The sequence below is a fragment of the Amborella trichopoda genome, chromosome 4 (assembly GCF_054954075.1).
Source record: "Amborella trichopoda isolate Santa Cruz 75 chromosome 4, AtrichopodaSantaCruz75HAP2 v2.0, whole genome shotgun sequence".
Lineage (NCBI taxonomy): Eukaryota > Viridiplantae > Streptophyta > Magnoliopsida > Amborellales > Amborellaceae > Amborella > Amborella trichopoda.
In genome coordinates, this window is record NC_142339.1 from 38,321,256 (window position 1) to 38,465,434 (window position 144,179).

At 39.5% G+C, this 144,179-nt stretch overlaps 3 protein-coding genes across 11 annotated transcripts; 2 read left to right on the forward strand and 1 right to left on the reverse strand.

The window, feature by feature from the left end:
* Positions 1 to 4,981: 4,981 nt before the first annotated feature.
* LOC18423794 (Tetratricopeptide repeat (TPR)-like superfamily protein) lies at positions 4,982 to 64,318 on the reverse strand. 9 transcript variants are annotated; one of them, XM_020675679.2, is made up of 19 exons: positions 64,033 to 64,301; positions 59,210 to 59,518; positions 58,518 to 58,616; positions 57,597 to 57,793; positions 57,370 to 57,474; positions 56,807 to 56,907; positions 56,456 to 56,534; positions 49,446 to 49,460; positions 49,135 to 49,200; positions 41,811 to 41,879; positions 41,643 to 41,699; positions 41,022 to 41,099; positions 32,268 to 32,365; positions 32,106 to 32,151; positions 28,852 to 28,979; positions 25,208 to 25,316; positions 6,893 to 6,958; positions 5,496 to 5,561; positions 4,982 to 5,378 (listed from the first exon to the last, which is right to left on the reverse strand). In XM_020675679.2, exons 2-19 carry the CDS (start codon positions 59,274 to 59,276, stop codon positions 5,181 to 5,183), a joined length of 1,644 nt encoding a protein of 547 aa, XP_020531338.1. In that variant the 5' UTR covers positions 59,277 to 59,518; positions 64,033 to 64,301; the 3' UTR covers positions 4,982 to 5,180. The 9 variants fall into 9 exon arrangements, 8 of the variants coding, with proteins under 8 accessions (XP_020531338.1, XP_088721303.1, XP_006828454.2 ...); XM_088865177.1 differs by having other exon boundaries at positions 57,593 to 57,793; XM_006828391.4 differs by lacking the exon at positions 59,210 to 59,518 and having other exon boundaries at positions 49,446 to 49,457; positions 64,033 to 64,318.
* Positions 64,319 to 83,267: 18,949 nt separating this feature from the next.
* Positions 83,268 to 97,740, forward strand: LOC18423790 (P-loop containing nucleoside triphosphate hydrolases superfamily protein). Its single transcript, XM_011629743.3, has 10 exons — positions 83,268 to 83,496; positions 85,745 to 85,973; positions 86,175 to 86,283; positions 86,411 to 86,492; positions 89,416 to 89,501; positions 93,028 to 93,131; positions 93,753 to 93,883; positions 93,981 to 94,074; positions 96,975 to 97,030; positions 97,327 to 97,740. The coding sequence occupies exons 2-10, from the start codon at positions 85,929 to 85,931 to the stop codon at positions 97,436 to 97,438; spliced, it is 819 nt and encodes a 272-aa protein (XP_011628045.1). The 5' UTR covers positions 83,268 to 83,496; positions 85,745 to 85,928; the 3' UTR covers positions 97,439 to 97,740.
* A 7,358-nt stretch (positions 97,741 to 105,098) lies between these two features.
* On the forward strand, positions 105,099 to 109,407 carry NFXL1 (NF-X-like 1). Its single transcript, XM_006828386.4, has one exon. It carries the CDS (start codon positions 105,554 to 105,556, stop codon positions 109,256 to 109,258), a length of 3,705 nt encoding a protein of 1,234 aa, XP_006828449.1. The 5' UTR covers positions 105,099 to 105,553; the 3' UTR covers positions 109,259 to 109,407.
* Positions 109,408 to 144,179: the final 34,772 nt, after the last annotated feature.

Below are 144,179 nucleotides of genomic sequence, written 5' to 3' on the forward strand. Positions count from 1 at the left end.
CTCCATAGGGGATTCACTTGTTGAAAATGAATGAGGAAAACCCTCATTTAACATATAATGGGAAAAATGATTGAAATGCCCTTACTCCATAGGGGATTTACTCCGTATGGACTTCACCCAAAAAATGATGAACTTTGGACCATCCTCCACATGGAGGGAAACCCAACCCAACAAATCTAAGCTTCTCCCTTAGTAAAGCCTTTATCAACATATCAGAGCCATTATGATCAGTACGGATTTTCTCAATTTCTAGCTATTTGGAATTTAAAACATCTCTTATCCAATGATACCTCACATCAATATGCTTTGATCTAGCATGAAAAGTGCAATTCTTACAAAGGTGGTTAGCATTGTGACTATTACAAAACAACACATACCGCTTTTGTTTGAAGCCAAGCTCCTGTACAAACCTCTTCATCCATAGCAACTCTTCGCAGGCTTCCACTGCTGCAATGCACTATGCCTCAGTGGTAGAAAGTGCAACACATTTCTGTAATCTTGATTGCCAAGCTACGACTCCACCTAAGAAGGTGATCAATTAAACCGAAGTAGACTTACGGGAATCAACATCCCCGAAGTGCCTCGAAGATACTTCATAATCCACTTGACTGCATTCCAATGCTCTCTTCCTGGATTTGAGAGGAAGCGACTAACTATGCCAACTGCGTGAGCTATGTCTAGCCTTGTGCAAACGATGGCATACATCGAACTTCCCATTGCTGAGGCAAATGGAACTCTTTCCATGTTTTCTTCTCTTCATCAGTAGAAGGGCTCTGCTTGGTGCTCAGTCTAATGTAACTAGCAAGAGGAGAGCTAACCACTTTTGCTTTGTCCATCTTGAATCTTTAAAGCACTCTTTCTATATACTTCTCTTGTGATAACCACAGCTTCTTGGCATACCTGTCTCGGATGATTTTTATGCCAAGAATCTGTTTTGCTGGCCACAAGTCTTTCACTTGTTCAACTGCTTCTTCAACCTGTCAATCCTCGAAGCATTCCTGCCAACAATCAACATGTCATCTACATAGAGCAAAAGGATAATAAAGTCATCATCAGAGAATTTCTGAACAAAAACACAATGGTCAAAAGTAGTTTTCTTGTAGCCTTACTTCCCCACAATTGACTCAAACTTCTTATACTACTGTCACGGTGCCTGTTTCAAGCCATAAAGACATTTCTTCAATCTGCACACATAATCCCTTTTTCCTTTCACCTTGAAATCCTCTAGCTGCTCCATGTAAATCTCTTCTTCCAAATCACCATGAAGGAAAGCAATCTTCACATCTATCTACTCAACCTCTAAGTCAAGACTAGCTGCTAAACTAAGGACCACACGAATGGATGATATCTTTACAGCTAGAGAGAAGATCTCATCAAAATCAATGCATTTTCTCTGACTGAATCCCTTGACAACCAATCTAGCTTTGTACCGTGGACGTGATGTGTGTTCTTCTTGCTTCACCCTATACACCCACCTATTCTTCAAAGCTCTTTTGCCCTTAAGCAACTTCACCATCTCAAAATTGTGATTCTTATGCAATGACTTCGTCTCATCTTGCATGGCTTCAACCCACTCATTCTTGTGTTCATCTTCCATGGCTTCTTCAAAACACTCGGGTTCTCCCCCGTCAGTTAATAATATATACTCATCTGTAGAATACCGTGTGGAAGGCCGTCAGTCTCTAGTAGACCTCCTGAGTGAAACAGGTGGTGAAACTTCTGGTACTGGCAACTGCTCATGAAAACCATCATCTGTCTCAACCTGTATAGGAGCACTTGCATCACCTGTACCCTGCTGGTCATTCTGAACTTCATCTCCAACCTGTTCCGACATCAATGTTGGAGGAACTGGATTCAAGTCAACCAAATCATCACTATGTTGAGGCATTATCTTTTCTATCTTATCAATATTCTGTATGGTCTGATCTTCCATAAATACCACATTTCGGCTTCTAATAATTTTCTTTTCAATAGGATCATATAACCTGTAGCGAAATTCGTCCTAACCATAACCCATAAATACACAATGTCGTGTCTTGATATCAAGTTTAGACCTCTCGTCTTTGGGAATATGCACAAATGCCTTGTATCCAAAGACACGCAAATGATCATAAGAAACATCCCTGTCTGTCGAAACTCTATTTGGCACATCAAATTGTAATGGAAAATATGATGTTAGATTCAACACGTGTACAACTGTACTCAAAGCCTCACCCCAAAAGGATCTAGGCAACCCTGCTTGTGACAGCCAACATCTGACTCTTTCTACTAATGTCCTGTTCATTCTCTCAGCTAAACCATTCAACTGAGGAGTCTTTAGAGGTGTCTTTTGATGCTGAATGCCATGTTCTCTGCAATAATCATCAAACGATCCTGAATACTCTCCCCCAGTATCTGTGCGGATGCATTTCAACTTCTTTCTAGTCGATCTCTCAATTGAAACCTGAAAATGCTTGAATACATGTGACACCTGATCCTTTGTCTTCAAGGTGTAAACCCATAACGCTCTTGAATTATCATCAATGAAGGTTACAAAATAGAGATAGCCGCAAAGCGTTCTCGTCTTCATAAGACCGCATACATCAGAATGTACCAAATCAAGTACATTTGACTTCTTTGAAGGAGGGGAACTCTTGAAGGAAACTATGTTCTGCTTCCCTGCCAAGCAATGAGCACAATTTTTCAAATGTGTATCATTCATTCCAGATAAAAGCTTCTTCTTGGACAACACCATCATTCCCTTCTCACTCAGGTGACCGAGTCTCTTGTGCCACAACTCAATTGTACCCTCATTCTCCACTGCATTTATGATGCCTTTGGAGAGCTTTGCCTGCAATAAGTATAATATCAAACACTTTTTGCCTTTTGCCACAATCATGGCACCCTTGGTGAGCTTCCATTGGCCATCATTAAAGGTATTACAGAACCCCTCATCATTAAGTTTACTTGTAGAAATTAAATTCAAACGGATGTCGGGAACGTGTTTCACATCCTTTAGAAGTAACCTTGTGCCAAAATTCGTTTCCAAACAAACATCTTCTATGCCAACAACTTTGGCCAAACCATCATTGCCCATCTTTACAACCCCAAAGTCACCGGGTGTATAAGATGTGAAGAAGTCCTTTTGAGATGTAGCATGAATGGAAGCACCACTGTCAATCACCCAAGTTATCTCATGGCATGCAAGGTTAACAACATCAATATCATATACAATGAGAAAATCCCTGGTAGTAGTGGCAACTCGATCGTCATCACTGTCATCATCTTTCTCATTTTCTTTACCTTTTTCCTTTTTATTCTCTCTTCAACTTCCGACAATACTTCTTGGTATGACCCTTTAGACCACAATGATAACACTCAACATTTGCAAACCTGTTGGACTTACCTCTGCTCTTGTCTCTATTCTTTGGACCTCGGCTCTTACTCCTCCCCCTTTTCTTAGTGACCAAAGCATCTGATTGTGAAGAGGAACCATGTGACTTTCTTCTCATCTCTTCATTCAGAACACTACTATTAGCCAAATCCATCGAAATTATACCATCTGGAGCTGAATTAGATAATGACGTCCTAAACGTCTCCCACGAGTCCGACAAAGTACCAAGAAACCATAATCCTTGTATTTCTTCATCAAACTTGATACCCATCGTGGCCAACTGATTAATGATTCTTTGAAATAAATTCAAGTGATATGTCAACGGAGTTCCATCTTGGTATCTCAAAGTCATCATCTGTTGATAAAAAGTAGTTTATTATTCCCGGTCTTTCGAGCATACAATTGCTCGAGCTTGGACCATAAAGTGCGTGCATATGTCCCTCCACTAATATGGTTCAACACATTATCATCCACCCATTGTCTAATGTACCCACACACTTGCCGATGAAATATATTTCATTCCCCATCGATCTTATTAACGGGTTTCTCCAGTAGATAATAATCTTTCACATAAAGAAGGTCCTCCATTTTTCCTTTCTAAACATGATAATTTGAACCATTTAAAGTAACCATTCTACTTGTATTAGTTTCCATTGTTCAACCCAAGATAAATAATTCAGCAATCACAAAGCCTAAATTCAACAACCACAATGCTCTGATTCCACTTTATTGGGGAGAAAGACAAACAGAGTGATACCCGATCAACGAGCACAACAGAACAAAACAATTCTTCCCCTCTTGAGTGAACCTAATAAAAAATAATCAAGTAGATAGCAATATATCAAACACATTAAAGGCAATTATTAAGCTTCCAAATTAACATCCAAATGCATCACAAACGCACACATAAACACCATCAATTTTTACATAGAAAACCTCTCCAAAGTGAGGAAAAAAAGCCACGAGACCGTAGTCCACCCAAAGCTTCCACTATCAACAAATAATGAAAATAGACAAGAGTCTTCTCTAGTTAAAACTAGAGGCATACAACAAGAACAATATATTCTTGACAATATCATAAACAAGATGAACTCCAAAAAGAGAAAATTGAAGAGATCTCACCAAAACAGAGGCAGCAAAAACCTGTAAAACTGAGTTAGAGAACTCCAAACATCAATCACACCGATCAGAATGAAGAACCATGTGTTGCGAACCTGCTGTTAAAATTTCAGGTTGATCGAACCACGAATGACCATCCGATCGAGCTCTTGATGATGACGGCACAATGCTTCAAAAACCTAGAATTTTCTCCTCTCCCCTCTTCTCTCTCTCTTAATCTCACTTGTTGAAAACGAAGGAGGAAAACTCTCATTTAACATATAATGGACAAAATGATTGAAATGCCCTTACTCCATATGGGATTTACTCTATATGAGCTTCACCCAAAAAAAGATGAACTTTGGGCCATCCTCCACATGAGAAACCCAACCCAACATTAAAATCCGTTGCCAAATGAATTGTTCATTTGAAGTTCTGAAATATTTCTCAGATCCCTTAACATCTTTTTCAAGTTTGGGTTGGAAATAGCAATTGCATTCACCTTTGCAATTTTGTAGAAATTGATGCGTGAACATCAAAGGCCACAAAGGGCATGCATAGACTTCAAATTATTCTAGTCCTCATTTATAACAATATAAATTTAAGGTGCTGATGAAATAACAAAAAAAAAAAATCCCATCACAGTACATATATACATGTTTGCGTAACTGGAGCAACAAGATCCTTGATTTCAAAAGCATGAAATGCATTAAGTTCCTTTCTTCCTGCTGCGCGACAGCTCTGACTCAATCTGCCTAATTTCATTTCTAAGTTCCTGGAGCTTTTTGGCCGATTGTTGTCTTTTCTCGCCAGTGCTCTCACTTAGAAGGGCTTCAAGATCCCTCATGCAGGAGAGATACTCCCTTTTAACATCAGAAGCACTCAGTACGTGCTCAGGAATGTCGAACTGCAAGCAATAAGTAAACACAAAGAAGTGAACATATAAATCTCTCTCTCTCTCTCTCTCACACACACACACTTAGGGTCTGAAACCCATCCAAAATTTTATAAAGAATACAATCACCTCTTTCACAGCCGATATGCACTGTAGAAGAGCATGTTCAGCTTCTACTGGAACTATACCTCGATCCTGGTTATTAAGCAGGCAATGCAAGAAAATTACATGTTACAAATAATCCTAATTCTCATTGTTTATCAAAAATACATCTGAACTCAAGAATGTATGGTCCCTTTGTTCTTTAGAGTGGTCGAGAAAAATAAATAGTGGCTACGAGTTCAGATTTCAAATAGTGAGTGCCCAACACATGAGTAGGAAAAATATTGCATATTGGATTTCTCAGTTTGTTCCTGTGCTTAAATAGCATTAAGCATTTAAACAAAGAGATAAAGAGTTTCAGTACTATAAACAACTAAATTTTATGACACATAAACTACAAATGGCACCAAACTCCAATAATAAACATGTGAATCAGGTGGAAAAGGTGCAGAGCATAAGACTGATGTAAATCAACAAAAGTGGGTCAAAAAACATTAGATGATGCAGCAAAAGGCTGTAGTTGTGGCAAGGAACATCTAAACAAATTATTGAGGGCCTTCTTGCAGCTGCAAAGTCGGAACTATTGTTGTCCATTCTCCATCTTTTACATTTTTTGGTCACACACACACGGTGAAAGTGTCACATGTGAGGTGTACATTTGACATTTTGAACAAGAAAAGAATGTCTTGATGCAGACAACTCTTCTTTAATTATGTTTCCTTTTTTTGCTGGACAGAATTAAAATGATATTCTGTCTAGAAGAAAAAAGAAAATAAATAAAGTAGAGTTGTCTGCATTAAGAACATAAATTCAGAAGCCGAAGGGAGAGCTGCATCGAAAAAACCATTATGAAGACAGATCATAACCGTTGATTAATGATTTCAGATCTGTATTAGGGCTGTTGGAAGAGTTCCATGTTACCTATTCTTCAGCAATCAAAATTTCCCCTCAATCTCTTTGTACAACCCCCAACTTCAAAAAACCCCTCCCCCGGGTGTTCCTCGGGGCAGTTGAAATACATATACGACGAGCTTGAATAAAAAATTTCCAAGTGTAGCCCCTTTGAGGTTAAGAAAGAAATCCTTTAAAAGTTGTCTAGAAATTCAGAAGCAAATAACCTGAAATTGAATGAAAAACTAGGACCTGATAGCTTAAAGGTGATCAATCCCAAAACTAGATATACTAGTTAGAAGCTTTCATTGCATCCCAAGAGGAAGGATTGCTATTTTTGAATGACTACAATAAACAATGTACACGAGTAAATTTTCCAAACTGCTTGATAGTATATTGAGAAGTACGATTTTAAAAATCTTGATAGTATTCGAATAAGTAGGTGAGAGAGAGAGAGAGAGAGAGAGAGAGAGAGAGAGATGGCGGGGGGGAGGGGTGTTAAATGGAGGGAGGGAGGAGGAAGGGAAGAAAACCTTTGATTCATGTGATAATTCATGCTTTGTCACCTCCAAACGCCCAAGTGTATCCAGAGCCTTCATCTGCAGTGACAACAGTATTGCAATCTTAAGATATTATAAAACGTGCAACTGTGAACATATATGCAATTAAGGGTAAGTCAATTTTCCAGGTTCTACACATGCAGATCTATTCTTTATGAATGAAATTACCAGTCGAATGCAACAAATGTATAAAACACTCCTTATATTTGAAAATAACATGAACGCCAGATGAAGGTATTTCATTTGATTTTCAAGCCTCGTCCTCAATAATTCATTAGGGATGACCATTCAACAGGTCTCCCTAGTATGCAAGGATAATTTAAAAAATTATATCCAATGCAGAAAACAAATGTAGAGACAAACAATTGCCTTGCAATTGAGTTTGTCCAGCACGATGATGACTGAATTTACCTTTCAAAGGACAATGATGAAACTGCTAGCCACGCCTGGGCTTATTAGTTCTTATGGTGCCAAAGAAAATGCCCGAGATATTTTGTGTTTAGTACATTATTTATACTGCAAAAGACAAGGAATACATTTGAAATTTTTGTTGCTGCAACAAGCAGATCCTACACCATTTGTTTGTGATTTGCATAAATCCATCAAAGCATTCCATTAATGTTTGATTTCCAGTTGATGTTTTATAGCCCAACTGAAATGTGCTAGGTTAACATTGGCAGATAGAAGAGAATAGAATCCTTGGTTGGAAGTACAATCGAACATTTAAGGCTCCTCATAGTCCTCTGCTTTAAAGAGGCCCCTTAGCACCGTCATCTTAAGGTACTTCAACGAAAACCATCTTGGAAGTGCTCATCCAACAGGATTCCTTTAACCCTTTGGGGAGTTTTCTTGTCCATAGGAATTATGGCCAAGTGGTAGAAACTAAATAAAAGCAAAAAACAAGATAGCCGAACATTTCTAGATCCTTGAGGATTCTAGACAAAATGTCTGCGAATGAAAAAAAACAGAAGGAAAACAAGTCGACAGTTAAGGGTTCTAAAGGTGCTGCAATTAGTTGAAAGGAAAATAGACATGATAGTTACTTGAGATTTTTTCGGTAAGTGCTTCCCCATAACCTAAGGCAGAAGTTGCGGTCTTTAGTTTCATTGGCCAAAGCAAAACAAACATGATAATACTTGGATGAATCATGAAGGCACACACTAAATAAATACTCTATAACATGATTAGAAGTTTGAAGTCGATGCTCACAGGTGTCTCCGTTCTATGGGTCATTGATGTAGGAAGGAAAGGTGGGAAATTAAATGTAATGTTTTCCCTAACCTCAAACAAGTAAAAATCAACAATAATAGAGAGGAAGCATGCTGTAAATCAAGCCAAGAGAAGAACTTTCTTCTTTCATAAAGAAATTTTTTTCCAAAAACATAAGCATCCCATAATGCGGCGTCCTATAAACTTAAGAGCAAATTACGTACGAACACTATTGGAGGGGGTCAATTACCAAATAGGCACTCATTTGCCTGAAATTACAAGCACTACCCCCTTCCCCGCGGGGTAATTTTTTTTCCCTAAGTTGTCCCTCTGTCCGACAATGCAAACACCAAACAACAAGGTGTTAAACTTGGGTTTTGCTATCTGGTGATCTAAATACCGGACAGCTATTTGGGCTTTATGAAACCTTGGGAGCCCCCATCTCTTGCACAAAAACGTTATTACCTCCAAAAGCTTTTCAAGGTTCCCATAACCCCATGAAAATAAAATAACAAGCAGCCAAGAAGATCAGAAAGACGGGTTTTTTCCAAAGAAAAAAAGAGAGGGTAATGTTAGAGAGAGAAACTGAAGAGAAATCTCTCCCTTTGACAAAACATAAAATTTTAATGTTCACTCCAATCTTCTCAAATGGCTCCTCTCCTCAATGGCAATCATCTGATTAGAACATAATTGATTGGACTTGATTCAATCCTCTATGGAACCTCAAAGATTGAACTCTTCCAAAAATGATTTGAAATTAAAGGATTCAATCCTCCTCAAAAATCGAACTCTTCCAAAAATGATTTGAAATTAGAAGCCACCTACCTGTAGATATTGCAAGAAAGGTTTAAGAGAGAGAAGATAATATTTGCCCATGGAATCGAACCTTAGCTAAATTCATGCCCTCGAAACACACACACACACACACAAAGAAATCAGCACCAGTAATCACAAAACACAAGTGTTTGTTCTAAGCGTAGATCTCCTCCTGAATAATGGCGACTTTGAGTCCCCACTGCGAAATGTGAGGCCGACTGCAACAAACCCATACATCCTGCTCACTCACTCTAACCTCATCCCAACCTGAACCTTCTAACCTCATCCCAACCTAGACCTTCAATGAAGGTGAATTGGGTTTTTTTCTAGGGAGAGAAATTGATTTGGACGAAAGAAAAAAACCCTGTTCAAAAAGAGTGTCTGTACGTAATTTGCTCTAAAATTAACTTGAGATCCAAGTAAACAATTTTAGAATCTAAAATACCCTTAAACAATACTAAAATTCCAAAGTACCCCAATGCATAGTACCCATGAATGGTAACCCATGAACCGTACTCATGAATAATAAAAAAATAAAAATAAAAATAGTAACTTAGTGTGGGAGATTAGGCCCGTATTATAATTCCTGAAAAATTAATCCTAATAAAAAAAATAAAACTTACACCCACATCCATGAAATTAAAAAAATAAAATAAATTTTTTGAATCACCAAGCTCTTGATCTCCATTCTCCCCTAGTTAGACAAACTAGCCCTCGAGGTTTGAAATGGGTTAATACAAATCCTCCTCTAAACACAAGGGCTCTCTCAAACCGAATATTGTGAATTGACACTACCAAGTACAAGGAAGCTGCAGATAAAGACACACGACTCAAGGAGTTTCAGGTGGATGATTCGATGATGGTTTATCTATGCAAAGATAGGCATCCTGTGGGCAAATACAACAAGATTGAGACCTCGAATGTGTTCAATGTTGTTGATCTTTTTGAGTGCCACGAACACTAAGTAGCAATATAAGAAGAGCAAAGCTTTAAATCGAGTTCTTCCAACTCAAGGAGAATGATGCGCCAAGCAGTCCTTCGACTAGTCAAGAACGTTCTCATAAGCCTTTTGACCCAATCAATCCATCTTTTGATGACTCCAATTATGATGATCCACATCCCAAGGTCACAAGGAGATCCAGGAGGAGGAGGCCGACTTTTTGAAGAAATTTATTTTTAGTTTGTTGATGTTTTTACAAACTTTTAGTGCTTTCCAATATTGTAATTAAATTACGGGCAGTTTAGGGACGTTTTACGTTTTAATTTAAGTGAAGACTTATGGGGTATTTTTATGATGTTTTAACTTAAGTGGGGTAGTTTTGATCTTTCTTTTATTATAATATAATAAAAGGGCCTGGAGTATTAGGGTTTCTAACACTTTTGGGGCATGAACAGTAAAAACATGATAGTGAATAGTAACAAGTCCTATCTAGGGTTTTAGGGTCACTCCTTTGTACAAGGAAAGCCAAATCTACTCAAATCTGACCTGTTTTGATGGTTATTGAACTATTTTTGGCCTCTTTACTATGTTTTCCTGCATCAACTTTTGAGAAGTTCATATCATGATTGTTTAATGTGAGAGCATTTTCTATTGAGTCTGTCTACGGAAACCAAATTATAATAAACGAAGAAGAGAAAACGTCCAAAAACAATTTGCCATGGATGTTATTTTGAGTTTGGAACCAAGGGAAGAAACAAGGAGGGGAAACATACAGAAAACCATGAGGTTATTTCCCTGATTAAGAAACCAAGAACAATAGGTTGACTAAGGAAATCTCAATTGCAATAACAATAATCTATATTCTGATGCCAATGGGTCATTCCATCTTCCATCCACACCTATTTGGGAGCTTCTCGTCCCTCCCCTATGGCCTCCTAAGGGCTTGTTCTTTTTCCAGACAGCAAATTTGGAAGGAAAGGAACCAAAAAAAACTTGAGGGGGAGAGAAAGCTCAATCATGACTATAATGGACATGATCAAGACTTCAGTTATTTTATGGGCCACAAACTCTCAAAGGTTTAGACATTTTTCTGCCAATGACTTTCTTCAGAACTAGCAGACCAAACTGTGCCGCCCCACATTCCTTGATCTTGCCCCCCCCCCCCCAAGAACAAGGCTCTATTAAGCTCAGTCTCGATGATTGCTCCCTTGGCAACCCTGGTTGGGCAGGCGTTGACATCTTTTCAGAGATCACGACGGCAACAATTTATTGTCCCATTTTGGGTTCATTGGCATCATGGACTCCACTATCATTGAGGCTATGACCCTTCTAGAGGGGATTAGAGGAGTCAAGGAGGCTGGTTTGGTTATTTGATGGTGGAAGGGAAGACCAAAAACATCATTTCCTGGGTGAAAAAGAAAATCCTCATGCCCCTGGCGACTCAACCATACTTTTGACCACTTGTTCAATCATTGGAGGATATGTACATGGCATATGTGCATCTCTTATTGACATATGTGGCACGAAGCGAACCACAATGCATATAGTCTACCTAGAGTTGGTGCTAGTTTTGGAATCGCAGTAGATACTCCTATAAGCGGGACCTACTTGGCAATGTTTTGAGCTCTGGTCCCTTTTTTTGTTTTTTTTTATGCTTAGACTGTAACTTCTTTTCTGTATATTCATGTGTACGGGACTAACACCCATTTTGTATACATTACTTAGACACACATTTTTCGAAAGCTATAATGAGAACCCATTGTGTGGGTTGTCTGACTCCTTTTTGCAACTCTTTTGCATTCAACACAAGTTAACATTTTCGGTAAAGGAACAACAATTTGTATTCTACTTGACAAAAGAAAGTTGAAAAAGGTAAAATAACAATGTCCTTAGACTCAGACAGATCCACTCAGAATTGACTGAGTTACTTGGCCTCGACCTATGGGCATGGTGAGGGTTTTGGCCGAGCACATTGTTCACCATGCTTGTAAGGTATATATATTCATTCGTCGATTTTAAGTCTGAAAATGTCTAAATGACACTTTGGCTAAAGTGCGTGTGCATTTTCCATCACTTCTAAGGTTCGATTCCTCTCGACGAACATCGTAGTCATCTTTTTTATAACTCATGATATGTAAGAATTTTTTTTAGGAGTGTTAAGAAAAAAGGAGACAAGATCTCTTGCAAAAGGCATCTTGACGTAGAGAAGCCTAACCAACACGCCATTCAATAATTGATTAAGAAAGTTGGACGCAATACTACATACATAAATTTTTTGTCAACATGTTTTTTTTGAAAAAATTTGAGTTGGATTGGGGCGAGTTACTCAGACTTGCTCGAGTAACTCTCCTCGGCCAAGGCCCGAGTACCTTGACCGAGTCGATTTTCTAAACACTCTAAACTAATGTGAACCATTTCAATGAAGTCACTAGTGACCGAATCAAGAAAAAGACATCAGAGACCAACTCCTTAGACAATGTCTAATTCTTTCTTATTATGGATAATTTGCAACATCTCCATAGATTACAAAATAATGTGTCAATCATTCCCAACTTGACAAGATATAGTTGTCAAGCAGGGCATTGATATATATATGCTCTAACTTGAGGTGGAGTGTCGAAAGTGTAGTAGTTAGGGACATAAACATGGGAGGTATGGTTTGCCTCTAGCTTCTGGTGCTTCCCCTAGCTTGATCGACTGCCTCCTCCGCCTCTGCTTCATATCTATACCCCACTCTTTAGTAAACTCTCTTCTCCTGTCGCCTTTTGGTTCCTCTCGTGATGAGCCCAAGCATTCTCAAACCTTATTGGCCCCAAGTTATGAACCTTTGAAACCTTTCCTTCTTCTTGCTTGCTCAATACCCCCTGCAAGCACTAATCAATTAATATTCCCAACAACTCCATCCACCCAACATCCTTCCCCCTCTTTACAATTATTGTGTTAAACTTATCGAACCCTCTACCAAGCCCCTCATGTCCAAAACCAATCTCTCTTTGCCCAGATCCCCCCTCCTCCCCCCCTTTATAACAATTATATTAACTCCTTTAAACCCAGTGTCAGGCCACTCGCATCCAAAGCTAATCCATATCCTCCCATATCCTCTCCCACGGCCTCCCTTTCTAATGCTTCCTACCTGAAACCGTGGCCACCCCTAACCACCTCTTCGAACCCATCTTAGCCCAACCTATTCTGAAAACTCCCACCCCGATCTTATTTGTTAGAATCCCAGGATCCTCTAACCACATTATCACATCGTAGCTAGAAATTCTGCAGAACTCTCTTGTTGCCAAATTTTCCCGTAGGCACAACTCCAAGGGAATCAAGAAATGGGTCTCCTATATCTAGAAGTCCGAATTTATCACACGTTAACCTCTCATCGATGGTCATCATCTTCTTTCCTTTCCGAATCGCGAGCTTTGTCAGGCTGCTGCCCTCTCCAAAGGTCTCGTCTTCAGAAAAGGAAAACGTAATTTCTCACCTTGGAATCCCGCCTTTGATGCCTCTTGTCCCCTTTGGTTCTGGATCCAAGTACATGGGATCCCCGTCCTTGCATGCCACTCTACTGTCGATAGAGCAATTGGAGACCTGTGCAGTGGTTTCCTTAATTTAAGCTCCAATAGATCCCTGCATCTATTCGTCAAGTCTATCGCCATTCTCATTCAGTCTCCCGCTTTGGAGGTCCCCCCAGACCCCTGATCCTTGCCTTTGGGTCCCATCCCACTCCATCTCCATCAACCCACTATCCACTTATCCCCTCTATCGATCCTCCATCATGGGGCTCCAACTGTCTATGCTCCACGATTTGACCCTACCTGACATGCCCATTGCGGCCACCAGACACGTGGCCACCTCACGGACCTCCCTGCCAATCCTCATTCCTCTTCGAATTGTTAGCCACATGTCCTTTCAATTGCACTCATTAAAGGTGGCCTTTAATGCTCAACAGTCTTTTAAAGGCCGATCCCCCTTGCTCCACATCACTCTCTCGCCCCCCACCTTTCACTTCTATCCTATCCTTCTTCCTCCACCAGCTCCATCCAATACTCCTCCAATGTCACCCTCATGCCCCATGCCATCCTTCCCCTCTCCTCTGCTCCTCCAGAGGTGTGGTTGTTACACCTGCCCGCTTGTCCCGAGATCCTTATCATTTCATTCGCCACCGCTTTTCCTCCGTTCCTACCCCAACCTTCCATGTTTGACATGCCTCCCATGGATCCCTATTTTGTTGAAGGGAGGGCACCTCCAGCCTCCTTCCAAATGTCCAGGTTCCTTCCTCCTTTTCTAGACACCCTCTCCCCCTTCTCGTCTGCCAACTCTCCCATGCCTCCACCTTCACCGAGCTACACCTCTTCAGACACATCTATCTAGGTGTCATCTAGCCATCTTGTTCTCGAAGATCTGCCTTGGAACAAGCGCCACTCCTCCTTGATCCTCTCCCTCCTGGTGTATTCAATGCACCCCTCGCGATCTTTCCCCTCATCTAACCTCAGGCGTGTGTAGATTGCCAAACTCTCACTCTTAACCCCTTGTACCCCACTTCCATCTCCTCTCCTCCTCAACCCCGATTCTCCAACTCTTTAACTTACCTATCCCACCTGTCTCCCCTATCCTCTTTGCCCACTCAACCCAAACCCATCCCCCCATACATTTCCCTTCCATGTCGCCACAGTTCCTCCTATGCCCATGCCCTCTGCTTTCTTTGCCTTTTTCGAGCTCATCTTGCCACCACTTTCGAACCTCACCTCATCTTCATTCCTTGTTCACGACCCCCAATCTTTCTGAATTCTCTAGAACTCTCCTAGTGCCATTCTCTTCTTCCAACTGCCCTGGATTTGGCCTCGACCAAATCTAACTTTCACCTATCCAAGGGTTTCCTCTCCCATGCATAATCCCTTGCGACAACCCCTTCCCCCTCCACCTCTTAAAATCCCCCTCCTAATCATGCCTCCTATCCTTCACATCTCCCCTAAGTCTCCAAACTTCCTTCCCCTTCCTCTCTGCCCCTCCTCTTATTCCTCCTCCCCCAAACATCCACGTACTATTCTCACTCGATCTCCTGCAACATACCCTGTATTGTCCATATCTCTCCCTGCCACAAGTCTACAACACTCTTCTGCTCCCCCAGTCACTATTTTGAACCAGGTCATTGTCACTTTGCTGTCATCATCGACTGCTCCAAACACCCAAGAACCTTGAAAGAATCGACAAAGCTACTCCTCTTTGATGCATGCTGGAATCCATGGGCTTTATGTACAACAAAACTGCGTCATACCTCGTAGATTTTCTCATTGCCAAAGCCGGCAACGTAATCTGCTCGTCTTCTCCTTCCCAAGTAACCTCTACTCTTTTTAGCACCCCGTTGCGGCACAAAATTCCAACACTTCAATGGGAAGTCCCTACAAGGGACTGCATCACCCCCCCCACCCCGTCTTCTCTCTCTATTCTCGACATCTTCACATAGATCCTCCCTCCTCTGCAACAATTTTCCTCATGAAGACATTCATTTGGAATATCTGTGGCCTCAACCACCCTCACGAAAAGAGGGCCCATCTCTTCTCTATCCAGAACTCCTAGGATGTTCTAACTATTCAAGAAACTACTAAGTTCCTTTGTAGGTTATCCATAAGTTTGGGGTTGAGGTCCGTCCTCCAAGCCTTTGGAGCCTCGGGAGGCATCTGGGAAATCTGGAATCCATCCCTCCATTCACTTGCTTAATGCTTTGACGATCAATTCTCTATCTCCGTCCTCTCTAGAACCTCGGAGAAATCTTTAGCGGAAATTCTTTGTGGCTTATGGCTTGAACAGCCCCCACCTTCGTCCTTCCTTTTGGGACCATCTAGGGACTTTCTCTTCCTCTTTCCCCTACCCTTGGATTTTGGGAGGTGACTTTCAAAGCTATCCTTAGCTCTTATGAGATCAACCACCCTATACTAAGATTACTGCTACATAGCTGGTTTTGCGAGTTTCATTCTAGTCTCCATAATTGGGAGGATCTCTTTCACTCCTCCTCTTTGTCCAATCCCACTTCCTACCACATACCCATTGACTTTGATAGTAACCCCCCTTTGTCGAGTTCCAAGCCCTTCAAATTCGAGTTTAGCTTTGCTTGAGCAGCCAAATTTCAATAACCCTTTTTGTACCTGGTGATTGTACTATCATGTTTTTGGTTGGGCCGGCTTCCAATTGCAAAAGAACCTTTGCCTCCTAGAAAACAACCTTAAAAATCTACAACGACAACTTATCTCACAACTTTACTACTTCTGAATGATCCCTTCTAGCGGATATCCAAGCCTTGGATTCCCTTGAGGAATCGCGTACTCTCTCTTCCTCAGAATCCTCTTCCATGAAGGATCTCAAATCAAATCTCTTGCTTCTCAAAAAAGAAGAAATCTTCTGGTCTTAGCACTCTAGAGTTAAATGGCTTTTTGCTAGCAACAAGAATTGTCTTTCTTCCACTACATAGCTAGCTCCAAAAGAAGGTCCAACTTCATAATCCACATCACTATCAATGACATCCCTTTCTCGAACTTGACGGGCATTGGTCTCTGCCTTCACCTCCTATTCTCGAAACCTCTTTCCTCTGTAACCTGGCCTCAGCCCCTCCATGACACACCTTTTCTCCTCTTCTATCTCCTTTCCAAGCTTCTTGGCATGAAGGCCTTTTGATGTTTCTGAATTCTACGAGGCCCTTGCCTTCCTTGGCAAAGACCCTGCTCCCTGGCCAAACGAATTTCTTGTCGCTTACTTCAATGGGTTTTGGAATTCCATTTTTACCAATTTTCTTGCTTTTGCCTCTCTAAGTTCTTTCGTCGGGGATTTTTGGTTAAGAAATGAATGCTACTTTCATCACTCACATCCTCAAGAAAGAGGGTGGCAGTGACATAAGGGCTATCGTCCCATTAGTTTGCTTAATTATCTTACAAAATTCTCTCCAAGGTCCTTGTGTCTTCCTTACCTTGGTCGTTCATTCGGTCATCTCTCCTAACCAAAGAGGCTTTGTCCCCAATAGGCAAATCTTAGATGATGTCCTCATAGCTCACAAAGTGCTCCACTATCGGCACCTTCCCAAGTCTCCAGGTCTGATCCTCAAACTTGTTTGGAGAAAGGCATATGACCAAGTTGATTGTTCTATTCTAGATGAAGTCTCAATTCACATGGGTTGGCAAGAGCTGACACCATTGTTCCATGGCTGCATCTCTTTTTGTGTCCTCCATTCTCATCAATGGATCTCCTAGGGACACTTTTCCTCCTCTATGGGGCTTCGCTAAGGATAGGGGTGGTAATGGACCCGGAACCCGCCAGGCATACCCAACACGTGTCCGGGTATGGGTCCAAGTTTTGGAACCATGGGTAGGGTCCGAGTCCAATAAAGGATAGCCGGATAGTCCCAGGGTCCGAGTATGGGTCCTACTATACTCGACCCGTACCCGGACCTGAATTTTTAGTTTACCCAAAGGCCAAAGCCCCAACCCTAAATCATTTCAATACTTTTCGTCTTCCCCAAACAGCCAAACGCCATCGCCATCCTCCCTCTCTACAATTCTCCCTCTCAGTTTCTTGGAGACATAGCTCTCTCTCTGAATCTCGAATGTCTCTCTCTCTCTCTAATCGCCCACCTCTAAAAAATTAGTTCTTTGTTGTTCACCATTGTAGGCTATAAAAAAGGAAGCTCATAGTGAGGGTGGCAATGGACCCAACTAGACCCGGGACCCGATGGGTACGAGTATGGGTCCAACTTTTGGACCCAACAGGTCGGGGTCGGGTACAAGTCCAAAACCTGGACCCGAATACATTTGCGTCTGGGTCCGGGTCCAGCTAGACCCGACCCATTGCCACCTGTAGCCAAGGAGACCCCCTTCCCCTTTTCTTTTCACGATTGTTGCTGAAGTTTTCAGCCAGTCCTTGTCTCGTCTTTAGTCTATTGGCTGCCTAACTAGCTTCAAATCTTCAAGGTCTGGTATCTCAATCTCTCACCTTTAGTATGCAAGTGACCCTCGTTTCTGTGATGACTCCCCAACCAAAGTTGAAACACTTCGCTCCCCCACTGCTGCTTCGAGCTTGCTACTGGGATGTAAGCCAACCTCCCCAAATCCAGGTTCTTTCGCATTAGTGTCCCTCTCGACACTCCTTTTGACCTTGCATCGAGACTATGGTGCGGTGTCGAGCCTTTCCCCTCCAAATATCAAGGACTACCTTTGTGTTTGGGCAAGCCTTGGAAATCTCTTTGGAGCCCTTTGTCAAACAATTCCGGAGGAAGTTGGCCCTTTGGAAGGATCACTTCCTTTCCCTCGATGGTCGTATTACCCTAATCAAGGCCTCTCTTTCCAACCTCCCCATTTAGTTCATGTCCTTGTTCCTCATGCCCTCCTCCGTTGCTGTTGTCCTCGAGTGGCTGATAAAGTCTTTTCTTTGGTCGGATGATCCCATTAAGCACAAATTCCATCTTGTGGCTTGGGAGAAAGTGTGCCTGCCTAAGCCCTTTGGAAGTTTGGGTATTTGCAACCTAAGATCGATGAACCTTGCCCTCCTTAGTAAGTGGTGGTGGCAATTTCGCTAACCATCCGCATCTTTTATGGAAAGCATTTCTCTTTCAAAAGTATGGAGCCGACCCTCATGGTTGGTTCCTTCAAAGTCGACTTAGCCATTCTTTGTCGACCATTTTTAAGTGCCTCTGCACCTGCTACCTACTCTTCTGGTCCCATACTAATTTAAACATTAACCGTGGAGATAGGGTCTTTTTTTGGTCAAACCTGCTGGATTGGTCAGCAACCTCTCAAAGAAATTTGGCCAAACATCTGTAGCGCAATACACTGACTCTTCCCATGATCCCCTTGTTTGGACTCCTACGTTTTTGTGACCTGCTCTCAAACCACGAAGCTTCTCAACTCTTAGATCTCTTAAACCTTTCTTCCTCTCAAACTTTGTTCCTCATTTAATTATCTAGGCCCCCTCCCCTTCGAGAATCTTTAAGGTTCAATCTTTTTATACCTACATAACCCCCCTATCCTCCATCTCCCCTCCATAATGCTTGCCTTTCTCCTTTGCCTCCCAAGATCGAGCCCTTTAGTTGGCTTTCTGTCCTTGGCCATAATCTTACTGTCGACCAACTCCAGATAAGAGGCTTTCCTCTTGTTAATCGTTGTCGTATATACTTCGATGGCGAGGAGATGAATCACACCTTTTCCTTCACTGCTCCATGGGATCCCACCTTTATGTCATTACTCTCAAGGACTTTAATTAGATGTGGGTCACCTCAGAACCCATTTCCCTACTCTATTCATTGCCTTTCCGCCCTCCCCCCTCCCCACACCCCACACCCCCCCCCCCCCCTTCCCCCCAAACAAAAATAAAAATGAAACAACTTGTTGCTAGCATCTTCCCTTTGGAGAACGTTGGTCATGGTTAACTTGCTAGGATGAGAAGAACTCCAGAATCTCCAAAGGTACCCATTGTTCCATGGCTAGCATTGCTGAATCTTCTTGTAACTTAGCCATCTTTCAGACTGCAGACTATAAACTACTTAAATCGTTTTCCAATTCTGATTCCATTTTACACTAGGCTGACATCATTTCTTTCTGCCCGCCCAAACCCTCATGCTCATCCTCATGGTGCCCCCTCCCCAAGGGCTCATCAAACTAAATTTTGATGGGTGCTCTTTGGGCAACCCTGGTCCTTGTGGCTTTCACGGCATTTTTTGAGACTGCAATAGCAAATATTATCTCCATTTTCACTGGATTTCTTGGTCTCAGTGATTTTACTTGGGCAAAGGCCAAATGCCATGCTTCCTGGGGGAATGACCTCATTGTGAAGGGAGACGATGCACACGTTATTTCGTGTGCCACTAGGAGATGCCAGGTCCCTTGGCGTCTTGCTACTATTTTTATCACATTCTTCTTTTGTGACGGCCCCTTTGAGTCGGCTTCTGTCGTATTTGGTGGGAGGCTAAATCCAAAGCAGACTTCTTAGCAAACCAGGCTGCAGTTATCTCTTCTCTTCTCTCTCTCTCTTCTTCTTGTCTTCCTCCTCTCTTCCTCTCTCTCTCTATCTCTCTCTCCATCTCTCAATTCTCTCAATTCTCTCTCTTGTATCTCTTTTCTTATTGCTCTTTCTTTCTACTGTTTTTAGTAATTTTTTCCTCTTTGTAGGTTTTCATAGAAGGCTTACACTTTGCTTGTTTCTTTCCAAGCATCCAGCTTGGGGTTAGGCCCCCCTCTCCATCCCCGTCTTGTCTCCGAGCACCCGGTCTATAGGCTTCTCTCTCAATCTTTTTCTTAAACTTCTCCTTTTTCTTTTGCCTTTCTTGCACAGATCCCATTTTTTACTGCATTTATTTTTGTACAACACAATTTTTTGGCTACCTTCACTGCACTTACCTTGTCTACAAAACACCTGTTTTGGACAGCTTGCCCAACCACCACCACCACCACCCCCCCCAAAAAAAAAAAAAAAAAAAAAAAAATGGAAAATTTTTGCCCTTTCTCTTGCTCCTCATCTTCCCCTTAATGCTCAGTTCCTCTCTCTCTCTGTCTCTCTACCTTCCCCTTCTCCCTTCTTTTGGCTTGTACTCTATTATTCTTTTTTATGGTTTATCTTTTATTTTTTGTATTGAAGCACCAGCTTGTGGGCTTGCCAATTAAACACATTTCTTATGAGTTTTTTGTTATACAATGTTATGTAATAGATTGTCACCTTCAAAACGTTAGGGACATAAATTGAATATCTTATTCAATAGGGTTATATAAGTTAATTACTTACAAAAGGGCATTTCTTGTAATATTTTCATAACAAAATAATAAATATATGCTACTGATTCCAGAGGAGGATCATGGCACTTTTTCCTCTTCTTCTAACAAACCTCTCTCTCTCTCATCTCCTTTTCTCTCATGCACCTGTGTCATTCCTCTTTCTACATCTTCTTCCCCTTTCCCTTCACATAAATCTAGGTTTTATCTTCAACTCTATCCTCACATCTCCTACGAATGAAAGTAACTACTGTGCAATATATCCAGGCTAATCAGTTATCTTCGAATCCTTAAGGTTCCTACAGAATCAGAGAGTCCATGATAGTGCCTCTCATAAGCTCAAAATACTTAAATCGCAGAGCATCTGTGTTTCACTGCCAAAGTAGAAAACGGGTAGGTCAGCTTGGTTTGTCTTTCGGACATCATGCCATAATACACCATATATCACGGCAGAAGAGAATGGCTCACAATTCTCAATAGAAACCTGAAGGCTGATTGGATGTCTCTAGCAATCCCGCCTATATCCCTCCATTTTATCACAACCAAGGTGGCAAGGTCCATTTACCAAAAGCTCCATTCATGCTCCAACTCAATGCACTCCCTCCATAGGTCATCCTCCGCATAGTTCAGTCTCAAAGCCCTTAATGAGCATTACTTTTTTAACAACTAAGAGTCAATAAATCCCCAATCCTCCTTTCATTGGAAAACAAACTACCCCCCACAAACCACCTCCCCTCTCAAAAGTGGAATTTAAGTCCCACACTAATCTTCACCATAGGAAGTCATTATGAAGCTCTACCAGTCTAGTAACTAAAAAGACTGGCATCTACAATAAGGACATGTTCTTGGAGATAGGGCATGGTACCCTTAAATAGGGTCACACTAACTTCCAGAAAATTATCCTTTTTTTCTGGTCAGTATGTTTTTCTGTAATTCATTTTATGACAGTGTATAAACATGGAACATAAAACAAAGAGTGCCCTGAAAGAGGTCGCAAAAAACCAAAGGGAACAAGAGGGTGACCTAAAATAAAATAAGGCTTCAGGGTGGCCCATTATAGTAGTGTGGAGGCAATTACAAAGTCAGATCTTGTGGATCCCACTCTAGCAAAAGAAGCTGTGAGCGTGTTCGACTCACGTCAATTACCAACAAGATTTACATCAAAATTTGAGTTTCTTTTATGGATGTCTTCAGAAATGCCTATGAATCTCCATGGCCATGACACTACTTTCTTGGCAAGTGCCATAAGATTTATTGAGTCCCCTTCAACTCTGAGGGTGCTCCAAGAGGCGGAGGCAGATGAGTATCTTTTTCTTTTTGCTACATTGGTTTGTGCAGGAACCTCATTGTACCAATTTGTATGAAGATATACAATAGCGAGGCATTTGTAATATCATATTTTAAAAATTCCTCACCACAAGCATCCCTCAATCCCTCTATGTATTTAGTCACCTCACTACATTTGCTCTATGTTATTCAGGGTCGACTGGGGGTTTGTATTCTCATCTTTCATATATGGATTTTTTTCTTACATTCCTGGGGGTTAATCCTTTATTTCGGGATGTTGTTCCTGTGTTCTCCATTAGTAAGACGTTAATTTCCCTTTACCACTGGTTTCTTTCTTGCAATATGGCCCAAATTAGAGTACGTAGAGGCGTTTCAAAACTTTCTTAAGAAATTATTTTTGAACTTCTAATAGATACAATTTGATAGGAAGTTATGGATGTTTGAGCCGGGCTATGGCTCCATTGTTGAATCTCCAGGTGATTACTTTCCAAATCTCACCCACCAAGGAACAAGTACTGAAGAGGTGATCGTGGTTTTCAATCTCAGATTTACATAGAAGTATTTCAGCAACAAAGGTAACCCCATTTTTGCACTTTTATCAGTGGTTAGTAGCCTCTTATGAGAAGCTACCCAAGTAAACCACGATGCACTCATGCGTTTGTTTTTTTCTGTATAGCTTCAAGTGTTTAATTTTTACCGCATATTCTCTAACCATTTCATGAGCTCATTTTGAGGTGATTTCTTCATATTCATTAAGCACCCATCTGAGCTTATCTTCACCCCTAGTCCACATATAGGTATTCCAAACTACTCGTAAGAGGAAGACAAAATGTATTCCCAGCCCAAAAGTGGGAGATAATTAGGTCTTCCAAGGTCCGAATTCCTTTTGATTTCTTCCCCATAGGGCAATGAGGAATGCCACTGCTGGTGCTGAACATGCTAGAGTGATGGTTTGCATATCAGCTGGCATCGAAAATAAGTTTTACCTGCCCAGTTGTGGTGGCAGCACGTATACACTAAAAAATGTTTTGGATGCACAGGTCCATGATAAGGTGTTCCCGTGAGTTGCTAGGTCTGACCATGTGAAGCCCCAGAATTCCTTGTGGACTAGCACCCATTCAATGATTTGGTTCTTTATCTAGTCCCAGATTATTGTCAATTGCAAGCTCAGACCTTCAAATTTTCACTAGTTACATTTCCACCATAATGACCAGATAATGGAAATGATACCTAGCCTCCACAAATTACATCTATGGGGAAGAGAAGGCATTCTCCATTGTTGTAAAATAGGTTCCAAGAGATTGTTCTTCCAATTCCAAACTAATAACTTTGTGTACAACTAAGAAAAGAATTATCTACCACAAAATGGAAAACAGTATGTGCATGCGAACCATTAACTAGAAGTGAAGAAAGAACCACATACCATTAATACACGGAATGGAAGAAATGAAATACAACAGAGAATTAAGCGGGAGCACTAATGGAAATACCCAACTTTTCCAATACTACAAAAATGTATATCAACCAGGGGAAGATCAATATGTCGGCTCACCATAAAATCGGAAATAAATCGTTTTTATTTTAAAAATTCCGATGAAAAAATCGAGTCAAAAATACGGATCGGCAAAAATACTTTATGTAAAAATATTGCAAATATATCAGACTAGGTCAAAAAATCGAAGTGAAAATAACGGACACGTTTGAAATAAAATTAAGTAGAAATTAAAATAAAATTAAGTAGAAATAAAAAAAATAAAATGATAAGTTGCTGATAAATATACAATATTAATTTTCTAATTAAATTCTTTAACAAACATCACACATAGTACATAATGCAAAAAATAAAAGAAAGGGCAATGTGAGATAAGTAGAATTGATTTGGGTATATTCATTTCTCTCTCTGTATGGTGACAGTCCCTTTATAACCATAGTTAAGCAATGGGAAGATGTACACCTTTTTTGGTTAGACGAGCAACAAACGCAATAGACCAAGAAGAAACACAAAACAAGAAGGCAAGCATTATGCAGAGTGATAGAGAAGCAAACACAAAATCTTCCATAAAGATATACAGAGTGAGAGAGAGCATGCATAGGCACAGAGAAACAAGATGGAAATAAAATCTCAGAGAAGATGAAGAGCACGGTGGACATAAACCCTAATCCAAGATTTCCAGTCATGAATTAGGTTTGGGGATTGAGCCCTAATCTGGTTTTTTTTTTTTTTTTTTTTTAAGCTTATGTTTTAGGGATTTACTAATCCAAGATCCAGTCATGAATTACGTTTGAGGATTGAGCTCTAATGTGGTTTTTTTTTTTTTTTTTTTTTTTTTTTTTTTAAAGCTTTTGTTTTTAGGGATTTGAGATGTTGTACAAATTGTGATAATTTGGGACTTTGAGCCCTAATTTGGATGGGATTTTTTGGTGGAATTTTGCCAAGTCAAAATTTGGGGATTTTTTATTCAATGGTTTTTGTGGTATTTTATTCTAATTTGATTCAATGGATTTGAGCATAAACCCTAACAATATACTTGGGGATAAAAATTTATTTTTTAGGGAAGTTTTTTTTTTTTTTTTTAATATACTTTTTAGGAAACATGGAAAAAACAATTACATAAAATAGGAAAAAAAAATTCATCTTTTACAAAAAAAAAATACAGGTAAAAAAGGCAAAGTTTTTTTGGGCCACTTTTTTCATAAAGATCAATAAGGCAAGTTTTAAACGTTTATGTGAAACAAAACGTGTATTTTTGCCGATCTTTTCAGAAAGTCATAGTTTTAAACGTTTTTGAAAAAAAATCCGTATTTTTTAAGAAGTAGTGTTTTAAACGCCGACTTGCTAACTATGATATCTACTTAACCAACCACTGATGCAACTATATATAGGACTTACTAGCGAAAATAACCAAATCGCCTCATAAATATAAGTTGCAAGATAGTGGTAAGAAACATAAATTGTCATATCCTTGAGAGGCTCATATCAATGTTGTACGATAAACTACAATCCGCAATTGCATTGTTAGTTCCCTATCACATATGGCACCTGGTGATTGAGTTCGCAAAGTTTTCCTTGGTTAGAAAAAGCTATAAAAGAAAATACACAATAAAGGATCATCTTTTATATGCCTGAATTTGCTTCTAAATGTTTATTGATTTTTCTGTTGATTACAATTTTATTTCCAGCTGTAACAATCAACTTCTATCAGAAACATAAAGTTCAGTAGATGAGAAATGTAAATTGCTGCTTTTGGATGAAAATGCAATCAATATTCAACTCATCGTAGTATGCAGACTGACCAGTATAACCAAAGCTGCATGCTTATCTCTCCTGCAATTACTGGGCTTCCCATTCTTTGACATGTTCTCCGCAATGGCCATTGGAACTTCCAGCGTCTGCCTTGCAATCCTGACATACAAGTTATAAAATTTTGTTATTTAATCGAAACAGTTACATCACTAAGGTGCATCCAGTAATCCACATCAGCATCGTTATACATGGATAAGATAAAAGGTCACAAGTCGTTCAAAGACCTGCTTTTCATGGAAATCAAACCATAAGAGAAGGTATTGCTCCGGAAGCAGAGAAGCACAAATAGATCAAATGAAGCCCATACTACCAGTGTTTTGTGAATGAAAACTAGTATGATGCATTCTTCTCTTTTAACTTTTGCAAACACCAAGGAAAAAACAGAAAAACCAACATTCACAAATAAATTTAAAAATACCACAAAATGGGAGGTTGCAAAGGGATAATATGAATGGGGCACATGTGTACAGTTACAGTTGAATTCCATTAAGGGGTGGTCAGTTGGCTAGTAGGGTCTTCTCCTTCTGTAAGCAAGTAACCTGCAAAGGACTGACCACTAAAGGATGCCCACACTGATGGATATCACACCCACAAACACGCAAATGCAACATATGCACACGCACACACACACATGCACACACACATGCACACACACAGATCTATTCTTTTAACTCCATGTGATAACAGTGCCCAAGTCTCTGTCTAGTAGAAGTGCCTTTTCAAATCATCCAGTATATTGCAGCATTTTAGCATCTTCAGCATCCAAGACTGGAAAGCTGAATTTCTGAGGGAGTAGGGGAGGGAACAAGTGGGATCAATGAGAGAATCAAACTTTGTGAAGTAATACGTGCGCGGAACCATGCTTAGATCAGTTAGGTGAAGAACTAGTGGTCACTCTTTACACAAGTTGAATTAAGTCTCTCTCAAAAAATCTGAAGTATATCCATATCTAATAATTTTGAAAATGATATGTCATAAACACAAATTTCGGACCATGTTTTGATGATTTTGGATGTAGTGCTTCCCTGAAACTAACCCTGATCATCTCAAATAAATTCAACAACGTACATCACACATTATTTATTTTCTTTGGCATAATATTCTAGAACAAGTCCATCAAGCACATCTATGTTTGTCTAATCAGTAGTTCCATACTTACATGCATGCCTGTGTGTGTAAGTTCAATTTGTAACTGGCTTTCAATAATTTTCACATTTGCTGGCATTTTAAAAACTCTAGAAGTCAAACCATCAGTTCAGAATAGGGGCTAAGAAAAATTTTCGGGAGATCTATCAAACTACCCTTGAGAGATGCACTATTTTAACATTTTACACATTTGCAACTATACAATTTATAATCATGTGTCTTTTGATGGGTATTTTGAAATTAAATCAAACTATATGGGTAAATCTTAAATAATTAATCTCTCATGGGTATTTTGATAAATTTCCCAAAAATTTATTTAATTTGTCACAATCTTTAAAATGAACACCAAGCTAAATATAGTTAACAAATCTCTCTCTCTCTCTCTCTCTCTCTCTCTCTCTCTCTCTCTCTCTCTCTCTCGCTCTCTCTCTCTCTCTCTCTGTGCAAGTGTGTGTGCTGCACGTACTCCCTCCCTTCCCATGAATGTGCGTGTGTGATAGTGTGTGCGCTGCATGTATGCGTGTGTATATGTAGAGAGGGAGAGCAGCAGAGTCTCACCTCATTTCCATCTGAGGCTACATGGTTTCCAGGACAAAGGTTCTGGTCGATGTTTTCTGACAAGATCATAGTAGGCACAAGCAATTATTTAGACCTTAACTATCATTATCTGACTTACTCTTGATTTCTGGGGATTTTCTCTCACAAGCCAAATTGGGGAAGCAGCAAGAGCTTCTTCTGGGAGCATGAAAGTAGAAGAATTTGAATGAGGATTGCCTAAGAATGACCTGGGAGTCACCTTGTATAAAAACAGGAATGACAACACTGAAGAACAATCAGGCTACTGAGATTTCTCTTTCTTTTCTTTTCTGTTATTTTGATTCTTGTGTATGGGTGTTGTTCTAAATATTTCCAAATCTACAGGGTTTGTGGAGTTGATTCTGTTTCAAGGTGATAGTTCTCCTAGGCGCGCACATAAACACATCTAGAGAAGCTATGACTGAGTGATAGCACCATGTTGTTTGTCATTGTGATCAAAGTAGCATAGCTCAAAAGAATAGCCTAGTGGCATCTGCTGGTGCACCATCCACTCTCGTTTGTACTTGTGCCCTCTGACATTTCCGCATTGCCTTTGTAAGAAACTGTAAGAAAATATTCACAATCTAAACATCCCTCCGAAATATTGCAACATTTGTAGGACGTAGATCCATGGTGATATGGTCTCAGTACCCTCAGCAAACTACCTCAAAAAGTACATGGAGCAGTGTATCACTTTGAAATTTTGCAACCACTGGTAAACAATGCACAACATAAGATAACAAGAACTATGTTCAAATCCATTTATATAACTAAGAACTGGAAAAAATCCATTTACATAATTAAGAACTGGAAAAAAAAAAAAAACAAAACAAAAACAAAAAGCAGGAGAACAGGCAGAGGCACTTGTATAGGAGGTTCATGCAGTTCGACTGGTGGCAACAAGCTAATAAGGCTGCAGATAAGACAATAGGCTGAGAACTACAATCCATACAGCATTTTCTACACCCAACCGTCTTTAGCAATAGAAATGTAACATAATCTATGGAAAGAACATGACGATTCCCATATGCGCATTTAAACATGTGCATTTTGAAATCACCCAATAAATTTGGGGAGACCAGTGTTTCAAAAAGCGCTAGGCGAGTCCTAGGCGGCCTAGGGGGTCCAGGCCACCCAACGCCTAGGTGGGCACCCAGGCGGGCACCCAGAACCTGGCGGCCCACTCGAATCCAAAAAATATTTGAATAAAAAAATGATCTATTGTATAAAAAATAAAAATTAGGTATTTAGGGAGTTTGATTGCTCGATCTTCAAACTTCCATCTCAAAGATGCTTCTAAGGACTCAAAATCTTCTAAAAAAAACCCCAATAGATTTATAAAACATCAAAAATTAAATCTAATACAATGGGTGATGTTTTGATCAATTTTTATCAACTTTGAGAAACCCTTCGATCCTAAAGAAATCACCAAAACTAGTGTTTTGGAGGCTTTCTCTCTCTAAAATGGGCTCCAATAAGTTTTAGGTTTGCCCAGAGGCGGAAAATTTTTTTTTTGTATTGATTTTTTTAAAAAAATATAAAGGGTTAGAAGGATGGTTTTAAGTTCATTGCGCCCGCCTAGGCGGGTTTCATACTGTCTAGGCGGCCACCCAGGGACTGCCGCCCAGATTGGTCGCCTTGGCCTAGGCGCATGCCTAGGCGTTGGGCGGTCCGCTTTTTGAATCACTGGGGTAGACAAATCAAAGAGGCAACATGGATTTCTAAAAAAGTGTGAGTTCACATAAACATTGGAGGCCAATGTAGACAACTCATAGAAATCAGTCTATGTTCTGTTTCATTTCTGATGCATACAACAAAAGAAATTTCTCACAGCAAATCCATTACAGATTGTGTACCAATTCCTCTGGAGGAATAATACATGAAAATGAACCACAAGGAAAATGATTCAAACCTTATTGATGTTTCTAGCAAAGTTTTTGCCTTATCAAGTTCTGCAATTTCCTCCAAAATGTTACCCTTACTTAGACGACTGGATTTGAGCATTGCTACTCTAGCCAACTGAAGAATATTTGCAGCAACCTATAACCACAAAACAGCAGTGTCGCTCACCTGATTTCTATTCATTTGTATAAATATATTCTGAGAAATTTTCTTGGCGTATAAAGATGTTAAAATAAAAATAACATAGAGTGGAAAGGGCAACGTAGGTCATGCATGAGCATGCAATGGAGTGAGACTACAAAGAGAAATCAATAAGTAAACCATATGCTTCTACTTGCATTGGCAATGCGGATGAAATAGAAAATGGAAAATCTCAGACGAATTCATATATATTCAACTTTGAGTTCCTTGTTCCCATGAAGCTCTTGTAGGAAGTTTGTGACCTCCAAATGCATTTTCAGTTGATTTTGCCTTTGAACCAGTCCAAATTAATTATAATCAAATAGTGTCCATGCCTGTTATCCTTGATTAGCATGCATACTAGCTTCAGGGATGCACATTCTTCGTTTCCAAGGTTGCGAATAGCTAATACCAGACCGATACTGTATGGACTGGGTTGTAAGGTTTGACTAGTATATATTATGTCTAGTATGTTTTCCTTAGGCTGCCAAGGACATTGTGGTTTGACAACTTTCCAAAGTCCACCCAATATACAATTCGGTGCCTTTTTGAGGAGGCACATGCTTACAGTCTTACAACTTGTATTGTTTTAACAATATCTCAGTGTGATGATACTGAGTTAGTCACAGTAACTGGGATCCCCTATCTCACGCAATCTTGACACCAAAAATATATACTCTCTCTCTTAAGTCCTTAATATCAAATGTGGACTTCATCCATTTTTTGATATGAATCAAGAACTAAAATTTAGTACCTGCTAGTAACATGCTATCCACATAAACTGCAAGCAAAAGAATAGAACCCACATTTGTTTCCATAAACAATCAAAGATCTGCATCGCACACTTGAAAACCAAACTTGAGGATTTTAGAGGTGAATTATTGGTAACAGTTCCAGGATGCTTGCTTCAACCCGTCTTGATAAATTAGCACACCATATGTTCCTCGCCTTCCTTGGCGAATCCTTCTGGTTGCTTCATATAAACTTCTTGATCAAGATCTTCATTCAAAAGGCTGTCTTCACATCCAACTATCCAATTCCATATCAAGAAAAGCAACATTAATAACAAAAATCCGAACAGTCCTAATGCTTGTAACTGGCTAGGAACTGTAAAAGAAGTTAACAAAATGTTTCTAAGGAAGGCCGTATAACTATCAATGCTAACATTTGGATACAACTTTTCAGAAGCCACTTGCATCTGACCAGTTCTACTCCTGTTGGTGCATCTACCAATTCTCGAGCTCCATGGTTCATAATAGAATCCATCTCCTTATGTGAGGCTTCCTTCCATTTGTCACAACCGGGAGACTCCATGGCATCACATTAGGTCAAGGGATTGATCATTTTGGAACTCGGCAAGGAAGGAGAAGAAATATGGAGGTCTACAAACTCTAGTACTCCTCAAAGATGGAGATACAATTGGAGGATCATAAGGAATAGAAGAAGAGAATATGGTTTCAAACTCATCAAGAACCCTAATATCTTCAAATTTCATCCTTTAGAGGGACCCATAAATTCATCCTCAAGAAATAAGCATCCTGACTAATAATCAACTTAATAGTCTCCAGATATACAAATTTGTAACCCTTTGTTCCAATTTCATACCCATTGAAGACACAACAAATGGCTTTAGGATCTAACTAGCATCTTGGATGACATGGGATACGAACATATGCAACACAACCCCAACTTGACGTAACTAAGATTAGGACTCCTACATGTTTATTTTCCATAAGAAAAACATAGATAAGGTTCTAGAAGGAATAAGATTAAGAACATGATTAGCACCCAATAGTGCTCAATTCCAAAGATTGCAATCGAGGCTAGAGGAAAGAAGTAGGCATCAAACAATTTCAACTAGGGTTCGGCTTTTATATTCCGCAAGACCATTTTGTTAAAGAGTATAGGAAAAGGTGTTTAGATGAATGATGATGCCATGTGCCTTAGAGGAACTATCAAATTCACTTGACATATATTCTCCACACCAATCACTTAGCACTTGGATCTTCCTTCCCAACTGATTTCAGCCTCTGATTTATATTCATGAAATTCTGAAAAAAAATCTACAGACGTGTTTGAACGGATATAAAGAACAATATGTGGAACAATCATCAATAAATGTGATGAAGTATTCAATAGTCCAACTTGTTCTTGAAAGTTTCTCTTGTATAACATGATGCACTACTTCTTACACAAACCAGACTTAAAAAGAATCTTAGAAATATCTGTGGCCAAGATCCAAAGTTTCTCTTGGGACCTGCAGGCAAGATCCAATGTTTTGCGTACAATATCTGTCATGCTTGATGAGTATGACATGTTTGTGCCTAGTTCAAATCAAAAGTATCATGGATTATTAAAATGATGAGGTCTTTCATTTGATGTTATTTTTCTTTCTTTTTTCTTTTGAATAAATTTCAGTTTGCATATGACACTCCGCCATGCCTATCTTCAGCTGGATCATTTTTCCTGCTACTTGATGCAAATCAATGGGGTATGAAACTAAGTTCAAGAAGTTAGAAGCCCTTAACGGTTCCAATCAGACATTATCAATAAAAACTAGGATAGGTTCGTGGGAGCAAAATTCAAGGTGCTTGTTGATTTAGTGAAGGAATAAGGGTGTTTATCGGCTTCCTTGGGGAGAGGTTTTCTTCTGGGGGCTTGGTAATTCCATAGAGAACCAGTCTAATTTCAATATCTTTATCTTTTCCTTATTTTACGTAGTGAGAAACTTCATTGTTTCTCACAAGGGACAGAAGTCTACATTTACCAATTTTAGAACCAGGTTACATACCACCATAATCCTGGAAGTTCTATTCATTTCATCTGTGATTCTTTGAGCCAATGTTCTTGAAATACCCATATAAAATATGTGGTAAAACACAGGGTGGAGATCAAATCAAATGTGACACTCAAATTTAAATTTCTGATGGATCAGCAAATAGTGTGCATTCATGAGTTCAAGCCAAATGTAAAGTTTTATAATGAAATACACAAAATTAATTTCCTTAATAAGTCTACAGGTCACATATTTAATTCTGATAGAATCGACATGAGAAGTTAAAAAGAGAGAGATCTCTAGAAAACCTGGATATGGTTCTCATGAAGAATAGTTTTTCTGGCATCAAGGCACCTAAAAAGACAGTCATGAAGTAATGATCAAGAGATTTCAATAATGAGCTTTAGCAGATGGAAAAGAAATGACTAAAATAAGAGAAAGCATGATGCTCAAACTGGAATGCAACTCACCTTTCCAAAAGGTCTTGTGCCTCAGATAAATTCCCTAGTGATTGGAGAGTCATAGCCAAACTTTCAGCTGCCAGCACAGTGTCCAACGAAGTCCAACCCTAGAATGAAAACAATTTAGTGCGTAAAGGCAACAGCTCGTACTAAAGTACGTCATATGGACAATGGCAAGCAGGTAGTAACCAAATAAGTTTAGATGGAGATCCATCACATTGATTTTGAGATGCTAACTCGAAGAGAAACAAGATCACTTAAGGGGTGGATGTGTTTGGCATGTGGAGAAATTAAAAGAAGCAAGATAAGGTCATTGAAAATCAGGTTTTTTATGGCAATGAAACACAATCAAAATGCGATTCGAGAATATAACAAGTGTAATGAAAAATCAAGGTAACTACATATTATATGCCAGTCCGAATAGATATGATAATCTCAAGGGATATAGCATATTGTAACACTACATAAAGGAGAAGCACAACAAGAGAAGCTAGAACAAAAAACTTAACATGACTATTTGGACGTGTGGCTAGTTGGGGTTACGAGGCCATTTAAAGGCCTTATGAGAGTATGTAAAAAACTTCACTCTATTGGGAATAAGGATCCAGTGGGAGCGAGGGAGGCATTTTTGATGCTGTGACTCACCTGAGGTTGATGAGCTAGGCCCCAGATGATGTCTAAAACCTTTCACCCCTGGGCATATGGTACAACCGAGGAGGGCTAGTACGGCCATCCCTTGATGAGGTCATAAAGAAGCCCAGGGTGGTTGGCCAAGGGACTGTGTGATCCTTGTGTGCGGTTGGCTGGCCTAAGGGGACAAGGGCCAAAATCCAAGTCATTACCATCGCAAGGCATGTACACAAGATAGCCACCTTGAAAAGTGACCCATTAGTGATGTGTACGTGCAAAAGATGACTCCCTATACCATTGTGATAATGTGCGAAAGTCCTATAGGACTTGGACTTGGACTTGGACTTGCCCTGGGGGGCAACCTAGAAGGTATGATGTGTACATGTGTAGAGAAGAGATGACTCCCTGCACCATTGCGATACTGTGCGAAAGTCCTATAGGACTTAGGCTTGCCCCGGGGGGGAACCTATAATCCATGGACTAAATCCATGTTCTCTTCATTTATTGACTGACTTTGATGAACCAATCATGAACTCCTATGATGGAATGTTGGTCATGAGTTCTGTAGAGTTAAGTTTGAGAAAATGACTGTTTTGATAGTTGTTAGTATAGAAGGAGTGCCTAAGTAAATTCTCATGATTCTTGACCCGATGGATCCAATTCCAGTTATATTATATTTAAATATGTTTTCTTTGAATTATGGAAGATTAAACTGAGTTTTTAAAATGTTTTGTATATTGTATATTATTAAAACTAATTTTTATATAGTTAAAAATGGATTTTTTAGCTTTTTATGAATTCAAAGCTATTTTAAAAATATTAAATAAATTTTAACTATATATACTTGGCTAGATCACATTGTCCATCTTTCATTGGTATCATAGCAGGTTGAAGAAGATCTTCAACCACACCGCTTCTTTCACAGTTAGACAATGTAGCCACATTTTGATGGAGGGAAAAATTGTTCATATTCTTTATTTTTATTCAATTTTAAAGGATGTATATTATAGTTTGCTTTTAGGGTTTTTAGTTTCTAGGGTTTTTATATTTTTTTGTCTATTTCAATAGAACTACAAGTATTATTAATGAGTTTAATTGAAGGGTACTATGCACAAGTGTAAATTTGTCATACGAAATTTAAGTTTAATTTAGAATATGTACCTCATTTTAACCATTGTATGCACATGGAATGTCCTAGAACATTAAATTATAATATATAAGGTGTGTGGGACCTTGAGAGGGTCAATTCCTTAAGATTTTTAGAAATTGAAAAAGTGAAAAGCTTAGGCTCTTAGAACCCTAACTTGGGTTATGGAGAAGAAACCCTAGGTTTCTTCTACTTGTGCTTGTGTTCAGCTTTGTTTCTTGTTAATTTTACTATTTCCTCAAAATTCTCCTGCATCAAGTGGTATCAGAGCCCGTGATCTATACGAAGTACTGTAGCAAGTACGAAGTACTGTAGCAAGTACGAAGTACTGTAGCACTTACGAAGTTATTGTAGCAACACTTTTTTTAGTGCCCTAAATCAACAACAAAGAGGAGAAGGTAAAGTGGCGTCTAGGGTCTGTTGATTTTGGCTAAAGTTTTGCCAAAACAACCTAGATCTTGCTTATTTTAGCAATTTTTGTTGATTATTTGCTTAGGGTTTGTGCTTTCGACTAAACGATGACAGCTAGAAGGGGGGTTTTCGTAGATCCACTATGTGATCCCATAGATGACAGAATTGAAGAACTTGAAAGGTAAATACAGCAACTGGCGCAGTAGTTCGCGAGCCTCAATAATGGGCAAGGCGGTAATCTTTCAGCCCAAGATGAACTCGAGCACATGCCTTTTCACTTTTGCGCTCTGCGTGTGGAGTCGAGTGATGAGGATAGCGATAGAAGACCTAGATGTGGGGAACATCACTCTAGGATTTTCGATTTAGAAGATAAGATTTTTTATTTTGACACAGATTGCATGGAAAGTCAACAAATTGTAGATTGGGATTCACCATCAAACTTCGACATATATACAGATGAACAACAAGATTTCTTAAGAGATCCAATCAATGATATGGATCACGATGATGGTGAAGATATTTTGGAAGTTAATCTGAAAGATGCACTCCTGGTGTGTTCTATAGCTAAGCATGGGCAAATTCAGCAGGGTCACATGGTTGAAGTGATGCAAATTCAACAAGTTTATGTGATTCAAAAAATTCTATTGATATATAGTGACCCTTCCCTCGAGGGTTTCTCAGTTCTAATGAATAATCATCGTGTTTTGATCAGTGCAGTAACCCACAAGTCCCAAAATCATGTTTGCAATATTCAAGTTGAAGAATGTTAGCAAATTAACACCAATTCCATCTTAGCACACTTTGATGATGAGTTTTCTCCAACCAAGGGAGAATGATGGAAGAAAAATAGTTCTTATTCTTTATTTTTTTTCAACTTTAAAATATGTATATTATACATTGCTTTTAGGGCTTATATTTAGGGTTTTTAATTTTTTTATGGATTCTAGGGTTTTTATATTTTTTTTGTTTATTTCATGGGAAGTATTTACAAGTACTATTCATGAGTACTATTCACATGGGTAAATTTGTTATTAAGAAATTTAAGTTTAAGTTAAGATATATAAATCATTTTAATCATTGTATGCACATGTAATGTCCTTGAGCATTGAATTATAATATATAAGGAATGTGGGGCCTTGAGAGGATCAATTCCACATGATTTTTAGAAATTTAAAAAGTGAAAAGCTTAGGCTTTTGGAGCCCTTGCTTGACGTATGAAGAAGAAATCCTAAATTTCTTCGACTTATGCTTGTGTTTAGCTTTGTTTCTTGCTGATTTTACTGTTTCCTCAAAATTCTCCTCCATCACATTTTCGGGCTCCAAGGTTTTAACACCTCAATATGTTTTTTACTACTCCACTAAGCATAAACAAATTCTCGCACTGGGATATTAAGTTATCGGGATCCCTTTTAGCAGTTCATATATTATATAGGAGAAAATTATTCTTATTTTTAGTTGTTATGCAATTTCAAAAGATGTATATTTTAATTTAGTTTTAGAGTTTTTAAGTTTTTTTAGGATTTTATGATTTGTCTTATATTTTCATTTATTATTTATTGTTTCCTATTCATGAGTAATTTCATGGGTACTATTTACGGGTACTATTCATGGGCTACTGTTCATAGGGTAAAATTGCCGTTATAAATTTTGTGTTTAAGAACTTTTGGGCTATTTTATTTATTGTATGAATATTTAATGTCTTTAATATTAAACTATAATATATAAGAGGTAGTGAGGGCTTGAGGGGGTCATTCCACATGATTTTTAGAAATTAAAAGCAAAAAAAAAAGCTTAGGATATTGGAAACCTAGCTTGGGCTATGGAAAAGAAAACATACGTTTCTTGGACTTGTACTTGTGTTTGGCATTTTCCTTGCTGATTTTACCGTTTGCTTCAAATTTCTCTACATCAAATTTCTTTACATCAATTTGGATCAAAGCTTAGGGTTTCTTCAACGACAAAGCCATGAAATTACATACAAGCCTAAGGTTTGTTGGTTATGGGCTAAGTTTGCCAAATCAGCCTAGATCTTGATGTTGTCAGCGAGTTTTTGTTAATTATTTGTCTAAGGTTTGTGATTTCGACGAATCCATGGCAGCAAGAAGGATTGTGTAAGGGGGGTTTCGAAGATCCACTTTGTGATCCGAAAGATAAAGAAATTGATGAACTTAAAAAGCAAGTTCAGTAGCTAACGCAATAGTTTGCAAGCATCATTCATGGGAAAGACGGTGATCTTTCTTGTCTAAGAAAAAATGTCGAGCATAACCCTTTTCACCTCTATGCTTTGTGTGAAGAGTCGAGTGAAGAAGAAAGAGATAAAAGACCTAGGGTCAGAGTACTGAAGAGGAAGCATGGTCAACTCATAAACCGCAAATCATGGCCTTGGTTTCAGAGTGTAATGAAATTGGTGCAGAGAAAGCTCTATTTTTCTTCTAAGACAAAAACATATAGAGAGACAGAGGTAGCATGCCTCTATTTGGTTGAGAGAGACGTGAGAGAGAAGGTGAAGAGAAAGTGGCGTGATGGAGAGAGACAGATCCCATTTCGCAAGTGAGAGAGAGAGATCCCCCAATTTGGTGCGGGAGAGACGATCTTTGAAAGAGAGAGAAAAATCTTGTGATGGATCTCAAATAGGTTCAAACTTGGTCTTTAAATAGAAGAAAATCTAAAAAAAAACTATCTCCTAGTTTGAATAAGATTTGCCCAATCCAACTTTCAGCTGAACCTTTTAAGATAAATAGGAAATTTGTAGGGTGAGAAATTAATTACAGTCATCCATCCCAAAAATCAATCATCATGATGTTGGATGGAAAGATTGAGAACGTTATCCTCTTACACCTTGACCCAATCCACTCCTATTTAAAATAAATCCAATCAAATTTAAACTTTATCTTTTTAAATTTGAAATCAAGCTTAAATATTTTTTAGATAAATATTATCTAGATCTAGATCTCCCAAAAGATATAAGACGCCAAATCTTATTAGATTTTCCATCTTAGTTTAAATTTTAAACCAAATCAAAAAAAATTTAAGAAAGTGGGGCATGCCCACCTTTCTACTAAAATAAATGTGTCCCTTTTTGTTATCATATTTGGGTATACCACCCCTTCCTCCTAAAAATAGGGCATAGCCCTTTATGTTTCAAATATTTGGCCGTGCCACCTTTTAGCCAAAAAGGTGGCGTGCTCCCCCCTATAGCAAGAAAATAGGGTGTGCCAAAAATGCTGTACAAAAATAAGGTGTGATCCCTACGATGTACAGGGACTCACATGTGGGGCTTGATCCTTAGTTCCATATGTGTTATTTTTGAAGTTTTAAAACTTTCAAAAATACCCTTTTATAAAAATTTACAGCAAAAATAATATTTAAAAATTTCAAAAAAGATTTAAAAATCAAAAAAACATTTATAATACCATATTAAAATATGCTAGGAGCAACAACAAGGGCATTCCACTCGCCCCAGAAACCATGATCTATAACTGTTCTCTTATCCAACCCAACAAATTCTCATGACCCACAGTCTCTTTGAAGGGGCTCATGATTGCCTTGTCAAAGTTGGATAATAAACAATGGGACCATGATCCTGGAATGTAAATTTCAGTTCCCCCTTTAAGAGCAAGTCCAGCACTTGTCACTACAGTACAAAAGAGACTCTCTCAATGCACATGTACACTTGTCCCTCTAAAGGGCTGCTTTCCACAAGGCTGTCATGTGTACATGTAGTGTGGAAGTTTGTTGAGGATTTGACCCTTGCTCTCACAGACGTACAACTATACACAGGAAACGACACAGTTCTCCTGGCCTACAAACATGATCTCTAGGTATCTCTTCGACCTCAACAAGGGATGACCGACTTCAAATTCTTCTCAATTGTGTCACATGATAAGACCAAGGATATAAATTGCCCAACCCCTGGTCAAACAACATACACACTCCCATTGAAGTGTATATTTCACTACACATCATTTTCACAAACTCTCTAGGCCTTTAAAGGCCACAAAAACCCAACATCTCTTGTTGGCCAAAGGCTTCTTCAATTTATTAATGCCAACATTATACTCTCTTTTGCAAAATTTGCAAGCTACCGTTTTCTTGTCATTATGATTGGGACAATGTCCATATTTCCAACCCAGATCAGCTTGTTTTCTTGAACTCGAGGATGACATTTTCACATACAACCCTTAGCTATCAAGTATCAACTTATCACCTAATTCTGAAAATTACACAAAAACAACAAAGTCAAACTTAAATACAATTACAAGAAGTGGAAATTGTAGATACATACACAAAAGCAAGATTAATTTACAACTACATAGTCTAAATATTTGAAATTTCAAATTAGTCATCCAAAGAATATTAAATAATAAGCATCTAAAAAACTAGATATAGGAAATGAAGTAGAAAGAATTATTACATTGACCCTTTAATATATTGTGTTCTTAACAATCCAAGGAAGAAGTAAAGCTAGCATGGTCAAGGCACAAAAAAAAAAAAGGTAAAACCTATACATCAAAATTACATTGATTTAATGCATAAAATCGAAACAACATATTCCTCATGCAATTATCTAATAACGCAATTATTAAACTAACTCATGAAAACAAAATTATGGGAATAAATGAATCTTACAAGTGAAGTCAGGCATAATAAAATAAAATAAAATTTATTCATTTGGTTTGGGGACAATGGGATTTTTCCATTGAATTGCTTTCCCAAACTAAATATTAAAATGAGAGAATAATCCAAATAGTTGATAACATCAAGTATATATCATAAAGTATCAAAAGGAAAATACAAAAAGCAAAGAACAACATCATAATACATTTTACACAAAAAGAAAATGCATAACCTTAATTAGAAGTATTGAAATATACCAACCTTCTTAAAATGGAGTCAATATCAGGAACGTTTAGGTTCCCAAATCTCCTATTTTACAATCACTCTAAGCCTCAAAAAGATTCGGGGTGAATATCTTTTGATTTTGTGAGCATTCAAGGAGGTTGAAACAAACATTTCAATCTCTTGACAAATCTTCAAATCTTGTTCTCTAGAGGTTTCTCTCTCTAAACCTTAATAGAAAGGTTTTGAGGGGAAGAATGACCACCAAAACTCTTTTCTCCCCTTTTGGAGAGAAAAATGTCGAAAATACCCATTGCTCAAGGGGCATTTTCCGCCCCCGGCCTCAAATTATTGAGGTGGTGTGCCTAGGAGGGAACCTTAATACACCCAAGACCTACCGCCTAGGCCACGCCTAGGAGGTTTGAGAAAATGGCCACCTTGGCAGCCGAATTTTTGTACATTCATCACAAATATAAAGAACCATAACATCAATTTGATGTATTCATTTTGCATTAGAGCACCCAATCTTGTGGGTTGCCTAAAGGGAGCATTTTTGCACTACACCTATGATATTTAGTAGCACAGCTAACACTCTCTCAAAGGGGGAAAAACAAAGTAAAAACAGAAAATCATTAAATTGCTGGTTAAAACTGCAGCATAGCAAAAACTTACGTTGAATTTTGCAGCAGCAAAACCAACAAATGAATCGACCCTTGGAAGATTCCAAAGTTGAAAATGGAGACAGAAAACTACAAACAGTTTATCTGAGAAAGAAGCATTCAATTTTGTGATAAGTAGTGATGAAAACCCCAATGACTTAAGCTCAAAACTAACACGAGTCATTGACACCGGCAGGGTACAGGTCCAGATGAAATACCCTGAGACTAGGGCCAGTCTCACCAAGTAATGACCTTTATCAGTATTTTTTCATATAGACACCAAATCGGTCCATCAACTTGGCTGAGTCAGACTGCTGGACTGCGTTCAGGACCAGGGTAAGTCCAGCCCAAGTCTATGCTTTTAATTGCTGGCAATAAGAAAGGCAATTCTGAATTTGAGGAATCCAACGGCTTGGAGGAAGATTAAGTATACAAATCTACTATTCAATTTCATCATTACTTTTTACTGTTACTTATGAAAAAATAACATCAGCATGGTTTTTTACCTATTGATATATCCAATGTTACAACTTTGAGTTGGCAAATTAAACATTAAATGACCATATAAAAGGCAAGCGCACTAAAGTCGTATTGTCCTAGTAAATGTATGGCTAGCACTTTGGCAGGTCATTTGCAAAAGGAAACTAAGCATATCAGTATCACTGAAAAAGTCGCTTAGTCATTACGTGTGACAAAATCACTAGGTTCATCTGCAATTGTCATTTCTGAGACTTCTCCATTCAAATCTTCAGTCCTCCCATACAAAAAAAGTTGAAGCTGGACATCATGATCATTTCCAATTCTAGGGGGCGATGATTTCCAAATCCATCAACATACACCAGCAGTTCATCTTTATCAAACTGAAACCGTTTGCTTAAAATATGCATCTCATGATCAAAAAAGCTAAATAAAGATTGTCATTCACCAGTTATCCACCTAATATGAAACAAATCGGTATGGAAAGTATGAATAGATAAGATCAAGAAAGTAGCCAATACCATGGTTCTTTGCATTATTTTGATAACACATATGCCATAAAATAAAAGCAACAAAAATACAATAGCAAAAATATCATACCTTAGAAAGCTCCAATACATGAAGGATCTTTCTTTGAATTTTCTCCGCTTCATGAAGTTGATTTGATTCGAGTAAAATCTATAGAACAACAATAGAACACAATTTTCCATTAAGTAAATACACCTAAAAACGTTCCAAAAAAATTTGACTTTTTTCAAAAGAAAAAACCAAATCCACCACAGAAGCTATTCATTAAAGCAGTAGACCTGCCACGACGTACAAGACATAAATAGTTCAGAACAATTTGTCAGGAATGGTGTTGCATAGCTGAGCAAGTTATTTTGGCAGTGTCACAAGGTCCAAGTGTCAAATACTCCAACATTCGGACTTAAAAAGCTTGAAGCAGAAGTAGAAGAATAAAGCATAAGAGGAAGAAGGCATCCAATTACTCTAAATCAAGCACAAACTATTGAATGTAAAATCATATATGCCCTTGATTTAAATTTATATGAGCCCCGTTAGTTAAATTTTATTAAAATCAAGTATTCATGTTTTAATTGTAATCCAAAATGAAAACTGCCATCTCCCATACCACACATATGTATGGATCATCTTATCTTCACCAAACCAACACAAAAAAGCAATGCATAGAATTTATAAAACAGATACAACATGCAAAACCTGGGCAAGACGCCTCATTCTTTTGATGCATGTAACTGACTCCCCCTTTCCTGCTTCCTATAAAATTCAGCGGCGACCATCTATTAGCAATGCACCCGCACACACATATAGGACACTAAAAAACCGGCAATTGTTAGTAATGACGAACGTCAGCACAAACAGGACAACCTCCAATATTTTGATGGAATCCCTAATAAGAGCTTCAGAATCTTTCAATTTTCCCTGGAGATAAAACACCTAGAAAGCAAGCAATTTTGTCAGAGCTCCTTCAAAGCAATGGTAAAGGAGGAAACAGAATAATCAAACCTTTATTGATTAGAAGTGCAGTTCATCACAAGGATAAAATAATGTAAGTGCATAATCATTGTCAATTTCATCATCAGAGCTCGACCAAATGATCAACTATTAAGAGATAAATAAGTATGTGAAAAAGGTTACATATTGTTAAATTAAGAAATGGATATGTTTATGTTTTCTGACAAAATACAATGGACTTGTTTCTCATTCAACTTTGCAATTGAATGATAAAAAAACTGAACAATAACCATATTACAAAGATATTACTCTTTACACCTACAATTTATGAGACATTAAAATATAAAGTCCATTGGAATTACCAATGAGATACATGAACAGTGTTCTCAACAAAAGCAAAAAAGTAAAGATAATGCATGGATAAATGGCTAATGCATGGATAAATGGCTAACTTGATCTTGGAGGACAGTTCATTTGACAAATAGGAAATCATACAATATGGAACCATCGGAAGAGATGACTTTAAAACAAATTCTAAGAACATTACTCATTAATTCATATTTAGGTTTTCAAGGAACATAGAAACAAACCATAATTCTCCAGAGGAGAGAAGATACAAAGGATTTCAACAGAGTCCATGAGCACTTAAATATAATGGTCCCAAAAAAGAGGATGATGATTTCAAGGAATGTGAAAGATGGATTAACAAATCATTTAATCAGATCAGTACAACAAGATCTCAGACACCAACAGTCCAACTAGATACAATCACATTTCATCATGTCTCCAAGTTAGAAGCATATTGACAATATATGTCACTTAATCATTAAGCAAGTATATTAGATTCTAAACTTAATAGTCAAGTTACATCAAAACTATAATAACAACTTTCAAGAATAGACACCAGACAACACATAGTCATATTACTTAGGTGCTAAGAAAGTATATTGGATTCAAACTTACTAATCCAAATCACAAGAGAACTACAATAACAGCTTCCAAAAATAAATCATCATCATCATAATCATATGTGCCTTATCCCAACTACTTGGGGTTGGCTACAGAATCCTATTCCGCTATTCTCCTCAATCAATTGACATATCCTCAGTCAAACTATAAGTCACTATATCTCTTCTCAGTACTTCCATCCATGTCCTTTTGGGCCTTCCCCTTGCCTTTTTAGAGCTTCCACTTGAACTAAATCACCCTTCCTAACCATGCTATATTAGGTCTATACTGCACATGGCCAATCCACCTAAGTCTTATTTCCATCATCTTATCGCCTATTGGATTTACCCCTAAGTTCCCTCAGATATATTCATTCCTAATACTATCCTTTTTTGTCTTTCCACTCATTCATCTCAACATCCTCATCTCAGCTACATTTATTCTATGAGCATATTGTTTCTTAACCGCCTAATATTACATCCCATAAAGCATGGCTAATCTTACAACAGTCTTATAGAACTTCTCTTTCAGTTTCATTGGTATGCGGAGATCATAGAACTGCGGATGCACATCTCCACTTTGCCCACCCAGCACTAATTTTATGCGCGACATCTTCCTCAATCCCTCCATTCTCCTGAATTATCAACCCAAGATACTAAAAATAATCCTTTTGAGGTATTTCTTGGCCATCAATCTTAACAATTTCATCGTTTCCACTCGTTTATTACTAAACTTACATTTCATATATTTTGTCTTAATCCAACTAATCTTTAGATTCTAGAGCATCCCTCCAAAGTTCTAACTTTGCATTGACGTCGCCTCTAGTTTCATCAATCAAAACTAGATCATCTGCGGACAACATACACCACAATACCTCATCTTATAGATTCCGAGTTAACTCGTCCATAACCAAGACAAATAGTTATGGGCTCAATGATGACCCCTGATGTAAGTATACTATTACTGAAAACTAACTTCTCTCTCTATTAGTTATCCTCAACACTGGTTAGCGCTCCCTCATACATATCTCTTACCAAGTTAATATATCCTCTAAAGACACCTTTCTTTCGAATACCCAACATATTAACTCTCTAGGTACCCTATTGTATGCTTTCTCTAAATCAATAAAGACCATTTTCCTTCTCCCTAAATTCTCAATCAGTTGTCCAAGTAGGAAAATAGCATCAATTGTTAACCTCCTTAGCATAAATTTCCAGATACATTTGTTTCATATTTTAGTGTCATTGCTCAATCACTCTCTCCCGTAGCTTCATAGTGTGGCTCGAAAGTTTGTTCCCTTGTATGTCTCCTTTGCCACACCTTTTCATGAATCCTTCCAAGCATAAATAGCAGATACAATAATATATATATATATATATTTATTTTATTTTATTTTTTGGCTAGAAGTAAGCAATTTTCATTAAAAAAAATAGCATATGAAAGATACACAGGGTGGTTTACATTGCAATTGAGTAGTGGAAAACAAAATTGCTAATATTATCGCCTACGGCATGGCCAGTAGCGATGAGGATTGAAGTCATGACGAAAAATCCAAACTCACACCCATGATCAATCTACAGGGCAAATTTATAACCTTGATTCTTCATGACATAATCCATTACTTAAATCTGTATCTCGGTCTTCTAGCTGCATCCCATAAGATATGATATCCAACTGAATTTGGGTACGTATCCGACTCCTGATATGAAGTCATATGGCAACCAATGTTCGCCATTTTGTCTGCTGCGGTGTTTGCTTCCCTATACGCATGTGAGATTTTCCATGAGATTTTGTTTAGGGAAGCAATAACAATTTTCCATCTAGTTTGAATACACCAAGGTACCAAACTGGATCACAAAATAATACCTAAAGAGTCATATTCAATCACGTCATTTGTGAAACACTTTCTAATGACATATTCGGCACAAAAATAAAAGCATTAAGCTCTGTGAGATAATTTGTTCCCATAGGAATAAGTCCTGAAAAAGAACCAAGCACGACTCCTGAAGAATCTCTTAATATACCTCCAAAGCCCAACCTTCCAGGATTCCACTTAGAGCATCCATCTATATTGAGTTTGACGCATCCAGACATAGGCAGAAGCCATACTACCTCCAGGATGAACGGATCATTCCCTGGATTTTGGGTTATACGAAGCCTTCTTATGAGTAATGAATCACCCACAAACTTTGCTTTGAAGTCTCTCCAATTAGAAGTTATTGAAGAGATGTGTTCCATAATCCATTTCTCTGACCATTGAATTTGAGACATTGGCCGGCCTTCATCAAATCGACATTTGTTTTTGGACATCCATATTGCAGTGATGATATGAGACCATCCAATAATCCATAGATCCTTTGTTCTGCCATGGCATCCTGGACGTTTCCATTTCGTGCTAAAAGCTTCAAAAGACACATCACAAGGAAGAGGATATCCAAGCAAATTGGAAAACGAGCTCTACATGCTATTAGCAAAAAAGCAAGTAACAAATAAATGGTCCCTAGTTTCTATGCTATTTCCACATTGTGAGCAGCATGAAACTAAAGGGATACCAATAGACCTGATTTTCTCATCAATAACAATAGCATTGTTTGCAACTTTCCAACTCATCAAGGAAACTCTGAGATGGATGCCCTTATAGCAGACCAAAGCACTCCAATATGAATTACATCCTTTTTCCCTAATGAACTCCCAAGCAGAAATAGTCGAGAATTCACCACAAATAGTATGTTTCCAAATTCTTCGATCCAGTATAGGGGCATGGGGTAAATCAATTCCAGATGCAGCTCTTAAGAATTCATTTAAAAGTGTAGAATTAACCACAGGAAAACACCATGTTTAAGGCTTACCTGAGATGAAGTGTGAAACCCTTGCTTTTGAGTTCTTGAATGCTGACAATGGAAGACCTGATTGAGAGGCAAGTGATGTATTTCCGACCCACACATCCTTCCAAAAATCAATAGATGAGCCATTTCCAATCATCCATCCACACCTTGAAATTAATTTCGGCCATACTTTTAATAAACCAGGCCTCACCAAAGAAACCTGTGACGTCGATCTCACATAAGTATCCTCCTTGAAATATTTGGCAAAAATGAACTTTGACCAAGTTGCCTTCTTGTTTAAACGTTTCAGGCCAACTTCATCAAAATAGAGAAATTAACATCTCTTAGCCTTCTTAATCACAAGCCACCTTCATTGATAGGTTTAAAGACTCTGTCCCCAGTGGAGTCGCCAGTTGGTCGGGGCCTGATTTTCTCTTATGTCCTCGCGCTGGGAGAGGGGAGAAAATCCTCTCTCAAACAACCGCAGAAGGCTCGTGCGCGAGACGCGCTGGGTGACGCGAGCGCGCGTGCTTTCTTGAACGCGAATAGGCTACCAATAAAGAGAGAGATTTTACGACGAGAGAAGGTCAATTTACTCACCTCGTTGCTGCGGGTTCGTGGGCCACGTCTAGGAAGCTTGCCCTCTTAGATCAGTCACAAAAGCCCTCCGGCTGTTCACCAGCGCGGTTTGGTCAGGGACTCTCTTCAAACGCTATTGTCCTTCTCCTTTCTCACGTTCGGATTTTTAATGGGGGTCACAGTTCTTCTCTCCTAGGTTGACTCTCTTACAGCGATGTTCTTTCGGATGATTGGACAAACGAGTGATGGGTTTCTCTGGTTTGGTCGAAATCAAGGAAGGGAGGGTCAACGATAGCGCATGTGGTTTGACCCCTTTGGTTTGTTCGCCCACACAGTCCTGCATAGGTGTGGGATTACGTATTTGGGAGAAGGGAGAGAAAGTTCCTAGAACGTTTGGTGTTTTCAAGAGAAGGGAGATGTGTGCCCCCACGGTCGGGGGTATTTCTCTCTTGGAAAAGTTTTCTCTCTCCTCCCCGTGGGGCCCTAGGATTAAGAGAAAAGACAAGCAAAAGCAACAATAATGTCTCCTCTTAATGAATTGTAATCCTCTTTTTTACAATTGACTTAAGCTTGTTTATATAGAGTTTTCATCAAACATGGGTGGATACTCAAAAACTAAGCCTAAATACAATTAAAAGTAATTAAAATAAAGTCTCGAAATTGGGTACAAAAACCAAAATGCCCTTAAACGCTTTTATGCAAAGGGCAGACTTGTCCTTTCCTGAGGAGGCCGCCGCTATTGTCAAACTTCAAAAGCTCTTTCTGGGTATTTGCAATGTGAGTTCGTTCGATGTATTGTTATATTCTTGATGTTCATTTTCTTGTGATCGTTTTGATATCTTTTGATCGTGCTGCAGCAATCTCTTCCGTGAGGGAAGGAGTCCGGTTAGTTTTCTGAACTCTTCGATGGTTTCCTTCCTGATCTACAGTGTTTTTGCGTTGATCGTGAGCCTGGGGAAGGTCTTTTCAATCGTCTTTGCAACAGGTTCTAGTTTGCTTTTTGGTCTTTGCTCTGTGTTATTGTTCGGGTTTTTCAAGAGATCACCGGAAAAAGGATTCCGACGATAGGGGAGTTTGTTTTCTTCTATGCCCTTGGGTTTCGTGCCCTTTTCTGTTTTGTTTTGAACGCCACTTGTCATGTTGACTTAGATTCCTTTCTGAAAGTGTTCTTTTGGTCTTAGTTTTCACGCAGCCGAGTTTTCTGTAACGGCCAAGTTGTCGTTCTGAAGATTCGGTCGTCAATGGATTTAGGCCGTCCTCCTTCCTTCGCAAGGCATACTTGTCTTCGCGTTTGCTCGTTAGGGGGACGGTGCCGTTGAGGCTTCGTCGGCGTGTGAGGCTTCGTCCACTCTTCTTCTGCAAGGGAGGAGTCGCGAGTTCATCGAGGAGTGGTCGGAAACCTCCATAGTCGTCGACTAGTTCGGTGAAGCCGTACGGCGAAAGCATGCCTCTACCCTATTTCGTGATGGGTCGAGCTTAACGCTGCTAGGTTGACCCGATTGACCCCGGGCCCACTTCTTTTAGAAGACGACGATAGCGGTTGTTTGGCGTATCTACCCAGTTCCTATGTTCACGGTGGCGGCATGAGACTTTGTCTCTTGGACGTGCAGGCGTTTTCCCTTGGTCGTTCAGGTTCAAGGCTTATTCTCGGCTACTATTCCCACAGGACTGTGTCGTGCGTGCCGTTATGACTAGGTTGTAGCCGGCTCTCTCTTTTATTTTTCTTGAGGGACTAAGGTACATAAAAAATGACATATAACAACTTGCCCGACGGATGTTGCGCCTCAAGAGGAGCGAGAAGCGCAATATTTGAAAAAAAAAAGTGATTTTTGACGTCAATGTTCATCGTTGGAATCCTTACTAAGACGTTCGAGAGGCCTTTAGGCCTTGTCTTGCGAGGAGACCTATGCCTTGGATAGACAGTCAAGGGGCCCTTGGAGGGTGCATGAGTCGCCTTATCGGAGCTCGGGGTTGTTTGGAGAGGCAAGGTACCTCTTCCAGTTCCCATCCTACCGGGTCCCATCGGGGTCTTTTTGTGTGGCCTATTCCGAAAAGTCTGGTTCAGTCGATAGGGAGGGTTTTCGAGGCGGTCTCTTTGGCGAGACTTCACCCTAAGTATTTGACAGGAGGTGTTGCTCGGGCTTGGCGATCATGTCCTTCCGAGGGGGGGGGGGGGGGCATTTTTGACTTGACGACGTGACTTTCCTTTCTGCCGAAGATTGAAGGACTGTTTTTGGATTTTTAGCATTGGGGCCGAAGATTTTTGAGGAGTGGCGCTAAGGCCGGAGATTTTTGTAGTGGCGATGGGGCCAAAAGTTTGTGAGGCGATGATGGGCTGGGGATTTTTGGAGTGGCGCTAGGGCCGAAATTTTGTGAGGCGCTGCTGGGCCGGAGATTTTTGGAGTGGCGCTGGGGCCGAAAGTTTGTGAGGCGACGTTGGGCTAAAAATTTTTGGAGTGGCGCTAGGGCCGAAAGTTTGTGAGGCAGCGCTGGGCCGGAGATTTTTGGAGTGGCACTAGGGCCGAAAGTTAGTGAGGCGGCGCTGGGCCGAAGATTTTTGGAGTGGCGCTGGGGCCGAAGATTTTTTTGAGGAGTGGCGCTAAGGCCGAAAGTTTGTGAGGCGATGTTGGGCCGGACTTTCAACCCCAGCGCAGCCTCACAAACTTTCGGTGAAACTCTAAAACAGCTAGACTATCGGCTCCAGCGCTAAGGCCGAAAGTAGGTGAGGCGGTGCTGGGCCGGTTAAAATATATATATATATATATATATATATATATATATATATATATATATATATATATATATATATATATATATATATATATTGAGAGAAGAAATAACAAACGAGTATATGTAGTTCACATTTCAAAACAGGGAAGATGTACCTCTCCTAAATGAAATAGAGTAGTAGCGTAGTGTTCATTGGCAAGGCCCAGTACATGCCCCTTTATCTGTAGATGAGTTAAAAGATATCAAAAGGCAAAACCAAATGCTAAAGAAGTGTGCGCACACGAGTGTGAATTAAACCATCTACATAAATAGTTCTTTGCTAGTAAAATAAAACAAAAGATTGTAGAGCGTAAGAAACTATTGCTTTTGGAGAGTATAACCACAGAAAAAGTTCAGGAAGAGATAAAATGCCAAATGGAAAGCCAAATCTTTAAACTAGTGCAAAAAGAACAGAACTAGTTCTCACCTTTAGAGCTCGCTGCTAGAAGGTACATGAAAAGCCAAGACACAACATTGTTAGTCAAAAGAAAACAAATAAAGAAGAGCGATAAAATATAATTCATTGCACTTTACTACAACCAAACAAAGAAACCAACACTCAGATTCACTAAAAAGTACTAATTTATATACAGAAACTAAATAAATGTTCCCCTTATATGAGTGATCCGAATACAACCTACGATGGTGAGATTGCCCTTTACACATATATATACATAAAAACTTGGATCATTAATCGAATCTGGCAAAAACATTGACCCAATAGAATATGTGATAAATGGTGCAAAGCAAAGAAAGGATGAACAAGGTGTCCTAACCAGTGTTGATGCTGAAAAATAATGGAAACTCAGGGGAATCACTGATTAAGAAATATGCACTGGAAAAAAAAATTCTAGCATTAAAAAAACTTTTTATTAGACAAAGTCGCTTGGAGGATTCTATGATGGCAAAACACAAGCAGCTCATCAAGTATCGAATTAGTAACTGGCACCTCTCCCATCCTCCGACTGCTGTGATGGATTATATAAATGTCATTAGGAAGATCCCCAAAGAAAACTACAATCTAGAGCCAATTGCAAACACATGATTGAGATATAGATCATAGTTGTTGGACGTGATAGTAGGGATTGTCCCTCGCAAGGAGTTTTGCGAGCAACCATGCAATAGACATAAAATGGAGAAATTTAAAAAAATAAAAGAATATTACAGGTTTTAAATAATACTTGGATGCAAAAATATTATATAAAAGTATATTTATTATACTTATAAACAAATATACTCAAATGAAATTTAATAGTAATAACTCATTAATTTGCTCAAGTCTGTAAATCCTTCATAATAATATACTAAAGATAATTATCTTGATCTTATTTAATTGCTAATAAAAGATATTAACCGTAGTAAATATTAGGGAAGATTATAGATAACCCCCTTGACCACCTTTTCAAGGAATTGAACCCCCCCCCCCCCCAAAAAAAATAAAAATAAAAATAAAAATAAAAATAAAATAAATAAATATATAAATAAACCAAAGTAATACTTTGTAAACCACACCACTAACCCCAAAACTGTTTATCTCTGCACACGAAAGTAAAAACATAGTTTTATTTAGGACAAAAATAACGCCCTTACAACACATTTTTCTCAAAGAAAAAAAATCAAACCGGTCCGGCACACGTTGGATTTATTTTAAACAATGTGTCAATATTGTTTTTGACTTGCTTCATTTTTTAAAATAAAGCCAGTTTGGCATAACGCCTTCATACCACCGTGAGCTGGCTTACATGCCCCAGTTTGCAAGCAAGTTTTAATTTTGCTTTGCCCCTCATCGAGAGACTGCATCTGGGTGCTACCTGATTTGATATTGCCATCTTCCAGAGGCACAACAGATTTTGACAAGTCATCCATCTCCTGCTGATTGTTCGGTCTCTGAGCCTTTGAATCTCGCTCAATATCAGTAATTCCATCGTTCTTATCCTGCAATATGATCTGAGATACATTAATACCATCATCATCACTCAGGTGCTAATGCTCCTGCTCATTGCCCAACTGATCGCGCTCCTGCTCACTGCCCAACTGAAGGGGGATAGATCCATCGTCAACAGCCAGCTCAATTTTAAGATCATCATGCTGGTTTTCTGTGGTGGGTAAAACACCACCTTCATCTTTGGAGGATGATAGATCAGCCACCATCGAGCCCATATTCTGGTTAGCACCGTCAATCTCTTTACAGTTCTCGCACATAGAGACGCAAGAAATGTCTCCATTGTGTTTGCCCACCCCATTTGATTGTGAGGTTAACTGCTGCTGATCAACTGTGTCTTCATTCACCACACTTGCATCCTCCTCACACTCCACACATAGTTAAAACTTAAAATTTACCAACCAAAGTTACCAAACCAGTGAACCACAAATCCACAATACACAACCAATAGGAGGAAAACAAAAGTAAGAGAAATGAAGTATATAAATTATAGACTTGCTACTTGAAGATTCAAAAGAATATTCAATCAATGGGTGATGCTTAGATCAATTTGTCATAACTTTGAGAAACCCTTCGATCCTATGGAAATCACCAAAAACTAGTTTTTTGGGGTTTTCTCTCTCTAAAATAGGCTCTAATGTGGTTTAAATTTCAAATGAACCTAAAACCCACAATTTTGCCCCTTTTATATTAAAAAAAGACCAAAAAATACCCTCAATGAGGGGTATTTCTGCCCCTAGGTGGGGCGCAAGCCGGGTTCCCTGGCGCCTAGGTAGGTGCCCAGGGACAGCCCGCCTAATTTGGCCACCTAGGCGTTGGGCAGTCCACTTTTTAAAACAATGTCTCCCTTTCGAAGTCATGCAATTTCTACACCTAGGTAGTACTCAAGAGGCCAAAAATAGTTGATGCAAATTGTTAGTGAAGACGTGTCTTGAGGGAGGATATATCATCAAGATCAACATAAACAAGCAAGATATTACCTTGAGGTCTCCTCTTTACAAAGTTGGAATAATCATAATTCCTCTTTGAAATCCAACAGCAATCATAGCCTAACTGAACCCACCAACCACTCTCCGGGTGATTGCTTAAGGCCATAAAGGCCTTTTTCAGACGACTGACCTTATGGGAGGCCTTGGAAGAGCCTGGCAAACACAGGCATCTCACATTTACTTCCACTTCTAAGCCTCCATGAAGGAAAGAATATTTGACATCCAGTTGAGAAAAGGACCACCATTACATGCGCCAATTAATAGAAGAACCCTAACAACTCCCGTCTTGGCAACTGGTCTTGGCAACTGGTGGAAAAGTTCTTGATAATCAATTCCAGAATTCTGAGTGAAACCCTTGGCTATAAGTTGGGCCTTGTACCATTCAATGATTCCATCAGGCTTAACTTCAACTTGAAGGCCCATAGGCTAGCTGATGCCCTCTTCCAAAGGGGAAATCCATTGTCTGATGTACCATTCTTCTAAGAGCTTGGATTGTTTCATCCACTGCTCTTTCCCAAAGTTGTGAAACACGGATTTGGCCTTCATGGCAAGCACACAGAAACTTGGCTGCCCTAAGGTGTGAGGTTGGGGGGGAGGTGTGTGGTTGGGTGGGTTGGGGGTGTGGAGGGCGAGCATGGGTATTTGAGAGCAAGGGAGTGTGAAACTCCTAGTTCGTGTGCATGTGCATGAGTATGTGTGTGTTTAGAGAGAGTTCCCAGGTATTTCAAATCAACAATTAGGAAAAAAGAGGAAGTTTGTGGTGGTGAAAAAGCATCCAGACTTAATTACATGAATATTTCCTTCCTATGGGATTCTCTTCGTATCTCTCTATCTCTTCTGTTTTGTACTTGTTTTTTGGTCCTAGGTAGGCAACCAGGTATATGCCCAAATAGGACCCCATCCAGGGTCCTTTGGTTCAGAAGTATAAGAAACAAACCTATTCAACAGGATGACACACTCTTTTATTTTTTGTATGGCAATTAAAAGATCCAAGTGACATGGAGAAGAAATACCAGGTGAGGAAAATACGGTGCTAGTGGACTAGAGAGGGGTAATCACGGGATCATCAATCACTACAGTGTCCTTAGCAGTGGTTGCCTGGGTCTTCTTTACTATATGGGTCTTTCTATGATATCATGTTCACTAAACTAAGGTGTGGAAGAGGGTAGTCCTAGTTAATCACTATAGCTAAATCCGGACAATGATGCAACCCTTTTGGGATTTTCTTGAAAATAACTACCATTTTCAACAAAGATCACATGCCTAGACACAGTATTTCTTCTTTGAATATAGCACTTCTAGATACACTTTTCAAGTAAGAGAGTAACAAACACACTCCATTAAGCACGCATCCAACTTGTTCCTAGTTGCTTCATCAAGGAGTATCTAAAGACACACATATGAGACCAATTCGGTCATTTAGTTATTAATTATTCAATTGGACTATGTGCCAATAATAGGAGGGGACAATCTGTGTACAGGCTGACAATGAAAGAGTAAAACACAAAAAGGCCTTAACAAAGTGCATGAAAATCATCGGACTTTATATAGTTTCAAAGATAAGCCTTCACCCTGCAACATTGTTTTGTCGTGGTGTTGCAGCACAAGAAGTTTAAAACATTTTCTTGCAAATACTGGTTCATGTATTTGTTCGCATACTCTATTTCACTATTGGTTCTAAAGATTTTAACTTTGGCATTGAACTGAGTGATGTCTTGCCCGAATGAATCAGTTGGTACTAGAAATGTTACAAAAACTGAACAAAAAGAGTAGGGAAAATTATAATATTTCAGAAGCTGACAGACTTCATGCAGAAAATAATATGTTCTGAAAGGAAACAGACGACAAGAGATTCCTGAGGACTGGACTTGATGGTTGCCCCAAATAAATATGTCAAAGATCACCTCTTTATTTCTGATACTAAAGTTGCTAGTGCCTTGCGATAGATGTAGGAACCACTGTCCTCATACCCCTCCCTAATCGTCTTCCTGGAACTCTGAAAGAAACAATGAGATGGAAAAAAGTTACACTGCAATTCGGATTTTTAGTAATGCCGCTGACAGAGAATATGTTACATTGAAACGAAGGAACATGGAGTAAGGCTTAGAGTAGGATCGAGATTCACGAAGCCCACACCCATAACGGATGCAAGAGAGTCATTCAACAAGGGAAACTACCTTGGAATCAACAAGGTTCTCTGAGTGAGGATAAATTAAGGGAGCTTACCAGGCTTACCAATCACACATTTGAAGGTGCAACAAGGAGGGATTGATGCTTACCTATTGCCTACGATACAGTTGCACATATAGAGGGTTTAACGATTTCCTTTCTCAGAAGGAGAGCAATGAGTTGTTGATCTTACCATCTGACGAGTTCCCTAAGGAGTATGCCACTTGGGGGGCAACAGGCTTGGCTTCGCTGTTTGGTCGTATTATTGGACATCCATGTAAAGCATGACACCTCATGACACCTATCCTTCATATGCCCCAATCAATTGCAATGCTCATATTTAGGTTGTACTCTGACTATGCTCATGTCCTTTCCTACATGCTATTTGAAAAACAACAATAAAGGCAAGACTAGGGAACTTCGAAACATCCCTCTTTTTTTTGTTACGCTTTTCTAAACAGCATTCATCAATGGTAATTTCTCGGCGAACAGTATGTGTATGGACCATGACATGATCATCATTAAAGCCAGCTAGGATTTAAAAAATATGCCTCTTGTCAACTTGCCGTTTTCATTTCAGGATCGCAATCAAGCACTAACATGACAAAGGCTCATAAAGCTTGAGTTCCTCCATCATGCTTTTTGAGTATTCTGCCAAAAAATGCCCTCCTTGAAGCATAAGGCTATATCCTATGAAGCTAGTATGCCCGGGCAATATTGTCTCTTTGATAAAATTGCTTTTTGAAGTCTCCTGCATTTCTTTGGCCAAATCAAGGAAAAACAATCAGCTCTAATGGTTTTATCTATAGAACTTAGGATTATATGATGCCATCCATTCTTGCTTAGGGTCAAAAGGATACTGGCACTTGGATGTTCCATCCATGTGCATGATCTTGTCATTTCCCTTATCATTGCGATGAACTTGACTCATATAAAGGAGCTCTTGTCATTTAACTTGACACAAGCAATTGCAGGGCCATTGGATCCCTGAGGCTATATTTCTTTGATGAAACAACTTCTTAAAAGAAAATCTAATTAATGGAAGCCTACCCAAACAAGTTATTGCAGTCTTCTATAATCTCTGAACACTTAGGATTAGTCTTAAATCTTAATTATTTTTGGCAAAAGGTGCAAGTATTTGATCATTGCAAAACCCTATGGATCCCCCAAACTTCAAACTCAATATTTGAGAAAGATGGTTATAGTTGTTGATCACTGCAGTTGTTGGTCACTGCTCTATAGAATGCAAAGTTTGTGGGTCTACAACACTAGGAAAGAAGGGAAACAATGGCTGCAAGTAAGAGAATAAAAAACAAGAGAGAAAAAAGGAGAGAAGGCATGTTTAGAGTAAAAAATAGCACGCAAAGTGAGAGATATGGGTTATTCTAGGCAGCACCACTTCATGATGAACTTAGAATTTTCTATTCCAAAAATTTTGACCATAAAATGCCCTTATATGTTTAAAGATGATTGTTTGCTAGACTTTTGACTGTGAATAGTTCATATATTTTTGGAAGGGTAATTTTCTCATTCACGCACCCTCCGAATGTCATTTTCAATATTCCTTTGACTTTTTGAATTATGTTTAAATTTTTATTTTATTTCTTTTAATATGTATTGAATCATGTTTGAATTTTAAAAGCAATTTTAAAAGATGTAATTTTCTTAAAAATTTCAAACAAGTTATTGCCAATGCAATTTTTAGATTTGTAAGGGCATTTTGTGGTTAAAATTTTGGAGTAGGAAATTGTAAGTTCACTATTACAATGGTGTAGCTTAGAGCAACCCTTTATGTAAAACACATAATAAGTTACAAAGGACAATTTTGTCATATAGAAATTACAAAAGGACAAATCAGTCCCAAAGAATGACAAAACAGTACTAAAGAAAAAGAAATCCCACACGTCCTTAGAACTAAATATACAAAGATACACACTCTCAAACACTTCTATTTACCCCACTAAGGACGTTATACAATTTAGAGAGTCCTTGTGCAAATTTTATAAATGCTATAAACATAAGATATATGAAATAGTGATAAAACGGTAGTTGTTCCATTCCTTTTATCTCTATCTTGTTTCTCCTATTCAACATTGTTATGAGGGCCAGCACCAATTCAACCCTTTTTCATTAAATAATCTACTAAAATAACAGTATGAATATAAAAAAAAAAAATTGAAACCTTAGAAAATGCATACCATGTATCTCTATAGTAAATTAACTGACATTCCCATTAATGTGAGCATGTTTAGATCGGATCACTATAGTAAATTAACTTGCATTCCCATTACTGTGAGCCTGTTTAGATCGGACCACAGACAAGTCAAAGTTTCTGACCTCATAGCACATCCTGGCCTGTTCAAGTTTTCCCTGAAGAAGATAAAAGCCCCCAAGGTTGTGAAAAGCGAAACCTACACTGCATTAATCCATGGATGTCATATCCATTGACCAGAAGAGAACCAGGACCTCTCCAACTCAGGAAATGGCATAAAATATTCAACATGCAGTCAGAAACATTCACTTACAAAGTTTGGTCCATATCTTGCCTAAGCTACTATTTTACTTTCCAATTTGCAAGTTAAATATAAAGAGATCCATGCTTGCCTTCAGGAATGCAATGATTCCTGAGCAGAAGTGCAAAACTTCTAATTACACTAAGAAAATTTGAAAATCCCAGATCTATTTTACCGTATATCGTCACACCCTAATGACTTGTCTAGAATGTCAATAGCCTCCAGATACAAGGGCTCGGCCTTCTCAAATTCCTTTCTTATCCTGTACAGCTCTGCCTGCAATAAGGAACAGGAGTAACATTAATTTCCTAATCATTGTTATAAACAAAACTCCAATTATCTAGCCTCTGTGTTACCAAGAACTAAGGATGAATCCAAATGGAATATGATTTCAACTGGCATAAAAACAATAAGCACAGGGCAATCCTTTGGAACTTTGAATATAAAAATATAATATGGTTATAAGAATCTAAGCATCATTTACAAAATCAAAATAAAGCCCACAATTACTTTGCAAGTTTCAAACAAGCATCACATAGAAAACCTATATGTAAGTTCCAAATTGTGATGCAAATCTCTTGTTTAAAAAGCTATCAATGCCAAAAAAATTAGATTCCTTTAACAACGCACATCTATAGTTAACCACTACTATGCAATAAGAACTAAAAGACCTAACGGAACAGGTCCCTGGCAAAATAAGGATTGTTGTACCATATACATTGCAAAGGAGCTTCATACCAGGTTGTTGCATGCAGATGCAACATGTGGATCCCTTTCCCCAAACCCATCTTTAGCTTCTTGCAATGCTAATATGAAATAGTGTTCTGCTTCATCCAGTTTCCCCTGAAACAAACATTCTAGTCATTCTTCAAGGAAAGTTAGTGCAGAAAAATTCAACTCATATGAGAATATATCTATCGCAAGAACAATGAATATTTGAATGCAACAAAGCAACAGGTACATGCTTGCAGAAAGAGTTCCCTCCCCTTATCCGTGAAAACCCTCCATTTGGATGTATGTTCATTAGATATAACCGAACTATCTTCAATTCTACGAAGATTAGATATGTAAGCTTCCCCTATCTCATTTGCTCCAGTGGCTTGTTCAGCAACAGAAATGTCCTCTGCATGAACATGACTAACATGCATCCCCAGCATTATCACTGCAAATACAGGTAGCAAAACATGAATTTCTTGTAGTGAAAATGGAATGCCTGCTGTAAACTACTGTTATGATGAGAAACAATTGAAACTACAAAAAATAGACAATTTGAACCCAATATCACCCATTCTAGTTTAAGAGAGCTTAAATGTGATCAGAACATTCAAGAGCAAAGAAAGTTTCTTGGAGAGGGTGGTCTCTTTGAGAGGATTCAAGGCATATCTCTATCACACTTTTGGAGTTCAGATGACCAAATTTGAAATAGAACGTGCTACAACATCTGAGTTCCAAGATGCATGAATTCAAAAAAGATATACAAGCCTCAAATCATCCAAAAGGGGCTTTTGATAAATCTGAAACTGATGAAGTATTCTTTACTTTTATTTTCAGCCATTTGGATTCTTGTCCCCTAATTTGTCAGCCATTTCCGATCTGATTCATGAGAAAAACCCGAATCATAGTTAGATTTCGGAAAGAGTAAGACAAGCACTTGAGAATAAGTATTCCATTTAAGAAGATTTCTAGGAATACGTCACGTGTGGTAGGTAAATGTCTGACTCAGTTTGGAACATGTCATTCAGCAGGCTTGTTGAGAATATGTCCTTAGTTCAAAAACCTTGTTTCATGAATGATTACGTTTCTGCTATTTTAAATTAAAAATAAGAAAATATAAAAAGGAGATCGATATCAAAGTTGCCCATTCGATAAAGAAGCAGCATATATACCAGCATGACCAGATAGTAGGATCCAAAGAGGAAGGTTCTTAGCATGCTTTCTCCAAGTGAGATGTCTGAAGCCGGATTCCAAATAGGACTTTCTACAATCTACAAATACACGAAAAAGTTAAGGGCCACAGAGTATCACATTCAGAGCTATAACATGAACAATTCAAGCATTTAATTTGAACATCTGGAATAACAGATCAACATGCTACCCAGAAAAACCTTCTCAAAAAAAAAAAAACATGCTACCCAGAAAACTCACCTCCATTAAACAAAAGGCTTAATGTTTTGAGCTTTAAAGGAAAAAAAAAAAAGAGGATAAATGTATCCAAACAAAATGCCAAAAACGGATTGCATCAATATACAAGAAAAAATATTGAAACAAGAAAGGTATCAATAGTCGTCAAAGAACAACATTCAACAAAAATTGGAATAAGAACTAGAAAAGAAGATAGAAATTACAAACTACAAACTAATCTAACTGCAAGTGAAGACATTAAAGACATTAAAGAATATCGTGATTGTGAGATCGCTTATCAGTGAGCACAATCACGGATGAAGAACGCAAATGCATCTGATAAACAAGGTGGTCTAATGCTCAAAGCCATGTCTTTAAAGACCCGAGTTTCTTGTGAAAGATATATTTTGATGACATGCATCTGTATTACGTGGATTCTTGTACAAGAGTTCCATACTTGTGTTAAAAGACATATCAACACATGTATGGGTACAGATTTGCCCGGATTCATCAAGATTCTTCATGGTCAAGAATCCTGGAAATGAGATTCTTGATTAACCTAGACACCACGAATCTGACATGTCTAGATTCTTCTCATGACGTATAAGATTCTTCTCCCATAATGTTTCGGATTCACCGGGATTGTTCATGGTCAAGAATCCCAGAAAGAAGATCCTTCATTAACCCAAACACAACGAATTTGACATGTTCGGATTCTTCTCATGACAAGTCGGATTCTTCTCCCCAGCAAATCCTCCAATGAAACCTATAAACATAAAGCAATACAAATCCCATACCAAGATATCAATTTTTTTGAAGAATAATATAACTATGAAATTAAGGAAATGTATAAAAATACCTATGAGAGATGACTTGTTTAACACTTTAACCATGTAGTTTGATTAAATCTCAAACTACCCATCAAAAGACATATGAACATGAGTTGGAATGGTAACAAATATTAAATAGTGAATCTCTCATGGATATTTTGATAAATTTCCCATGAAATTATTATCATTTTCTCTTCCTTTCTCTCTACTTGGTAATTTCTCAAAGCTCTCTCTCTCTCTCAACTTTTTGGAGAATAATAGAAACCCCAAAAGTGTCCAACTTAAGCTTCCACCACCTCTCTCTCTCACACAAAATTTTTGAAAAAGAACAAAAACTCCAAAAGTGAAATTCAAAAATAAAAACTTGCTGTTTTTGCTAGACATTCAAAAACATAATAATAAAAATACCTTGTTATGCTATGCATTCAATAACAAGAACCACATTTAATTTCCTTTTTTGCTGCAAATTCCAAAATGTAGTTTCTTTTCCTTTTTTTCTTTTTTTTCTTTTTTTTTTTTTTGGCTTTTGCTGAACATTCAATGACAAAAATAGATATTTCTTTTGATGCTATGCAGCAACAACAAACATCACATTTATTTCCTATTTTTCCCTGAAGTAGAAAATAAGAACTTGTTGCAAATTCATCATCATCATCTACATGCTTTATATGTCAATGAAACCTACTTATTGAGACTCAAAGAATCTGACACCTTGTACTCATGTCTAACACCAACACCATACCTGTATCCATGCAAAAAAGACACATGAACCACAAAGGCACCTACAGTAGATAGGACATTGCGAACCTAAAGGGGCCATGGGTGGCCAGCCATTCATGGGTACATGAATCCAAGCATGCAAGCACTCCCAAAGAGAGATGCAATAAGGAACTTTCTGATGTTCTATGCTCTTGTCTATGAGGGATAAAATCACCTACATGAGACATAGAGGATAGTGGTGGAAACAGATCTTAGAGAAGAGCCAAGTGAGGAAGTGCACAGCTTGAGGGCAATTTATCTAAAAGAAAATGGACAAAATGATTCGATATATTCAGCGAGCTGACATTGTTTCATTTATGATGGAGAAGCCTAATATTTGATAACAAAGAAAAATATAACAAATACCCAAATCACTAGATGGGTTCCAATTGATCATTTCCGTAAGCTTATTTTCAATGGCAGTTCCCTTGGGACCCAAGGGATTTAGGTCTGTTAGGCATTTTTAGGGATGGTATTGGAGAGTTCACTTAACTTTCGGAGGAATACGAGCATGGGATGATTCTACTATCCTTAAATTGGAAAAGCTAACAAACTAGTCTCGGATTGATCCCTTAGGGCCAGCTTGGATGTCAAAGGAAAAAATATTCACAGCAAAAAAAATACAAGTTTTTTCCACCTCAATTGGAAAACATTCTCATTTTATTTTATTATGTTGGTAAACTGAAGTCTCTCTATGCACTTGTTGCGTATGCTATCTTTGCACAACTGCTTCTGCTATGAATCTTCCAAGGATTTAATAGGTGTTTGTGGCCTTCACAAAATTGCTCAGAGAAGAATGAGAAGAGGCTTGGAAAGTTGATTCACCAGAAGAATAACCAAGCCCTTGCTTGAACCTTGCAGCGCCCTCACCAAACTTGCTTAATGCCTCATATATGTCTTCGTAGAAATCTTCAAAGTGTTCTTGGAGTTTTTGGGGCTCCATGGCTGGTCGATTATGAAGACCAAACTTGCTTAATTCTCTGATACATGTTAGAGAGAAGTAGAGCGGGGCTTATGGTTGGTCGATTATGAAGACGAGAACATCGATCACCATGCTTGCAAGCTCCAATCTTGAAATAGAATGGGCAGTTAACCATGTCCTTCTCTGTACCAAATATTGAAGCCAAATGCCCATCCATTGATGGAAGGCCTAACTTGCAGAAAGCCTGAGTTGAAAAAGCCCTGAATTGTAGAGACCCTAAATAAAATTTCAAAAACCACTGGAGTCAAGAAGCCCAGATATGTAAAACCCTGATGATGCAGAGTCCCAAGGTTTCTGATTCCCGCCATGAAAACCCTAAATTCCAGAGACCCTGAATGAAAGCAGTATTATTGATGAAATTCCGATAACCCCAACTTGCATTTATCAGGTGTGGAAAGAAACCATGAATTGCAGAGGCCTGACATGCACTTTCTAGACCCGAAACCCTAACTTTCGGAAAGCTCAAATTTCTTCTTTAGAGTGTCTAGTGTTCTCTCTCTAGATCCTCCTCCTCCTCCTCCTCCTCCTCCTCATCCTCCTTCTCCTCCTCCTCTTCTTCTTCTTCATACTCTTCTTCTTCTTGATGAAGTTGTTGGGTGTGGCGAGAATGGAGAGATCGAGGGCCATGGCCATGGCCATTAGGTGTAGAGAGAGGAGGGTTTCGTAGAGGAAGTTTGGGGTGATGGGAGAGAGGATCTGCAAAATAATTTGTGATCCGCTAGACAGAGGAAGAAGGAGACGAGGGAAAAGCAGAGAGGAGAGGGAGAGCATGAGGGTTAGAGAGAGAGAGAGAGAGGTGTGTGAAACGCGACTCAAGCCAAAAATATGCAATCTAACTTGAACTTTTTTGGATGGCAATTTTTGCCTTGGTATGGGGATTTTTTTTTCGTCCAATCTAAAAATCTGGCAAAAGTGTGCAGTTGTCCAAACGGTCAAAATCCGTTTCAAAAGATTTTTGGATTGCAATCCAAAAATATTCCAATTTTAGGTATATCCAAACTAGCCCTTAATTTTCCATGGCCGACCATGTAATGAAATGAGAGTTACTTAGCATATCAGGTGGTCGTACCTAAGAATTTTGTGCCCAACGGAATATTTCACATGTCATGGAGGAAATCCTTCACCTCTCTCTTTTGGCCGTAGTTATCATTTCCCATATTCACATATTTGTTATAGTAGAAGTGGACTCTCTATCTGGTTAGTTGTGGTTAGACGAATATCATTGCAACTTGGAAGACCTCCTTCACTGGCTTTTGTGTGTGTGGTTCCATTTTCTTGTAACTATTAGCACAACTTGATATATGTTTTATTACTGTTATCAGCCACAGCATCATTGACCATCAAAAATAAAGTTTTCATTGATTCTAGTATTAAAGACTAAAGAAATTTGGATAGGCTAGCAGCTTTACTCATAGGGCTAAATGGACCTCAAGGTAGGATGGTCAACACACACAGAATCTGGAGCAATGTATATAGAACAAATGAAACTAGACTTGAAGTGAAGTTCAAAGTACTCATTACTTAATAATTTTTATTGCTCATAGTTATAGATTACCAATGAGTTATGAGCCCAAATATAATGTGCTCTTAAAACCTCTATAGAGGGCAACCCCAACTAGAGCACATACCCCAACGTTTCATTTTGAATCATTGATGTATCTTATAAATCACAGGGCATTCATATTACATCCTTGCAATGCTGAGATCGTGGTGGTAGCACACCCCATATCTCAATTGCACATTGTGGCTTCCATTCCCATTGACAGCTTCAAAAACCACTAACTACTTAAAAAACAGGTAGGGGCCTGTCATCCCCACTGAATTACCCCAAAAAAAAAAAAAAAAATTTATATTTATCCATCAAGCCCTGTGACGAAACTCTTCCCAAGGACACTCCTTTCCAGATAAGTAGGTGCATCCATTCGTTGAGTGTAGTGCCGATTTACTTTGCATTCATGAAACTTATACCTATTTGCTGAACTCTTAGAGAGAGAACCACAAGAGAACATGCAGCTTGTTAGGCATGGAAAAAGTTATTCCATAAAAACTGAGCTAATGTGAACTTCTCTAAATAGATTACAAATGTACATGATACGCACCCAAAACTTCAAACAAATTCCAGTATCTAAAAAAAAGGGGCTCTGATCTTGATCCATAACTCAAACAATCAGATTCAAATACCTCAAGGCTGCATAGATAAGAACTCCTCAACCTAATGATCCCATGTGACAATGGATATCAAAGTCAGAAAAAGCTCATGCATACATCATCCTAATAAATTACAAATGCTTAAAACCAGATGGAGGATAACAAAAATGGAAATCAGGCAACCTAGATATTGTCATTCTGATGAGAAGAGTAGATACAATTGGAAGCCCAAATATCTCACAATTACAATCAAATATAACGCATAGAATATATACAAGCAGCAGAAACAAATTGCATGGTCTTGCGCATCTCCCTTGGAATCTGTTCACACAAAAAATTTCAGATTTCCTAATTTTACCCCAATTTTAGTCGAGTTTAACTCAAATATATACCAGATTGATACATTACATAACTTCTAGAGCCGCATTTCTCCATATAAAAAAATCCATAGAACAAGTACGCACGACCTAATCGATCAGAAGTGAAAACTATCGACCATTGACACAAAATTTCAACATTAAATTCTCAATTTCTCCCATCATAATGTAGAAGATAACTTACAGGCGGGTGAAATGCATAAAGCGGGAGACGTTCCTAAGCAAGTTTGAAAAGGTTTGAATGAGCTCCTTCGAAGGATTGCACGTTGAAGAAGCGTTTTCATGAACATGGCTCTGAAGTGTTTCAATACGCAGAAAAAAAAAAGGAAAAGAAAACCCTGGAATTCAATGGAAGGGTGGAGTGAGATGCTCTTTGCGATGAGTTAAGGCGGGAAGGAAACGGAGTGCTGCCACTTTGAAGACGCGAAGATTTGCCAACACTGAAGTACGATAACTACCGAAGGGCACCTGCTCCGCACGTGTTTTGATGTACGATTTAGAAAAAATTAATTAAAAAAGTTGTTGTCAAAAGGAAAATTATGTAAATAATCTGATATAGTTTCCATTATTATCAAAATACCAAATAGTTTATTTTATATTTGTATGTCTGGTTTTTCACTTCATAACGAAAATTTAAAAAAAAATATTGTTTTACTTTCTTTGGTTTTTGAAAAACCGAAATAGGCCTTATTTCGATTGTTGAAATACTGAAAATAACCCTAATAGTTTAAAACTTTGTTCACTTTGCTATCTGGATCTCACGCTCTCTGTGGGAAAACCTCTCGAAGCTATTGTTGTGTATGTCACTCAAAAAAGCTCTCTCCTAAAAAACCTAACCTTTGAATATATTACAAGCTCAGGATTTTTACGGCATTTCTCGAATTTTGAAGGCTTTTTCACGGATTTCTGATCTATAGTGAAGGTATACAACGATTTATGGATCGATTTTAAAATTTTAGATTGCATAATATTTTGATTTAAGGTTTCACACTCGAGTATATAATGACCATTTAGAGTTTATTTGACGGATTCCACAGTTATATAAGCATGAAAATATATTTCCGTGATATTTGGGGTTTTTAAGAACGAGAAATTTGGGTTTTTTAGAACTAGAAATTTATATACCCGATTGAGTTAATTATACTTTTTGGCTGAACATTTTAGTGTATGTGAGGAAATTTACATAACTGTGATTGATCATATCTGTGAGGTAATGCATTTGCATATATAGTTGATGTGTTGCTTTGTTTTGAATGTTGTGCAGATTTTTCATTATATTGTATTGTGTGTTAACTTTAATACTCTTAGATAGTTTTAAGTACATATTTATGATAGATATAGTGATATCTTAGGAAATGGTTGATTTTTCTTATCGATAGATTGAATAGCTTAAAAATGAAAATTTGTATATGCTTTGTGATGCATGTATTAAACATTTTTGCAAATGCTTGTGGTTTTAGGAGTACATAGGAAATAAATAACTTTATGCTTCAATATTTTGGATAGAATAATTCGTGACTAGATTTATTTGAGAGCTCATTTCATATGTAAATTTGTGATCACTTATTTGGAGGTTTAATCAGTGACTTAGCATTGTTTCATTGATTGTATATGTAAATGTGTGATGAGTTATTGGCATCTCGATATTCATTCCTTTGTATTATCATGTTCTTTTCATAGATTAGTGTTTGTTATTATAATGGTTAGTGGTAAAGAGATGAAAATGATGATAAGCCAAGTATGGGACTTTTATTAGAACCTATAGGTCAAGTTGAAAAGCTTTATAACACTAGGTTATTGTCTAAAACTGACCATCTTTTCTGTTTAATAATAGCATGTCATTATTGTGTATCATTTATTCAGTTAAGTTTTGCATATGTAACCTTATGATTAACATGATTACGGTATGGGGTTTCAATGAATATGAATCGTGTCCATCCATACGGGGGATATCAATGAGGTCCTCAGGACCCTAGTTTGCTACAACTGCATCCAGAACATTCATCCTATTACATTTGGGAATGATGTGTATATCCATATATTCATTTGCTCTTTCCATTAGTTAATTATTTTTTAATAAATTGTGGAATATTTAAACATCATACGGGAAGTACATGTATATGTATTGTGACCTATATGTTGTCTATTTGTTGTATTATAGGCAAAACAAGAAATAATAATCGATAAAAAAAAATTTTAATTAAACGATTGGTATCTAACCAATGAGTAAGTTCAATTAGTGAATGCGTCTGGGTTGGGTGCTTTATCTACTATCCGCTCGGGTCGAATAGATCATCCCTTATTCATAGCCAGTGCAAAGAGGTAGCGCTCTGAGACCAATTCTTTTCACTATAACATTCAAATTTGTGAAATGACACCTACATTATTTGATGCTTACGAGATATTGGGACTAGTTGTGGATAGCAACCCTGTTACATGTCGTCCAATTAGTGACCTCTTAGAGTTTATAGAAAACAATTTGGGTGAAGTCCCTACTGGAGGCAACTTGGCAATCATCAAGCATTCATGGTTGAAGGTCAAATTTCATGAATTGTGACCTGGTTTTTCAATATACCCGAGCCTACAGGCTCTTCCTCATAAGTGTCATTATTTTCTCAGATCCATCGCAGGTAAATGTGCCAACAATGTATTAACACTTCTTTAAGGATATTGAGGAAGCCAATAGATATGCTTGGGGGTGTTGCTGCTCTTGTATATCTATATCGTTCCCTCAGAAAGGCTTGTACTTTCAAGCAAAGACATTTTAGTGGTTCGGCCACTCTTATATAGGTAAATTATATTTTGTATCTGACATAAACATAATAGTTTAGACTACTTTCCAAAAATAATTAGTTCTTATCATATTTTGATATAATGCAGTGCTGGTCTTATGAGCATATTATGCATATGAGGCCCATACCACATAAAATCTCTCCAAATATGCCTAGAGTAAAAAGATGGGAGCCACCAAATAATTATTATGGTAATCCACATAACCTGATACCACCCATTTGACAAAATTCGATAACCTCAACCTAATGCGATTAGTGTTAACTTTGATATTACAAGATTTATTATAGATTGATTTTGATTGTTTTTAAGTATTTGTAGTTGTTTGTTGACTGAATGTCATATGTGTGATTTCATATCATATGACATATAATATGGAATCCTTATTTCAAGCTTAATGATGTCATTTCAGATGATAGACGGCAGACATTTGAAACCGTAATGTGCATAACAACCCTAATATTTGACTATATTACCAAGTCATATATGTTGAATCATGTGTGCCGGCAGTTTGGAGTTAAACAAAGTATTCCAAGGAATCACATCTATGTTGGTAAGAGGTCTCGACATAAGCACGTGATGCCAGGCATTGAAGTGGATACTGACAATAGGTTGCCCTCAGAGGAGTAGAAAGTATGTTACTACCGAGTGACTCATCAGATAATCCATAATGTTGCTAACCCACCAAAAGACATAATGCAACATGTTAACCAGGAAGAAGAAGATGTGGTTCCTGCACATGAACCACAATATATAATGAGACTTTGAGGTTATGAGGAGTAGTTGGTTTGTTTATACTATCATTAAATTTATTTTAATTTTGTACTTACCTATTAGTTCCATAAAATTGTTTTAATATTATATTTACCTATCTTGTTTTTGCAGGTCAGTGCAGCTCAAGCTAGTACAGTCATGTTAGTAGAGGCACTTGCACTTAGACATAAGTGGTATCCTAAAGTTTACAATTGTGTCAACAACATGCTTGAAATGTTGTCTAAGCTTATGCATGTGGACTTTGATGAAATAGAAGCCATGATGGAACATGTACAACGTCTAGTTAATGATGAAGCGACGCATGACAAGCCCATAAGTGGTGTAGTGGGTGAAAGTAGTCATGCTTCAGAAGACATGACCAAGTCCTCACAACCAGTGATTGAGGAGCCCAGAAGGCATAATAACAGTAAGAATCAGTGTCAACCCAATCGAAGGCGATGACTTCTAATATTGCGTGTATTGAGTATTTTATACAGTTTTGTACTCAATATTAGGAAATGAAATTTGGGCAATATTTGAGTGTTTTAAGTTTGAGTATTGATCGGGGCCTAATTTTCTCTGGTTCCCTCGCGCGGGGGGAAAGGGGAGAATATCCTCTCTCAAACAACCGCCAAAGGTTCACTCGCATGGCGCGTCGGGTAACGCGGGTGCGCTAGCTTTCTAGAGTGCGGATAGACTACCAACAAAGAGAGAGATTTTATGACGGGGGAGGGTTGATTCGCTTACCTCTTCATTGGGGGTTCGTGGGACACGTTCGGGCGGATCACCCTCTTAGATCAGTTATGAAAGCCCTTCGCCTGTTCGCTAGTGCAGTTTGATCAGGGACTCTCTTCTCTCCTCTCAAGTCTATGTTCCGATGGATAACTTGATTCTTCGTTCTGGGGTTGGCTTTCTTTTTTTATCGATCAAACAAGTGAGTGGGGAACTTCGTCGTCCTTATCAGACTGTCAAAGCGAGGGAGAGAGATTAGACGTGGATGCGCGTCGATTTGAACCCTTTTCAATTTGCTCGGGTCCACGCAGTCTTGGACGTGCGTGGGATTACGTGTGTGGGAGAAGAAGAGAGAAAGTTTTGGAAGCGATAAGCATCTTCAAGAAGAGGAAAGTGCGTACCCGCGCGGTCGGGGGTATTTTTCTCTCTTGCAAAATTTTTCTCTCTCCTCTCCTTGGGGCGTTAGGGTTAAAAAAAAAGACAAGCAGAATCAAGCGCAATGTCTCTTCTTTATTGAAATGTAGTCCCCGTTTAACAATTGACTTAAGCCTATTTATATAGAGTTTTCCACAAACAGGGGTGGATACTCAAAAACTAAGCCTAAATACAATTAAAAGTAATTAAAATAAATTCCCGAAATTGGGAACAATGACCAAAATGTCCTTTAAGTTCTTTTGCGCGAATGACAGACTCATCCTTTCCTGATAAGCCTGTCGCCATCATCAAACTTTGAGAGTTCTTCCCTGGAAATTGCAGCGTGAGTTTGATTGATCTTTTGTTTTATTATTGTCGTTTGTTTTCTTGTGATCGTTTTGATGTGTTTTGATCATGTTGCGGCAATCTCCTTCATGCGTAGAGGTACTCGATTAATGTTTATGAACTCTTGGTCTCTGTGGTGTTTCTGAGACGATTGCGAACCCGGAGAACGTTTTCTTCGAGTGTTTTTTGCAAGAGATATTAATTTGTTTTACATTGTTCTTGGACTTTTGGTGGATCATCGAAAAATGGATTTCCGGCGATGGGGATTTTCTTGCTTTTATTGTTGTGACCTTAGGTTTCATGCCTTTCTCTTTTTTTTTATTTGAATGCTACTTGTTGTGTTCGATCAGGGTTCTCTTCCTGGAAGTGTTCTCTTCTCGGTACCTGCTTTCACGTAACCGAGTTTTCTTCCACAAAGGGCTAAGACGTCGTTTCGAATATTCCGGCGTGCATGGGCTCAAGCTTCTGTCTTTCGTGGAGGAGGCTTGTCTTTCGCGCTTGTTCGTCAGAGGGAAGGATTTCGTCGAAGCTGTTTTTGTGAGTGTCTGAGGCTTTGGGCTACTCTTTTGCTGCAAGGAATAAGCTGCAAGCTCGTCGAGGGGTGGCCGAAGGATCACCATGGCCATTGACTGGTTTGGTGAGGCCGTACAACGGAAGGCGTGCCTCTGCCCTACTTCGCGATGGTCCAGGCTTAGGGCTGATGGGTCAGTTCGTTTGAGCCTAGGCCTGCTTCCTTTTTCTTTGGAGGATGACGATGGTCGTTTGGCATGCCTATCCAGCTCCTATACATACGATGGCGGGGATAAGGCTTTTGACTCCTTGTTCGTGTAGGCATATTTTCCTTGGTCATCTTTATTCGAGGCTTATTCCTTCTACGGTTACTGTTTTCCGCGCGGCTATATCTTGTGTGACGCGATGACCGGGCTATAGCCGGCTCTCTTCCTTTATTTGATTGAAGGACTGAGGTGCATCAAAAATGACGTATGACATGTATATGTATTAATTTTTGTTTATTTTTTTATTTAGGCATGTGTTTGATATCTATGGAATAGTGGTTGTTAAGGTCTTGGAGGGAGTAATGCAACTTGGTCCTTAATTTCCAAACTTTGGGTATTACTTTTAGTTTTTGCCTGTATTTTCTTATGCGATTTTCGATTGGAAATGCCCCCCAGATTTAAAGGTTACGGGTTTATAGTTGAACATAATCTCTATTCAGTGCCACAAAACTCAATCCAAAAAACTTTTCAAATATTAACGAAGTCTATTCTTTGTATTAGTAGCTTTTTTTGTTTCCCTTATCGTTTGTGAATATGTTTTAATTTTTTAGTTGTATTTGAATCAATGGTACATTCTGTTACTGCTTAAAGATATAGGCGATCAAATAAACTTGACCGTCTCTTACTTTTCAAAAATATTATGAAATGATGGCTCGTTTTCTTGGAAATGTTATTAGATCTTCAATTCTTGATCTTTCTTGTGATCTTAGTGATGACTTGGTGGTTTGGTGCTCCTTATTTCTTCCAACCATGGCTTCTTCAGATCTTATTGCTAACTTACATGGTTCATTCTCTTTCTTGCTCTCATCATTCACTTTTTTTAGTTTTATCATGAGAGATATTTTGTTTAGGGATTCAATCATGTGATAAAAAGTTAATTGGAATGCATTGGTCGCTCGTTACGGGCTTAATGGATTTATTGACGGAAGCTTAACCTTCAAATTGTGAGTTAAAATAAATAAAAAAATAATTTTTCAGTTGTTGAACAACCGAAAATTCAAAATTTTTGGCTTTTCAACAACTGAAAAGGCAGGATTTTTGGTTATTCAACAACTGAAATCAGATTATCAAAATCAGTAAGCATATGGAATTTGAAAATGTGTTTTGGGATATTGAAGAATCGAAAATTTGGCATTTTCTGTTTTTCAACAACCAAAAATGTAGGATTTCCGATTGTTCAACAACCAAAAACACAACTTCAATTCCAAAAGGTTACTGAAATTTTAAACGAGGTTTTCTATTGTTCAACAACCGAAAACACAACTTCAAATTCATAAGGTTACTGGAATTTTAAACAAGGTTTTCTGTTGTTGAACAACCAAAAATGCTTAATTTTTTATTGTTGAAAAACTGAAAATTATGTTAGGCGGGACTAGATCTACCTCGCTTGGGCTCCCTTGGGGACCTGGTTCGATTGACCCCGTCTCAAATAACTGTCTGACCTCACGAGCGCGTGTGTGACTCGTGTGTCACGTGCAGATAGATATGTCCAACTATAAGAGGATTTTAAGGTGATGAAGAGATTGACTTGAGCACCTACCTCACCGCAGTTTGAGTTCATGGGATAAGCCTGGGCTATTGCCCTCTTAGATCAATAAACAAAAGCCCTTCGGCTGTCCAGCAACGCGGTTTGAGTTCGACCCCCTCTTTAAACTGAACACCTCACCTCAATTCTTATGAAAAGCTACTAATGAAATCCAAATATAATATATTCCTCTTTGATGTGCTTCTTATTAGTAAATGACTGTAGTTTTGGGATAGAGAAGAAATAAGAAAACAAGAATGAGTTGGTGAAAACTAGGTTTTTAAAACTAAGAAGAAGATAAGTGAAGAGACAACCCAAAGAAAATTAGGCAGCCTCCCGGTGTAACCTCTCCTGAGACGTATTATAGGAAACAAGAAAAAGCACCAGGCTTGAAGTCTTGGTACCTGGAGAATTTGGAAAGTGGAGTTACAGGACTGAGCCTATAATTATGTCACTAAATCAAATAGCTCCCTAAAAGTGATCAAGAGCTAAAAGAAAGTGAAAGAGAGAGAGAGAGAGATGAAAGCCTCTGACAACCCGAGCATTGTGTGACTTGGTGGTTAGAGTAGTGGAAGGGGTAGAACTCTAAATAAAGTTAACTTAGGACGACCCCAACCTGAGTGACCGAGTGTAAGAGAATCGGTGTCTCTTATGACATGACTTCACCGTATGAGCTTATGGTTAGAGTGGCAATTCGAGAGTTAGAACCCTAAGGCACTATCTCATGACGACCCCGAATGGAGTGCTCAAGAGGTGAAAGAAGTGATAAGTAAAGAGATAAATAAAAGAATGGTGAAGTAAAATAAATGAAAAGTTGAAATATGATTTAGAGAGAGAAGAGAGTGGAAGAAGGGTTAATGGGGTCATGGGGTGATGAACCTACCTAAGGTACGGGTCTGAGCTCACAATGGGCGGATATGGTGTGAGAGATGAGAGAGACGGATAGGATGTATAGGTGTGAGAGGAACGGATAGGGGTATAAGTGAGAGAGGGGTGGATAGAGAGTATATGTGAGAGAGGGGCGGATGGGGTTCTAGTTGAGAGAGGGGTAGATAGGTATAGGGTGAGAAAGGGGCTGATAGAGTGTATAGGGCGAGAGACGGATAGAGGTATAGGGTGGGAAAGGGGAGGATAGGGCATAGGGTGTGAGAGGGGTGGATAGATATATAGGGCAAGAGAGGGGCGGATAGGAGTATAGGGCGTGGGAGTGGCGAATGGAGATATAGGGCGAGAGAGGGGGGATAAGGGTATAGGGCGTGAGAGGGGCGGATAGATAGAGGTATAGGGCGAGAGAGGGGGGATAGGGGTATAGGGCGTGAGAGGGGTGGATAGATAGAGGTATAGGGCGAGAGAGGGTGAGAGAGAAAAGAGAAAAAAAAAGAGTAGAGTGGACCTGCCTAAGGCACGGATCCGTCACTTTGACGAGAGGCAAAAAGAGAGTAAGAGAGAGAAAGGAGTCAGGCCCACCCTAAGAGGCCTCGACGAGAGAGAGAGAGACAAGAAGAAGAAGAGGGTGGGTCTCGATCCCCCTGGGTCCGAGTGGAGGAGGAGAGAGAAGAAAAAGAGACGGAGGAGAGAGAGAGAGAGAAGTGAGAGAGAGTGGACCTAAAATGGGCTTGAACCTAGGTGCACCTTCATCTGTCCCTTTGCATACACATGCGAGAAAGAATAATCTAAGTCTTGGGTTAAGGTTAGGGTCTTAGGTCTAGATGTATAGCTTAGGTGGGTTGGGTTAAGGTATGGTGTATAGAAATTAGGGTGTGCAAGATTAGGTGAGGTGTATAATAATTAAGGTGTATAGGATACTATGGTATATGGGATATTATGGTGTATGGTGTAAGGTAGGGTGTAGGCTAACTAAGGTAGGGTGTAAGGTGTATAGAGAGGGTTGGAAGCTAGGGGTCTCAAGTGTATGGAAACTAGGAGTTCTAGGGACTATGGGATTGGGAGTTAGGAATCCTAAGGGAATTGGAATTTTGGGGTTATAGGGAGTGAATGGTTCCTAGGGTATTTTCTCTCTCTAGAAAATGTTTATCTCTCCTCACATCTTGAGCCTTGAACTTGAAAGTAAAGCAAAAAAGAACAAGTCTAAGCCTTAGAATTCTCAAGCCTTTCTCAATAATTTTGAACACTTTCAAGAGAGATCAAGAGAGCCATTACATATGACTTAAGTTTCTTACATAAAGCAACCACAAAACACAGGTGGATGCTAAAAAAACAACCAAAATTATCAAAAAAATACACGTTTTATGAATTAAAATAGCAATCCCGTTTTTTGACCAAATGACCAAAATACCCCAAAGCACTTTGCAACAGATGACAAAACCATCCTTCTATGAGGGCCTCTTGTCATTGCTAGGCCTCGGGAGCTTTTTCGAATTCGGGAGATCAAATGTTGTAGAATCAATGCTTGAACTATTGCGCATGTTTTGATACCATTTGATCATCTTGAAACAGATTTTAAGGAAGAACCCAAAATCCGGCCAACTTTGTGATTCTTCGACCACCAATTCAGCATGATCTATGATGTTCCAAGTCTTCATTTTGATCCCAAATAGAAGATGATACTATCACAGTCATTTTACAACAAATTTTGTCCATTTCGGTCTCTGTTTAAGCATGTTCCAATTTTGGGAAGTGGGAAAATGAGATTTCAGCAACCGAAAAAGTACACCATTTCGACCTCAAAACTCGTGTCATCCAGCCTCCAATTATTCATAAAAATTATATCAAACTCTAGCTCTTCGAAGCACAATCACAATGGATCCATACTTGTGATGATCCGACATCGGGATCTTGAGCTATGGCCTCTTAAACAATTAGATGTTCTTCTTTTTAAAATCTGAATCTTCATGTTTCAAGCCCATCTTCTAACTAGAAAGTCTCTAGTTTTGAGCCACGCGTACGTGTGCCATAAGTCAAAACGAATGTATCATCGAGATCTAGTTCATATCCAAATTTGAGCTTAATTGGACTCAAAATGAGTAAGTTATGAGCATTTGAAAATCATATCGAAATGAGAAAACACAGTTTCCATTATAAAAACTGATTCACCAATGCTGCACCACAATAGTGTAAAACCCACAATTTTATGGTAAGTTCGGCCCATAATGGTTCCGGATGGTCCGATTGAGCCGAAATTTGATACCTGGGAGTTTTTCAATGTTTCAGGTCCAATGTTAGTGGTCTGATATTGTTTTGAGACCCAAAAAATAGGGTTATAGTTATAGAGTTTATTTTCAACATGATAGGAACTAGATTTGAAAACTACGTTTCATCCTAATCATATCAAAACTTGTCAGAATGCGACGGAACTTTACGAGTGTCCTTAGGGTATCCAAAACTACCATCTCATGCAATTTGAGGCCATTTTGATACTTCTTTAAAGGTCGCCCAATATTAGGTTTATTGCTACAATGTTCCTGTGGTCTGGCGGCGTCTTGGGCACCGGTGGGACCAGGTTACTACCGTCTCTCTCCTTATTCACCTCGAGGATACAAGTACATCAAAAATATCATATAAAATGTGTGTTTTCGTTTGTTGAACAACCGAAAATGCTTAATTTTTTAGAAGGTTACTGGAATTTTAAACGGGGTTTTCGGTTGTTGAACAACAAAAAATGCTTAATTTTTTGTTGTTGAAAAACCGAAAATTAAGCATTTTCGGTTGTTCAACAATCGAAAACACAACTTCAATTTTAGAAGGTTACTAGAATTTTAAATGAGGTTTTTGTTGAAAAATAGAAAATTCCGCCTTAATTTTTGGTTTTTTATTTTCCGTTGTTCAACAACCGAAAATATAACTTCCAATTCCAAAAGTTTACTAGATTTTGAACATCTATTTTTGGTTTTTCAACAACCGAAAATCCTTTGTTTTCGGTTGTACGAAAACCAAAAAATTAGAATTTTTGGTTGTTGAACAACCAAATATTAAATTTTTTCTATTATTTAACAACTCACCATAAGAAGAGCAGTTTGTTTGAAGTCATTGCCTTTGATTGTTTAATATTTGGAAGAGTATAGAATGAAACCATAGAATGAAACCATTTACCTTTCGTACAAGGTGGGCACATTAATGTTTGGTGGTGAAAATGGGTAGCTGCAATTATTCCATTGACTAAGCTCAAACTTCAAAAGAAATTTTATCGAACTCTGTGGCACATTCAAGCTATCAAATTTCATATCGGATGGTTGTAAGTAAATGTGACCACCTTGTATCAAAGGTAAATGGTCTCATTATATATAATCCCTTAATATTATTACCCACATGTAACCCAAATGATAATAAATTTTGAAATTGACCATTTCTTTAGGGCTTGTTTGATATTAAGGTTTATTGCCTACATTTGGAAGGGCATCTCAACTATATTTAGCGCCAAAGTATGATCTCCACCTATTTTAACAAATATGTCAGGTTTTTTGTTACATGTAATGATGCGTACATAATACCAAGTACAAAAACACATGATTGATAACGTAGAATTCAAGATCTTCATTAATTCATTAAAATGATAATTCGATACAAAATGGAAATTTCATTCCCTAATGACCCATCCATTCTCTGCAAGTCCTTCTATTATGACCCACAGTGTCGCATCGCTTGCACTTCAAAGCCCTGGTGGTGCAATGTTCAATCTCCGATATTTTTTGTTGTTGTATTTTGGGCCTATTGAGAACGTGTGCTTTCCTTAATGGCAACACTGTCCTGTTGAACATACCAAGTCAACTCAATATCATATGGGACAGACCCAAATGGAGTTTGGTAGACCACCCTTTTTAAGTATTCCACTGTGAAATACTGACGGCTCTAGGCAGTGGGATCCATGTGCATATGGTTAATAGTAGAAATGACATGACTACACGATATACAATAGATTTTCCATTTCCTATAGCTGCATGTCCAATTAGTTAAATCGACAACATACTTCTTCCCAAGATAGTGGATCTCAAACTGCGTATTCATGGCGGATATAATTGTGTGTAAAATCTTGCCTTCATCTTTTGCAAGTAGAGTAATTACTGGGCTTTCGGTACTAGCGCACCGCTCAAACAACTATCTAAGTCCCTCTTCTCTTCAAACCTGGTCATCAATTGTACCCTTAATTTTTCACACATTACAAAGATTGGCTTCTCCTGAGCAGATAAAATCCATGGATTGAATGACTTGGCTATGTTAAAGGTAAGATGATTGTGTCTGGCATCTCAAAAATAGGCATTTGCCCAAGATTTGGGAGGGATATTCTTATTCCGCTCATATTCTTTTGAGTAGACACATTGTATATCAAACATTATTTTGTCAAACGCACCAATGGTCTTTTTGTGGGGAGCCTTTCAAAATCAACAATACTTCGATATTTGCTAACTTCTTCATAAAGCTCTTGATGTTTTCTCCCATGTGTTATATGCATAATGCTAAAAAACATGTGAGAAAGCATTTTTCTATTGCTTTTGGCTGGCTTTTCAATCGATTTGATACAGAAGTATGTCGTACTACAAACTCATAAGCATCGTACTTGCCATGTGCATCCCTCTACTTACAACTTGCTCACATCCGCCCCCCTTCGCTTTTGTCAAACTTCAAAATAAAATTATTGTGGACATCAAAATCAACTAGATGATGTTGACATTCATTAATATTTTCGAAAAATTGGTCAATTTGAAATTGAACATCATTACCAACTACTCTACATGGGCTCTCAATCAGTTCAATATCCACCATAACATGCTCTGGTACAAGCTCAGGCTCGGGCACCACTTGAATATTCTCATCTTGATCAAGTAAATGAGCATTACGTTAAGTGTTGACAAAAGATAGAGTGTAAGATGGAGCAACAGTTTGTGCACATAGAAGATTAAAATAATACAAATTAGAGATGAAAATGTAATTTATAGATATACATACTTCTTGCAGATGGGCCATCACCAACAAGTTATGCTGTTTGGAATTCTATAGATCTCCGCTCTCGCTCTATTTGCAGATGCAATGTATACAACAATACTCGTAGATTTCATTCCCTATATAAAAGATACATCTATATTATAACTTACATCAATCAATTCAACGCCACTAGATAGACTTGTATTGTGGTATATAATAGTCAATTTGTTTGTAGGATATATTTAACTAATTTAGGTTTCATAAAATGTGAGTTTTACATAATAGATCAAAATAGTGTACTACTAAAAAAGTTGATTATTCAATAAACAAAAAACCACAAATATTAATACAAACACAAAATAAATAACAAATATTAATACAAACACAAAATAAATAACAAATATTAATACAAATAAACAAGTTGAACAATATTTACCGAAAACAACCTACTATATATATCAACATAATATGCCACTAAATGAACCGATTGTTCACTAAACTACCCAAAATAATAAATATTAATGCAAACCCAAAATAAGCAACAAGTAAATATACAAATAAGCAACTTTAACAATATTTACCCCAAAAAAATCTAATTCAACAATACGCAACAGATAGTAATACAAAAATAAAATATTGTATCTATTGGGACAAAATTAATCAACATAAGGCAAGAGTAAAAAAGGTACCAATCGCGACGACACTGAGAGTAAATATCTTAAAGTTTGTGGGATACTGTATTGGGGGATAGAAAAGTTCGTAGGATACTGTATGGGGAGACATAATTTTTTTGAAACCCTAAAATATCAAGAAAAATGCTCCTATATGCTTGTTTGATGGGGTTAAATTGGATTTTTTCACGCAATAAAATTTCGGTTTTTGAAAAACCTAAACTAAAAAGATTTTGGTTTTTGAAAAATTGAAACTAAAAAAATCTCAGTTTTTGAAAAACCAAAAGTTTTAGAATTTCTATTTTTCAAAAACCGAAAAAAGGTAAAACTGTCTTTTAAAAAAATTCAGTATGTAGTGAAAAAATGGACATGTCAGTAATAATGGAAACTATTTAGTGGTTTGGTAATAACGAAAACTATAACGGATATTTACATAATTTTCCCATTTAGGAATTTTAGCTACTTTTTTTTTATATCAAATATGTCTAATATGTTTTAGGGAAAATTACGTAAATATCTATTTTATTTTCTGTTATTACAAATATACCTAAAACTTTTCATTATGACTCATATGTCCGTTTTTTAGCTTTATAATAATTTTTTTTTAAAAAAGAAGGAAATACCCATTTTTTATTTTTCAAAAATCAAAATTTCTTAAATTTTAGTTTTTGAAAAACTAAATTTCACTGTTTATGGGCTCGGCTAAGTTAATTGGCCTTGGCCTATGTATCAATTGTTTATCAATATTATGTATGCTCAAATATTTATACTCATGGATGATTTTTGGTTATCATGCATGCATCTACACTTTACGTTAAGGGTTTGACTCCCATCATACGCAATCTAACTTTTTCAATAAAAAGTGGATTTTAAGTTTTTCAATAAGGCTCTTGGGTATCTCTCTCGCCCCTCTCTAATTTGGGATGCCATAAGAAAGACCCAAGTAAGGAGAGACTCTCTCTCATCCCTCTCTTCACTTTGGGTGCCATGGCAAAGACCCAACTAGGTAATCTCTCTCTCCCATTTGGGTGCCCAACCACAGACTCAATTGTGGAGGGGCTCATAATGAGTAGAAAAGAGAGAAACTCCTAAATGAAAGGCCAAAAAATAAAGAACAGTTGTATTTGTGGACTGTGATTTGTACATAACCTCATGTAATAATGAGGTGATATTTTAGATAGAGATTGAGAGAGTTTGAAACTTAGAAGAGTAGGAGTGATGAGAGAGAGTTTAAAACTTAAAGAGATCAGGAGCGATGAGAAAGAGTGAGATTTTGGACAGTTTTGGATTGGTAAACTATGGGGAAGGGTTAAAATTCATTTTCCTTTATTAAAAAGGGGAAAAAAATCCCTATCATGGAATGAGCGAGATTTGATACCAAAACTTGGTGAAGATACCTATACGCTTTTACCAATATGCTATTTGAGTAATAATAATAAAAGTAAGTATCGTATTATATATAACGAATATGAGATTCGATGAGATTTGGACCAGTTTTAGATAAAGTTTCGGTTTTTAGAAAACCGAAAAACAAATAGATTCGGTTTTTGAAAATCCGAAATTATTAAAATTTTGGTTTTTGAAATATCAAAAATGCATAGTTTTGTCTTTTTAAAAAACTTGCTATGAAGTTAAAAAAACAGACAAATGAGCAATAATGAAAAGTCTTAGGTATTTTTATAATAACAAAAAATAAAAAGGGTATTTATGCAATTTCCCCCCTTTTTTTTTTTTTAATATGGACTGAGACCAAAATAAAAAGGATGCGGTTAGCATGCGCTCAAGCCTGCACATGTACAAATGCGGGCTTGGCAATAAATATATTTTTTAAATAATTTGATCTTATTTTTTAGAGAATATATAATCTTTGAAAACTGGAAATAATAATTATATTAAGAAAATATTTGGGCCATTAGTTAAAATTGTTTTTTAGGTGGATCACCTATTTGCATTCATCTTCAAAATGGATGCTTTATACCTTTGGACCGCATATTGTAAAAATGGAGTCCAGCCCACATGAAACAATTGTTTAAATAAAAAATAAAAAGTATTATGTGCTAAACTATATGATTTATGAATATTTGATCACAAAGATTTTGCCTCTTAGTCTCCCTCTAAGTTTTACATTAAGAGAGATTACATGATGATGCCTCTCGATACAAATGCTCTATTTGTCAGTGTGACTATGAAAACTCAATCCCACTTATCAAGAAATAGTATTTGATTATTTTAGTGATAAGGGTGACTACCAAAACTCAGTCCTATTTATCAAAATAATTTAGTTGAATTATATAAGTGCTAGAGAGAGTTTGTACATTAAATAGATGCAACTCAATTTTTAGGAGGTCAAATTTGAGTGTTAATTAACACGAATTCTGATCTAGAGTATCACGAGGGACATGCACTCCACAAGTATTTTGGATATACAATTTAGATATTCCTATTTTCTCATGCTTGGGAAATTGATGCAATAATAAATAGTACGGTAACTGAATAAAATTTTGGTAATTTTTATTGTTCATTTAAGAATTTTATTTGGGTCCAGTTGGTATAAAATACGTCTTACATTTTTAATAAATTATTTTCTATCTTAAATGTTTCTACAATTTTAAATCCAAAAAACCTCCCCAGATGGCTTTCTTACTAGATGAATCCCCTTGACCTACTAGATGTGAACTATGACCTTAGACACCCAAACCTAATTCCGATATTTTTAAACCCCTAAAAGCACATTCGGCTTTGATCGCCTTGCTCGGCGGACTCTCAAAGGACTAGAAAAAGTCGGTGCATCCATATTGATTCTGAATCGGCACCGACTCCGGATGTTAGGCCTGGCAGCGCGACTTGAGGTATGCCCCTCTTTCTTTCTTTTCCATCACTTTTTCCATCTATTTCTTAAAACGCTTTCTCAATCTCCCCCTCTTTTCTCAAAAAAACCCCATTTTGAAACTTTCTAGTGACTTTCCAGTCATGCCATCTCAGGAGCCAGCACCGCCAATGATCCATTTAGGGACAGTCTCAAGGCCAGCCTCCCGCCCGAATCACAATTCGATAGGGTCCTTTTGCTACCTCTCTCGCTCAACGAATTTAGACCCGAAACCGAGGCAAAGGTTATAGTTGCTCTGCCAAAAATTTTGCGCATAAACAATAAGTTACCAAACTCAAGTCGGAACAAAACAACCATGTGCCTTTGCAATTGGTGGGTTGTCTTTGATCAATAACCATCACTTACCGTACATTCTAAGGGTTTTTTTTGGGATAAAATGATGCTTAGATGCCCATCCCTAAGTTTTGTACCTATTTTGGGGTACACATTTGTCACATGCCAATCATCGGGAGCTCTGATGCACAAATACACCTAAACAAGTGGTTTCATCCCAGCCACCATAGTTAAGTGGCCCCAATGAGGAGGATTATATGTACCATCATTCCTTTTGGTTTGAGATATCAATGGGAGCTTGATAATCTGGCCTCGATAAATAGGGTGCATTTAACTTAACAAGAGTTTGCCTGGCTCAATCGCAAGCCAATCATGTGTACAACGTTAATTGTATTGTAGTTTATGAAATCTTGTAATATATATACTCTTTCCTTCCCCAAATGAATGAAATTTGTTTATGTAATCGAGCAACACACTGTTCAACATAAATAGAGTTATGATGCTGGTTGTTGCATTTTTTTTTTTTCTAATAATATGTTTTCAGTTTCGGCAATTCTCGTTCCCTCATCTTTCCCTAGAACCTGAGCTTTCAAGTTCATATCTCTCGTCTCAGGATAATTTCCATCCTTCTAACCCCTGACATGATCAAAATTTGAGGTATTTATAGAGTTCAGGTCAAACATTGGTGGAAATCAACAAAATTAGAGGGTGGGAAACTAAATTTTTTCTGTGTTTCTATCGAAGGGCATGTTAGTTATGACTATTTCGAAGGAAATTTCAATGGTTTGCTTTTCGGCAATGTAGTTCATCATATACTATTATCTTCCATTTTTGTTTTAGCCAAATTTGGATGGATAGGTTCGATCAGTGCCTTAGAAATTTACAATTGGCGACAAACTCTAGCTTTTATAAAATGGGAGGGAAGCACCATGTTGAAAATGATTAGTATTGTGGTGGTTGTGGGGAGAAAGCGGATTTGTTGTAAGGAGAGTTGGAGAATATTTTTGTTGTAAAGAGGGTTGGCTGGAGAATATTTTTTATTTTTGAAATTTCGGTCAATGAAACATCATGTAAAATAATTGCCATTAGTTAGAAAGACATGAATACCCTCATAATGTTAATGATATTTATTTGATAGCATTTTTTGTTTATTCAAATTTGTTGAGCAGGGAAATCATTCATTTTTTAAGAATGCAGTTTCTGCATGGATAGGCTTCATTGAAACATGTAAAGCCCTACCACAAAATCTTGTATTGGAAACACTTGGGCATGAGAAACCCTTGTGATAACTCTAAAATCTATTGTAAAATTTGTAGCTCAAAAAATGACAAATATATCACAGATATGTGATTAAGGCTTAAAATAAATGGTCTATATAATATGTTATGATATAAACTACTTTATAGTATTAATTCTTGTCATAGTGATCGACGTTGAAATGATTGATTTGATGGCATCCTCTCACTAATAAAACTAAAATTGCTGAAGAGATTTGGGACATAGGAATGGTTTCTATACTTCGCCTACAAAGAAGATAAATGCTTTTCCTACCATCCAACTATCCAACCATCCAATTTTGATCAAGCAAGCCACTCACTGTTTGATCTTAAATCTGACGTCTTATAGTATTTTATTTTTAGTTTTTTTATACAAATTGTATAAATATGAAATTTGGTACTTGCCATCTTCGCATTGGTGTGCACTTATAAAACATTTGGTATTTTAGTTATTTTATTTTATTAGAAATAATTTTTTTATAGTTTTCGCTAGTGTGAGTTTAATAAAAGATTTGATGTATAAAATTTGGTATCAAAATAATTTATAAACAAATTAAAAATAATATAGTATAAAAATATCGTATTGTGATTCGGACAATCTTACCCATGTATTCAAAATGTACGGTTGGATAAGGAGAAATATATAAGTTTTATGTTACAAGGAAAGCATAAAAAGCTTGCGCTTGAGAAGCTCCTCATTGCATTCGCGAACCTTCTCTTTCTTGTTCGTTGTGGTTTGGCTTGCCGCATAATATTGCCAAAAGATTTCATGCTCCTTATATTGTGCATTTGCTCCCTCAAATATATTTTTAGGACCCGAATCCTTTGCACATAACCTCTTCAACTTTTGTACTAATCTTAATGAGAAAATCTGAATTGAATCTTCTTAGGTCTCAACATTAAATAGAGGCCGCCAAATTTTGAAAGATAAGACCTTGGTGTTAAAAAAATAAAAATTTAAAATTTTTATTTTAAAAATAATCGTCGAATTGTGAGGCTTAAGAAAAGACAAAAAAGAAAATCTCGAGTCGCAGTACTGTGCTCCCGCGGGAGTATAGATACGCGCCGGTATATATACATAGCCCACCGGTTTTACAACGCGCCACATCTCCCTCTCTCCCCCTGTATCGCTCTCAACTGGGATTGCAGAGAGAAAGAATCACTGTCTCATGCTCTGACCTCCTCGGTTTCCTTCAGAGAGGGAAGGAGCAGAAGAAAAATCCCACCTAGGGTTTGTTTTGTTTAGAGACTGATGAGTTCATTAATCTCTTATAGGGGTCTCGTCCAGTTAAGGTTGAGCTTAATTAACTTGAGAGTGAAGTGAAAGGGTAAGAATTGCTTGCCATGTCAATGCTCTGTTTCTCCCCTATTCTCATGGTTTTCTCCTCTATTTATATGCTTTTTTGTTTCTTTTTGTGGGTTTTTGTCAAATCATTTGTTTGATTTTTTCCTGTACCATTTTTGTTAGTTTGAATGAGCTTTTCCTCTTCGGTTTGTTTATTCATGATTAAAATTTTTTTTCTAGAGGAAGAAACTATTTTTTTCTCTGCTGGGGATCTCTAGTGAGAGAAAGTAGTTACTATTTTCTAGAAAGAGAGAGAGGCTATTTTGCTTATATATGTTAGAAAGACTTAGAAAGCATAAGATTCAGTTTCATAGCTCCATAATCTTTTTTTTCTTTTTTTTAAATTATGGAAAAGTTGGCATCCTCTCTTTCTTTTGGATATAGTGGAGATAATGCATTTATATGTAAATTTGAATGTGTGCTATAATTGAAAATGCTCTTTCAGAAGATGATATATTTCTATGAGATCGTTTTATTGTCAAAGTTAATTTTTGTCAACCTTTAAGGGATTTTCTCTGTGATAGTCCTTCGCTGCCTACTTTGGTTTGGAAAATAAATGATAGACACAAAAGAAGAAGAAAATTTAAGAAAATTATTAAAAAAAATAATTGTAAAAGCTAAATGGCACGTTTCTTCAACAAAATGTTAAATGCACTTCAGTTGCTTATATTTGCACATTATCAACTGAAAAGTAAAACCATTCATTTGTTGATTCATTCAATTGTAAATTTTACCATTACACACATACCGATTATGAAAGTAGCTATGATTAAATGTATTGCATTCCCTTCCAAACTGGCAAATCTAAGTTTTACAAGCAAGTGAGCCAAACAGTGAAAATGTATTTCCAGTGTTCTATTCATATGCTTAACTAATACGGTATATTCAAACTCTGGATTTGAACCTTCCAGCTATTCATTTGTAGGATTTAAATCAGATAATAGTTTTAGGGAGCCAAACAGGCCCTAAGAGTGAGAAAGGTGGATGCATGCCTGTAAAAACTTGTATATAGGTGCACACATTGTGTATATAATACATGATATTGCCCCTTTTTTTTTTGCATGAAACTGTGTTATATCATAATTTTCAGTGCTTGTTTTATATATGCTAACAAGATAATTTAATCAGTTTATTTACATTGTCTTTGCTACCATTTATATTTATAAGGTTTTCCCTCATTCCATTGCTTAATTTTTATTTTCCTGAAGCCAATATTATTGCTTTGTGTTTCCTTTTGTTTTCCGATTTATCATCATCCATTCACATGATTTATGATATTACTTTTTCTTGGATAATTTCCGTATGGAGGAATAGTTATCTCTATTTGAAGCCCACTTTCATCATACGAAAGGAAACTAATTCTTTATTATTTTCTCTCAGAAACATTGGCTAGTTTGAGAGAAGCAGCTCAAAAGCCTAATAGTTAAAAACAAATAAGTCCTCACACACTCTCTCTATCTTTGTATGCTTGTGAAGTTGAATGGCTAAACCAATATACTTGCGTTCTCTCAAAATTTGTGACGTGAAATACATGTTCTGCTCAAATGCAAGGTGCAAACTTTTGTATGATTGTTAGTGACCTCATAATGAATAAGACACATGTGTTCGCTTCCTTTTTTGTTGAACATATCTAAAAGGGTTTTATGTATCAGATGCTTATGACCTCAATATAGTGAACCTTATGTAGTTCTGACATTATCATGGTTTACTTTAATTTAGGGAAGTTTTAGTTCCTTTATCATATCAATTGGTTCACTGGATTCTTTTTGTTCTTGTCAACTTGTCATGAATAATTTTGTCAACTGGAAATCTTCTTTGGTGGTTACTATCTGGTTATTTCATGACATCGTACAGTTTTTAGAGTTCCGGTCTATCTCTAGGATTCATTCCCATGGTCAATGACTCAAATTACTTCTTTGAATAATTAAATCTACTTCATTTCCTAAAGTGTGAGCTTTACATTTGTATCCATTAATTCCCTAGCGCATAACTTGTTTGATACTTTCTTTTCCGTTATGTCATGGATGGTTTCTCATCAGGGTTTCACTTGCAAACTATCTGATTCTTTCCTTAGTGCTACTTTTTTGGAATTGCAGGATATCATGATATGCTACATGAATCTTCTGAGTTTAGTCTTGCAGTCAGCATGCTTATTTGTATCTATGAATTTCCATTTGTGATAGTTTTTTCAGTACTTTTACTAATGGAAAATGTCTTGATTTGGTACTCAGGTGTTTTCATTCTGATGCCCATGTCTCCCATGTGGTTATGGGCCATTATGCTTGCGTAACTGTGGTTTTTGCTGCTGCTGTGTGGTGTGTTGCTTATGCTGTAGTGGCAATCCTTGGACCTCTCCGTCTCTTCAATATTCCTTTTGATTTTATTCATCCTTGGTAATCAAGTTTGGTATTTACCATGGGTTATGCGCAACTTGTTATGGGCCCTGCAGGCAGTGGAAAGGTGCTAAACTGATCTTTTGATGACTACTTTCTTTACCGCCTAATTTTCTTGGCTGAAATTATTCAATGTCACTATATTCTCCAGTTGGCTAAAATTATTGACGCTTTTTATTTGGTATGAGTTGGACTAACTTTATATTTTTGATGGTTTGGAGCTTCTTTGTTGGGATTTTGTTGACCTTTTAGTTTCATATTTTAACAGTCCACTTACTGCTCTAATTTGCACCAACATTGTGAAACCATTGGGCGGAGAGTGCATATTGTTAACCTGGATCCTGCTGCAGAACACTTTGACTATCCTGTGGACATGGGTAAGCATGCAATCCATTGATATGTCATTGTGTGCATGCGCATGCGCGTCTATGTCATACCTTGCTTTGAGAATATCTTAGCACTCATGCTGATCCTCATGAATGCTTATATAAATGTTATGTGCAGATATCAGGCAACTCATATCTTTGGATGATGTTATGGAAGAGCTTGGCTTAGGCCCAAATGGGGGTCTTATCTACTGCATGGAGTATTCTTCAACTCATCTTTTAATTGTTTTATAATCTATTTATCAGTTAAAACTTGAAAATTTCTATTGTTCCTTGTTTTAAGCTGTTTAGACTTATTACCTGGATTCATATGCATCTTTTTCAACATGTTTTGCTAGTGTCTGACACGACACAACATGTTATGTTACCACTTTTTAGGATTCCAACTCGACTAGATGATATAGAAAAGACTTTGATGAGGGTGAGTGAGACTGTGTTTTGGTTCATGGGTGAAGGTGGGGCATGAGGATTTGATGGCATATTTGTACTACCATGGGGTGACCTTTATGTAGACTCTGTGTGAGTAGAAGTACCTGCAACATTCACTTGTTCTTGGGAGATATGTTGCTATCAAGTTCTGAAAGGATTGGTAGTGGAGGGGAGTGTGCTTTAAAATATTGGTTCCTGGAGTTATTTGAGCTTGCTAATAACCAGGCTGTTACAGTTAAGGATGTAGCTTTGGTGAGGGGTTACCACTCTACTTGGAGTATTAGGTGCAGATACAACAGAGCGTCGGAGATCATCTTCAGCAGTTAATGTCTGAGTTGCAACAGATCTTTTACTGCCGTGATGGGGATGATGACATAGTTTGGGAGAGAGGAGCTGGAGGTGTGTTTTCGGTTAGGTCCATGTTTTGGTTGTTGTTTATGATAGTTTTAGCTGGATGAATCCAGAAGTAGTGAAGATTTGGTAGTTGCCTATTCTTCACAGGGTGCAGTCCTTTCTTCTGTTGGTTTCTCTTAGTTGCACTTTGATAGTGGGTAATCTGAGGAGAAGGGGTAATATCACGGTTAGGCTTTCTATATTGTGTAAGAATGAGGAAACATGTCACTTTTTTCTCAATTGTCCCGTTACCTGTGAAATTTGGACATGGGCTTTGGATATGTTGGGTTTTCAACGTGCTTTTCCAAGATAAGCTACTCAAATTTTGGGTCGTTTGAACCGACCTAACCTTCCTATTGTGGGAATATATCTTTGGAAAATTCTTCGGGCTTCTATTCTTTGGGAGGTTTGGAAAAGCAAGGAAGCATAGGTTTTTCGAGATTGCCTTTTTAGAGGTGGAGAAATTGAAAAGCAAGATTTTGGTCTCCATGATTAATTGATCGCTGAGTAGAGAGGAATGCCGGGTATATTTAGACATGATTTGCAGTTCAACCTTCGAAGTATTGTGAATATGGGAAAATTGAAGAGAACGAGAGTAGGTATGTTGACAGCACTAATGGTGGGAGTTATTAAGCTGAATTTCAATGAAATTTCCATTTGGAATCTGGAATCGGCAGGAGTGGGAGGTCTAGGTAGAGACTTAGGGATCTAATAGTATTGTTTTGGCGAGATCCTCTGGTTACCGCCCATGAGGCTGAGTTGTAGGCCTTACTCGTGGGTTTGAAGATTATTGAGGAGAGGAATTTGGGGGAGATGATCGAAGTAGAATGTGATTCCTTGAATATTGTTAATTGGTGCAAAATGGTGTGGAAGATTCCTTGGGCACTTACAAATTTATTGTTCAGGTTGCACATTTCTGTGAGAGGCTAAACATTTCTTTTGGACATGTTTACCGAGAGCCTAATGGAAAGACAGACGAGTTGGCAAGGTGTAGGGTGGCTGAATTTGTTGGTGCTAGATGGTTAAGGAGGGCTCTGCTTGCTTTTGTTGCTTTTTAATCTCTTTATCTTTTAATAAAATTTGAGTATCTGTTGTTGAAAAAAAAAGGAAGAAGCTATTATGATTGGATGAACATTTCCGTAATTTGAATTTTGTGTGTGTGACTTGGATATCTTCTTGGGCCCTTTTGATGTTGTCTAGGTGTCCACTTGAATGGTTAACTTTATTTGATGCGCCATTTAAACAACCATTGATGGTAGTGATGTGGCATTAGGGATGAATTGAAGGGCAGGTGATAGCATGGCCCAAGTAGGTCATCACTAGGAGAGGTGGTCTAGCCCACCTGTAGGAGTTTTTAAGCTACAAATTAATGGTAGTTCGAAGAATAACCTAGGCTCCATTGGAGTTTGGGGGGTTATTGGAGATGAATGGGGAGTGTACAAGCCTATTCGTTGGATGCTGAAAGCCTTCTTTAGTGTCTTGTGGGTCCTTTGGGATTGTTTTTGGGGCATGTTCGCATTGAGGGGACCTTTTAGAACTTGGTAAGTCGGGCAAGCAACGATTGTTGCTGGAATCCATCACGAGGAAATATTGGTCATATTTGAATCTATTGATGTTTTAACCCTCCCTGTATACCCAGAAGTCAATGCGGAGGCTGATTATTTGGCTAGTCAGTTTGTCGTGGCTCTGCGTTAATTTTTGAAACTTATTTTTTTCCTGTCAGGACACTAATTCCATGAATTTATGAATGATTTCTACATTTGAACAAAAGTGAGGACACAGGCTATTGTGGAACATGGGTTCCTTCCCCATCTATTTAATGTGGGCTTTCTGGCTTCTGATTTAGATATTAATTGTGTTTATTTTACCATGGCTTCCCTCCAAGGTTGACAATCTAAAGATTTTGTTCCTTTCCCCAGTTGATAGACTTTGATGGGGGCTATTGAGCAACTTGGCTCATGGGTTTTGATTGGCACCTTTGGATATAAGGGGCAAAATTTTCGGTTGGTAGGTGGCCAGTGTTTTGCTTATTTCAGGGTCAGTTTGTGCATTGGGTTCGTAATCTATTAGGATCATTCTATTAACATGCTTCATGTAATTCCATTGTGTGTTATTAAAATTAGCTACTTAAGACAATTTCAAAAAACAAAAGCTACTTTGGGCTGGTTAGAGGTGCGACAGCAGGATCATGCTGTTTGTGCTTCAATGTGAACTAAAATTGAAGTTCTAATTCTCATTAGTGTGGCGGATATGTGAAAGATTTTCCCTGTAAAATTTTGTATGACCTTGATTCTCATTCAGGCACCTGCAAGATAATTTGCAAGATTGGCTGGCAGAAGAATTGGAGCATTATACGGATGATGATTATCTTGTTTTTGATTGCCCAGGTACTTTGCGTAATCTAATGTACATCTATTCTATATTCTATGTTTTAGCGATCTTAACCTTTCAAAATATGTTCTTGACTTTTTTTTTTTTTCATTGTCGCCAATGTTTAGACTTAAGGCATTGTGTGATGAAAACAAATTTCAATTGAGTTAAATTTGGGCTTTTCCTTGCTGGTTAGTTTTTGATGTTTTTTTAATTTAGTCTGTTTTGCTTGATCCAACAAATTGTATATGAGCTAGGACTTACTAATGTTTCTGGCGATGATATTGCACTGACCTTTGTTCTTTCTTTTTCTGGTGGTTGGACATTTCAATGTGAACTTTTTCATGAGATAGTTGTTAGTTGTTTGGGTGAGGAAAATCAGCTTTGGAGAACTTTAAAATATTGCTAATAAAATGTTTAGAAGCTTAATTAGGGTCTTTCTGAAAAATATTGAGAAAGTTTGGTAGAGATAGTGTGCTGAAAAGCTTTCCACCGTGGTGGGGAGGAATTTGACTTTGCATCGATTTTTAGGTCTTCATAAAATAGATGGCGAGTCTAGTTGTTGCAGATTTAAAGCAAATGGTGATCATTATATATTTGATTGAGCCAGTCAGATAGACTGGTTCTGAGGCATCAATGGGAAAAAGGTTACCACTGGAAAAATCAGAGAGTCTATTGGTATCTTAGTATAGGGAAATAAGTATCATTTGTAACTGGAGCTGCATATTAAGAGACATCTGCTTTTTAGTACACCTGCTGCTTACGTTTCTTTTTTGGGTATGACATGGATGCGTTGGAGAAGAGTTTTTAGGTCACTAAATGATGGTAATCATTGTTTGTATACGTCTTAGTGATACTGAGGAGTTTGCGGACTTTCTTGCCCCTCGCTAGATGTGGGGGCTAAAAAATGTGCTACATATAGGGAACTCCATCACGGTCCTTTAGTCTTGTCGTACTCATGAGTTATGACATATACAATTCTATGTCATTTGTTTTGGGGCATAATCACTTATATTGCATAAAATAGAATGTACAAAAATGAGGGACACTGGGCACCCAAAAAATGCTTTTCAAGTGTAAGTAAAAAGTACAAAAAAGGAGAAGGGGGGGGGGGGGGGGGGGGGTGGGGGAATCAGGAGGGCTTAAGCGCATCACAAATAAGTCAGCGTCAGCGTTGGCTTACCTATAGACATGTTTCCACAAAATTCTCAGGCCCCCACAGATACGAGTAATCTCGTCAAAAATGTAATCAAGACGCCCCAAATTCTCAGGCCCCCACAGGGAATGGTTTGGAAGCCCAAGCAATGGTATTTTTGGAATCCCCTTACACAGTTAATTCAGGACTCCAACAGGGATTAAAATTGTGAAGGCCCTCCAAAAGGGCAAGGGCCTCGTCAAGAGTAGAGTCTGCTAGACCAATAGGGTGGGAGAAAGACAAGAGCGTATTGCCGTTATGGGTTTTGAAGAGTCCTCCAATATTAGAGAGCCTAGGGTTGCCAAGGGAGCAACCATCAAAATTGAGCTTGATTGAGCCAGGTTTCAGCGGTGTCTAGAGAGAGGACTGAGTGACTCTGGGGGGTGGGGGGGGGGGGCTAGGGACAACATCATCATCATGATAGCCTTTTTCCAATTAATTGGGGATGGCTACACAAATCCTGGTCCGCCATTCTACTATATTTAAAGCCATATCTTTTTGGACTCCTTCCAACCATGTCCTTTGGGTCCTACCCCATGCCCTTTTCAATTCTTTCACTTGAACGGGCTAGGGACAACAAAGAATTCCAATTGCTGAAAAGGTCAAAATGGCCATAATCTTTAAAGACCTTATGATTTCTAGCCCAAAAGGAGACAAAATTTCTGACTTTCACAATCAAGGATGGAACTGTGGAATGCTCGCCCCTGAAAATTTGATTTTTTTTTCTCTCCATAACACCCAAATGGTTGCAGCCGCAGAGGCTTTCCAAACAGATCTGGAATTGATCTAGGGGTGACCCATGACCATCGGAAGAGTAGGAGAAGGTCGTTCCAAAGGGCTTTAGCCATGTTGCAGTGGAGAAAAAGATGCACGTTAGATTCTTCAGCCTCAAAGCACATGACACATCTGTTGGGGCCAGGCACACCCCTTCTTTGGATCTGATATACAGTTAACACCCATTCGTAGAGAGCGATCCAGCAAACACCTGAATCCTCGGGGGAATGAGAGGGAACCAGGCTCTAGAGGTGAAAGTAGGGGGTGAAGAGGCAGGTTATGAGTTGACATCAGTTAGGGACCAGAAGAAAGAGGACGTTGAGAATTGTCCAGAGGCTGTTGGAGCCCATGTGACCCTATCTTCGCCACTAGGAGGAAAGAATACAGAGTGCATGAGTTCCGACAAGGCTGTGAATTCTGTTAACTCATTGTCAGCAATATGCCTCTTGAAAAATGGCGACCATGATCTAGACGCCCCAGAGCCACTGAAATTTTAGGCTGCAGTGGAATGGACAAACTAGGAGGAAAAGATTAGGGAACTGGTCCCTGAGAGGGGCGTGGCCAATCCAAATGTCGGTCCAAAATTTAACCCCCCCCCCCCCGGGCGAAAGCAAATATGTTGGATGAAATTGTTCAGGCAGCGAAGGACAGACCTCCAAAATCCCGAGATGTTGCCTGTAGATCTGGAAACTAACTATCGTTGCCACCGCACTATCCTGTAGATCTGCACGGCAGCGAAGGACAGACCTCCAAAATCCCGAGATGTTGCCTGTAGATCTGCAGTCTGGAAACTAACTATCGTTGCCACCGCACTATCCTGTAGATCTGCACTCCATATCATTTACTTAAAGAAGGAAAATTTATGTAATCCGCTGTACCTTTATCTTCTAATCATGAATGAAATTTTGCTTAATGAGTTACAAGTATAAAGCAAAACACCAGAGCTTGAGAAGTTTGTAGTTTAATCCTTGATTTTGTATGCTGCTACAAAGTCTCTAAGTGTGCTGTTCTTTTGTTTGAGTCTCTTAAGCTAAATGCACAAAATTTTGTTGACAATGTTTTTATCCCATCAGTTAACTTCTTCTTAAAAAAAAAAAAAATGTTTTTTTCCAGTCTATGTTTACTTGCTGCAAAGATTTATTAGAGCCTTTGGAGAAATTCAAAACAGTTTGAGATCTCATGAGCTTGATAGCTATTTTCCGTGGTAGTTGCTAAGCTTTCTGTCTCTTATGTTTTGGTTTCTTCTTCATTTTGATACAAGAATTTCGAATTACCTGAATAGTAGTGCAGATATTTTGGCAGGACAGTAAGAGATTTTTAATTGTTATTGATAACTTATCCCAATTACATTCTGTAACTCTTCTTCCTAGTGTCGTTGAAGAGTAACTAACTCATGTTTTTGGGTCAACTGCTATACCAACATTATTTCCCCTTCTAAGGAATTCTGAGTATAGAATCTTTTTATGGGTCTAAAAGAAGTTGAGAATTTTTTGCTTATGACTAGAAGTAGAGCTCCCTTTTCAGGCCTTTTCTATATAATTCTATTAAGAATCAGTCATGTGACTCTGAAACAGGTCAAATAGAACTGTTTTCGCATGTTCCTGTCCTAAGGAATTTTGTTGATGAATTAAGGCGCAGGAGTTTCAATGTTTGTGCTGTTTACTTGCTTGATTCTCAGGTTTGTTTTCAAATCTGTAGTTTCTGACATGTTGATTCATTGATTTTAATTCATGACTGAACATGTCAAATTGCATATAAAAGATTAACTGCCATTATTCTAAGCATCAATGCAAGCCATGTTCTGAATTTTTGGCTAATTGTATGGCAGCTCTCATGTTCCATAATTTCACATGTCTCGGTTAAATGTTTATTTTAAATATTTTATCCTTTTTTGCTTCGTTTCCTTCCCATTCATTAATATCTTCCTAGTCCTTGGACCTGGCCTAAACGATCGTATTTTCAGAACAAAAATGTGGCATGTATTTAGCGTCTTTGAGTATCCCTTGCATGAAACAAATAACCCTTCTTTGATTATGTTGTCAGCAGAAATAAAATTTTAACCTGTAAAATAGTTTTTTTAGATTGTCAGAATAAACATAATTTTGACTTGTAAAATAGATATATATGTCCAAAAGCATTTCAGTTTTTTCTTACCCCCCTTCATACGTTTATTTCATTTTTCACATCAGAAACCATCTCAAATGCTCCACCATTTCATTCACAAAAATTAATGTGTTTTCATGTAATGTGCATGGCGGCAACTCCTTGTGCATAAATGCTGTCCCTTAATACATTTCAGTTCATGACGGATGTGACCAAGTATATAAGTGGCTGCATGGCATCTCTTTCGGCAATGGTTCAGCTTGAACTTCCCCATGTTAATATTCTCTCTAAGATGGACCTCGTTACGAACAAGAAAGGACTTGATGAGTGAGTAAATTTTTCGTTTTGTGGTTCTTATAACAGTTTTACATATGTTCATCACAATTAGAGTTTGATATTGTTCCATGCTTTTCCCTATTTGCAGCTATTTAAATCCAGAGGCACGGGTATTGCTGTCAGAATTGAATCAACATATGGCACCAAAGTTCACAAAACTGAATGAAGCTTTGGCAGAGCTGGTAAGTGATTGGCCCTATGTCGTCCTGACTCTATTGGTGAGCCATAGTCATGGTTCAAAAGAATTCATTTTTAGGGTTTGTAAGGATTATAGTACTATCAGAACTGGTCTTGGGTTTGAAGTTTCACTTTTGACCCATAGAACACATTCTGAATTCTGGATTCTCTTAGCTCATTTTATTGTAGCATTACTCAGCAAAATCTCTTAAATGGATTAATTTTGTATGCTTAGTTAATGGCATATTAATCATTAACAAATGCGATCCTCTTATCGACTACCGAATGCTTTCCTTTCGCTACATTGCTCTTTACCCTGTGAAAGACAATAGTGTTTTTTACTTCTGAGTTAAGTTACTTTATAACAGCTTTTGGAACAGAAAATACATTGCAAACTTAGAAGTGTTGTATTGAATGGCAAACGCAGTAGAATTTTTAATTCTGCCCTGATTTACTTTTTTTGACATCAGATCTTTACAGAGCTAGATATCTCTAAATTGTCATCTATGCCCAAATGCATCTGCTTATGTGCTGGGATAGGGAACTTTACTTCTGGTTCAGCAAATCACTTTCAAAAATCCCCTTCAATTATTAGAGGATCAATCTAGAGCTTCTTTATTGAATTGGCACCCTAGTTGACATCATGATTGCCTGTCATGCTGCAGCAATGCGTTTCATCTTAGTCCCCTCCCTACATTTGATTCAGATTTCCAAATGGACTTAGTGTTAAAGTCAAGTTTCCATTTGTAGAGCACATTAGTTCTATTTCGCGCTTGGTTCTAGGCATCTGCTTCTTTGAATTCATCCTTTATAAGATCCCGGAAGTTTTTCTTTCCTCCCCTTTTCCTTCTTCGCTCTAAAAAATTGTTTATTATGCTCCCTCCAAAAGCAGCATCTCTTAAGAAAATGGCCCCTCCCTTTTTGGAAAAGAGGCTGAAGACCAAGAAGAAACTATTATGTTTGGAGACTCTGGAAATACCTCTGAAATGCCAAGTAGATCTTTGTATAAATCCTGATATCCTATCATAAATTTTTTGGAACTGATGAGGAACCTGGGATCCATTGTTAGAGATGTTATCTTTTTTAGAACCCTCGAGCTTTGGTGGCCACACCTCTCATCTAACCCAAATTTTCTAGATGCAAGCCTTTCTAAAGTATTCATGGGAATCTTCTCCAGCTTTTCTGCCTCTAATAAAGAGATATGTCGTGGTCAGGATTGCTGAATAACAATGCAATAACCATGGAAAGCTGAATCTAATTATGCTGAATAAGAATGCAATAATAATGGCATTTATGCACATATGGGAAGACAGTGACCTTTACTGGGATCCTACCCACTCTTTACTATAGGCCCCATGTGAGCTAATTATGCTTGCCAATTCTCAAAGGTATCGCATAATAAACCAATCCTTGATTTGTCTCTAGCTGATTGTGCCCACCTGTAATTTGTTTGGAGTTTGGCCCTTTTGCACTTCTCAGTTAGTGATGGAATTAACCGGTGTTCCAAAAAACGCTGGGTGGTGCCTAGGTGGCTGAGGGGTTTAGGCCGCCTAGGGATTTGAGCGGCCTAGGTTCAGAAGGGGGCAATGGGTGTCAAGTATGTTGTTTTAGGTCCGTATTTTGTTTAAAAAATGCATATTCATGCAATTTTTTTAATAAAAAAACCAAAAATGCCCCACCCGATGGATATTTTTGCACCTAGGCGGGCGTAGTCCCTTGGACACCCACCTAGGTACTCTGGGCACCTGCCTAGGCACTCTGGGGGCCTGCCCAGGCACTCTGGGGGCTGCCTGCCTAGTTGGTCCCCCCAGGCCTGGGCGATGCGCCCAGGCTCCCCTAGCCCGCCTAGGCGCTGGGTAGACTGCTTTTTGAATCAATGGAATTAACTCTCTTATGTACTATGAAGAATGAGGCTTCTATGAGTAAGCCTACTCATATGTACATATGCGGCCCCCTTCAAAAATCCATTCTAAAGTTAGATTTTTAACTAGTTCTTTTATAGATCCATCATCTAGGCCAAGGTGATCTTGAATATAAAAAGAAAAATAAATTTTTAAAATTAAAAAAATATTTTTTGGCATTTATTTTGTACACCGTCCATACATTACGTATGTTGTACAATGTCCATCTTTAGGGTGGACGTTTGCCAGTTAGCGGGCTGTTGCGCCAGCTGACTCACGCTGCACTTTTCCTAATCTAAAACCAAATTCATTGCTTCCTTAAGACTTCTTTATTCCACTTCAGATTTCCTCTGGCCTGAATGTGTTCCTTAATTCAAGTCGCACTAATACCTCCACTGTAACACCAGAAATACTTTCTTGCGAGTTGTGACTGAAATTGATTGCTTCTTTCTCCAGTCTTGCCATGACCAAGTTCTTCATGAAGGTTTTTAGACTCTTAGTCTCCGATTGTGGCGTGATTTGAGCTCCCAAGGACTGGTTAATTTCTCCGACTCCTGCCTTCTCCTCTATCCATGTCAACTAGTCCCAGTGCACTGAATCCCCTTGCTACTATGATCCATGGCAACATGAATATTGCCATTTCTAAAAATATTCCAAGAAAATATTGTTATATATTTTATGGTTCTTCTGTGGCTTTTGAGTCCTAGGGTTTGTGAGGTTTACTAAAGGTTGAATTTACTTATCCGTTCACTGATTGCAAATATCAGTGGTGTGTGTCTAGCTACAGATCATCTAGTTCGGAGCTCTTTGTATCAATCCTGATATCTGATTTTGAGTAACTGAGCTAGATATTATGAAAATAAAATGAAAGAAAATGAAATTAAAATAACTATTTTGATCATGATTGAATAAATACCTCTTTAGGGTCATTTCTCCAATAACCTAAGTAGCATTCAATGTTTTTCAGTTGACTAACAACTACCTATGTGCTCTTTGTTTCATAGGTTGATGATTACAGCATGGTGAATTTCTTGCCTCTTGACTTGAGGAAGGAAAGTAGGTACGATGTATTTCAAATTTTCTCGTAGCCGTGGTAGGCCACAATATAATGGACTATGGTTTGTGGTAACTGTTTAGGTTACATCAAACATCCCTTCCACTGATGGATGGTTAGGAGTTCACTACACTCAGATTAATGGCCGTATGTCTACCATTAGTTAATCTCTAACCATTCATCAGTCGGGAAGGATTCGCACATGTACCTTTAGAGTATGTATGTGCCACGGTTCGTTGTAATTGCTTTGTATATCTTAATTCATGTTGCATTTCTGAAACGATGGTTAACACCTTATGCAGCATCCAATTTGTGCTTTCGACGATTGACAATTGCATCCAGTTTGGAGAAGATGCAGATGTGAAGGTTAAAGATTTTGATCCAGATGATGATGCTGCAAGTGGTGATGAATAACCCCATTCTATGGAACCGAATAAAAAACCATTTTATTTTCAGCATGGATTGGTGTTTTGCATGTGTTACAATTTTGGTTCTGTGTGGGTTTGGCGGGACGGTAATTGAGCCCCTCGCCTTGCATATGTGAAAGGGATTCTGGGGCAACGGGAGCTCGACCCTGAGATCAAAATCTGTATGGTTCAACAGGTATTGTTGAAAAACGTCCAAGGAAGAAACGGGTTTCATGGAATGTTTTAAAATCCTCCGTTTGCTTACAATGGAAAAAATAAGGAGACCCCTTATCACGTTGGGACTGTAAAGAATTTTCTTGAATTTTCCGTGGCTTAGCTCCATCACATTATATATGCACATGGATGATTCCCACTGCTCCGGATTCTACATTCATCTGCGTTTGTTTAACAGGGTTTATGGGCTAACGCTAAGTTTTTGAAAAACCGCTCGGGTGGCCTGACTAGTCACCCGCTAGGTCCTAGTTGAGCCAGTGAATTGGCAGAGTCGGCCTAGTTGGACCAGTTTGACCGATTCAGCCTCATTGAGTTGGTAATTTTTTGTTCAGAAATATTAAAAAAATTGAAAATTCAAAATGGGTTGAATTGTAAAAAATTGACCATGTATATCTTGATGAAGTTGCTAAAGGCGTATGAACACCCAAAGTCTGGTTCTTATGTAAATATTAGGGTCATTTGAAAGTTTAAAATGCATTAAATTTCAACAATGGTACCCATAGAATCAATTAAATATCAATATTTTTTTCAAATGAGTGAAAACAATGTATTCTAAGAGGAAAGACATGCGGGCTCCCAATTTTTGTTGCCGTTCTGAACATCACACTGGTGGTGAGGAATAATTCTGGGATTTGGAGACCTAGTTATCTGTGCGACTATAGTTTTAAAAAATAATTAAATTATCCAATAGAACCTCGAACACAACAAAACATAGTATTTAGAAAATTAAAATTAAAGAATCTGTGGCGTATTTTTTGAACACTAGAGAAACAACCCAAAATAACTTGATTTCATTAGAACTTATAGAAAATATCAACAGAAAAATTAACTGTAACGTAATTTATATAAAAAAATATGAGTTTCCTAAAATCCTCAACTAAAAATTGTTAACTGAGACTCCAAAAAACTTAAGAATTCTGAGCATCAAAGAGAAAGACGTAACGCATTGGAGAGTTGCAAAGTGGCGGGAAAGATGGAGATATTAATGCCAAGACGTAACGCATTGCAGAGTTGCAAACTGGCGGGAAAGATGGAGATATTAATGCCAACCGCCTGCTTGAAAGTGGTAGTGCCTACTGCCTGTTTGCTTGGAAGACTGACTGAAAGTAGATATTGCTATTAGCTAACTGCCTGCTTGAAAGTAGAAGACTGACTTACGGATCCACGTTGCACTCTCGTTTGGAGCTGTTATCTTGCACTCCAGCCCCGGACGGTGGTCAAGACTTTCCTGTTTCTATGTTAAGAAAGTAAGCGACATAAATCAATGAGTACTCAATTGATCTTAGGCTAGATTTGATCCATTTTTTTTCTTTTGCTGATGGCTTGGATAGAGGACTCAAAAATATTTGAAACGAAGCAAATTCGAGGGCATTTGGTTGTGATTTGAGCGAGAACCTGATAATTTGACGGAACAGTGGTTTTGAGCTCTAAGGACTGCAATATTTGATTTAGAAAACACGAAAAATTGGGAAAATGAGCAAGTGAATCTTGTTTTGGATTACTCTAAGATTGGGCTATGCTGCTATGAATCAAGGCGGGGCTTAATATCTTGGGATCAATTATTGATCCATATTCCCAAATATCATCCCCTCGCTAACAAAAAAAAAAAGAAAAAGGAAAAAAATAATGTTCATGTTTTAAAGCATGAGAAAGGGTTTCACACTTCGACTCGCCCAAGTTATCTTGAGACTCATACCAATTAGTTTCGAAATCTGGATCGACTCGGCCTGCTCCGAATCAAACTGGCAATATTTTAACAAGCAAATAACAATTGTACTAAAATAATGCGTTCTTTGTAACCTTTATCTTAGTGGTTATCATTGCTGTAATGGTAGATATGTCATTGTCGCTTGAACCACTTTTCAGGCATTGCAATTCTTGCTATTAGGTCTGCTTTATTTTTCTTTTTATTTTTTTGAATAATAAATGAGTCTTTCATTATTTCCTAAGAAACAAGCACAAAAATTTTATACAGAAAAATTGGTGAAAACCAACGATTGTTTGCGAATACCGCTTTGGCGTTTGGCTAAACAATCAGCCTCCATATTTGCTTCCCTGAAAGTGAAATTAAGAAATATTGAATGTCAGTAAGGTATTTAATCCCTTGAATCAGAGGAATAAGTCTCCCAGGACTTAGCACGCCCCCTACACCAAGAGATCGTATTAGAAGAATCCCCTTTAGCTATTACACTCACCTTAGCCCCTGAAGCTCTGAAGTAAAGCCTTAGCTTCAGCCACATTCGACGTGACCCCCCACCCCGCACCCCCTCCCCCTGCTGCCCCGATGATCTTTGACAAGGCCATACCCTCTCCCTAAATTACCCCACAAGCTACCATCAAAGTATAATTTCAGGACATTTTTCGGTGGGACCTTTCATATTATGACTCTTCTATTCCTACACGCAATATAATATATAATTTCTGAAAAATTGAGAATATCTGCTCCTTAGTGACAAATTTGCAATCTTTTGAGATCCAATCTGAACATTGGATTTGGGCTCACGCTCCAACGGCTTGTCCGAAAAAATTATTCTATTCTTTTCATACTAAATGTTCCCAATGATACTAGCTTTCCCCATAATTGTACCCAACTTCGAAAGGCAGGGGATGGCATTGTTGTAACAGGTGCCCTCTTCGTATTAGGGATTTAAAGATGCAAGTTCAGTCTACCCAACTTTAAAAAATGAGATACGAAAGGACAAAGAAAGAAAAGATAATGACACACCTGAAATAATGAAACCTCTTCTTCTCACGTAATGTGTAGTTGCCCATGTTCCTTCACATGCACTTAAAAGAAAAGCCAGAACTTTAAGGGTGTCGATGGACTCGAAATCTTGAATAAAAGGTGATCAATATCTCTTCTACAACCCTCACAGATAACTCAATCAATATCTATTCTACGATCCTCATAGAGAAGTCGATATACTGATTTCACCAAAAAGTTCACCGGAAGGATTGAGGTCCCAAAATAATCTCATTTAAAGGAGTTGGTGAGTAATAGAAATGCAAAATTTTCATTAATCTAACACGTTTTTTGCAGCCCGTCTATGCTTTAGGTGCTTAACCTTTAAGCTTCGCAAGTCTATAGAAAAGGCTTGTTAAGTTTTTTCCCGCACCATGGACATGTAGGCCGCGGCTGACTGTTAAGTGTCCTAATATCTTTCAATTCGTAAGAGAGGTTATGTTCATGCTTAGGGATCCTATATTATAAGGGTGCAGTTTGTATAGAGCCGAGGCTCTAAACAATCAAAGTAAAATGCACTTTTTAAAAGTGTCGAGAAATGTAGTTTCAATATTAGAAATCTTTGTGATAGCCTTAAGATATATTTTCATCTTTAATAATAAAATTTAAAGCTTCAAAAATAGTGTGGATCAAGCAGATCTATGAAAACTTCAACATATTAAAAATTGATGGTCTAAAAATGCATTACAAGATGCACTATTTCCAAAACTTTAAATCCATTTTTTTTCCATGTCCACACATCTTGATGTTGAGATGATCAATTTGAGGATATTTAGACATCAAAAAAACCTTTTCTAGTGCAATTTTTCAGATGGGCTCTAATTTGATTGTTTAGAGCCTCAGCTCTATATAAACATTTTCCATATTAGGTACAGTTTGTATAGAGCCGAGGCTCTAAACAATCAAAGTAAAGCTCACCTTTAAATAGTATTGAGAAATGTGGTTTCAATACTGGAAATCTTTGTGATAGCCTTAAAATATATTTTCATCTTTAATTATAAAAATTTAAAGCTTTAAATATAGTGTGGATCAAGTAAATCTATGAAAACTTGAAAATCTTAAAAATTGACGGTCTACAAATTCATTGCAAGAAGCACTATTTCCAAAACTTGAAAGCCATTTTTTTTTTTTCTCATGTCCATGCATCTTGATGTTGAGATGATTAATTTGATTGATGAGATGATCAATTTGAGGATATTTGGGGATCAAAACAACATCTTCTAGTGAACTTTTTGAGATGGGCCCTAATTTGATTGTTTAGAGCCTCAACTCTATGTATAAACTTTTTCCATATTGGGTGCAATTTGTATAGAGCGAGGCTCTAAACAATCAAAGTAAAGCGCACCTTTAAATAGTATCGAGAAATGTGGTTTCAATACTGGAAATATTTGTGATAACCTTAAAACATATTTTCATCTTTAATTATAAAATCTAAAGCTTCAAAAATAGTGTGGATCAAGTAGATCTATGAAAACTTGAAAATCTTGAAAATTGATGATCTAAAAATGCTTTACAAGATGCACTTTTTTCAAAACTTGAAATCTATTTTTTTCTCTTGTCCAAGCATCTTGATGTTGCGATGATCAATTTGAGGATATTTGGGCATCAAAACAATCTCTTCTAGAGTAAATTTTGAGATGGGCTCTAATTTGATTGTTTAGAGCCTCAACTCTATATAAATTTTTTCCAGATTGGTTGCAGTTTGGATAGAGCCAAAGATCTAAACAATCAAAATAAAGCGCACCATTAAATAGTATCGATAAATGTGGTTTCAATACTGGAAATCCATGCGATAGCCTTAAAATATATTTTCATCTTTAATTATAAAATTTAAATCTTAAAAAATAGTGTGGATCAAGCAGATCTATGAAAACTTGAAAATCTTGAAAATTGACGGTCTAAAAATGCATTACAAGATGCACTATTTCCAAAACTTGAAATCCATTTTTTTCTTATGTCCATGCATCTTAATGTTGAGATTATCAATTTGAAGATATTAGGGAAAACTATAGATACATCTGGTATGTACTTTCTAGGCATATACCCCCCTCTCTCTAGAAAAAAAGGGAGGGTATATAATGAGACTATTTATCTTGAGTAAAAAGTGGTCACAATTAATCTTGACCATTGGATGTGAAATTGGGTGGCTGGATTTATTTCATTGACCAAGCTTAAAGTATAAATAATTTTTTTTGGAACTTTGTGACACATCTAAGCTATCAGATTTCGCATCGTATGGTTATATGAAATTGTGACCTCCCTATACTAAAGGTAAATGGTCTCATTATATACAATCCAAAATACAGAAAAGAAGGTACAATTTGTATAGAGTCTAGGCTCTAAACAATTAAATTAGAGTGTACCTTCAAATAGTATCGAGAAATGTAGTTTCAATACCGCAAATATTTGTGATCGCCTTAAAATATATTATTATTTTTATTTATAGAGTTTAAAGCTTAAGAAATAGTGTCGATCAAAACTTGAAAATCTTGAAAATTGATGGTCCAAAAGTACATTACAAAATACACTATTTCCATAACTTGAAATCCTTTTTTTTTCTCATGTCCATGATGTATCTTGATGTTGAGATGATTAATTTGAGGATATTTGGGCATCAAAACAACCTCTTCTAGTGAAATTTTTGAGGTAGGCTCAAATTTAATTGTTTAGAGCCTCGACTCTATATAAAATTTTACCGAAAAAAAATTAGTACTTTTGATACCCATTATTAACTCAATAGTATCTTTTTGGGCAACATTCTCCCAAGTTGATTTTTATTTTTATTTTTTCTTTTAACCGAAATACGTTCTTTCGGCTAGGAAAATTGAGCCATAAAAATCGAGATAATTGCCCCGCAAATTTCCATATTGTAACATAAAAAAATTCTTTAAAAATGATATTTTCCCTCAAAATTGAAATTTGAGCCATAAAAATCGAGATAATTATAAAAATTAAAAAAAACGAATTCTTAACACTAATTCTTCCCAATAACATATGCATCAAAACCCCTACATAATTATTCAATAATTTATTTTTAAAAAAGGATTTTTCAGAAACCAGCAACTTTTGGTCAAAACCCACTTTAAATCTTTGGATTGGATCTAGAATATTGTAGATAGGTTCACTATAATCAATTTGAACTAATTTTAAGAAATTTAATTCAAATTTGAAGAAGAAATAAAAAAAAAAAAAGGCCGATTTTAGGAAGCCCTAAGATTATCGCAAATTCAAGCCAAAAAAAAAAAATACAAATTGATAAATAGGTTTCTAGATCAAGAACTCACTGGTATTTAAAAAAAAACAACCAAAATCTCAATCTTTTTGGGTGATTGCTAGAAGAACGCGTGCAACAAGGTCCAAACATTTTTGGACTAGATTCACAAAAATATGTTCTTTCTCGCGAGCCAAACCTTTGATACTATAGCATGATCCCCACAAACATCTAGCAAAAATTTAGATTTTTGAGGATGGGCGGATGGTTAAAAAACAGTCATGAAATTTTTTTTCTCAAATATCAATAAAATAGATGTGATTTGTTGAACGAAATATGCTTCTTATAGACTAACCTCAATTATTTCTATGAATTATTGCTCTGTAAAAGTATAAAAAAAACTGATTCAAAAGCCCAAAAATTGAAAAAAAAGAAAGAAAGAAAAAAAACAAAAGAAAAAAAGAAAAAAAAGAAAAGACTGTAAGGAATAATTTATGAAATTCGGAAATTCCACTATATAGAAATGTTTGAAAATTTGGTGATTCAAATTGAAATTGTTCGACAAGGTGTAAAGTTATTGTATCAAAAGTTACTTCAAACATCGCTCTGAATTTGTTGTTAATTCGAACATCGAAAATTTGAAGTGAAGGATTTTTTGAAAAAATAAAAATTCTCAATATATTGAGAGTCCCAGTTATTTAAATTGGCAGATTATGTAACGTATTGATTTTGAATGAGAGAAACCTGTATTTTTTAAAATGTTTTTCCGAAGGCACTTCTGAAATTATTTTATAAAACAAAGGGCACAGTATTTTTTAAAAATCTAACTCGTGGACCCTAGCAGTACACACCTCCCCGGCAGCTTATTGTAAAAAGCTAAAAGGCAGGCCCCACCGACACGCATCTCACCTTTGGTAGAGCTACTACCATGTAGGCTCTGCCACCCACCTTGCCTCGCTCTACAAAGAATCGGTTGTCTTAAAACTGTCTTTCTCCATAAATAAGCGAATAATCAATTACCTCTCTCTACTAATAATTTTTTTATTAAATTTTTTATATAATTATTTTTTTAAAATCAAAATTAATAAATTAATAAAAATAAAATGAATCAAAGAAATTCATTTTATTATCATATTGCTTTTAAATTTTATTTTGACTAGAAAATAAATTTAATCGGTAATAAATACTCGACATGAAATAAATTTTTAGTCTTTATATATATTTTACATAATAGTGAAAAATTATAATACAGTTGTTGTCGCTATTTCTTTTAAAAATTTAAAACATTAGATTTTCATAATATTTTTTAAAATACTTTTAGACTCGCAATCCAGTGGATTTGCGATCCAAATTACCGATCCAGTGATTCGACACACTTTTTTTTTTCAACACAGGTAGTCAAGTAAGGGCTTTTCCTCTATTTCCAAAGTTAAGGTGGGTCAAATAGATGCACCTTCCCTTGACCCTTGCTTTGGCCTCAAGCCTCCGTCTCTCCTATAAATGCACCTTCACTTCAACTCCACCTCTCCTCTCTCATCAACCAGCCTCTGCTTCTTCTCTCTCCTCTTCTTATTTCATATCTCTCTCTCCTCTCTCTCTTCCATATTGTCCCTCTCTTCCATTTCCTCATATTCTCTCTCCTCTATCTTCCATATTTTCTCTCTCTTCCGTTTCCTCTTATTCTCTCTCCTCTTCTCTTCTCCCTTCTCTCTTCCATATTTTGTCTCCGTCCTCGCTCTTCCACATTTTTTCTATCTCCTCTCTCTTCCGTATTTCCACATTTGTCGTTGGCAGGTGTCTCTCTCTACCCTTTTGTATTTCTTATCTTGTTATTCTCTCTCTTCCCATTTCTGTGTTCCTTTCTCTCTCTCTCCACTTTTTTTTTCAAGATTCATCCGTCTCTTTTAGGGCCTCCTTTCCTGGTTTCGACGAGGATGAGCCCCGGAGTCGGAAGCAGAAATGAAGGGAGGGGCTGGCGCGGGGAATGGGTCCCAAGAACCAGAAACCCTAACCCAAGCCCTAGCCCTAGCCCTAGCTCTGAAACCAGAAACCCTGAATCAGTTTTAAATTTGATCAGCACGAGAGAGTACGCTGGTTCTGATCGATTCGGTTTTGGAAACTCAACAGGGTATCAGAGTTCTGATAGATTTGATGTGAGGAACTTGAGAAATCAGGTGAATCCTGATCGACTTGATGCCAGAAACTCGAGAAACTACCGGAATTCTGATCGTTTTGATTTGAGAATTTCAAGAGATCGCCCTAATTCTGATCGATCTGATACCAGAAACTCAAGGGATTACCAGAATCCAAACCAAGTTAATTCTGGGAGCCCTAGAATAGGTGATCAGACTGGTGGTGCTTCTGCTCCAGTGGTTTACTCTGGTGGTTCAGATTTAGGGTTTGAATCAAGACGTGTCCAATGTGATAGTTCCATTCGTGGTCAACAGAGAGGTGATTTTGCAAGAGAATGTGTGGAGAGGGGCGTACTTGGTGTTAATCCTTCTGGTTCTCATCCCAGAGTACATGGAAACAGCAGATTCAGGCAAAGCAGTGGAGGATTTTCAAAGGAGCTAGAGAGAGAAAGGCGCACAGCTCATGGAGGCAGGAAGGATGTAGAGAGACAAAGGCAGATAGAGAAAGGAAGATCACATGAACTGACCATCTCTCATGTCCCTCAACTGGTGCAAGAGATACAAGAGAAGCTCACCAAAGGTGCAATTGAATGCATGATATGCTTCGATGTGGTTGGAAGGTCAGCTTCAATCTGGTCTTGTGGTAGTTGCTTCTCTATCTTTCATCTCAACTGTGTGAAAAAGTGGGCAAAAGCTCCTACATCTGTTGATTTATCAGTCGAAACAACGCAAGGATCGAACTGGAGATGCCCTGGGTGCCAATCTGTTCAAATGGCCACGCCTGAAGAGCTAAGATACACTTGTTTTTGTGGTAAAAGGAGAGATCCACCTTCTGATTTCTACCTAACTCCTCACTCTTGTGGAGAACCATGTGGAAAAGCCCTTGATAAAATCCCAAACCCTCTATGTCCTCACCTCTGTGTTCTTCAATGTCACCCTGGACCTTGCCCTCCTTGTAAAGCCTTTGCTCCTCCTCAGCCATGCCCATGTGGAAAGACAACTCTAACAAGGAGGTGCTCTGATAGAAAGTCGGTGCCTTCGTGTGGGCAACCATGTGGTAAGCTTCTGGGGTGTGGGCGGCATTACTGTGAAGAAGCTTGCCATGTTGGGCCCTGCAATTCTTGTGAGTTTTTGCTTAATGCCTTGTGTTTTTGTGGAAAGAAGGAGCATGCTCTCCTTTGTGGAGAGATGGGGATTAAGGGTGAGTTGGGTTCTTTTTCGGGGATCTTTTCTTGTGGGGGTTTGTGTAGAAAGCTGCTTTCTTGTGGAAACCATCAGTGTGAGAAGAGTTGCCATCCAGGAGAGTGTGGGGAATGTGAATTGGTGCCATGGAAGATGAAGACTTGCCCTTGTGGAAAGACCCAATTGCTGAATACTCGAAAGAGTTGCTTGGATCCTATACTAACCTGCTCAAAAGCTTGTGAAAGGACATTGCCTTGTGGCCATCACTCTTGTGAGGCCTCATGCCATGAAGGGGCATGCCCACCTTGCCAAATACTGGTTACCCAAAAATGTCGGTGTGGGTCTTCATCTAGAACAGTTCCTTGCTACAAAACCATGATACCATCTGATCAAGATGGTTTCCTTTGCGACAAAAGTTGTGGGCATAAGAAGAATTGTGGTAGACACAGGTGCAATGAGAGGTGTTGCCCTCTCTCAAATCCAAAGGGTCGAGAAGAGCCTTATTCCTTCGATTGGGACCCCCATTTGTGCCAAATGATTTGTGGCAAAAAGCTTAGGTGTGGGCAACACACCTGTGGTATTCTATGTCATAGTGGCCATTGCCCACCTTGCCTTGAAACTATATTCACTGATCTCTCTTGTGCATGTGGAAAGACCTCCATATCCCCTCCGGTGCCCTGTGGTACCCTGCCACCCTCTTGCCAACACCCATGTTCAGTGCCCCAACCATGTGGCCACCCTGCCTCTCATAGTTGTCATTTTGGTGACTGCCCTCCATGCACTGTACCCATAGCAAAGGAATGTGTAGGGGGGCACCTGGTACTAAGAAACATACCATGTGGATCTCGTGATATTCGATGCAATAAGCTTTGTGGAAAGACTAGGCAATGTGGCATGCACGCTTGTGCAAGAACTTGTCATCCTTCCCCTTGCGATCCACCTCCTTCCGGTGATTCACTCTCTGGGGTTTCGGGTGATTTGTTCTCTAGGAGATCTTGTGGGCAAGTGTGTGGGGCTCCTAGGAGAGATTGCAGGCACACATGTGCTGCTGAGTGCCATCCTGGTCAGCTTTGCCCCGATCAAAGATGCAATTTTCAGGTGACCATCACTTGTAACTGTGGTAGAATTTCATCTTCTGTTCCTTGTAGTGCAGGTGGTAGTTCAGTTTATGTTGATACTGTCTATGAAGCCTCTGTAGCCGAAAAGTTGCCTGTTCCCCTTCAACCCATTGATAGTTCTACCAGCTCTGGTAGGGTACCTCTTGGGCAAAGGAAGTTCATTTGTGATGACGAATGTGCAAAATTAGAGAGAAAGAGGGTTTTGGCTGATGCTTTTGAGATATCAACAAATGTTGATGCACTTCATTTTGGTGAGAGTGCAGCCGTTTCAGAGTACCTTACAGATTTGATGAGGAGAGATCCGAAGTGGGTCATGGCCATAGAGGAGAGATGCAAGTATTTGGTGTTGGGTAAGGGCAAAGGGAGCCCAAATAGCATTAGAGTGCATGTTTTTTGTGCTGCCCCAAAGGAGAAAAGGGATGCAATTAGGCAAATCGCGGAGAGATGGAAACTTAGCATCCACGCTGCTGGATGGGAACCACGTCGATTCCTCGTGGTACATGTAACTCCAAAATCTAAGCCTCCAGCTCGGATTCTAGGTTTTAGAGGGGGATCTGTCCCTGCTGCAATAGGGCAACAAGCCCCACCCTTTGATTCATCAATAGACATGGACCCAAGGCTTGTGGTTGCGTTGTTTGATTTACCAAGGGATTCAGATGTAAGTGCTCTGATACTTAGGTTTGGTGGAGAATGCGAGCTTGTGTGGTTGAACGATAGGAATGCTTTAGCTGTTTTTGGTGAACCTGCAAGAGCAGCGACTGCTCTTAGGCGCCTAGACCACGGTTCAGCCTACATTGGAGCTGTGGTTTTGCAAAATGTTGGTTCTTTGAGTTTGAACGCTTGGGGGGTTCGGGACGGTGGAAACTTTGGGGTTAAGGCCAATGCTTGGAAGAAGGCTGTTCCAGAAACAGGGTGGTTGGAAGATTCATGGGGTGAGGAGTGGTCTAGTGGTGAAGCTTCTCAGCCTGGATGGAAAACTAAGGAGAAACCGATCATGGCCTCGAGGAATCCATGGAATGTGCTTGATAAGGAGGTTGGTAGTTCACAGAGGAGTAGCTTGGTTCCACAAATTTCTGAAAGTTCTCAGATTTCTGAGAGTAAGGCAGAGGCTTCTTTGAGTTTGAGTTTGAGTGGAGTGAGTCATACTGGGCAAAGTAATGGGGGGGAGCCTGAGGAGGTGGAGGACTGGGAGAAAGCTTATGAGTGAGGATGTGTTACATGTAATGGCCTGTGGGTCTCAAATTTTCCCGAAGTTGTGTTTCTTATCAGCATCCCTGTAATTTTGTCCTTCGAGGGGTTCTTTTTTCTATTTTTTTGTTGTTGCTGAAACTCAGAATATATACTCTTTTTTTCTTTTGGGGGAGGCTCATCTCAGCATACAAGCTATGTTAGCATGAACAGTCAATCTCTCTTCAATTAGAGGAGATGAAGGTACTACATTTGTATTGTGATCATATGATGTCAAAGCGTATTATACCAATTAAAAAAAAAAGGCATATTATGCCATGTAGATGGAAGGAAGATTTCAGTTCTCATTTTTTTAGAACCTGCTGCCTGCTGTTACTGCAAGTAATACTGCAAACCCAAGTCCCAAAAATGGATTATGTTTTTTATTTTTACTTTTAGTTTTAATCACTAACTTGTTCACTTGTGTCAAAATTTATTTCCACATTGCAGTCCATATGTTTTAAATACAACTGAGATGGATTAGGATTCGTGTGTCGATCTCAATTAATTGGAAAAAGAGGCTATGATGATGAATATGATTGCAACCCACATAGTCAGCGGTACAACAAACTACAAATGAGGAGTTATTTAAAACCACTACACTAACAAAATGGACCTGACCTCGTGCATGACTAGTTGAAAAGAGCACCTCTCCACCACTATCGATGAGGTTAGATATGAAAACTAATATTATTTTGTCATGTAATTTATTTGATTTATGTAAGGGTATTTATGTTTTTTCAGGGCTGAAAAATTCGGATAATGGAGTCCTTTTCACCTTCTCACCAAGTTCAGGTAAAACTCTGCGAGAGCACTTCAATAACTCGTGCTACGCAGGGTACAATTCCTTGCTAAATCAACCAGTGGTGTCTGACACAACAAGTGGTGTCTGAAACCAGGCTCATACAAAAAAACCCATTATTCTAAATTCTAGGAAATATGTCCAGAATTGGTCCTTGGAACTATTGCAAGAAAAATCACTTTGAAGATTCGCGGTGGGAGTAGACCAGTGTAATAAAAGGGTACCCATCCAAGCCGTAGACCTGTGTAATAAAAGGGTACCCATCCAAGCCGACAACGAGAGAGTAAACTTATGTCGGCCACGCCTGTCCCTTTAAGATTTGAAGTGGGGGCAAACCTATGTCATAGAAGGCACCCATCCGGTGGGAGCAAACCTATGTCATAGAAGGTACCCATCCGGATCACTCATGCAAGAGCAAATCTAAAGGTACATGCTCAAGGAAACTTATGGAGATCAGAAACCAGCCTTAATACCCAAATGTCGTCGAATTCTGCGTTTTTTTTTATCAGCCAACTTCTGGGGACCAATTTGTGGGGGGTTTTTTTGCATCAGAGCACCCTATCCCCAGCTTCATCAGCATATAGAGTCCAAATAATAAATATTATATAGGGCAACTCGTTAACGCACATGGACGACCATACAAGCCTCATCCTATGCTATAAACCCTTAAAAAGGTAGGGAGGATGATGGATCCCAACTCAAGATGGCTAATATAATGCAGGATCGTCAACTCCAACAAGGATCCGATACCATATGCGCCAAAGAATTGCTGAAAATATGAAGATGGTTGGCGCCCTTTACTACCAACTTTTGAAGTTCGGGGTCACTGTCTTTCAAGTTTACTCAAAGAGATAGAAAAAAAGCACTAGGCGGGTCCTAGGCGGCCTGGGGTCGACAGGCTTAGGTAGGCGCTCAGTAGAAAAAAAGGACTATATAGTCTCTAACAATATAAGAATTAGTGAGTTAGGGCACATCAAAATTCAAAAGTATAATCACAATATAAGTATAACTATATATCTTATAAAATATAAGAATTAGGGCTTTATGGCACATCAAAATTCAAAAGTATACTATGCAACACATAGGAACATACAATATTAACCAAAACCCCATATTATGAATTATCCATAGTCTGATTGATAATCCACATTCTACACATAGACATAATTAAAACTTCAAATCTACCAACCAAATTACTAAACTAAAGTTATCAAATACCAAACCAGTAAAACCACAAATCCACAATACACAATCAAGAGGAGGAAAACAAAAATGAAAGAAATATTTGAAGACTCAAAAGAATTTTCAATCAATGTTCAAAATTCAATCATCGTGCATTATCAGAAAAAGTAGGGTCAGCTGCATTTGCATCATATGCATTGGAGTTGTTTCCATAATCATTCTCATCACCCTCCTCGACATAATGATCATCCTCGTCTGTCTCTTATGAATCTGCTTCTTCTTCCAGTATCGTTCTTTATGCAGAAGATCTAGTGACCCTATGGGGGTCGGCTGATGTCCTTGAAGCATTGATGACCATGTCCCATGTCAATCCTTCATGCCACTCGACCTGATCATCATCAACCAACCACTCCATAGCATGTCCATATTTTTTTATCTGAGGGAGGTTTTCTTATCTCTCTTAGCAAACATGTCCTTCAAGAATTGATTATACTTAACATATACTATGTCATTGAGCCTCTTTGATTCAAGCCTGTTCATTTTCTTTGTATAAATCTAACAAAATCAAATGAAACTAATTAATATAAATAACTAAGATTATTAAATATATAATACTAATGCTACAAAATAGTCAAAACTAATAACTACTAAAGTACTAAATTACCAATACAAATTACCTTTATCCCTTCCAATGTACCTCCAATTCCGCTCACAACCAGACGAAGAAGTGGTTAGGTTTAAGATCCGAATTGCCAACTTTTATAAATTTGGAGAACTACACCCATGTTGGCTCCACCAATTGGCTGCAAAGGTATAGAATAAAATCATAAATAAATAATAATAATTATAGAAATGAAACTTGATAACTTGAACAGTTGAACTTGATGAACTTAAAAATATTATTACCTAGATCAATTTTGGTCCTTTATCTCATTGCCATTGGACTCCCAAAAAACTTTAATGAGCACTTGTAAATTATCAGCTCATCAACACATAATATCTTGAATATCTGGATAAAGGATTAGCACATCTACATGCTTATTAAATTTAGTCATAATTGTGCCATTTGTGTGCATATCCTTATTAACAATAAAAAAAAATGGGTTCAAATAATAACCAGCCACATGCAATGGCCGATGTAACTATTTATCCCACTTCTCATCAATAGTCTTCCAAACAAGTTTATAGTGGTTCTCATCGTCATCTAAATTTTGGGCTATCTCTCTCTTGCATTTCTCCGTAGCCTCATATATGTAGCTTATAGAAGCCTTGTCACTATCAACCATGCGAATGACTTTGACAAAAAGAAAAAATACCTTAAGAGTACATTTCACCCCTCACCAAAAAGCTTTAGAAATGATAATATCTCTCACATTCTTCTCAACTTGATCCTTGGACTACTTACATGCTCTCCGTCATCTGAGGTAAACATCTGCCTCAACTGGATTCTCCTCGAATGTATGCTATCTAGGCATGCGTACCAGGTTACAAATCTCGTGACCCCAAGCCTCACAACTTCTTTTTTCTTTGTAAATCTACGCATAATGTTGATGGTGAGAATGTGGCTATAAATAAAATTTGTAATTGACTTTGCCTTCTTTGATGCACCTGATATCTTGGTTAAACCACTAAGAGTCTCAAGCATGAGGTCTATACAATGTACTGCATACAGTGTCCAAAATATTTTAGGGTAAGCTATGCGCAACAAATTAGCATCATCAACTTTAGGAGCAGCATTTTCTGTGACAACTTATATAACAAGGTGCTCCCCAACCTCTTTGATTCCCTTCTCTATAACTTGGAATATGTAATGAGCGTCATATATATGATTAGAGGCAATAGACCTAAGAAAAATAATCCCTAAAAGACAATTCACCAGCAAATTTATGTGGTTTTTTCTCTTCCTATCACTTTAAGCATCAGTCATAATAGAAACTTTATACTGAACCCATGCATTCTTTGTGGCACTCACCGTTTTTTTCCAAAGAGGCTCAGAAAACTCATATGGAGTTGGGGGTTTCATCCCAGGCCCAAATTGGCCAATTTCTTCTATCAAGGCTTAGAAGTTGCTTAGGCGAACAATATTAGAAGGAATGCTTGCCTCATAAAACCATATAGCAACATAAAAAACAACTCTATCTCTCTTTTCCATCTTCACTCTATTTTCAATAGTAATTTGCTTCTTTGTTTTCTCTCCTGTAACCTTAGGGTCAAGCTAGGGCAAAAAACAATCCATAAGGCCTCTTACCCGAGGCTTCTTAGGCAAAGAACTCCCAGAAGCAATTACATCTCCCTTTCCCTTCTCCATAATAATGGATTGTTCTACCTCTTGACATCCCTCCTCGTCATCATCACTGTCATCATCATCATAACTGATTCGAGCCTCAGACTTAATCTCTGCTATGGAGGCATGTCTCTCATCTTTTTTTCATTTTTACAAGACTAAAAAAATTGTTTATTTCCTCTTTAACAATATCAGAAGTTTTTTTACAAGGGGCAACACCCCCCAGATACCGGCAATATGTTTCTTGAACTGGTTTATGCCTCCTTTTGCATCATTTTCACAAAACTTGCATTTTATGCAATTTTTATCCGAAGGAATTGGATTGATATTTGCAACTTGGATCACTACTTCTATTAGAATTCGAAGAAAACATCTCAAAATAATACAACTTATATAAGCAGTAAAAAAAAAATCACTTACTTTGATTGCTCGATCTCCAAACTTCCACCTCAAAGGTGCTTTTAAGGACTCAAAATCTTCTAAAAAACTATATAATAAATTTATAAAACATCTAAAATTAAATATAGGAAAAATTTCGTATAGAACCCTAATTCCTCATATTATTTCATGGTAGATCCGCCCTCTATTTTTTTTGCAAGTGGCATAAGGAAACCTCTAAGGATTTCACTAGACCCCCTCATCTCTTATCCCCCTCTTTTATTGACTTTTGATTATAAAAATTAGCCCCAATAAATATTTTTATACCATTTCAACCCAAAAACTTTTTTAATGGGTGGAAGGGAAGAAAAGAATTAAAATTTTTTTTGGGTTGAAATGGTATAAAAGGATTTGTTGGGGCTAAGTTTTATAGTCAAAAGTCAATAAAAGAATGAGATAAGAGATGATGGGGTACGTTCTTTATACCGCTCGAAAGAAAGAGGGTCTACCATGAAATAATATAAGGAATTAGGGTTCTATACAAAATTTTCCTTTAAATCTAATATCAACGATGATATTTTAATCAATTTCTCATTACTTTGAGAAACCCTTTGATCCTAAAAAAATTACAAAAACTAGTTTTTTGGGGTTTTTCTCTATAAAATGGGCTCTAATAGGTTTTAGGTTTCAAATAAATCTAAAACTTATAATTTTGGCCCCTTAGTATTAAAAAAAAGACACAAAATGCCCCTACCGAATGGGTTTTCTGCCTCTGGGCGGGACATAGGCCTTGGGCTGGGTGCCCGCTTAGTGGGTTCCTGGGCGTCTAGGTAGGCACCCTGGGATTTCCGCCTTTTTTTGGAGGCTAGGCCTATACGATGCGCCCAGGCCTTCTAGACTGCCTAGGCGTTGGGCGGTCTGCTTTTTGAATCACTGTCCCTATCCATGGTCTATCAGGCTAATGTCCCTTGATTGTTTTGGGCATCAAATTGATATCATTTTGAAGACATCTTTTAATTTTACCTTTGGAATTTGGATGCTCTCTCTCTCTCATATTTTTTTTATTATACACATGGGCCCTTTCATGTGTTCAGCTTAAAATATTTTCTTGCATGGGGACTCTTTCAGGTATTCAACCCAACAAATGTTTTTCTTTTTTTCCCCTCTGCAAGGGGGTGTTGGGTCTATTTTTAGTCGTAATACAAGACTAAGTACACTTAGAGAAATTTATATACAAGCATGAGGGTGTAATGCAAGAAATAAGTACTGAATGAATGTCATGTCTATATACCTTGGAAAACGGTGGGTTATTGTGCAAACTCAATGTATAAGGACTCGTCATATGAGGGCCTTTTTACATCATCTACTAAACATAAATCCAAGATAGCCCATGGTCACTAAATTTGAGATTTTTTCCAAATTATAAGAAGTCTTCTCATGGAACCTGAACCATTAGATTCTTGACTCAATGCCTTATCTACCATATTAGTGTTGTAAGGATATCTCAAGTGAGAGTAGCAAGCTCCACAATAGTAAGCATAAAAACTGTACAAAAGCTTAGCCGTTGCTGTATAATTTCTACCAATATATGGAGAATATTTAGACCAAAGTTTGTAGAGATATATGTTGTAGTCTCCTCTATAAAATTATCATACTCCCAATGTCAATAATTCCCTGTGGTGAGTGATTGAGCTTGTAGTCTTCAGACCTGTTGTCGCAATCTACAACAGATTTGGGTCCATTTCAAAGTGTCATATCTCCCTCATCTATGATCCATTTGAGGAGAATTTTGAATCATTGTGTTTGTCTCTAAGGCCTCTATCAATCCACAAGATTTTATAGTGAAATGATTCGTCATCAAAGAGCGATAATGAAAGTACTTGGACATGTCAAAACGATTTTGCAGACTGGCAAATGACATATAAGAAATAACCACTTTTTTTTATTTTCTCATGGAATATCATGATGGATCTTGGCAGTTACATGTTCAAATTCAAACATCAAGACAAGATGAAGTTCAAATAAGGACCGTGCTTATCATTAAAAATACCTGGAGGTATTTTCAAAATTGAAAAATGATATGAGTTTATCATTTCAAACTAAATCATGAGTTATGATTGGTTATGGTCAACAATATGGATATGCTTTATCAATCTTCATCCTCATCTTATTAGATAACCTATTTAAAACTACCTCTCAAGGACAGATGAGACTGATCTTTGAATCCATACTAGACCCTCCTTTGTATTTCCCATCTTTGTGCATGATAGAGAAAGAGCGAGAGATGAGAGAATGATTGTATATCAACAAGTTATTGCATTGGCAGTTAAGAGATAGGCCTTCTGATAGTGCCATCTTTTGTTCTTTGGGGTGAAATCATCAAAGAGAGAAAAATGTTGATTACTTTACTCACTTGAAGCCTCTGTTAAAAAAGGAGCCAATACGTGGAAAATACCTCTACGTATAGTCAGATATACTGGCCCCCATACGCCCCTTGGTAGCGATATTCTCTATTTATCAGTATATTTTCCTGTCATATGTGAATGTTTAAGCTTCAAGACTCGAATCATCGGTGTTCGACCCCATATAAAGGGTTGATGTAAATTGTAACAGGAATTAGAAGTTCCTGGAGCTCCTCACATACCCATTATATATATAAAAACCTTCTTATCTCCATAATATAAAACTCAAGGGCATATTTGACCTCGGTTGTGTAGGATTTTTGGTTTATTTCTTTGATATAAAGTTATTATGTCATAAATATATTTTTAACACATTTTGGGCAACAAGTCTCTAGTGACGCCATTGAGGAGAAATTCACCCTTTATTTTGGGTAGAGTATTTTTTCTCTCTAGAATTGGGTTTCACAATAATCACTCTTTCGATCTCTCTATGTCTCTATATCTCTCTCCCTCCCTCTCTCTCTTACTTTGACGATCAGTCCCTGAGTTCTTTACACATGCTGCCAAAAGGAATCATAGATCGTTGTCTTCGTGACATCTTTCATGATGAGAACCATGCTTGCGTAATGCACTTTGCTGGTTGTTCGTATTCTCTGTGAAGAGTCATTTGGCATGAGTACCTTGTTGTATTTTGTTGTATTGTATGATTGGGCTGGCGCATCAGCCACAAAGGTGTGGGGTTAAGACGACTCGAAGGTCAAAGGCTAAGTTCAAAATTTCAGTAGGCACTAACCCTCTTCGAATTACTCTAACTTACGACGAGAAGTAGAGATGAACCATGGGTTGTAGTTATCAATCCAAATGTTATTCAAGAGTCCACCACTCAAGGCATGCCTATGGATATTCTTATGCCGCGAATTGTTAACGCGAATATTCAGGGTAGGCTCGCACGCTGTTGCGAATCCTAGAGCTCACTAGCAAAAGTTGGAAGTCCTAGCATAAGTGTGTCGATTGGTGACATCAAGGTTCAAATGGAAACAACTCGTGCGTCGAATGTGCTTCGTGAGAATAAGGCGGTTGTGCCCATTAAGCAATATCAAGTTAATCACTTGAGGAATCCATTGAGCCAACACCAAGGAGTTCCAACCGATATGGCTCTGGAGCATGAGCTTATTCAGGTATCCCGTTCATAAAAAACTCAAAGGCTAGCGGTCAGGTCTCTTCTTGAGCCTAATTTACCCGGACATACATATCATATCCATAAGCCAGCAGTCAGGTCATCTCTTGAGCCTATCTTGCCCGGATCCACATATCGTATCCATAGGGCAGCAGTCAAGTCTCTTCTTGAGCCTAACTTGCCCGAACCTATGGATTATATCCATAGGCCAGTGGTCAGGTCTCCTCTTGAGCCGAATCTTGAGCCATACGTTAGTGGTTAGGTCTCCTCTTGAGCCTAACCTGCCTGGATTTACAATTCATATTCATAGGCCGGTGGTCAGGTGTACTCTTCAGCCTAACCTGCCTAGACTTACATGTTATACTCATAGGCTGGTGGTCAGCTCTCATCTTGAGCTTGACTTACACATGCTTACCTCTCATGCTCATAAGCTGACAACCTATCCTATCCAATGTGACCTAAGACCATAAGCCAAAGCCTTGGATAAGTCGAACTCGTTCGTATCTCATGATGGGAAACCTACTCCCACACGCTCACAAAGGCCATGAGTAAAAACTGCCCTTAAAAAGGAAGGTAGGGTCCTCAATGAGCACGTCGCTTCCAAAGCATGAAAATCCATTGAACTGAATGAAAGTTTTATGGGTGAAATGTGAGCAGGGTTGGTGGACCCAAAGCCTAGAGTTATCTTTGAGCAAGTTGAAAGTCACCTTTTGTGTGTGCAATCACGCTTGGATGCACGACAAAGAGCTCGTATGGCTCTGAATCCTTCAAATTGAAAGGGGATGTTTGTAGATTTCCCACTACTTCCAGTGCTAAGAGGTAGGATGGAAGATGATGTCTTTGAGGTGTGCTCATGTAATGTGATAGGGATCTCCAAAGAACAAGATGGTAAGAAGGGCAAGGAACCTCAAGGAAACCAAAGCCACTTCGAACTTTGATGATATTTCATCTCTTTCATCCAATGAAGGACTCCTCCTGCCAAACCTTCGAGGAAAAAAGGAGGTAATAAGCCACGCTAAGTTCATACGATCCTAAGTGCATTACATGGAATGTGACTAAGGCTCAAAAGCCTGGTCGGCACTCGTGGGTGCCCAAATGGTATCAAATCATACCGTCGAAAACAGAATCACAGACATTGAAAAATGAATCGTTTGGATTACCTTTGGAAGAAGCATAACAAATGTCATAATGGCTGGTGGAGTGGACAAACCCCTAATGGAACCAGAGGAGGTGAAGGGCCATGCTGGATCTAAAGGAACCAAAGCTTCGAACACAAAATGTTGAACTCGAAGCCTTGAGAATAGTGTGTTTGTCAAGCAATTCAGGGGACACTTCAAAGCAGCAATCTTCCAATTCAAGTGCGGGAAATCAACTGGCAATGATCTAGCACTGCGTTTGCCTCCACAACATATATGTACAACCATGGCGATTGAAACACTTCATGACTAGTAAGGGAAAGTTTATGGTCTCTACACCTTCCATGCATACGACCTATATATGCCTCTCAAAAATTATATCCAGACTTCGCACATTTTATATCGGTTTGTGTGGATACCTCCAACAATGAATATCTCCTAATGCGGTAGTTTGTCCAGTCACTGTCAGGACTTGTATTCACTAAGTATTTTCATTTGCCTCCAGGATCAATACTTACCTGGAGACAAATGTAGGAGGTACTATTGGCACACTTCCATATCACCGAAACAAAAGGAACAATGAACCCGTGCAATAGTACCTTGCTTATTGATAGAATCTTAGCATAGGTTAAGCTATTCCATTGGTTGAACAACAAGAGGTACATATGCATATAAAAAACATGAGACCATAGAGCACACTACATTTACAAGCATCTAATGCTCAAACCTTCAGCAACTTGGTCTCCAATGCTGTGAATCTTGAGAGCCTTATGGAGGGGTTCGGTCTTGGCCCAAAGCCGATAACCATTACGAGAGATGCAGATAAAGAAATGTACAAAAGCAATCAGGCAAAGGCTGCAATGGCTACCACGATGTTGCTCAAAATGGGAGAGGAAGGAATTACCCTCCTCCAAAGGAATACGGCAGCCCAGAGGCGTCAAGTCGAGGACTAGGTGGACCTAGGGGAAAGTAACGCACATTCCAAGAACTCATCAAAAAAAAATATTCTTTAAATAGGGAGGATGTCCCTGAGATACTGGAGAACCTATTAGCGTCCAGAATGATTAAAATTGCCACCACTACGGTATCCAAATCAACTGGAGTAATCAGATCAATCCAACTATTGTGTCTACCATCAAATGGTTTGGCACTTGGTTAAGGATTGTTTTCCTCTCAAATATATCATCGAAAATCTTATAAAAAAAAGAAGGCTCAAACATAATGAGCAAGAAGCTTTTGCATCAGGGACGACGACAACCATCACCATATTTCTGGCATCTGATGAATGCAAGTCTGCCAAAGTAATAAGGTTTTATCCAAAGTTGCACCTTCAACTGCAAAGATGTGTTGTACATATATGAGCAAGTTGTCATCGCTGGGTTGATTACAAAGAAGAAAGGAGTCATGAGGAGAAATAGCAGCTGCCAAGGGACGCCGTATTGCCTTTATCACAACAATCGAAGATTGCCTTTATCACAACACTCGAACACATAGTCTAGAGGATTGTTGGCCAATGAGAGATATGATACAAAGTCTCATTGACCAAGTAAGCTTAGTTCTTTCCTACTCGCCCTTGCATTATAAGACCAAACAGGAGAAATCCTTTTCCCCAATACGATAGGTTACCCTTGAAGTACCCATACTACAAATGGTTGAGGGGTGTCCTCACCTTGAGATATTTAAACTTTGTTTAGAATATTCGGGGACCTTAAATTCTTTCTTAACTACTGATAGTATTGTTATAGGCCATTTTTGATGCACTTGTTTTCTTGATGCGAATAAAAGAGGAGGTAGTCGCAACCAAGACCCGCAAGTACTTGACACACCTATGGACTATAGAAACCCGCATGTGAATAAACCTTATTTTGAAGAGGAATGGTAATCGTGTAATCTTGGCCCCAAAAGACTTAGATGAGACTCTTATGACATCCTAAGAGTGTCCCTCAAGTATCGTCCTGATTTGATAAAAATACGAGGGAACAATAGAAGAATCAGTTTCGAGTACATCTCTCTATTGTGCACAAGGTGCACCATAGCTAAAATTCCATATTATTGATCTCTGATGGTCACCAGACCACTACAGATGAATTCAGAAGGCCGAGACCAGCCTTTTTGTCAAATTTCAGCTCAAATAGACCTTTTTGAGTCTTACTTTCCTAAAATGGTGAGGCCTTTTACTATTTACTTGCAGCCACCAAGAACTAGTTTCCATTTATGGAAACTGCGTTTTTAAAAAGACATGCATTCTTGTGAGAGCTGTGTCTCCTTTGGCTTGAAATGAATCAATCTGAATTTTAGTATGTCGTTCCCCTCATTGAGATGAACGTTTTGTAATATGGCACGTCCCGAGATGATGCCCGAGATGAGAGTTATTCTAGAGATAAATTTGCTCAGGAAGTACTTTATGAAGAATTTTGCATGCAAGACGTCTCCTCACTCTAATGGAAGTTTCTCGAGGCCCCGAGATCAGATGATCCCAAAAACATACCCATTGCGACCGTGACTCAAAGATCTTCGATTTGAAGTAAGATTCGCTTGCAGTGAAGTTTGGAAAGATACTGAACCAAAGCTCTAAAGAAGGCATAATTTTCTGGTGACTCCCAAAATTCCAAAATTGGTTAATCGGAGTCCAAATCGCGTGATTTTTGTTATAAAATGATCACGACAATTTCCTCTTCGATAGACGACAAAAAAAAAATACCAAATGAGTGACAACTCCAGCTAGATTGAAGATTCAAGAATTCAAGTTTATGTGTTTGCCTGGAATTTTAACCCATAAGCACAACTCCACGGCAAGACGCAAATCATATATCAAAACGACCATCTCGGAACGATCTAAGTTTCTATGATGATAGATTGGCCGAAACGTCACCTAATCATTAGGAAAAAGGGCCCGAACCATATGGAAGAGAAAGGACCCATTATGAGGGGCTATTTTATCATTTTCATACTTTGTAAGTGTCAGAATTGGTCATTTTCACCCAATTCTGGGATTCACTTTTTATTCCTTTAATTTCTATTTTTAAGCAATTAAGTTAGCTTTTGAGTGTGCACCCTTGTTTAAGGGGTACCTCTATGTAAGAAAACCACTTGTAATTTGTAATGAGTTTTGCAAGATTGAGCATTTGCTAATAACGTTGAGTAGAGGGCTTCTTGCTTAACTCAAGAGAGGAGAGAGAAATTTTTATCCATTGAGAGAATACCCATGCCCACCATAAACCCTACTCCCTACCATACACCCTACACCCTACCATACACCATACACTTTACTCTCTACCGTACACCCTACACCCCACTCCCTACCATACACCCTATTCCCTATCAAACACCCTACATCCCATTCCCTAATCCATACACCAACCCATATCGCTCTCAAGGCGCCGGTCTTCTCAAGCCTAGGTGTCGGTCCCTAGTCATCAGTCTATCACACCTAGGTACTCTCTCTCTCTCCCCCTCACTCTCTCCCTCTTCCCCCCTCCCCTTCTCAAATCAGTGTCCAAGCCGCCCACCTCTTCTCTCTCTCTCCCTCCAGATCGGCAACCAAGCTGCCGGCCTCTCTCTCTAGACTGGAAGCCAAGCCGTCGGCCTCTCCTCTCTTTTCCTCTCTCTCTTGGGTAGACCGGTGATTAAGTCGGTGATCTCCTCCCCTCTCCCTCTCTCATTCCCTCTTTCTCCCCCTCTCTTTTCTCCCTCTCTCTCTTCCCTCTCTTTCTATCCTCACTCTCTTCCCTTCCTTCTCTCCCTCTCTCTTCACACCCTCTTCTCTATTCTCTCTCTCTCTACCTTCTCTCCCTGTCCCTCTTCTCACTCCCATCTCTCATTTTCCCTCTTCTCTCTCCTCTTTCTCTTCTCTTTTTACTTCAAGGGGACTTGCACTCGAGTAGAACGTCAGGGTAAGACCTGAAATATCATCCTTGACTCGTCTCCGAGGAACTCTCTTCTTCCCTTTACTTTCTCTTCTCTCTCTATTGCAAGGAGGCTTGCGCTAGGGTAAAACATCAGGGTAAGACCTGATATATCTCCCTGACTCATTTTCGAGGAACTCTCTTCTTTCTCTTCTCTTTCTACTCCAAGGAGACTTGCACTTGGGTAGAACGTCAGTGGAAGACCCAGTATATCACCCTTGAATCGTCTCCGAGGAACTATTGTCTTCTATCTTTTTCTGTGTTCTTTCTATTCTATGGAGGCTTTCACTCGAGTAGAACGTCAGGGTAAAACCCCGTATAGTCTCCAATGAACTCTCTTTCCCTCTCTCTCTCTCTCTCTCTCTCTCTCTCTTCTCTTCCTCAATCTTCTTTTTCTTCTCTTCCTATTTTCGAGGAGTCTTGTGCTCGGGTCGAGCGTCAAGGTAAGATCCAGTACATTACTCGAGACTTGTCTCTGGGGTACTTAGGCCTAGTGCCTAATACTCTTATTCTGTCTCTAGTATTGCCTCCTAGGGGAGGCGACGCCAGAAGGCTCGCAAATTTTCTTCCTCTCTATTCTCTCTTCACCCTCTTCACCCACTACTCTCCCTTCTCTTCTTCTATCCCTCCTTCTTAACTTATTCATCTATGTAGCTCCCGCTCTATAAGGAGGCTTGCGCTTGAGTAGAAAGTTAGGGTAAGATCTGGTATATTGCCCAAGACTTGCCTCCAAGGGGAGGCAATGCCGTAAGGCTAACAGATTTTAATGAGCGACCACCCTTCTTACCTTGATCTATCAAACCCAATTTTGCAACCTCTAACCCATCCAAGTTTACTTGCCTCTTATTTTGTTGGTGCCACATGCATTAATGGGGTCCAAAGGCCACCACCCTTGATAAACACCCCGCTGCCAATTACTTAACCACTGGCCAATAGCTTAACCACTGGCCATGCATTGGTGGGGCCCGAAGGCCACCACCCATCATAAACACCCCGCTACCAGTGGCTTAGTCACTGGCCCTTGCTCAAGGAGTGGCCCTATGGCCACCCCTCACTTTCCCCATCATGCATCTGGCAGTATACCTGCTAATGCTTTTGTGGGTGGCCCCAAAGCCACCCCTCACTCTTTCTACACTCGCATCAATGCCTTACCCACTCATGCTCTCACCCACAAGCACACTGACGGCCATGGGTGGTCACAAGACCACCCCCCACACTAACACTACTCACAGGCTGCCGGTCTCCCCACCACCACTCAAACCAGCGGCTTGGCCACCGGCCTCCCTCACAAAGGTGGCTCAAAATCACCCCAATGCATCAACTCACCTGGAGTAGCGGCTAGGCTGCTAGTCTTGCACTTAGGGGCAACCTAAAAGCCACCCCATCTCACTCTCACTCGCCGTGCCTCTTGGGCCCAGGCTCCATGCACAATGGTGGTCCATAGGCCACTCGATTTTGCACTTCATCCCTCTGGTGGACTACCCACTAGTCACTCTGCTCAGAACAGCCCTAAGGCAGCTCCCCACTCACTAATACATCATCGATGGCCTAGCCATCGATCACACCAACACATGCACATCATGAATGGTGGCCTCAAAGTCACCCCACCACGTGCACAACACCGAGAGGTCGGTACCTCCGCTGTCAGATCCTCTCACCCACCTCGTCGGCTGCAAAGCCACCTGCATCTCACCTTTGCATTGTGCACACATGAGCGTGCCAATGACAAATCTTGGTTATGGGGGGAAATGCCGGTGCCGCAAGCCTGTTGACCCCCATCATACCTCCACTCATCAAACCTCCACCCCCACTTTGAGGTCAGGGGTGTCTGAACCTGGGTCTGTCTCAGTGCACCATCATGTTCTGTCTCTACTTGAGGTACCGACCTTGAGAGTGGCAAGGCTGTGTTATTGGTCGTTACATTGCAAAGGCTTGAAACGGCTATTACGCTGTTGGATTCCCGCTGGCCCCAAATCGGAGGAATGTAGTAAGAGGTATGTAGATGCCTGATCGCCCAAGCACTAAGACTCGAGAGTTGGACGTCCCTGTGCATGCAGTGGGGCCACCTAAACCCTTCACCACATCGTACTCGAAGACCTTCCCTCCGAGTACCCTTCTTTCATCACCATCAATCTTCACATGTGCGCCGGCCCCCGAGGAAGAACTTGGGGCAAAGTACTCAGAACAAGACAGGTTGAGCAACCTCCCTATCCCTCAACGAGGCATCAGCCTCCTAAAGCAAACATACCATCCACTACTCTGGGCTTTCATACATTGCCTAAGCTTGTGGCCTTCGCCTTAACCTACTTAAGACGAGCCAACCGCTTGGAATCATGCTCTCAAGCGTCTATTGGAACTTGAGAATTAAGAACAAGAAGGGTGTGCAGATTTCCATAAGAAAGCCAAGAATGTCAGCATCAATCGGGTTAGTAAACCCAAAGATGCGAAACCCATTATATCCGTTGTTGATGGAGACATATCAAAAAATGAAGTGTAAAGCCCAATGCTTAAGCATTGAAGTCCGAGGCGACGAACTGACCCCCTCACTGTTCTGAGACTATCAAGCATCGAATGAACTCTTAGCACGATCCCAAGACCATCAAGCACCGATGCTTACCCGAGCACAAAGGAATGTCCAAGATCAGTCAGGGCAGCTTCAACCCCTCCTATCTAGACTCCATGATTGACCCTCTAAATGGTATAAGACCATCGTTACACTCAGGGTACCATCTCTCAAAGAAAGGGCATAAGACCCTCGTTACACTAGTTAGTCAGATCGAGGGCGAACCCGATGGCCGGCATCATCGAGACCCTCATTTCAGATCATGGAAAGGCTTAAGGAAATAAAAAATGCAAGACAACCAGTGACAACTTCTCATCATGGTGGTAACTTGTCTATTGTGCCACCATCCTTGGGGGACAATCAAAGACCACATCCCTTTCCAATGGCGCCAACACTTCCATGACTCCTGAGCCAGAGCGGTTTCTCTGGTTGTCTCGCCAGCAGTCACACATGAGGACATCGATTCCATGATTCATTGAAGCCTCCGGAACATACAAATTCCACGATACAATGCACGACATCATACAAAAAGTCGTACCCGTCTTTCATCGATCAACTCCCGTTTCCACTATTATATCAAGAGGGAAAATTGCGAGTCTTCAACGACACAGTCTCACCCCAACAACATGTTTCGCACTTTGGGTCAGCATGTCAAGTGTCGGCGTCCTATAGTTGGTTGCTCCTTCGCCAATTCGTGGAAACCTTGGATGGGCCAGCTTTCAAGTGGTGTGCTCGCCTAACTCCCAACTTCATCCCCTCATGGGACGAAATGAAACATCTATTCTATAAACGCTTTTATGAGGTCGAGCGAGACATTTAGGCCATCAATCTTCTTACTATGACCCAAGGACCAAACGAGTCCATTAACAAATTCGTCTAAAACTTGTGTTATGAGGAAAGAGATCTCGCTCCATGTCAGTGTATCAAACCCCCTTACCTTCTCCGGCATGATCTCAAAAGTGGTGCGAATCAAAACCTTGCTGAAACACCATAGAGGCACTCAACCCCCAGTACTAAATGGAGGAGCGAATCAAAATTTCAATAACAATCGGCTTGGCCCATGTTATAATCGACAAAAAGATGCAGCTACTGGGACAGTCATGACCACGTCAACCCATGCCAAAGTTCCTACTCCCCCGACCCTGATTAAAGTTTTGGACACTTCCACAGGGATACCAAAATTAAGAACCCAATGTGATCCTCAGCAAAAACAGTAGCAACCTTAATCTTATAACCCAGAACCTCCACCTCCAAACCTTGATCGCAATGAGTTCCAAGAAAGACTCAACAAGCAATACAATTTTGATAAGATTTGGACCATGATGATTCTCCAAATGCTGTTGGATGAAGGGATGCTAATCTTCCCCGAACTAAGGAGGCTTGAAAAGGTGTACTGTCCCTACCATCGAATGCTCAACCATGTAGTAGAAGGCTGCTTCAACCTTAAGGATCACATTGAGGCTCTGATCCAAAAGCGGAATCTCAAAAACACCTCGGAATCCTTGGAGATATTTTTTAGACATTGAAAATCCTTTAAATTGATCATATTGACCTCGACAGGATCTAAAAATTATATATAATAAGCTCTAAAAATAATGTGTTGCATCACATTATCTAGACCACCCATTTTCAAGCAGTCATAATTTTGTTTAACCTACACTATTTTGGAAGCTTCAATTTCATTATCAGGATGGAACATCATAAGGGTTTCAAGAACTAAAGCTCCGCCTTCATATGGTCACAGATGAAGAAGAGCAGCTTTAGAGCGTGCATCCGAGCGATTTGGCTGCTAACCTTCTCCCTAAGCTATTTAATATGCTCATCCAGCAGGGGATGATTAACCCTCGTCTGCTGAGCCGAGGAGCGTGGCTCAAGGGTGCAAAAATCTCTGATGCTCTTATCATTAGCTAAGAGGACATGATATATCTCAATGCTGGTCCTTCATGTCCATCTTAGAAGCTCATATGACAAGTGACCAATTGGCCATAACAAATCCAGCACCATTACATGGAATCATATCCAAGGTCTGATCCAACGCCATGTGAGCATATTGTAGAAACTCATTTAAGGATATTGTTGTACGTCATTTGTGACGTACTTCCAAAGCCCATACAAATAAGGGGAGAGTCAGAGACAGCTTGGTCCTGCAGGTTCATCAGACACCCACGAACTAATGTTGTATTGAAAAATAAAGCCTAGGGCTATGTGACTTGGGTGCGGTGCCATCGCACTAAAGAAGGACCCTTCAACTGTAGCCCTATGCTAACGGCTGCAGAACTATACCAAGCCACCGCCATTGCACTCAGAATGTCGAAAAACCCTTGAGGACCAAATTTGGGCTCAATCGGATTGCCCTGAAGGGGTCTACGCCTATGAGGCCTTGCAACTGGTGGGTTTCACACTAGCGCGGTGCGGCTTCACCAAACCAGTCCCTGGAAATGGGGACTACAACAATGCTTTTCGGCAGCAGCTTCGCCAACCCATGGCGCCTTCCTCTGAAACCAGAGAGAGCTCAAAAGTTGATATGTTCTAAATCATGCCAGCCCTGTCATTTTGACCTATGACACACACTATGGCGTGATTGGGAACTGCATTGCTTCGAGGAAGAAGGTGCTCGCAGAACTAGAGGGAGAACCAGCGTTCAAGGAGAAGAAGCCTCAAATTCCCGTGGAGCTACACACTAGTACAACTCTTGCATTTAATCTAAGGTCCGATGAATGCAAGTTCCCTAGGTCACCAAAAAAGTAAATCCTGCTGGTTGCTGGAATCCCTTTTTCCTGTAACCTCTCAAATTAGGCAAATGCATGAACCAAGACCCAATCAACCCAAACTTGGTGAAAAATGGCTGTGACAACCTCCTCTCTGACTTGCAAGCATAGCCAGAAACCAGAACAACGAAGCTCGAAGAAGCATTGGTAAAACGAAGTTCAAGAATCTAGTCGAACTTTCGCTTCGAGGAACAAGGCCATCACAACATGATTAAAGGGCATCAAAATGCTCACCATTGAGAGGACATTGAAGATATACGGTTGAAATAGTTGAACCATTGCCACAAGTTGCAAAATAAGCTTTCAAGGTCTTGCCATGGTAGAGCAACCTGTATGCATGGACTATTTCGTCATTCATGTAAAAGATCTCAGGAATATTTTGGTCATTTATGCATAATTTCAGATTTTATTTCTAATTTCTTAAATTGTAATTAAGCTTGGTTTTTGAGTGTTCATCCCTGTTTAGTGAATCCTCTATATAAGCAAGCTTAACCCACTTGTAAAGGACCCAAGACCCCGACGCCTTTAGAGACCCCTTTCAAGCCCCAATACCCTCAAAGGCTGGGAAGAATCAAGGTTAGATTGCGCTTATCTTATTAGCTTGTTTTTCTTTGTGAGTCCCCAATCCCTGCTGGAGAGGAGAGAGGGGGAGAGAAACCTTTGAGAGAGAGAAGATACCCCTGAGTGCACGGTCTCATAAGCACTCCGGCAATGCGGGTCATCATCCCTCTCTCTTGAGTCGAGTCACCGTTTCTCTCTCTCTCTCTCTCTCGCACACACACTCTCACCTTCATGCGCGACCTCATCTGTGCGACAGTCTGCATCCGCCCGCTAGCTCGTGAACTTGAGTAAACCCATGAGCCTCAATCCTCGAGTTTCCTCACGCCCCCTTTAGCGACTGACCAGTCCCCTTGGAAGAGCAACCAAGGAGGAGGGAAATTTAGATCCCATTCCAATAGCTTAGAGAGAGAAGAGAGAGGCTGCGAACTTGAAGAGGGTCCCCATCCAAACCGTGTTGACAATCAGCCGGAGGACTTCGTAATTGCTCTAAGAGGGTTATCTGCCCGAGCGTGTCCCTGAACCTCCCAAGTGGCGTAAAGAGCATCCGCGTTCCAATTGAAAAATCTCTCTCATCATCGACGCCTATTGGCAAGCAGGAGGGCCCGTGCGCAATACACATGCCGGACCTCCATGATTGTTAGAGAGAGGGTTTCTGCCTTCGAACCCGAGGGAAACCAAGACCCCAACGACATCAACTGGTGACACATCACCCTATCGTTGGCCCGAGCCATCTTCAGGTACCAACTCTCTTTCTCTTTTATCTATTGTTGCTATGGGATCCCTTTCTCTCTCTTTCATTTGGGTTGGAGATTTCTACATCCTTATACTCGGGGTGAGCGAACCATTAGGCCCTATCTCCCCCGCATGTCCCTTGTGTGGCTTTGCTGGCCCTGCCGTCCTAGTCTCACTCGGGACAGTTCGAGGCATGGGCCCTCAAGTCCCTCGCTCCTCATCCTTTGATGCTAAGGGCAAACCCCTTAATACCCAAGGAATGGGTGGTGCTATGGTCGCCCCCTCACAAAAGCGCCATGTGACTCGCGGGCACCGCGCCAGCCACATACCTCTAGGAGGCCCTCGTGCCATTATTCCTCCCCACTCGGCCAGTCCTAAGAAGGCCACCATGCTCACGGGTAGTCGAAAGGTGACCTCACCCACGTCACACAAGGGCGTTGCCAACACTGGCACCACCACACACACACCACCCAGTTGCGACTTCCATGCCAGCCCGCGCGGCTACTTGACCACGCGCGCCTGTACCTATAACATTCATGGTGGTCCAACCATCGTTGTAATGAATCGGGGCAGGTGGCAACCCTCCCCGATCTCCCAAACCACTTCGGGTCTCTTCCGACTTGGACGCAACGCTGGTGGTTCCCTTGCCACCTATGCCATGCATGCTAATCCCGTGGCTTGGGGCAGTCCAATTGCTGACCCAAGATAGGTACACAAATTTCGAGACAATCGAAAGTCCTATAAACCCAATGCACATTCATGCAGAAGGCCTGAGGTCCTCATCAACTAAACGGGTGGGTACCACATGTACTCCGCCCCTCACCCCACAGGGCGTTGGCCCCGCGGCCACCCCAAACACTACTCTGGATTGCGCACACACATGCAGGTTTAGAGAGAATACTGGTCACTTCATCCCATCTATTGGTGGCCCTCAACCACCATCTCCTAGTACATAACTCCTTGTCCCCAGGTATTTCACTTTGCTTGAGCTCATCGACTTTGCTCAAGCATCAGTAGAGCAGGCTTACTAAAAAGGAGATGGGGGCCGTTTCTAGTTTTGGAGAAGGGCTCATCAGAACTTGCGGTACAAACAGGTGAAGAGTGTGGAGCCGCACTCCTACAGCGAGAGGCAAGGGCTGTCGCCTTCTGGGATCTCCAAAAACATAACAGATTCGAGCCGTTGAGTGACATAGAGCGGGGCGGGGTTGACAGCACCGCCCACTGCTTCACCACTAGGACATGGGGCATCGCATTTCACCCATCTGACCCACGGCCCCAAGGTTGTCTCGAGCCCAACCGACCAAGGATGTGCTTCAGAGACCCTTGAGCATTGAAGTCAATGGTGGTACAGGGCCAGCAACCCCTCAGGCCCTCTCGGGGCAAGGCAATGGGGAAGTTTGACCAACCACCCCCCCGAAACTGCTAGCCATGTCACGTGCTGGTCTTTCACCAAGGATGTGCAACAACCCAGGTAGATCGAATGTGCCTACGGTCGGGGAGAAGGCTGAAGTTGGATTGGAGACCCCCTCCATTCGAAACCTTGAAATACCTATACCACTGCCAATCCCGTACTCCAAGTCAACTCACCCCCTGGGCGAGTCCCACTCTCCCTTCAAACGACCACAAGCTGCATCGACACCTCAAACCCATGCCAGCACTATCCCCATCTAAGCATCCCAACTTGCGCAGCCTCTATCCTGTCTTACTCCCGCTGCCCCTTCTTCGATCGTGCAATGTGGCCAAACTCCCCCGCCAGAGCCTATTCAGGAGATTGTCGTTCCTTCGAGGATCGGGACGAATCCTCCTCAAACTGGGGCAGCCCCAGCACCATCTTCTCTTATCAAGGCAAAGGGGTACCTGGGGACCATCCCGGCCATAGCTGACAGGGTCAAATCTGACGTAGTTGGGAATCTGAGGAAACTTCCTGCTCTCCTAAGCATCTACGATGCCCTCATGCTATCTAAGGACCTCCGAATGGTGCTTGTTCAAGCACTCTCCACTCTCAAGGTAAATGAGATAGAAGTCGAGCGAGTTTAGGTGGACCCTGCCATACTCAACAATTGCATGACTATCACATTCTCAGACGATGATTTACAACTTGGGGAAAGATCACACAACCGCCCTCTCTTTATGTCAGATGAACTGTATGCCTGTTCAATCAATTGCATCATGCTAGATGGAGGATTCACGGTGAACCTGATGCCCAAGAAGATCTTTTCTCGGATCGGATTGAGTATAGATTAGCTCGAACCCACTAGCTTAACGGTTCAAGAATTCAATCATGCCGGTGAGAAACCGATGGGCACGATTTGGCTCAAACTCAAGATCGGGGATCCGAGTGCCACTACCCTCTTCCACGGCATTCACATGGACACCTCTTATAACATCCTATTTGGTCACCCCTAGCTCCATGAGCATGGTGTGGTTCCATCCACACTTCACTAATGCTTCAAATATAGTCGGGACGGGGGACAACATGTGGTCTATGCTGATAAAGGTCATTCCCAATCGTCGAGTCACACTATGCAGATGCAAAGTATTATTTTGCGAGCCCACTATGTCCCCAGAGGCCGGAGCTGTCAGCAAAGTCCTGAACTGACCCTAAGTTGAGCGAAACTGCCCCAACCTCCCATGATGATGTGGAAGACATGGAAAAATCTCTCTGTCATCTCTTTCAAGAGGAAAAGAGATACGGAAAAGTGGTTCCTCTAACTTCAATCGATGAAGATTTCCCTATGCCTTCAGAAGAGAAACCAAGCCTAAGGGAAGTGGGGGATACAATCCTCGCCCTCCCTCCTGCACAAGAGGCCCTGCCGATAGAAACATGGAATATACTTAGTGGCAGCACCGCTGCAAGTTCAAACCCGTCGGCTCCCATGCTCGCTTATAACCCTGAGGGGTGAAAATTCTGTGTATCCTCGCCTCCTTACCACATGTGTCCACAACTGCTCGCAATAGGGAGGGGATGAAAATTTGGGGCATCCCTACCACCCTACCTAAAACTGAAATAGTGTCAACAAAAGATCCTCCTGCTGGCCTAAAAATTTTACAAATCCCGGCCTCTTTGAAAGAAGGGAGCTGCACTCCCACCCTTTTTTCCCGTTGCCCCATAGATCGCCTCAAGGTGATCCAGATACCTAGGGTGCTGCGCATCGAAAGGACCAAGAGTGAATCTCACTGACCCTCTGCGCTAGATCGACAGTGTTCGGGCAAGATTCTTCTGTTCCCCAAGGTCTTGTCCCTCACTATTGTGGGAAAGGAAGGAGATGAACCCAAACTCACAGCCCAGTCCTGTCACACGCTGGACTCTCAGAAGATGTCAAACCTACCGACCACCTATTTGAAAGTTTGGCCTGACCACCTGGAGACAAGGGGTAGGTAAGTCTTCCCTGACCACTCCCTTACCGACAGTCCGCATCAACTGCACGTACTCGCCTGGCAAAAACTGGAATCCGCAGTGAAGGAACAAGATTTGAGTCAGCCTGATCGAGCTGAGGTAGTGGGGAAGGAAAGGACAAAAAATGAAGGGAGGCGCCCCCCAGAAATCCACCCCGCTCCATTATCAGGGTACATCTCGGAAACCTGTAAGACGCCTAGCCAGACGGGCACATGGAGCGACCCCTCGCTAGAAGCTGCAATCATGCCCAGGTGGGACCTGTACAGGCCTAAGGCTCACCAGATCATGAGAAAGATGGACTACGAGCCATCCAATAATGAGGGCCTGAATGATGGTAAAGGGATGCTGGCCACCTTCGCCGTCATAGATGCCGCGTCATCTCGACACCTCCAAAAGGCGGGCATCAGTTACCTGGGGTGACTGAACCCGTCATCGCCACCTTTCCTATCCGAGGAAATCCTCTATGTGGCAGTGTCCTCCGCCATCTCCTTTGACATCCAGTCAAGGTAGGGTCCTCACTCTCATTTCCGCCTTCTCGAAGGAGGCGGGAGACAAGATTCAAAAGCAAAGCACAAAAAAAAAAAAAAAATCTCAGCACATTGAACGTGTAAGAATAAAAAAAAGCACACCGCTGTCTTATTCATATGCAAAGGAGGTTACAAAGTAAAGTACGAAGGGGCCATCAAGGCCCGTATAAAAAAAGAAAAAGAAAAAGGGCAGGGGGGGGGTGGGAGAAAATGAGAAGGAAAGGCCATAAAAAACAGTCAAGCACCTCACAAATCATCTCCCTCAGAGCCAGAGCATCTTCTAACGTTGCCTGCTTCTACTTCTCAAGAAGGGAGATGCTCTTCGCAATCCTCTTGGATGAGCTGAGGTGTTTCTCTGCTCCAGACCTCAAACGTCTCAACCTCTGAGACCTCTCGGTCATAACCTCCCTATTATGCTGCCAACGAACTCTCAAATCTGCTGCGCGGGCTTGCAAAGACGAGATCTCATCCTCCATTGTCGCAATCTGATACGAGAGTCCGGCTCATTCTTCAAGTGAACGAGCATTGTCAGCGGTAAAGTGATCCATCTCTTCTTCGAACACCTGTAGGAAGGTGTGTTCTCTCGCCAACCCCCCCTGAAAAGAGGCTATGCGTACATCCAAGATCTTCGCCATTCCGACATAAAGAGCGTCCGCCCTCCAGTCACAAAATCTCTCTCACCGTCGGCTCCTAACTGCAAGAAGGAGGGCCCACGTGCAATACACGCGCCAGACCTTCGCGGTTGTTCGAGAGAGGGTTTTCGCTTCCCAACCCGAGGGAAACCAGGACCCCACCAACATCCAACATGCCCTTGGAATCCCTCACCTTGGAAGAACCTCCAGTGCTGTATGGGCCCTGACAGATCTACCATGGGTATGACAAGATGAAAAGCCTCAAAAGAGAGGCAATTTGGTAAGTGAATATGACATCTTTGCCATACCATGGACGTGGATCCGTACTCGCCAGTAAGAAAGGAACGGGTAAACATGCTTCAAAGGCTCTCTGCCGAAAGAGAAGAATACCTCAACCTCCCTTTGGAGCAGTATTCCTCCTACTTGTCCTTCCATTGTCGACTATGTACGAATTCATCCCTCGACAAGTCCTCTTATCATTTTATGGCCAGTTCGAGTGTATGGAAGCAAAAAAAGAGGTCAGCCATGCATTTATGTCACTCACTAAAAGTCCGACATGGGTGAAGACTTTGAAAGCACCCCTCAACAGTCCGAAATGAGTGAGGACTCAAAAAGCACCTTTCAATGGTCCAATATGGGAGACGACCTTAAAAGTATACTTAACTCATCCAACAAGGAGTATGACATTAAAAGATCCTCGATTATGTCCAATGAGAGTGAAGACGTTAAAGGCCTCTTCGAGCCCAATACGGGTGATGACGTCAAAAACTACCAGCTCAGTCCACTTTGAGTGATGACCCTAAAAGCTCTCCCTCTCTTTCTATCCCCACTTCTACAAACCCTTATGCCCCACCTCTTTCAAAACTCACCCTTGAGTGCCTTGATTTTGAGGCCCTTGATGAAGAGCTTAAACAATGTAATACCAATCGGTGACATCGAAAGCAGCTAGAGACGATGGTGACCCAAAAAGCTGGTTTCTTAAGAGTTGGTGACGGCATAGCCTTCTAAAAGAAACCTCCTCCCACACTCAACGAGCAGATTGAGCGCTTCCAAAACCCAAAGCCCAAGAAGTCTCGTTGGACCTCCGAAGAGGAGTGGGGATAAATGATAAGAGGAGATTCTTGGTCTCATAAGGCATGCCGTAAGGTGCGAATCACTGTGGGCAATATTATGGCAGATGTTGATCATATCGTGCTAAGGTCAGGAAGAAAACTCTAGTCGTCTCTGAGGCCAAGGTAGCCGAGACTCCTAAAATACCCTGGTCGACCTCCAGTCCCATACTCAAATGTACCACCTACTCAATTCAAAAACCAAGATCCACCACTTCTTAAATACCCTGGTTCACCTCTAGTCCCATACCGAAACCCCCCATCCATCCAGTTCATAAACCAAAATCCACCCCTTCTTAAAAACCCTGGACCACCCCAGCCTGCAATGTACCCTGCTTTGGCTACACCTCCCCCAGCTACACAAACTAACCAACCTTCTCCCATTCCACCCACAGCTGCGACTGACCCAAGACCATCTCGCACCACCCCATGTACCTCCAAGACCACGAGTAGACCCTAGAGTTCCCACCTCGGATGAAGAAAAGGTCAAATACAATGTCATTAAACATCTAAGGAGGCTCTCAGCCCTATTGAGTGTCTATGATGCCCTTATGATATCAGAAGACTTCTGTATGGCCTTCATCCAAGCTCTTTCGCGCCCTGAGGTATATGAGACTGAGGTCGACAGAGTTGAATTGGATTCAGCCATTCATAACAACTGCATGGCAATCACCTTCTTGGATGATGAACTTCAGTTGGGAAAAAGTTCCATAACCTTCCCCTGTTTGTGATTGGTGAGTTGCATGCTCATCTAGTTAACCAGATCATACTAGATCGGGGATCTACGGTGAGCCTCATCCTGAAGCGGATCCTTACTCGAATAGGGTTGGGGGTCAAACACCTGAAGTTGTTGCATCTCACTGTTCAAGGGTTCAATCAGTCAAGGGAAAAGCCAACTGACACTATCCACCTTCATCTCAAGATTAGTGATTTGAATGCTCATGCCCAATTTCATGTGATTAGATACTTCCTACAACATACTGCTTGACCATCATTGACTTCACAATCACGGGGTGGTTCCATCCACAATCCATCAATGCTTTAAGTACAGGTTAGATGGAAGGCAGCCTACAGTCTATGCTGATAAAAGATCGTTTTCCACTGTCGAGTCGCACTATGTGGATGCCAAGTACTACTTCACAAGTCCGGTGCGACCTTATAAGAGCAAATGGTGTCTATGAAAGCTACACCAAGTCACACCGTGAGGAGGACTGATGACACTTCTCACCAAGATGTTGAGGATTTTGCAAGATTGCTCGCATATATGTTTAAGAAAGAAGTGAGATGTGGCAAGACAATTCCCTTGACCCGATTGATGCAAACCAGCCTTACTTCCCCTTGGAGATAATACTGCATTATCATGAGGGGCAACCATCATCGCCTACTCCTAACTTTCAAGAACCACCCCCCAAAGTGGCCAAACTGAATCAGCAGTAGAAGATGTCACGGACGTCGTCCCCAGGTTCAGTTGTACTCATTACGACCACAAAGTCTTGCACATTCCAATTCTCTTGCTCAAGGAGGATGCTGCTCGCTGTGTCACTGCGGCTAACTATACCGATCAAGAGGTCTCGCACATCCCAGTCCCTCCAAGGGAGGAGGATGTTGCCTACCTTGTCCCTAGGGTTAGCTATACTCAAGACAACAAAAAGTCTTGCATATCCTGATCTCCCTATTGGAGGAGGATGTTGCTCGCCATTACACTACGGTTAACTATGGTGACCAAAGGGCCTTACAAACCCCAACGCTCTAAAAGGGGAAGATGTGATCTACTGTGCTCCCTGGATCAACTATATTTACAAGCACTAAAATGTCATGCACATCCCAACCCCTCTGTTTAAGGAGGATACTGCTCGTCATGCTGCTGCAGCCAACCCCCCAACCCCACGCACAAACCAAAACCTCCATTGACATCCCTACTTCTCAACTTGATGTCAAGGAGAAAGGCACTATCACTAAGTTGATGTAAGAAAGTCCGAGAGCTCATCGACCAAATAGGAGTCATGAGAAATGGGAAGGCAAAAGTAGAAGACACTTTGCCGACATTCATCCCCTCTAAACCCTTGGGATTCATTCGTGAATCACATAAACTTGATACACATGTGTCCTCTCAAGGTTCTACATGTGCAAATGCATTGTCCTACTGAAGTGGGATCTCTATGGTCCTCAAGCCCATCAGATCATGAGAAAGATGGACTACGAGCATGTACCTAATCAAGGGTTAAAATACGGTGAAGGCATGGTAACACCCTTTGCAGTCATTGAATCCACTGCAATTCAACATACCGATAAACAAGGCCTTGGTTACATGGAGCACATGTACCTACCCCTTGGTTGCATATGGTCGACCAGACGACCCATGTGAGAGAATCTCAAGATCTGCCACCTTCTTCCCTTGAACCCCTAGTTCTTGAAGAGATCATCCCTCAAACTCTCTAGAGATGGAAGTCCCCCATGGTTCCCAAGAGCCTGAGATTCTCGGGGCAAAAGAAGATGAAGAAGAGTCATCCAGCATTGACCAAAGGATGGAAGTGCTGGAGGGGATCAAATGGATGCAATGATCAAAGGATGAAAGTGTTGGAGGTGACCGATGGGACATCTGATCGCCTACCCTCTGATGAGGAGGAGGTGGAGGAAGCCCCCGAAGTGTTGGAGGATGGCGAACAAGCCATGATTGATGTTTTAAAGGAGATAAACTTGAGTGATATAATTGACCCAAGGTTGATCTTCATTTCAGCGGTCCTGGTGCCTGATGAAAAAGAACAATATACCACCTTTGTTTCAGCCAATCGAGATGTCTTTGCATACCATTATCATGAGATGCTTGGTCTCGATCCCCAAGTTGTAGTGCATAGACTTGGGATAGTCCCCTCCTTTAAGCCTGTAAAGCAAAAATCAAGGAGATTCCAAGCCGAACTAGAGGTGCAGATTTACATCGAGGCGAACAACCTCAAAACATTAGGTTTTATTAAGGAATTCAAATTCCCAAAATGGTAGGCCATTGTTGTCCCGGTCAAGAAGAAGAATGGACAAGTTTAGGTATGCATAGACTTTCGTGGATTGAATGTAGTATGTCTTAAATATGACTTCGCACTCCCCTTCACTGACATGCTCATCGCTTCAATGGCCAATTTTCAGGCCTTCTCCTTATTGGATGTTTATTCGAGGTATCACCAAATAAGGATGGCTCCTTAGGATGAAGTAGATATTCCCAAAGGAGTTCTCTGCTTGGCCCTCAAGATTGCGGGAACCACCTATCAACGAGCCATGAACACTGTCATCAATGATTTGTTGCATGAAGAAGTGGAATGTTATGCGAATGAACTCATAGTAAAATTGGGCGAGAGGAGAGCCCACATCCAGAACCTCGAACGAGTCTTTGAGTGGCTTAACATTCATCGACTCAAGATGAACCCATTAAAGTGTGCCTTCGGTGTGCGATCTGGGAAGTTCTTGGGGTTCATCGTAAGATATCTGGCTTGGAGAACGAACATGTCAAAATCAAGGCTAGTCAAGAAATGCCTTCCTCCATAAATCCTCAAGAGCTTAGGTCTCTCTAAGGCAATCTTGCCTATATCTGAAGATTTATCTCCAATCTTTTAGTACGGTGTAAGCCATTTACACACCTGTTAATGAAAGACATGCCCTTCGATTGGGAAGAAGCATGTCAAGTAGCCTTCGAAGACATTAAGGCATACCTCTTAAACCCCCATGTGCTCTCTACCCCTATTCCGGAGAATCCTCTCATTCTCTATATGATGGCTCTTGATGAGTCATTTGGTGCTTTGCTCACACAAAATAAGGAAGAGGAAAAGGAGACCGCCCTGTATTACCTCAGCCAAAGGATGCAAGAAGCTGAAGATAACTATTCTTGAATTGAAACGATGTTTCTAGCCTTGATTTTTGCAGTACAAAAGCTTCAACACTATTTGTTGGCACACCCAGTCTAACTCATTTCTCAAGCTGACCCTTATCAAGTTCCTCAAGTCGTGCCCCTGTCTATCAGGATGCTTTGTGAAGTGGTCACTACTCCTTATGGAGTTTGACATAACCTATGTGCCATAAAACATTGTTAAAGGCCAAGCACTAACAGACTCCTTGGCTGCACATCCTCTCCCGATAGATTCTCCTCTATCAGACTCCCTCCTAGATGAAGAAATACTTTGTGCTGAGCACCAAACTGAGTGGAAGATGTACTTTGATGGAGCCTTTCAATTAGAACGGGGTGGTGTTGGAGTGCTGTTCTCTACACCCCAGAATGGTCTCATCCCACTGTACGTTTCTCTTCAGCGGGTGGAGTTCCATAATGAGACCTAGTATCAAGCGCTCATTATAGGCCTGGAAATTGCTTCTCACATGAAACTAGAACACCTGCCCATCTTCAAAGATTCTGAACTAGTAATACGACATCTCAAAGGGGTCTATCACGTAAGAAAGTATTACCTCAAAGTTTACAACAACACCACCAAGTCCCTGATGGCTGAACTCAAAGAGGTCCCCCTTGAACATATTTCGTGATGGCTCAATTAACAAGTCGACGCACTCACCAAGCTTGGTGCGATCATTTAAAACTTGATGAAAGAGCCCACACCAATATGGTGAGCTGAATGGAGACACATTGAGATCGTAGGTGTACTTGATTGTGACGATGAGTGATATCTATTTTTAGAATGTCCACCCTACCAATTCGAGGCATTACTCGCAGCCAAGGATGCCCTTAAAGCCTCAAGAAACTCTCAGAAGTATCGCATAGCTGAGATAAATGAGGAAGATCCCGAACCCCAGGGCCCGTAGTGTGCTGACGTCAAGTGTGTTAAAAATTTGCGACAACCCATACTCAATTACCTCCAGCACAGTTGTAAGGACCCGGACTATCCCGGCTGGTTGAGTGCGCAGCAAGTAAAGTGTGGGTCGCGTGGCAATAGAGGGAGAGAAGAGTCGTGCGGCAATGGGGCGCGCGGCAGTGTAGGTCGCGCGGCGACGGGGCATGCGGCAGTGAAGGTGCGTAGCGATAGTGCACGTGAATGAGAGAAGGTGTGCGACAATGGTGCACGTGAAGAAGAGAAGGCGTGCGGCGATAGTGCACGCGAAGAAGATAAGGCACGAAGCGGTAGGCGTAGTGAAGGCGCACAACGATAGGGGGGGTAACGCAGCATGCGTGCTTGAGATGAAGGATGGGCAATGCCGTGTGGGCATCGCTAGCTGAAGAAGGGACAAGGCGCAGTGCATGGCTCTGGAGTGCATGGAGAGTGTTTGCCACTTGTCGTGCTTTGGGTGCCACTTGCCCAACCATTAGTGTCACTTGGCCACTGCCCCATCTCATGAGTACTTAGTCACTCTCTCACCCACGACACTCATTCTCCCTTCATCTCTCTCCCTCTCTCCCTCTAAGGCAAGGTTGGGAAAGATTGGTGGGCATCCATTGTTGGATGGGTGTGAGTTGTGCAAGAAGAGTTTATGAGAAGGCACCATTATTGTTCAGGTAAGTGGATCCATCACCATTGCATGGTAGTCATAAGGATGCATGGGGATTTATGCATGTGAAATGAGCAATGGAAGTATATGTGATGTAGAAAATCTATATGTGATGTAGAAAATCCTCACGCCTTGTTCACTGAAAATTTGGGGATTTTGTTATATGATAATGGTGGATGTTGTGAATGAATGTATGATTCTTAGATTATGTAAGAAATGCATGTTATGTGTGTACATTGTGAGAGAATGGTTGTTATCATGTTCCTCACCATGAAATGAAGGTCATATTGAGACATGTTATATGCCACTGTGAAATTCCAGAATTATATGTGTTCTTGAAAGAGGCTTTTGAATAGCCACATAGAGTCCAATTGACCTCAAGTTACCGCCATTAGAAAGGTGGATGAGTCTAGTAAAAGTTTCTTTTTTACCCACTGTTGAAACTATTTACATAAATGAAGTTATCCTTCAAAATGAGAAGGTATATCATTGTTGACTGTTTTCTTAGATTTTTCACTAATACCTCTGTGGTCACTGATTTTAACTAACCAAACGAAGTTCATTTTTGGCGAATCCACAGCCATTTGAAAGATCTTTGAATGGACTAAAATTACATGTCGAAACTATATTAAAATTCTTCTTAGATTGGAAATTATACTTCGTTTTATGAAGGTATGTCACTAGGGACAGTGTTGATAAAATTCAGAACTACCACCTTGCTTGGCATGAATCTTTGAACTACCAAATGGAATCCAAATGCTTTCAAATTAGCCTTGCTAGAAATATGTATGTCTTGGCTTGAACTTTTATTTTGAAACTGCCACAAGTTGCTTCACGGTTTGGGAGTTATAGTGATATGAAGCAGGGTATGTCGCTGTTCCCTGTGCACCACTGGGTGCAGCTAGTAAACCCTCACCTCTTTGAACCGTTAAGAGGACAAACGAGGTCCAATTGTCTTCAAACCAATACCATTTGAAGTATGGGTGCGTTGAGTACAAAATTGGTTATGGAATCATAGTCAAACTCTAAATGGTCTAAAAGTGACGACCCTAATGGTGAGCGCATGTGATTTCCCTTGATGACAGGAAATTGAGCGATAAGGCTTAACTGGAATAATGTCACTAATGCTACGGTACTATCATTGTGATATTGCTTAAATATGATATGCCACTATCAAAATGTGATATCGCTACATCATGATGACATACTAATATCGTCATATTGTGATACTGTGCTGCTGTTGTGATATGTGAATGGGTACCTACTGTGTGAATGATGGTACCGTACTGCTTATGTGATATGTGAATGGGTACCTACTGTGTGAATGATGGTACATTGCTACTTATGTGATATGTGAATGGGTACTTACTGTGAGAATGATGGTGTCGACAGCTACGATTTTCCCCTGACTCCCCATGATAGGACGAGAGTCAGGAGGTGAATAATTGGGAGGGTCGCGTCCCCTAGATCTATAAGGGCACTACGCATTGGGTCACCCAATGGTAGTATAACGCTCTCTCATCGGAAGGGCATAAGGAGAGGGTCGTTTCTTGTAAGACCACTATCTATCAAAAATCCCAAAACGCACTGAGGGTGCGTGTGTGTGTGAAGGTATTATGAAGTGGGGCACCCACTTGTCATTGTCCTCCCTCCTGAATGAGGGTAGAGGTTTTAAATGGCAGGATTGGCTTAACATGAGCAATAGAACTTCTACGTCGGGAGTAGACTCTACTCGTTCCATAGTGGTGTTATGTTGCCCTTACTGCATTATTGTTAGTGAAGTGATTTATGACTCATGTGCTGCATATTGTTATCACCATTCTATTAGTTGGAATGCAATGGTGTAGATCTGCTTACTGGGTTGTTAGCTCATTCCATCTCATTTACATAATTGTAGAGTTAAGAGTGTTGGAATCTGTGCTAAACGTGGGTGGCAATTTGGGGGGTCGAAGTTCGAATTAAGAAGTTTGAAAAGCCGTCTTCCGAAGACCTTCACAGTATGTTTTGGTGGTTTCAGCAACATGATGCATACTTTATTCTGTGTATTTTTGGGTCAGTAGTGCCTTGAAGGAAATTGTAAAGACTCTTTAACATTGAATGAATGATATGGTTGTTCTTTTGGATTGATATTTGTCTATTGTATGGATTTATTTTAGTTTTTTTTCATGGTTTGCTCTTGATCCCGTGTTTTTATGCGTTGAGCCACTCCCACCTGAGTGACTTTCGCGACCTCCGGTTACGATCTCGTGCCCTGTCGCCCTCCGACAGGGGTCAAGGGGCAGGGTCATGATAACAGTCACCTTCCTAACAATCATATCGAGTGTAACAAGATATGAAGATCAGCCACTAGGTATGTATGTCATGATGGTATCCTGTATTGACGCTCCTTTAATGACTTGCTACTCAGGTGCATTGACAAAGAGAGGAGGTTCATGTTAGAACGTATGGGCTATACCAATCCTGTCCCAAGCTCTATGATCAGATCCTAAAGTTAGGCCACTATTGGCCGACCATGATCACATATTCTTTAGTCTACGCTAAAAGATGCCAAGTTTGTCAAATACATGCAAGCTTCATCCACAAAGCTCCTGAACCCCACAGTAGCTTCATGGCCCTTTTCACAATGGGGTAATGACATTGTGGGGCCCATAGACCCGCTGTCTGCTTTGAGCCATGTATTTATTTTCATTTCCACTTACTATTTTCTCAAAGTGGGCCGAAGTTATCCCTCTTAAAAAAGTCCCTGGAGTTACAGTGACTGAATTTGTGCATCATCACATCATCTATCGATTTGGTGTCCCTGACTGGATCACTTCAGATCATGGTCTACAATTTCACAACCATCATATGGATCACTTGGTCAATCAGTTTGGCTTTGATTTGAAGTACTCGACCATGTACCACCCTCGAGCCAACGGCCTAGCTGAAGCTTTCAACAGGACCCTCTGCAAGGCCTAACCAAATCCTGTCTTCACAACAAAGAGAAATTGGCATGAGAAACTTCCAAAAGTCCTATGGGTTTACCACCCCACCATGCATTGTCCCACTGAAGCAACTCCATACTCCTTGGTCTATGGGAGTGAAGTAGTCCTACCTCTCGAATTGCAATTGCACTCTCTCCATGTAGCCATTGATCATGCGATAACTGACAAGAAGAAAACAACACGTCGCTACCAAGAGCTGAACGCCCTTGATGAAAAGAGGCTTAGAGCTCAGCAAAGCCTTGAAAGCCACCGAGGTCGCATGCAACAAACCTTTGACAAAGCAGTGTGAGTATTCTCATTTTCCCTTGGAGCGCTAGTCGTGATAGTGAGACAGACGGCCAAATGTGACTCATGGTCACCACAAGGGAAAATTCGAACCAAAATGGGAGGGACCACTTATGGTCAAGAAAGCCTTCTCCATTGGAGCATACATACTAGTTCATCCTAATGGAAAAGAAGCTATGCCCCCAATTAATGGGCTATATTTGAAGAAATAATACCCGTAACCAAGGGTCCAAGCCGCTATACCTTAATTTAGAGGCACGACTCAAAGCTGCAAGGCCTTAAACTGTGTGGCATGGGTCCGAGCCGCAAGACCTTAAATTGCGTAGCATGGGTCCAAGCCGCAAGACCTTAAACCACGTGGCATTGGTCCAAGCTGTAAGACGTTAAATTGCATGGAATGAGTCCAAGCTATATGTCCTTAAACTATAACACACATCCCTGTAGCATAACGTAAAACTATGCGACATGCAGGTCCAAGTCATATAACCTTAAACTGCCCTACCTTACGGTCCTCAGTTGCATGACCGTAAACTGTACTCCTTCCTGATGTATCAGGGATTTTTTAAGTTACTTCATACCTCGATAAAAAAAACGAAAAAGAA

Bases quoted from the DNA above. Each gene is read 5' to 3' on its own strand.
- NFXL1 (XM_006828386.4), top strand. From the start codon at position 105,554: ATGAGCCCCGGAGTCGGAAGCAGAAATGAAGGGAGGGGCTGGCGCGGG.
- LOC18423790 (XM_011629743.3), top strand. From the start codon at position 85,929: ATGGGTTATGCGCAACTTGTTATGGGCCCTGCAGGCAGTGGAAAG. The intron at 85,974-86,174 runs GTGCTAAACTGA...ATATTTTAACAG, and splicing joins GCCCTGCAGGCAGTGGAAAG to TCCACTTACTGCTCTAATTT. The intron at 94,075-96,974 runs GTAAGTGATTGG...TTTGTTTCATAG, and splicing joins ATGAAGCTTTGGCAGAGCTG to GTTGATGATTACAGCATGGT.
- LOC18423794 (XM_020675674.2), bottom strand. From the start codon at position 64,138: ATGTTCATGAAAACGCTTCTTCAACGTGCAATCCTTCGAAGGAGCTCA. The intron at 57,794-58,517 runs GTATATATGCTG...CTGTATTTGCAG, and splicing joins CCTACTATCTGGTCATGCTG to TGATAATGCTGGGGATGCAT. The intron at 32,152-32,267 runs GTGAGTTGCATT...CTGTCTTTTTAG, and splicing joins GCACAAGACCTTTTGGAAAG to GTGCCTTGATGCCAGAAAAA.